Source organism: Prinia subflava, chromosome 2 (assembly GCF_021018805.1).
Source record: "Prinia subflava isolate CZ2003 ecotype Zambia chromosome 2, Cam_Psub_1.2, whole genome shotgun sequence".
Taxonomy (NCBI): Eukaryota; Metazoa; Chordata; class Aves; order Passeriformes; family Cisticolidae; genus Prinia; species Prinia subflava.
The window spans coordinates 110,944,650-111,066,545 of NC_086248.1; the positions used below are offsets into that span (position 1 = coordinate 110,944,650).

The 121,896-nt window shown below is 45.7% G+C and overlaps 4 protein-coding genes across 4 annotated transcripts; 1 reads left to right on the forward strand and 3 right to left on the reverse strand.

Moving 5' to 3' along the window:
- Positions 1-10,108: 10,108 nt before the first annotated feature.
- ACTR2 (actin related protein 2) lies at positions 10,109-32,107 on the reverse strand. Its single transcript, XM_063391561.1, has 9 exons — positions 31,937-32,107; positions 26,321-26,431; positions 21,186-21,401; positions 17,581-17,653; positions 16,542-16,678; positions 15,609-15,758; positions 14,771-14,916; positions 14,249-14,381; positions 10,109-13,151 (listed from the first exon to the last, which is right to left on the reverse strand). The coding sequence occupies exons 1-9, from the start codon at positions 31,982-31,984 to the stop codon at positions 12,981-12,983; spliced, it is 1,185 nt and encodes a 394-aa protein (XP_063247631.1). The 5' UTR covers positions 31,985-32,107; the 3' UTR covers positions 10,109-12,980.
- A 24,524-nt stretch (positions 32,108-56,631) lies between these two features.
- On the forward strand, positions 56,632-69,712 carry RAB1A (RAB1A, member RAS oncogene family). The gene is made up of 6 exons (XM_063391562.1): positions 56,632-57,032; positions 63,071-63,143; positions 65,114-65,209; positions 66,460-66,555; positions 67,527-67,658; positions 67,890-69,712. The coding sequence occupies exons 1-6, from the start codon at positions 56,647-56,649 to the stop codon at positions 68,085-68,087; spliced, it is 981 nt and encodes a 326-aa protein (XP_063247632.1). The 5' UTR covers positions 56,632-56,646; the 3' UTR covers positions 68,088-69,712.
- Positions 69,515-79,524, reverse strand: CEP68 (centrosomal protein 68). Its single transcript, XM_063391560.1, is given in 8 exon segments — positions 69,515-71,139; positions 71,795-71,816; positions 71,818-71,950; positions 72,422-72,518; positions 72,744-72,866; positions 73,930-75,384; positions 75,880-76,278; positions 79,327-79,524. Coding segments are annotated over 7 exon segments (2,244 nt in total). The 5' UTR covers positions 76,243-76,278; positions 79,327-79,524; the 3' UTR covers positions 69,515-71,088.
- A 5,981-nt stretch (positions 79,525-85,505) lies between these two features.
- SLC1A4 (solute carrier family 1 member 4) lies at positions 85,506-117,447 on the reverse strand. The gene is made up of 8 exons (XM_063391564.1): positions 116,844-117,447; positions 107,903-107,945; positions 106,753-106,815; positions 101,615-101,781; positions 98,703-98,936; positions 97,275-97,469; positions 95,770-95,904; positions 85,506-94,312 (listed from the first exon to the last, which is right to left on the reverse strand). The coding sequence occupies exons 1-8, from the start codon at positions 117,371-117,373 to the stop codon at positions 94,078-94,080; spliced, it is 1,602 nt and encodes a 533-aa protein (XP_063247634.1). The 5' UTR covers positions 117,374-117,447; the 3' UTR covers positions 85,506-94,077.
- Between the last annotated feature and the right edge of the window lie 4,449 nt (positions 117,448-121,896).

The window sequence follows — 121,896 nt, forward strand, 5'->3', positions numbered from 1 at the left end:
GCATTCAAGGGTGTGAATGATACATACAGCCCTGGATGTTTTGTGACTCAGGAAAGCTTTCCTGCAAGGGGAGACATAGGGTCGTCCCTCTGTCTCTTGCCAATCTGGTGAGCTGAAATGTTCTTTCCAGTTTGGACTGAAGTCCTGACATCCCTGGATTTCTAGCTCACTAATTCTTTCACTGCCGAGGAGAATACCTCACTTCTTGCTGACATCATGCTGTCCTCCCGCTATGCCATATCCACTGTGAGTCTTTAAAACTTCATGCTATGCCTGAACAATTACACCCACGTTTTGACTGGGAAACAGAGACAAAGGAAGGCAGTTAGAAGGAGGACGTGGGAGCCTTGCCTTCTATTTTCCTGTTCTTCACACTGGGCTCATTACTGCTGTCTCTCCCCCTGCCTGGTAGCAAAATTCTGGCAAATGTATTGGGGTCACCACTCCCTGCTTCTCTGTAAAAAACATCTCTGGTCTATTTGGGCTCTGGACCACTTTTGCATGCCATTACACCACAGCACAGTCTTTACAGATAAACATTTGCAGGTTTGTAAGCACAGTCCTACTCACTACATCATTACAGAACAGAGGGGGAGTAAACATCCTTTGCAGTACAAAGGAATTGTCAACAAACTCAGAGAGAAGGGGAGAAATATCCAAAGGCACCCTCCATTTTCGGCTTGCTGCATTTGGTTTCTTTCATGCTACTCACTGAACATTTGCCCCCCCCTCTGCAAAAATCCAGGGCAAAGGCCTGGCTGTTGTCTGCACTATTAACTAATGAAGTCAGGAATTTACCTCTGTCACCACCTGGGAATTAAATAATATAAAACTCAGCTCCGCCGTCCTACTGGCACTGGGCTGAGTTCCATCAGCTTCTGAGGAGCTTTTTGGAGTGCAGAGTCCTGACCTGCTCACAGTGGCTAGCATGAGCTGAGACATGAATAAACAATAAAAGAGATAAAGGAGAGGCTGGGTTGAAAGCAACAGCTGTTTCCTATGGACTCCTGAATAAACTCCAGCTCCTCTTGCTGATGGGCTGGGCTTTTGTCCTTGTGCAAAGGAATGAGCTGCTCTGGGAATCTCATTCTGATATGAGAGCAGTGGGGTATGTGTATCACTAAATATAAAGGGTCTGCTCAAAAACTTTTAAGAAGAAAAAAATGCCAACTAAAAAATGTATTTATTTCAGGTAGTTTCCAAACTTTTAGCTGTGTTATCTCCCTTCAGCTGTGCTTCTAGAAGCAGAATTACGCCCAGACTTGCACACGTAGATCTTATATGGCAAAGAGCAAAGTCCTTAGCCCAAGATAGCCTTTTGCTGACTCCAGATGTGTTCCTCTGCCATAAAACACTTTGGAGGCCCAATGCTACATCACATAAGCCACTCAGTGCTTTTAACATTCATTTCACCAGGAGCAATCCCTTCTCTGTGTAACTAAGCAAAAGGGATGGCTTGAGCCTGTTGCTATAATGAAGTTCTAAAGCTGGGCTTGTGGGAATGACTCCATCAGTTAAGCACGAGCCTCTGTTCTGCTCTACCCCCAGGAGTTCACATCAAGTTTTGGAGCTTTAGGCATTTACTCCTGATTTCCACCAGTGGAGCAGCCAGATGAGCCTGGCCAGGAGGAGTGGATTTTCCTCGTACTTCTGTTGTGTACGCTCATTCCATTTGTTTGGAAATCAAGCATTTTTCTTTGGTAGAAAGGCAGAGGTTCTGGTTATCTCAATAGTACAGCAAGAGGAAATTCTAATATCAGATCCAGGAAACAGATAAATGCAATATATCTTAATGCAACAATGTCCTTTGCAGTTTACTACTACCAAGCTACTATACCTAAAAATCCTTTAGAAAGTCTATTTGCTCAGGCAATCTCTTACTTTGGGGAAGACTTGGTCATTTTTATTTATATGTGTAAATTATTCCTTTCACAAATTATTCCAGGTTAGCGAGTCCCTATCCTCCCTTTTTGTCTCCCAGCTGAAGAAGGATGACTGCAAACTGTCATTGACACTGTCACTGCAGAGATATTACCCACAAGAATTAAGATTTCATAGGGAGGCAGAATTTCAAGTGAACCCATTTTTAATTTTTCCTTTTATCTTTTTTCTTTTTCTTTTCTTTCCTTTTTTTTTTTTTTATTTTTTTTTAAGCGATGTAAATAATCTGTTTTAATATGTGAATAAGCAGAACCTGGAGTGGGTCCACTGGTGTATTTCCCTCCTCAATATGAGGCACTTGGCTCCAGCTGCATTTGGAATTGAGGGCAGCTGGGTCCCGTGGGCTGTGCTGTGGGGCTCTGTGGCTGTGTGGGGTGGCTGCAGGCAGACTGAGAGAGAGAGGAGAACAGAGGAGAGCAGAGCACACCACCCCCATGTCCACAGTGAACAGCAAAATGGAGCTGTGACTCTGTCCAAGTTGTCTGTCTGTCTTCCCTTTTTTATTGGGGGAAAGGTAGGCAAAATCCCTGGAAAAGTGAAATCTAAGGGCGATCAAGCCTTAAAACTTCCATTTGTGTATTTGAAATGAGGAATACCTTGCCTTGGGGCAAACCTAAATATACAAAAATACAAACCTGCTAAATTTCTAATGCTGTTTCTGAAGAGAGTGTGTTTGTTTTAAAGTTCAATATTAGTTAGAACTCAAGTCAAACTCTTCAGTATTTCTTTTTAATTTCTCTTTTCTGTTTTTCACCAAGTCTTGCCCATCTCAACTACTTTCCTGAGGCTCTTTTTTGTTTATCCTACACAATTTCCTTCCTTCCTTCAAGTCCAGACCCCCTTGCTCCCCTGGGACCCTGTATGATAGCTAGGCACTAATCATGTACTTCTGCCCCAGAAGAACAGATAGGGGCTTCCTCCCCCTGCTTCCAGTCAAAGGAGGATGTAAGACATAATGGTAATCTTAAACAACACTGCTATTCATTGTTTGGGAGATCTGGGAAATATCCTTGAATTCAGCTTGCTAAATTAGCTGCTTCTTGAGTAACCCACAGCTGCTGCGTATCTGTCCCATTACATTTCACAAAAATGCAGCAGTTCTCATTACATATGATATTCTCTAAACATATGGACCTTCCACTAGTTTATGTCTCTGTGTAGCTCTGTTGCCATGAATGTACACACAGAAACAGTTTCTTTTGTACTTAAAAATAAAAAAAAAAAAAACCAAACCCAACAATTCTTGAAAATAGATTAAAGACAGGCATTTGCAATTACTCAGATGGAGCAAAGATGTTGGAGCTCTTCAGAACGCAGCCTTTGTCAGGAGCCAATACTTAGATTAAAATGTTGCTTCTGGCAGTAAAAGTGTAACTACCAGTGGTTTTAAAGCTTCATCCTGCCTGTTGTGCACATGAACATCTCCCTTGAAGCTGGCCCTGTGCTTCCATATATTGAAAGTCAGAGGGACCCTCAGTGTAAGCTGATGTTTAACTGTCTGTATGAGGCAATGACACGGGGTTTGGATTTGGTCTCATGTGTTTGCTCCTTCACATTGATTTACAGAGGAATTTGGTTGGAAAGAAAATTTATTTCTGCTGTTACTCTGTTTACACTTCCTACTCCTGAATAACTTCTCTGCATGAGCAGGGAACTTGAGTGAATCTTGAAGAGGAAGGTTTCTGTGTCTCCTCCCTCTTGTGCAGTTTTCTAGGCTTTGTCCTTCGAAATGGAGCAGTGTCATTGAGGAAAACCCAAATTTCCACCCTTACTGTGCTCCCTGTGACACAGCTGCTTCCAACAGGGAGTAATTGAAGCATCAAGTAGTTTAACTAAAAATGCAGTGCTGAACAAGTGAAAAAATTCCTTGGACCCTTAGAGCTCTGTTCAATGCCTCTCTGATCCCATTTAGGGCTTATTTCATCAACTTCAGGAGGAGGCTGGCCAGGGATGAGCATCTCTACTGCACTCCAAACCTCTTTGCTCCTTTTATAACCAAAGATGTCCCCTCAAACATACCCAGCTGAGTACAGCTACAGCCTGATTCACTTCTGTACCTGAGCCTTCCTGCAACACACATTTGTGTCCAACCCCTGCTTAGTGCTTTGGTGCAGCAGGAGGGGAGGATCATCCGTCTCCAGCAGGAGCTACAGAGCAGCTGGAGATGGGAATCTATGCCAGGATGTGGCTTTCCTGCAGCCTGGGGGAGCTGCCACTTCTAGGGGCTCTCAGGCACCGCTTCCACGCTGGTGCATTTGGGAGGGTGTGTAGTGGATCCCCAGCAGGCTGTGGGCAGGGAGCTGCCAAACCCTGGCAAATCAGAGAGGTTGAAGACAAAGTTGTGGGCTCTTGAAGCCTGCCAGGTGCTTCATCCTCTGCTACAAGGAGATGCCTCCTCCTCATCAGGATGCACAGGCAGGAACTCTGCAAGAGAGGCCCTTCTCACAGAATAGAGGAAGAGGTTTGGGTTTCCTTTCAGTGGCCTCTAAATCATTTGTCCAGAACACAGAGCTGTCTCTTCCTGGAAATATTTAGGCTCATTCCTTTAGAAGCCATCTATGATTGTGTTAGTATTTGTGCATAAATGAATATTAATGGTGAATGTGGTCTGACTACTGGGCCCATTTCCTCCCACAGCTGTTTTTGTGAGAGATCTGATCCAAAAACATCTTGTGCACACATCTTCCAGCCTGGCTCCTCTGCAGGCGAGCTTGATGGAGAATGCTTTGCTGGTTGTGGTTTAGGCATGGACGCAGCACATAGCTGCTCAGTGCTGTCAGGCTCTCAACAGATCTGCATTCACCTCGCAGCAGACATTTAGGTACCAAGGGAACTTGTGTTTGAACTGGAGAAAAGCTTATGTGCCAAAGGCCTCTTGTTACAGGGGAAGTTGCAGTTGAGCAGAGGTTTGGAGGGGCTTAATGCTGGGGCTGGCTGCTCCAGCTGGCAAGGAAAGCCCACCCACAGCTTAGGTGGGACCAGCACCTGAAATCCAGTATTGAAACACCTGCATTATAGCATTTTTATTTTATTTGGATACGATTCTGTGCAGTTCTGCATTTATCTTTTTTGTGGATTCATCCCAAAGATAGTGCTGGGAGTGAGCCTGGGATTCCTGCAGAATAAGATGGTCCCAGAGATAACAGATTTTGAGAAGAAATACTCCAAATGTCCCATTTTTTAATCATTAAATGAGTACATCCTTACAGATGTAGATTGATTTAAGTAGGGAAAGGGATTTGCTGTATGACTCACATGTCTGAACTATTGCTACTCATTTCTTAATGTAAAACCCTCCCAACTGCTTGCAAATGATCTGCAAAGGATTTGTGTGCTCGGAAACTCTTGAGCAAGTGATTTTGGCTTCCAACACTTGAAGAGGTTGTTTGCAGATGATGCACATGCTGACCACTTCTTTCGAGAAGGAGCCTAATCCAGAGTATATAGCAACAGCAAAAAGGTTCCCATTGCCCCAAATTGGTCACAAATAACTTGCCTGACTCTTGGTTTAAATCACACGATCCAATCACTGTGAAATAAATGTTCCCACCTTTGGTTATTTTCTTGCTGCGGAAAGCTGCTCACAGCCTCACGCCCAGCAGTGAGTCTGTGTTCTGTGTTCCTGTTGCAGAAGAGGAAGGGGGACACAGGAAGGCTGGCTGGGGAAACAGGCAGCTTGAAAACCTTTCTTGCAGCCCAAAGCGGGAGCAGAGCAGCCCATGGAGATACTGTCACAGATCCAAGCAGGCTGGGGTTAAACGGTTTCCTCAGCTTTTCTTCCTAAATCAATTTGAATATTCTTGGCAAGCTCTGTTACTATGCATGGTGGGCAGCTGTGATTCAAGCAGGGAATTTTTTTTTCCCCTTTCTACTGTCCCAGTCTTCCTGTCTTGTGCAGATGTGATCCTTTCCCTCTGTCTGCCTAACAGCTAATTATTTTACCAGATGAGCCAATAGTCTGAAGAAAACAGACCATGCATATTCTTGAAAGCAACAACTGTGTTACAATCAGGGGGGATGGGTAATTAAAAAAATAAGGAGCCACTTCCTTCTGACCCACTCCACTCCTTAAGAAAACCTCCAGAAATAGCAAACATTCTGATTTACAAGGGACAAACCTACCTCCCAAGTCAGTACCCCCCACACTTAACAGAACCTTGCACTGTGCTTCTTGGGAAAGCAGGAAAAAACCCAGTTTGAATATGCAAGACACCCAGGTAACAGCTCTGCATTCTACAGCAACCCAAAAATGTTCACAGCCCTGGATAACCGCAAGAATGCACATCAGGGGCACATCAGCTGCTCCCCAGAAACTGCCTGGGTGTCGTTGCACTCACTGAATCCTCCTTCCTAATCCAGATTATGCGTTTCTGATTAAAATCATTAGTGCCAGGCTCTGGACAGGGCAGAAATTCTGCTTCCCGCGTCTGGTGGTTGCACTAGAGGGAGCTTTTCTGGTGGGCTGGATATCCGGGCTTTGTAGTTGGCTGCAAAGCCGACAGCTCTAAAGCAGCGTCTGCCACCGTGTCCCAGGTGTGAGCTGCGAGCAGAGCGCCCCACAGGCACTCAGGTGTGTTTTATAGCGCACACAGCGCCTTTCGAGAGTGCCTGCACCATCGGGTTTTACACAGGCAGCGCGGGCAGGGCAAGGCTGCAGCTCCAAACCCCACAGAAGCTGCTCAGCACCTGCTGCTTGTGTGAAGTGTGTGGTCCTGCTGAGCCGGGCCTGCTGTCTGCCCTCCTCTCACTCCAGCACCCCGCGAACAGCAGGGCAGCAGGGCTGGCCCTGGAAGGGCTGGCATGACCCTTGTATTTTGGGGACCATGGTTTAAACAGTGAGGGGTTTGGGGTTTTACCAGGGCAGCAGTAGCTATGAATGCTGAGAGGCAGGAATGAGGGCTCCAAAGAAAGGAATGTGGCTCAAGATGAGGTAGCGGCTGTCTGGTACTTTTCAGAAAGTTAAATTAGAGCCTAAGGTGCTAATCATCGTTGCATTTGGCAGGATAAGAGTTTTTACAGAGGTCTACTTGTGCTGGAGCAAAAGCTGCAGGATCTAGAATCACAGGAAGATACCTATTTATTTATTTATTTATTTATTTATTTATTTATTTATTTATTTAACCATGCAGCTACTTTTCCTAGACAGAAGCAGCATGCCTCAATATAGGGTAAAACCAAGGCCTGCCCCTAGCACACTACATCCACACCAAGGGACCAAGTGGTCTGGGTATTTTATCTCTAAAATTCTGCACAAGCAAATATAAAAGGTGACCCATACTGCTCTGAAGGCCAGCATCAGCTTTCCCTCCTGGATAACCTGGGTCAGTGAATCCTCCTTCATTTTGAGTTGTAGCTTAAAAGTTGAGGTACTTTTGACTAAGCAGACTACTCTCCTAAAAGTAAGCTTCTTGCCTGAATCCCTGCAGCAGGATGGAGAGAACTCTGTCCATCCTGGACTGTCTCGTTCACTTCTGAAGGAACACATGACTTTGCTGACAATAATGGAAGAAGAGCCAAAAGAATGAATTTTCCTCTCTTTTTTTTTTTTTTTGTGTGTTTTTTTTTTGTTGGTTTTTTTTTGTTTTGTTTTGTTTTTTGTTTTTTGTTTTTTTTTTGTTGCCATTTAAAGAGTGGATAACCATTTAATTAGCTTTCACCCTCTGGGGCTGTAAGTTCTTGTATAATTAGATAATGAGCAATTATCACTACCATGTTTTGTTCTCACATGGCACTACGTGGATTCCAGCAGTGACCACATTTCAAAGGCTCGTGTGTTCCAGGTTATTACCCAATAATGCTATGAGAAGCCCTAATACCTCTCTTACAAGAAGACTTTAGAGGGGACAAATCTCCCAGTTATTACAGGTACTAACACAAATCCCACCTGCTCTTACTGGACTTGTCCCCCATGATTTGTGCCAATACCCACTACAACAGGAAAACCCTAAAATATTCCAGGGAGATTATGTGGTTGGGTGCTTCCCGAAATACCACCTTTCATGTGCTTAATGCCACCCTTGCCTTTCCTGCTTTGGCAGGCAAAGCCAAAATCAGGGTTACAGAGTGGTTTAGAACAGAAAGTTACAGGCCAAAGCAAAGGTTTCAATTTGGAGTAGCCCCCAGAAGCGCTGCTGTGCTAAGGAAAGTGCCTGATGGGAGCCAGGACTTACAGGATCTACGTGCACTGAGGCCAACAACTGGCAATTAATGAATTCGTTAAAATACCTGGAGAGATTTAAAATGGGCACATGGTGAGAACATGCGTGCAAGAGGAGGATCTTGAAACCACTTAGGCCTTAGGGCAAACAAAAACCAGATGGGAGATGGGTGCAGAGATTAAAAGGTGTAGGCAAGGGGCCCATATCTGTCATTATTCCTGCAGCTACAGTTTAATTACTACTCCTAGGCTTTGGGAACAGAGATTTTTTTTTATAATAATAATTTTTTCAAAAGATATGTGAAAGAACATTGGTTCTGCAGCTGAAGATGGCCCTTAGTACCATCCCAAGTATCTGCCAAGACTCCTAATATGTTTTATTCATGACCCAGAGTAGAAGTTGTTTCCCTAATCTTGAACATTAAGGTTGCTTTCAAAAGGAAAAACAAAATTTAAAAAACCCCAAATAAACCACTTGAGAAACAAAGCCCCATGCTGCCTCTCCTCCCTGAACTTCTCCTTTTTCCAGCAGCACCACAACAGAATTCTGCATGAGGCACAAAGAAGGCAAGAAGCTCTTCTCCAGCTGTTCAGGCACTAAGCAGATGTGCACAGAAACCTTGTTTTATGCAGCTGGTTCAATGGGCTGCAGCACCAGGTTATGGGAAGGTAAGCAATTTACATGGAGGATGTTATTAAAGAGCTGTTTTAGTGTTGTAATGCAGTGAAGGTAAGAAGCAAAATTAGCAGCCTGTTCTGAAGGGAAGGGTTTTTTTTCTTGAGGCCTATAATGGCAAAGTGACTTACAGCACCAGGACAACAAACCAACCCATTAGGAAGAGACAAGCATGACATAGCAGGGCCCAAATAAAGCAAAATTGTAGCTGAAATACTTGCTGAAAAAGTCCAAATCAAGTTTTTCTAATACTGTTCTTAGCTAGAATGTAGAAGCAGATATACTTGGATTAAAAAACAAAACAAAACAATAAAAAACCTTGCAAACCAACAAACCCCCTCCCCAAACAACAATCAAAAAACCCCTCAAAACTAGACCTTCCACAGTTTTGGAACCCCTCAAGACACTTGTTTGTGGAAAACAGCTGAAGTGCCCACAGGGAGGAATTCACTATTGAAGAAGTTGACTAGCAAATGTCAAGTGGGCTGTATTTAGTCCTTTCCACACAAGAGCCATGTCAGGCAAAACAAGGGAAAGGGGAGGAGCAGGCACCATGATTAGTACTGAGCAGAGGTATAGCCACATGTATTTATTTTTTCCCAAGAATGCACAGTGATGAAACACAGATTTGGGGTTAAGGGTGGCCTTACTTCTATTAAAATCTTGTCCATCTGCATCTGTCCCTGAGATGACAAGTGTTTGACCCAGTCACTGAGGCAGAGGCATCCAGGGCCAGACTGCACACAGTGGTTCCATCTAAGAAAAACAAACCCATTATCCTCGCAGGAACAAGATGCCTGGGGAACATTGCTCCAGCACAGCATGTGCAATGACCTGGGGAAAGAAGCCAGATAAATGCATTGTAAGTGGTGGACCAGTCACTAACCCACTCAAGTCCTTCTAAATGCTACGGGTCAACGCCACATGCACTTTTTCTAGCAGTTAAAATCAGGGATGCAGGTGAAATAGCACACAAAGTCACCATGCCAAGGAGAGTTTTCTAAACAAGGCATCATTATGTGGCTTCTGTGCCTAGCCAAGGATGCTGAGGTCAATGCAAGTTGAGGACTCTTCTCATTTTGCAGTATGGAGGTTGAACTAGAAAAAGATTCCTGTCCAAGAATAAGGATTTTTTCTTTTTAAAGAAAAGGATTGAAGGAGAGTGGAATATTGGCTAAAGGATGGAGTATGACAGCAATCAGTAGACAATGTGTTATTTTGTCATGTCAGATTTCCTCAGCAAAAGCAGCTCATGATGGTTTTGTGATGGAAGTTAAGTTAGAGAAAAACTGACAGAACTGCGATTTCCCAAAGGAAACAAAGCAAACATCATCTACTTTGAAAAAAATCTGATTTTATTTTTGTATTGAAAAGACCTGTCAATTTAAATAGATGTTTATTTCCATTCATGGTCTCAACCAGTGTTGTGTGTTAACATTATTCAGAACTGTATAAAAAGCCATCTGTGTTACATTGGTTAACATCCTAGAACACTGGGGGAGGGGAGGGTTTGAAGCAGCTTAACATTAAAAATAGGATGTTCCCAAAAAACTTACAACTGATGCGGCATCTTCTATTCTAATTTTATAGGAGCTGAAGCATTTTGCAAATACAATTCAAGTTATTTGGTCTTCCAAAAAACTTTAAAACCAGATTGCTTTCATAGCAGTATTGAAGCTGTCAGCTGAGAGAACACACACACAGCGCTCCTGTGTGTGCAAACACATACATGGAGAACCACACTGAGCACAACTGGAACACCCCATTCGGTATTTGGATTACGAATGTGTTCCTCTGGATCCACGATCACAGTTAATTTAAAATGCTAGTTGCTTTTTTTAATATATACATGGTTTCCATGGAAACCCAAGATTCTGCACAATCAACTGACATTTATTACTCACGGTGCTGTGAAGTTCTCTAGTGAAGGGGCCAAATTCCAAAACCTTTACTCAAACATGCACATACCTCACTGAAGCCAGTGGACAGGGGAGAAGATGGTTAAGAAAAGGGGTTGCAGGGTCAAGGTCTAGATTTGAAAAACCACATGACAGATTGTCATTTAAAAAAAGGTTTTAAGTCATTCTTTGGTTTATTTCCATGATTCCCAACACTGTCTGAAAAGCCCAGAGACAGTCACATGAGAAATCATAGCTCTAAAGCAAGCCCACAGCATGTTTAAGTCTTGTGTATTAAATGTTTAGAAGACTACAGGAATTCAGAGTACCCCTTACATTCATGTCCCCAAAAATCTAGTAACCGCTTTAAGTGCATGCACTGAGGCACGACCGGCATGCCTGTAAATTCGTATTGTTCAAGTTAAGAGTAAATATAGCTGCAAAAAACCCCACCCACCTATAATTAAATGGTCATTACTAGCAATGCTATAGTGACTGTCTTGTTATTAAAGAAATGCAGACATGGTTTCTGCCCCTTTGGCTCGCTCAGCCAAAGGAAGCTGTCTGCCCAGTTTAGAAAGGAAGCACATTTTAAGAGTCCAAGGGAGTTTAATATTTCCATGTTTCTGGGGTCAATTATTAATGTAAAGGTGTAGACAAATGGCAAGTATATGAAAGCATCTCTCATACATTCCAAGGTTTGGAAGTCAAGAGCAGATCTTGACTTCCTTATGCTTAAATGTTATGGTAGGCTTCGAAAACCAGTAAGAAGTAATATAATATTTCTATGGAAAGCAAAGTAGAACTAAGTCTAGCTAGCATTTGTATGCAAGCAGTTTTTGCTACGCTTAATATAAGGCAGATTTTATTGCAATGATAGTTACCAGTCTGCTAGTAGGAAAAAAATACAGGCAACTATACTCAGAGAAGGTGGCTGACAATTACTAGCGACAACTTCTATTTTTTAGAACAACTCAGCTTTAATGTGCTTTCTGGAAACAGCATTTTCATCACTGGTTTTCACTTCCTTCCCCATCCCATGTTAAGTATCAAAAATCAAGACTGGATAAAATGAATTGTGGCTATTTACCAACCAACATCTCCTATTCCAATATTATTCTTAACTGGAACAAATAGAAGTCATTCTTTATAACCTACTGCCACTGGTTGTTTATAAATATCTGCTTGCTGCAATAAACACTGGTCATTGAAATATTCATTTGCAGTAACTACTTGGCACTAGGTTAATATACTTGTAAAGTTTAATGGAAGTGCTTCTGATGTACATACAAGCACTTAAAACATCAGACTTTTAAAAACTTAGTTCTGGGGCTTTAAAATATCTATAGTTACAGTTTTCACAAGCATTTCTGAAAGTATTAAATCTTTTCAATAAGTTTAGAGGCTCCTGTCTCAGCATATCTAAGTTTCTTCAACAATTACACAATAGCTAATTTAACATTCTTGTTTCCTATGCTGAGACAACACGGTAACCAAAATTTAGTTACAAAAAGAGGCATTTTTGGTCAGGCTGACCCCCCCAGCTGTCCCTCAACTAAAAAGAAACACAGCTCAAACCTGTCTCCTCTCTCCAGAAAAAAAGACACCTAAGGCCACAAATGTACACTTGCCAGAACATCAGGTGTTTCTCTATTTGTGGCAAATGCACATTCCCACTCAGAAAAACATAGTCTGAAGGCCCCACCACCACCTTCAAGGATGAACACCTCAGAAGCCAGTTTAGGCAGCAGTGCATACGAAACCACATTACATCGAAACAGTGTGTTAAAGTCATTCCAGCTACTTCAACTAGTTTTTAACAATGTTTAATCGAAATTCCTAATTGCAGGAAAGAAAAAGAACCCAACTTAATGTAGAGAGGCATAAAGATGCAAAGATAACCACCACAATGATCCAATAGCAAAAACTCTTTGTTTAAAGGTTTTCTTATGCTAAAAAAGGCACACAACCCCTTGTAAACTAGAGACAAAAGCTAGCAGGACTACAGCAATAAACCCAGAAGAAAGAGCCTACCAGAATTACCCAATTGCCTACTGGGAGGGAACAATGAAGTAGACAGGCTGCTCTTGCTCCGTTTTGTTTGCAGGGAAGTGGTCAAATTTAATAGTCAAATTTAGCCACATTAAGAAACATTTAACAAAAGCTACCCCAAGAAACCAGAACAAAACCTGACGTTTGGGTCAAAAGGCCACAGACAGGCCCTTCCATAGCATGTAGCTGAGTGAGTTCAGAGATTGGCAATGAAAGAAAAAAGCTTTAGACATGTGATGGGAACGAGCTTTGGGGTTTATCGAACAGTCACACCAAGCTTCTCCAGCACACGCACTCCCTTTTCTTGGTATTCTTGTCGGGTCATCCAGAAGTTGTCTTTGTCTTTCATGATGTCTGCTAGAACAGCACCCCCCAGAAACACCATGTGCTTCCGACGAGGGGGATCCTCGATTCGGATCTTAAATTTCTGAGGGGAGGAAAAGAAAAGAGGTTGTTACTGGGATTCTTGAAACAAAGCCTTGCAAAAGAAAATCGGGCTTTCCACCAGAACAGTGAAGTGGAAACTGTCTAGTGAGAAAAATGCAACTGAAAAACTGAAATGTTAGCACAGGGCACTCTGTGTGAGCTTCCAGCTTGAGCAACTGAAATAAAATAATGACTTTGCACTGAAAATGACACACAGCTACTGACATTTGCCTAAGAATTGTACTTTTAGTATATCTACAAAAAGCCCAGGATTCAGAATACTGACAGAAAATTAAAGACCTAATTTTTGCATTTCAGGAACACTACCAGAAGTGAAATAATTCCTAATCTCTGATGGCTAAAATTATCAGAAGTTACTAGACCATCAAACCACAAATATTTTAGAATGATACCAATTTACACAATCTAAACCAGCTTAACTAACTAATATTCCCTTAACTTCTTCAGTGCTAAAGCTCTAACTTCAAGAGCAAAAGTGAGTACAAAGCCATGACTGCAATACTGTCTCAGATGTAAAACATTCTGTACAACTGACCTTCAGGGAACACTGTATTAAGAAGCAGGGAAGTTAAATTCAATTCACCATTAGAAACTCCACTCAAAGGAATTTTCAGTACAACACACTGTTACCTCTGTAACGTGTGGCTGTGTTGCCTGCCTGTCACAATAACCAATAGAAAAGGGAAACTTACTCCACCTGAAAGTGTGTTAGAACTCTGGCCTCTCTCACTTTTGAGTATTTCACTTGTAGTATGAACCAAAACTTTCACAGATGAAAAAAATATATTTTTTTGCTCAATGACAATTTTAAGGCACAGAAACCCCTTGGATTTGTTTAACCAACATTACAATTTGTGGCCTGCTATTTACCAGCCTATTTTACATTGGACTCCACCCAAGGCTTCAGGAATTACCTGCTACTGGCAGGGTCTAGAAGGTAACTTTACTGCGAGTATGTACAGGGGTGTGAGGAAGAGGAGCAGCGATTTCCCGAGCTGCAGGGCTTCGTCATTTCTGACCACCTGGTTCCCTCTAGTGGGGATTCAGGGGAAGCCTCTGCAGCCACCCGATACCCACCGAGAGTTTCTCCACATCTCCCTTCAGGACTCGTTCCAGGTAGAGCTGCTTCAGTTCCCGCTCCAGTCGCGAAGGCAGCCCAGGGTACATGGTGGACCCTCCAGACAGCACAATGTGCTTGTAGAATTCAGACCTGACCCAAAAAAAAAATAGTCTCTGTAGGGTTGTATAGTTCACTCTGTACTACACTAGGTACCTGTACAGACAGGGGAGTAAATACAAATCTAAAAAACAGGCACTGCACAAAGACAGACTGCACAATTTCAGCAGACTTGCTCATGCTTTCCCAGAAAGCAGAAATAAAAAAAAATAGTGTGCTTTCAAGATTTTATCTTTGCTCATTCTTATTGAAAGTTTCCAGACAAGCTGTTAAGCTCCAAAAGTTCAGCCTGAGCCCCACTCCCAGCATCCACCCTTCTCCCAGGAGCACACATTAGTGTCTAAAGCAGAAGTTGTTAGTTTGAAGACAGTTCCTGCACCACCCCTGCACCCAGAGCAAGGATTGAAATGCTCTGCTCTTACCTGGTATCAATGTCAGCAGCCTGGATGGTGTTGAACAGCAATTCAGCCACACCAACCCCTTCGACATTGATTAAGTGAGGCTGGAAGAGAGCCTCCGGTGCCTCAAACCGTTCTCCCCCAACTTTGATAATCCTGCCATCTGGGAGCTGGGGAAGGAACAACACCATTGAAAAGACTACTTTTAGCCACTTGAATGCTAAAAAAAGACCAAGAGGAAATGACCTACATTGCTCCCAAATGTTTTAACACAGGAAATTGTTGATAATTGTCAGCACTGCAAGAAGTCCTTCAGTAGTACTGAAAGAATATACAAATGCTTTAATCACTCTGCAATTCACTTGGAGACATCAGGGACCAGACATATTGATACTGACCTACCAAATATTTCCTTGCAATACCAACTCCTAGCACCAACTTAAAAGTTATCTTACAGCAAGAATAATGCTTTTCTGCAAGTTTTTTGAACTGTGATCACAAAGTTTCCACTAAGAGCAAGTTTACCTTTCCTGACACCTAATATCAGTCTCATGTCTCAAAGCTGCATGGATGATGCTGAAACAATTTCATATGCTAGAATAAGCCCACTTTCTCTACACATTCCTGTACTATAATCTTCAAATTTCAAAGATCTACTATGACAAAAATGAGTACAAAGTCTTACAGAAAATCTGAAAAGAAAAAAGCCTGTAGAAGATTTTCCCAGAATCAATGAATTTGACTCTACAGGCTGAGAGGTGAGTTACTGCCAAGAGAAACCATGAAGGAATCAAAGCTCAATGCTACCTGAATTTAAACCTAGGAAGTTCAGGACAAGGAAAAGCTGTCTGGAGACACTCACCGTGTAGGATTCAACTAGAACTGTGGTCTCTAGTGCCAGCTTCTGCTCCTGCTCGATGTTGTATCCCACGTAACACAGCTTCTCCTTGATCATGCGAACCGTCTCAAAATCAGCAGAGTGGTTGAAGGCGTAACCTCGCAGCAAGAGCAGCTGGAGGGACACAGCAGGTTAGCAGGACATGAGAGGAACACTCCAGATCCCTCATTAGAGGGGTGCTTTTAAATGCACATCTCTGTTCACCTCCCCTTTTTAGCTGCACATTTGGGGATTAAGACAAATCTGTCCCAGTGTATTCATTAGCCCCAGAAAAGCAGCAGTGTTAGTCCAAATAGGAAATTTTCTTCATCATTAAAACTTTCAGCACAAAGACAAATGAAAAAAAAAACCCAACAAAATAATTCTTTAGAACTTCACTTCAGAACATTCCCATATTCCAGTTTAACCATAAGATTTGTCAATATAAGATGTTGCTTATATTTGAAATGCCCAAACAAATGAGTTGTCTATCAAACATTCCCTCTCATTTAATAATCAGGGAAGAATCACTACACTGTTTTTCACACTGTAAGGAAGTCTTTCTGAAAACAGATGAGTAGAACTGAGAGAATACAATTTAGCTTTCACTTCAGGGATTGAGAAAGCCAACTTTCAAGCTTTTCCTCCCAAATGGGGAATAAATTCCCTTCCTACAAGACTGCCACAAAGAAAATGTGATATCTCTGTATAACATCAGTATCACCACATGTGATGTAGATGAGGAAACACAGTAGGAATAGACTGAAGTGACACAGAGAATACAGGAGTCTTTAGTGTAATTAACATATGAATAATAAAGGGGAAAAATATTGTTTCTTGGTATCAGAGGGATTTTGACTTGAAGCAACACACCACAGATAGAGCCTCAACCTTCAACCCTCCTCCCTGCCAGCTTACCTTAATGAGGTACCTAGTGATGTCCCTCCCAGCGATATCTAACCGTCTCGTGAGGTGAGGGAGGGAGAAACCTTCATACACTGGGCAAATGTGGGTCACACCATCTCCAGAGTCCACCACAACACCAGTCAACAAACCTAAGAGAACGGGGGGACAGCACAACTCTTATTGCCCTTTCATAAATGGAGCAGAACAGCAGCGAGTTTAAGATAGGATTTCTCATTTTGAACTGATACAACCTCTCTTCCCTCAGTCATCAGTAGATATTAAACTTTAGGTTTTCACAGTAACAATTGCTTTCACACATTTTTTTAAAAAGTGTTAGTTTTATTTTACCTAGATGTTTAGAACTCTACTGCTCACAATTTTATGTGGTGTTTTGACACCTTAAATTGCACTCTAATTAAAGGGAGTATCTACGTTCATTAAATGCTCATTAGGGCACAAATTTGTCCACTGGATTCAGTTGTGCAATCTTTTATTCATTTCTGGATTACGAAGAAATCTAGAGATATTCAAGCCACAAGTTAACCTTGTAAATTCTTAGGACTTGTTGATTTTTACTGCTGTTCAAAAAACCAAATACTTTCATAAGGTAGAGAATATTTGCACTACACAGCACACGCCTAATATTTCCCCACACAAGTGGCATTAGGCTGAATGAGATCCACTTTCACAGACTAAAAAAATCAAATCTCATGATCCCCTTCTTGAAATTACTCTCTTACTCATGGTAAAAAGTTCCTCCTTTTTCAGAAAATCCAAAATAAGCCATTAAGCCTTGATGCTGAAGGCAAAACCATTATACCCTTAAACATTAAGAGTTTTGAGGAACCAGATTTTTTGCATTTATCCATGAAAATAACACCAACAGTGGCTCATATCAATAATTACTCAAAACAAAAAGCAAGCTGTCAGTCAGAGCCCAGCTTCCTTAGAGGACAGCATGGAATTAAGCCCAAGACCCAGTGATGCCAGTGATACTTTGGCTCAGCAACACATCTGGAAACTCAAGAAATCTGAGGTTAATTTTGCCTACCTTGAGCATAGAGAGTAAGAACAGCCTGGATGGCTACGTACACCCCAGAAAACTGGTACGTCTCAAACATAACCTGGAAGAAGAAGGCAAAAATCAGCGTCCAGAACAGGCCAAACACCTCAAAGAAATTTCATCGGTGTTTGAAAACTGTATGTCTAGGATGATGTATTTTTACTAATCAAAAACACTTGCCAAGAATTTTCATCACACAGATTCTACACGAACATTAGAGACCTCTGTGCCTGGGACAGCCAGAGGTACATTCAGTTCTGCACCTTACCTGTTCACACCAGACAAGCCACATGAAATATTCCACATCCATTAAGCAACAAAAGCAAATACAAGAAACCCACACATCAATTTTTGCAGCTTTACACAAATTTTCACTTTTCCAAAGTGCTTAATGAGAGGGTGGCAGTACTTGCAGACCAGCCAAGCACTTCATTACTGAAGTGTGACTTGGGAATAAAATGTTTGTTTAAGATGTATGCTTTAAAACAAAGTTCAGGCCTTTTTCATTCTTCATATTAAGCCATACAGACTTCGTACAACTGCACATTATGTCAAATAAAGACCAGACTCCTTCATTTCTTAGTCTAGAATAAGCCCACTATCACAGGTTGTTCTCTGGATCTGGACCACTTTCTTCCCTTCTTTAAAGGGCAACTGATGACAAACTTTTAAATTTAGTGCAAAATCCACTACAGAGAGAAAACTGCAGGTTTGCAGAAGTCATACTGAAACAGGAAAAGCAACTCCTTGTCTTGTACACTAGGTTTCCTAATCACTGAACTAGTTGCAGTTAAGAAGCAGGCCAAGATTAAAGGATGTAGAGTTTATAGGATCTTCTTTTCTTCCTAAACACAGGAAAAGGCCAAGTAAACAAATGATGCTGTACAGCAGTTTTCCCCTCAATAAGCTCTACCAGGAAAAATGGATGAACTCTGATTATTCCAACACATACAAAAGTTTTGCTTTTGCTACCCTACAGCCTTCTGCACCCTTCTGCAACTTCTAGGATTAGAAACTGAATGAATCCTAAGTGCTCCCATAGCTCAAGTAAAAGATATCTAAATATTTTTGAAGAAAAAAGCTGATGCCTGACAATTTTAGAATTCTGAACTATTTAAAGAACCTCCTCCACTAGAACAGTGTGAAAAGGAACAGAAAGGGAACAGTTGAAAGGGCAGCAACTCAAAATAGATCCCCTCTGAGTAGTCACTGTCTAAACACAACACTATTCCAATGGATATTTTCAAACAACCCGAGTGCTTATTAAATGAAAAAATAATGTAAAAAAATCTAGATTATCACCTTCATACAACAAAATCAATATTCAAATGGCACTAGTTACTGCCTTCATATGTACCAAACCCTGAAGGCCTCTACAAAACCTTTCAGAACCTTTGGGGATGTATTCTTTCTTTCAAGAAAAAAGAAATGCATTCTCCTCTGCATTATTTTCTATGACACAGAAAATGCCATGAAAAAGAGCATGTATATTAACAAATCTTAAGATATAAATATTGAGCAAAATGTTTCCCTGAAAAGATTCTTCTTCACATAACAGCAGATTTTTGATGAGCTACAAAGCGATGTTCTAACTGGGTACAGAAAGGAAAAATTAAAAACTGGGAAAAAAAATATAAGGAATCCTAGGTTGGATTAGATTAAGTGACTGTGCTCAAGTGTCTCTACAGCTTCTCGATTTGACACTGGAGTCTGGCTGCTTCTGAGGGTGTTACAGGTGAAGACAAACAGCAAACACTCCGTCAAGCTGAGCAGCAACCCGGGTCTTGTAGGTGCAATGAAAGGAAAAGCACTTTTTAGACATGTATGTTACAATACAGCTGACATGTGAACACTGCTGCCTCACCACTGCACGTGGGTCTGACAAAGTGAGGAAATGAGGAGAGAGAATTACTGGAAATTAAGGACAGCCTATATAATTATCTATCATCTTTATATGGTCCACATGACTGAGCTTTTCTTCTCAAATGCTACTGCACTGTATCCCAAAATGCAGAGACATTATTGTATTTACTGCAGGCTTCAGGAAGTATCTTCATTCAGTCCTCTGCCTCATACTAGGCTCTCCTCCCTGGAAAGGAGGAGGTCATGCCAAAAATGGAAGGAGTATAAATATGTTGTAGTTAAACTAAATATTACAAGTTCTCATAACGTTGTGTTCCATGAAAAACATTATTAGAAGCAATGAGCTTCTGTGTAACTCAAATTTAAATTTACAAAAATGGATTCTAGCTCTCATTAATCTTCTGCATCATGATTAAGTATCTATGGTCTCTGGGGTGGTGTCAAAAAGGCAAGTGCAGCAATGCAAATATTCTATCAGAAGTCAGAGGCAATACTAGACTCTTAAATTTTTGGTATAAAATTAGTTGGCGTGAGAATAAATAGAATCTATCCTTTTGTATTTATCAGGAAAACAGAAACAAGAACACAATTGTTGACAACTGGAAAACAAAGAGGCCTGGACAGGAAATAGAGCCATTCCTGCTATGTGGAGGCCACCCAGAATAACCTGCTCTGCCTATCACACCACAGCTGCTGATACACAGTACATGATATTATCAGTGTTGCACTGCCTGATACTCAGATATAGGACCCTAATGTCCACAACTGCTAAAAAAACCTGTTGAATTTAGATTGCACAGTCTGATCTTTTTTCACTTAAGTTTTCCCAACTTTGCTAGACTTCATTTGCTCCCTGGTCACTGAAAGAAAGGATTAGGGCACATGTATTCACTGCCAAGTTGCAGAAAGCACTACTGCACCTGTGACACCAAAAGGATTTCAAAAGAAAGGTGATGATAAATGTAAATTTTTAACAGACTTAGCAATGAATTAGGGGAAATATATATATATATATACATACACACAAGCTTTGATATTCAAACTTAACTGAAAATAGCTACAATGCTTATGAGAAAAAAATTCAACAAAACAGAAAACTAAACATTCTGTTCTCATCAAACACTACTGCTCTTCAAACCTGAGTCTTCACCACATGTACAGTGGCTAAACAATATATATCTGACAACCTCCATTGAATACAAAGTTCAGCTGGAGCTTAGATCACCCAGGGCAGCACTCTGAGACTGAGGATGCAAGAAGCAGGCTTTCTTCTTAGAAGGCTTCCCTTGATAATCCCTAGCACTAATTAAAGATTAGTGCATTGGTTGCCATCACACCTTCGTCTCAACTACCTCCAACAGCACTGCTCCATCTGGTAAGCATCACCCAGCTCCAATCTCCTCTGCCTTACTGGCTTATACAAGTCCAAGTCATTTAAAGTAATTAACATTCATCCAACAGCTAGTGATCAACGTATCCTGGCTATGTGAAGACAGCCGTGTACTTCCAATTCTGTGTTTTAATGCTGCTATTAATGCTCGGGACAAGAAGCCTGCTCACAGCTTGTGAATGGGATCAGCTGGTTTGAGTTTAAGCACAGCAGCATTCATGCCTATGGCTGAGCACGGGGTTGGTTAGAGAACAGAACTGCTTTACTTGAGTGTTGCTGGAACAAGGAATGTCTCAGCAATGCTCCAGTGACTGTACCAGCTCCCACTAGACACACGTACCTCCACAATCTTCTCCCTGTTTTTAGTCGGATTCATGGGAGGCTCTGTGAGGAGTATTTTACAATTTTTTGTGTCAATGTTAAGTTTTTCTGGTCCAAACGTGTAATCCCAAAGGTGCTTCATATCGTCCCAGTTCCGAACGATGCCGTTCTCCATGGGATAATTCACTTCCAGCATTGATCGTAATTCACTGGCTTCATCACCCACCATCAGATCCTGTAAAAGTTTAATTCAAAAACATGTCAGTGTTTATGTTTTCTAAACACCACACTCCTCAAGAATTACAGTGAACTGCTTCAGCCTGAGTCCAGATGTGCTCTAAAACAATGCTCACATTTCTGAATCATTTGCAGGTACTTAGGAGAGAGGTAGAATATATTTCATGTAATATTTAAATTTGGCTCTTACCCATCCCAAAGCTTTTCCAAAATAAACATTATTATTTTGATTTTTTCAATTAACCTTAAAGAAACCAATAAACCCTGTTAAAGCTAGAGACTACAAAGACTTTGTAAGTGCAGATGTTTCTCCACTGACACCTCCAAAATTATTTTAACAAACACTAATTTCTAAGAGCCGAGATGCAAAACAGCACATAAGGGTAGTAGGTGGGATTGGCAGAATATTTTTCCATGCATGTTGCAAATTTCTGTGCACAATACCAAAAAAGGAATAATGAGTGGTGAATAAGCATACCGAACAGGAGCAAAAGCAAATAAGAGATTATAAATTCCACACCAGACATTAAAAGAAACAATGGTTTACATATTGCCTGTGTCAATAAAGTGTGAAGAGACACATCTGAATATAAAATATAACCTCATCTGTTCCTTGCCAAAAGTCCCAAGCCAGAAACCCCAGTAATGCATTCTTGCACAAACACAACCAACTAATGCAATTTGTATAGTCATTTCACACTGATTAAGCAATCTGTTTATTAACGTTAGTTATGCAAACATTGCACATTCAAATTAGTAGCATCACATCTTCTCCTTTCCCACGTATTTCCCACAGGAAGTATCACAGGAACATCTTCTCTTTGCTCCTCATTATATCCCATACTTTTCTAAAAAGCCTAAACTGACTCACTTGGGCTGTAAGAACAAATTTCAAGATACCAGTAGCTCTGTGTCCATAATAATATTAATTGGGGAAAAAAAAAAAAAAAAAAAAAAAAAAAAAAAAAAAAAAAAAAAAAAAAAGAAGAAAGAAAGAAAGAAAAGCAAAGCCAGCTGCTTCATCCAAACATATGCCACGCCAGTTTGCAGTTGCTGTGGCACAGTGGAACTGAGGGTTACTCAACCAACTGTTCAGTGCCAGGGAAAAAAAGATGCACAAGAAAAAAATCTGGCATCCGGTTCATAATGCCTGCTTTAGAAGTAACCCAAGTGGTTGCTGTTGACTACATAAAAAGGAAGTTAATTGAAAATAGTTTCAGTGAAACCATTCCTCTTTCACCCCCTCTCCCTGACAAGGTGTTTTGTTTGTTTTCCCTTGCACAGCAGATCGCGCTTCAGCTCTCGACTGTACAGAAGACAGAAGTCAGGACTCCAACACTTTCAATCAAAAGCACTCTGGTGAAACCATGCTCTGAGAACTCCACCACGTTACTCGTGAGAATTTAAGACAACACAAACTCCACCAGGTAGAGGAATCAGAAACCTTTTTTGTGCGCTGCTCTCTGAGGCTCTAAGCTGCCCAACAGGACATAGCCCAGGAAAAGCCGCTATTCAAAGGTGCAAAGTGAAAGTCGCACAAAACTTTCACATCCTTTTAAAACAAAGCTAAAGGGCAGAGCAATTGTTCTCTCTTCAGAAATCAGCTCTAGCACACTAACAAACACGTACACTTGGCAGTTGCAGAGGAAGAAGGACAACACAACCAAATTTGCAGAGGAATCAGTATTGTGGCATCCAATGTTTCCACCGCTTCAGTAATACCTAACTGAAATCTGAATATTTCTTCAAACTCTTGGTTTGTGATGTTAAACAGAGCAATTTCTACTGTTAAAGATGCTGAGTTAATCTTTCATGTTGATCTTTCAATGTTATTCTTGCATCTTGCAAAACTACAGGTTACGTAGCATTTAAAAGCAATACATAACATATCCTCATTAATTAGTTGCCAGTAAACCAAAGCAATGAACAATGTCCAAAATAAGTATGTATTCAAATGTAAAATGTAAGACAAGACAAAACAATGAATAGCATTTAAAAAATAACATAACAGCTACTAGGTCTCATCAAGCAAAAATGGTAAACAAAAAGCAAAGGGGCACCTCACTTACCATCATTTTGTTATTCTACTTCAACAGGTCAAGAAAGGTGAAGAAAAGGTAGAAGCAAGAAAGTCAGAAAAGGCCTAAATGAAATTCTCAAATTATTTTAAGTACACAGTAGAATTAGGCTGAAAAGAGATGCATGTACAGCAGGAAATGATCTGAGTTAGTTCAGTTAGGGCCAAACTAACATTATCAGGACATCAGCTTAAATTGTCTCTTTAGAGGAAGCTATTGCTACGTGTCAGTGGCAAGTCATGTTTAGGCTTCCTAGACTGCAAACAAGATCAGTGCCTCTTCCCAGCTCTCACAAATAGGATTCTGTGTATAACTATTCTGTAACAGTGGAGTTTTACCCTGGGCCAGGTGTGTATCTGAACTAGACAAGACTGTGCACAGGACAGTTGACCATAACTAGCTCTGACAATTGCAAAATTGAAATTTTGTTCTAAAAATTCACTTTACGTATCCAAGAAGTGAAAACTACTCCTTAGGACTGACTTATTAATACCCCCCCAATCTGCTGCAGACTAGTAAGTCAGGAAAAGCCAAGAGCAGCATCTATGCTTCTGGTTTTAGTTACAATTTTAAGCAAAATAATCCCAGTAATAACTGACTTCCTGAGCAGGAGAAAAAGCTATACCCCTGATGCTAGCTGAAATGAGAATCCATAAGGAAAAAATGGTCAAAGCAACTTGAAATTGGTAACTCAGTAAATGATAACCACTCTTTTGATCAGCTTCCAGGCTCCTTTCACAGGGTTTCTGAATTTCACTGGAGAGCAGCTTCCATGAAAAGTTTTGAAAAGTTAAACTGATAATCTCCTTGCCCGCTTCCTTTACTGAGTTTTCAACTTATCCTGTAAGAACTCAGTGTATGCCTAGAATTAAATTTTGGCATAAAGCTCATCTGCTAAAATACATTTTTTTAGGAAATCTGCAAGATTCTCACAAAGAAAAACAGCACTCACACTTAACATGTCTTTCTACTGTATTATCCTACTGGGATACCCAAAGTGTCTGTGGCAGGGATTTCTTCTCTTGATACACTGATTCCTTAAGAAAGGGTGCCAAGCTGTTATAGGCAGATGATATAAAACTTGCAGAAAGACTCTAGATACAGTTTATACCCTTTGAAACACACCAGCGTGGTCCATGCTCAAGGAGAAGACCAGCAATGCATGTGAGATGATCCTTTACAGGTTCTTTTGCTGATCTCATAGCAACTACCCACTTCTACCTCCTATCTTTTCAAGGCAGCACTGTTATTTGTAACAATATTAAATTATCAAATAATCAGAGGATACCAAAACTGGCGGGACAGGCTGTATTGAATCAGCTGGAAAGAAAACACGACTTCAACAGTGAGATTTCATGCAAGAAAATTTGGGGGGGAGTTTGGACTCACAAATCACTGCATAATTTCATAAAACTTTACCAGGACCTCCCTTATGGAGGCTCCTCACATTAAGTTCAAGAAGATACCCAAAGAAATACTTCTCCCCAAATCCTGCTAGAGAAAGGATTATGTTTTCTGTCTCCTTACAACAAAATCCTTTCTACTGTGAAAGGGAAAGATCTCCATCCTCTCAACTAAATTGTCCTGGCTGATACAAGGTAAAGCATTATTGAGATAGTAACAAGCCAAACCCACAATCACATTTGGGGAAGCTCCAGCATCTTTCAGCCTTTTGACTTCCTTGTATGGCCCTCTGCTACTAATAACCATTTCACAGGCAGAAGCAGAAACCCAGCAACTCAAGTTCTCCTTGTCAGCTACAGGGTTCTGAAAACAAGGAACAAGACCGGACCCATTTCTTTTTCTTCTTCCTAAACTGCTGCTCAGAACCAGTAAGGAAAGCAAAACTGAAATCCTGAATATGTGTGGTCCTATTCAACCTTCCCTGGCCTAAGTGGCTTCCACAGTTCTGCACTGCCACCTGCTTCTCCCTCACTGTCCAACTGGAGTTAGCACGATGGTCTAGTAAGGCACTCATTCCTTTACTTGACCAAGAAATCCCTCGTTTTCAGCTGGATCAGCTCACCAAAGCAGCTCACAACATGCCTGCACAAGCAGCGTGACCAGCACAAGGTGAGAATTGTGTGGCTGGAAGCAAGAAGGGAGGACGTGACCACAGCAGGGCCAAGACATTTACCAAAGCCTGTACAGCAGAAGCAACTAACAATATTTGAAGTGCTACTCTCCAATTACAAAATAAGTGAACAATTACAGCTCCCTGGACTTCAGAAAACGAATTCTCCAAGAGTGGTTCTCCCCCCATGCCTTGGAATAATGGCCCAAGACAAAGCAGCCTCTCCACCTCTAACTGGTGTGGAGCACCCAGGTCCATCAACAGCAAAAGGAAAACGAAAACCATAGAAACAATGAAACGCAAACACAACCAAGGTTCAACATCTCATACAAGATCACAGATGATCAACTCTGGGAAGAAAGCAAACCGTACAGAAAAGCCTGGAAGCTCCAGCAGTCCTTCAGCATCGTCTCAAAATCCCACAGTACAGCTTGGTGACAGTCAGTCACTTCTGTCTGATTTCTGCTTTCTAATCTTGATACCATTTGCACGTTGGCATTTGAAGCCTCTTTTTGCCCAGAAACACTCGTGCCCTACCTGCTGCCTCCTCAGGTGTACTATCTGAAGGCCTCCAGTGCTTTAGATTACCCTCTTCTTAACTTTGTGGTTTGTGACATGCTAAAATCCAATACAGAAATGAATCAAGAGATACTGAAACAGCATAAAGGAGAGTTAAGGAAAAAACATTTCCAAACATTACACAAGTCAAAAGCTGCCCTAAATATTTTTTATCTGTCAGAGTGAAATAACAATCAAAACATTTACCTTGATTTCAATGTTTCCTACTTTAGCAGTTGATCTTATAATGGGTCTTCCAACCAAAGCTGGAAAAATGTGCTCTGGAAAATTCGAGCCTGCATAGCCACATTTCACAAACTGAAAAGGAAGAAATAATTTTATTAGCATATTACTTTTTAGAATATTACAATATTACTTTTGCTTACACACAGAAACCTGGTTTGGGGTAAAAAATTAAAAGTCCAAATCTAAAAGCATGTGCCTCAATGGAAACCAATTTGATTTATACTTTCAAATCAATTTTACACATTTTAGATGATGTATAGATTTTTAAAACTGCATAAAAGTATCTTCATGAATGTTTTCTGAATCAAGACTATCAGATTTCTGAAAAATTAGTAAGTACATTGCAAGGTGTAAAAAAGTCCAGCGTCTGAATTTGGATTTCCTGCCACTCTATAAAAAACTCCTCTAGCAACTTGAAATCTCTTAATTTTGTAATGGATCACCTTATAATGAGTACCCAATGAAAGCTAATTAAATCACCTCTCCAATTAGAGCACACGGTAGCATAGTGAATCACACACCAGAAGAACCTAGAAAACCTTGTGAATTCAAGTTTTACACTCTTGTAAAAAGTGCTCCAATGTGAACTAGCAATTCAGATGGATTTCTCAAAGTTTCATCATTTTGAGGGTCTCCTTTAAGGATAAAGTCTGCAATAAACACTCCTAAAACTAACAGCACAACCAAAACCTCAGATGATGGCAGTTCACACCAAACAGGATGCTCTGGAAAGAGTGTTTGTTACCCAAATACATACAAAAGGAAGCTTTATATCACTGGTTTCCACGATAGTATACACACTAAGAAAAACAGTGACAATTTACTGAACAATTTAAAAATATATAGAGCCACTAGAAGAAATTCAGCTATAAAATGTGAACTCTAAATGTGCCAGCAAGAAGTTACAACCTCAATTCATGAGGATTAGCAAGTTATGCTTTTCAGCTATCCTATTTTGATAGGGTATTTTCAAGTATCATACTCTAATGTTCCACCCAGCTCATACAGAGAAGAATCCTCTTTTATTCTTGATGCACGGCTTGCATGCTGGACTATATTAACATGCCAGAACAAAACCATTTTCATCTGCAAAAATGCCCCAACCACTGAGGTGCAGCAGCTGTAGCCCAGCACCATGGGATCCCTTGGGTTGGAGGGAAGCTCAGGAGCTGTCTCATCCAACACTGGGCTCAAACCAGTCACTGCTGAATTCTGAGCAGGCTGCTCAGGGCTTGCACCAGCCTCCAAGAACAGCCCGTTCACAGACTCCTTGGGACCCTGTCCCAAAATGGAATTACCCTCTGCAGGTTGTATTAAAAGCCATCTGCTAGAATTTTCCAAATATTCTGAAGAAAGGTCTGAAGACTGCCACTGGAACAATTATCCCAGCAAAGAGTACAGCTAATTGCAGCTGAGGAATTCTGTCATTACACTAACGGTAACACCAAAAGTCACTTGTGCTGTTACTTGTAATTATTCACCTTACTGCAGGGACTGCAGTAAAAAAGGGCACCTGTTGTGGAAAGAAATTTAGCCAGTTACAGAAAAAGCCAAGAGATACATTAATTAAAGCTGGGGTAACAGAGGGTGGGAAAGGATTTTTATTTTGCTTTTTTGTGACCCCAGTTTCTTTCCTTCCTTCAGTGCTTGCCCTCCAAAGGCAGAGCTGTTTGGAATACCTGAAGAATGACACTGTGTACACAGCTCACTTCACTCATTCTACTTCAAACCCGGAATACTCTGAAAAGGCAAGTATTTACCAATTCTTTTTTGTTTTACTAAGGCCAGACATGCCTAGGAGTTGTATAGATCTTATCTGAGCATTCAAGAATGCAGTGCTGCTACAAGCACTTGTGGATCACATACCTAAATACACCAGTGTATCAGAAGTAACAGGGTAAGTAATATCTAAATAGATCTTGACAACTTAAACTCCTGGAACACCCCCCATAAAGAAGCTCCACTACTCAAACTTTAAACCCTGCTAAACCCCAGTATTTTATAGCAACCCAAACAACTGCTGCACAAAAATCAGCCCCTCTTGGCCAGCCTTTAAAACACCTCTCAGAATCACATACAACTATACACTGACCTAAAAACTGCTGACCTACAAACCCACAAAAATTCTTACTATTCGATATGAATAGTAACTTCCAGCCTCTTTTTACATTAGGATCTTGATGCATCTTCCTGGGAAATTAACTATGTTGGCAATTAACAAATCCTAGATTTTAAAAACAGCTTGTCATTTCTCCAACCAGCCTAAAACACAATCAAAACCAGATTTAAGCAATGGGAACTGCAATGAGCGAGATTAGGCTTGGACATTCCCAGTCTGTTTCCCACCTCTTTCTGGCCAGAACAGAGAGCCTGAAAAATTACATTTTACAAAGTTGGATAGACTCCGCCACAGACAGAAAAGACAGAATTTTAACTTGCCTTCAAATCTGAAATTTTCACTTCCAGTCTACTTAAAAATTTAATGAAGAACAAGTGAGCCTGCCTGGTCAGCTTCCCCATCAATGGGGGCACCCCCACTGTAGCATTCTCCCTGACATTATCCTGAATATTCAGCTGGTTCAGGAGGTTTGTGATGACCTAACATTGCCTATCACGGCTGAAGAAACAGGCTCGGTAAAACCACCAGCAGGTAAATGCACAGATCTGTATAATAACAGGTTCTGGACTCTTTTAGATTTTTTGAAGGGGTACAGGAAACGTAAGATACCTCTCCCTCCTGTCCCTTACAGGAAATCCTTCAAAATCTTCAAGTAAACGTTATGAACTGCAGTAATCTGGAACAGCTTCTCTTTTTTATGGCCCAACATTAAACACTCACTGTTCTGTCACTCTCAGTTTGAAACACTCTAATTTAAGTACAGTGCACTTGTTTCTCTTCCACCTCTTGCTGTGCACACCCCTCACAGCAATTATTGAACAATTTCAGTACAATGTTCATGTTTCCAACAATAACACAGGCACTCCACGAATTTACCCATTTCTGCAAGGACTTCATCATCATTTGTTTTTGCACACATTTGCTATACATTCACAATGCTCTAAGAACAGCTCTTCAGCCTGCCTGTGTGCAAGACCACGTATGTAAGAATTTTGACCATATATAGTTTCTTCTCCATTTCACTGTGGTTTTATACCGAGTCTTTCACTTCCTACTGAGTCATCAAACACTAAGAACTTGCATGTATAAGTGTTCTTTCAAACTAAAAGAATGAGGAAGCCAGCAAACAGGTCACGTGGCTGGTTTTAAAATGAATAATAATATTCTTATCAGATCTCTGGGCTTGATCCTTTCCACTGATGCAACTCTCAAACAAAAAACCCTAAATACAGTTACAGCAATTTTACAGGCCAATAAGGAACTTTCTGTTTGGCCTCCAACAATAAGAACATCCACCTCTAATGCTTTAGACCTTTGAGGTGCCATTGCCTGCCTCCCACACTACAAGAATGTTGCAAGAACTTCCTTCAAGTCACTCACCTCTTCCTCAAAGATTGGCTGCAGCCTAACAAGAACAGCAAATTTCAAAGACAAGGCTAATGTTAAAAATTCACCTGATTTTTCCAAAGATATTCTTCATTTTTTATCTATAAGATTTCTGACACCTGGAAAGAGATTTAATTTTAATCATGCTTTTAATTGTGAGGTATCAGAAATAACTCTAAAATAAGACACCTCTTGTCACACAGGAAAAATATTACTATCAAAATATTGCTTTGATGATATAGAACTACTTGATATCTCCACATACAGCTGAGACTCAAAAGTTTTACTGAATGGAATTTTTGTCCAGCTTAGCTATCCCAATCCTCATTCAATTATCCCAAATCAATCTAAACATTTTGAGCTGACAGATTTAACAATTACTTGTGACATTCTGCTCTCCCACCCAAGGGGCTCTGTGGCTTCCAGACACACATTGTTCTGCCCAAAGGCCGAGCACCCAAAAAACCACACAAGCTGAAGTGACAAAGGCCCCTCCTCTTGCACCATAAAGGCACCTTCCACTCTCGTGGTTATTTATATCCCACTGGTAGGAGGCATGAGGGAAAAAATGTATCGATCCAAGGTGCCTCTGGAATTAACAGCAGGCACATACACCCTGGGTTGTAAAGAAATCTGTTATCATATACCCGAGGTTGTAAAGAAATCCGAGGTCTGTGGCACACCCAGCTTGGCAAACCTAATTGGGACAATTGCATTTACCCCGTGTCACACCTGAGACCAGCCAAGGCACAACACTGCTGTCACCACCAATACACTGAACATTTTACAACTCACTGATCACTGCCATATAAAGGACCACAGTGGTGGATGAAGCTCTGAATTCTTTCTTTTATATCTGGGCCTCACAATAAAAATATTAGAGAAAAAAGAACAACAAAAAAACCCAAGCAAACCAGAAAGCAGCTTGCATATCCCACTGTAACAAGAAAATGCTATCTTTTCTTCTTTTCCTTTTCTAAATGATAGTGTAAGAAGTGCCCAAAGGCTCTGAACCCCAGCCCTGGTAAAGATAATTTCTGCTATATGAGGGTGAACGAAGACATCAAAACTGTCAAATCCCTGAACTGTCAAATCTGATGTTCTTCTTTCTGAACCATTCTAACAATTGTAAATGCTAATCAAAAAACTCGTTAATTTGGGATGCTGAATCTCGAATAACATCATCCTTTGTCTCAACTATTCTTTCCAAGGCTTATCAAAAAAACTAAGAACTCTTTATTGCAAGAGTCCATATTAAAAAAAAACTTGGGTTTTTTTGCCATTCAAGAGATCTTAATGTACCCCCAGTTAAGGTAACTCTCCACATATTATTGCTTTAGTAGGGGAAACCCTATATTGTATCAACCGAGAGCATCTGATCTCCTTCTGCTTTAAAATGGTATCTTTTTCACTTCCCACCTAGGTGCCTCACAGCCTGACAAAAGGATGGATTTCCACGCTTACGGAGGCCAGAAACGGTGGAAAGGATGGGGAGAAAACCTTTCATTAAAAAAACGCCAATCTGGAGGTACGTGGCAGATCAGAGAGGTATTAAGGAAAGGATGATGCTCTATTTTGAAAAACCCCAGACCCCAACAACTGAACCCCCAAACATTTCCCTACACCAATAATCCTGCAGACACAGGAGGCATCCTGGCCGCTCAATGCATAATGCGCTCATTCAGAATTTTTCAAAATCGCTGTTTTTGTCTGAACGCTCGTTGCTACAGCGAGACGCGCTCCGGTCACGTAGAGATCAGAAACCAGAGCGCCGAGGGGACGGGGGCGGGCGCAGCAGCCCCAGCGCCGCGGAGCCCCGGCGGTCCCCCCGGTGCGGGAACACGGGCACACCGGGCCGAGGGCCGCCGGCCGCCCCCGCCCATTCATTCCGCGGGCCCGCGCCACCGCCGGGATGGCGGCCGGGCCCGGTGGCGGCGGCAGGGCCGGGCGGGCGCGGCCCGCGGGCGGTGCCGGCAGGAAGCCGGGCCGGCTCCGGGGGGAGTCGCCCGGCTTCCCCTTCCCCTCCGCCCCGACAGCAGGGCGGGTCCCCGGCGCCGCCCGCAGAGACTCACCCCGGTGCCGTTGTCGCACACCACCACCTTCCTGCCCAGCGTGTCCATGGCCGCCACACCGACACGGCTCCGCAGCGGCACCGACACCGACACCGACACCGACACCGACCGCGCCACCGGCACCGCCCCGACCTCCGCCGGGCCCCCCGAGCGCGCCGCCCGCCGCGCGCACGCCGGAAGCCGTCAGCGCGCGCCGCCGCCCCGCCCGCCGCCGGGCCCGCCCCCGTTGCCATGGCCGCGGCGGCGGCGGGACACGGGCGGAGGAGCGGCCCCGAAACCGAGTCCCGGGGCAGCCCCAAGGCTCCCCGAGGCGCCCCAAGGCTCCCCGAGGCGCCCCGAGGCTCCCCGAGGCGCCCCAGCTCGCCAGGTCGGCGCTTTGTGTTCGTCTCCGGCCGATGCCGAGGCGGGGACGGGTCACCTGAGGGGCCGCTCGCCTCCCCCCCCTCACGCTTTCCCCTCCCTGCGCTCTCTCCTCGCACTGAGCAGAAGCAGGCGGCTCCTAAGAGCTTTTATTTGCCGTGGATGTTGTGTTGTTCCATAGCTCGACATGCCGGAAGAATAGCGTCTCATCCCATGAGAAGTCAGGAACAAACGCCAGGATTTTCGCTCCGTGTCGTGAGCTATGTCGGTCACTATGAACAGCAGCCTGTAACAATTAGGTATCACACCAAAGAACCGCGAGGGGGGTTGTAGAGTTCAGAGAGTTACATATTGTGTGGAATCCTGCAAAAGTCAACTTTATTCTAATAAAGGGAGACAGCCACTGGGCCATGCTCCTGTGGGGTTTCTCTCCATTTTTTGGAAGACACTTGTTGCCCTCCTCCTTTCCCTACCCATCCCTCCTTTTCCCTCCCCAACCATCCACTACTTATTCCCCCTTGAACATGTATCCCTCCCCTCATCATGCATTGCATGACCATGAAAATTGACTGTAAGCCCACCCTGGGTGGAGAAGTTAATACTCATAAGTCTGTTAGGTCTGTTATGCATTTTTCCCCAAATTTTCAAAAGTTCAGTCTGTGCTTCGCTCTGCAACGAACTTGCACGGCTTGATGTTGGTGAAGACCCCCACACCCATTCTTCCAGAACCTGGCAGATCCTTTCAGATCCAGTCTTAAAGTCAGTAAAGACTTTAAACCCATTTCTCCTGTCACATAGGGATAGATGTATATGTTCTACCTTTAATTTCACAGAAGAGTGAGAACAATCAGAAATTTTAAGAATACCAGGATACAGGCCATAACATTTGAGTTTTTTAAACTTTAATCTCATCCAGATATCGAGAATGAGGAAACCACAGGGTTGTCATACCTAGCAGGAGGAAGAGGCTGTGGAAACAAACATGGACTGATCCAGTGGCATGCAGCTGTGATGGAAGGACATCCTGCTCGCTCTGCACAGCTTCACCTGGGTACAGATTGCTTTCTAATGTACATATGATTAATGATCTTATTTTAATCTGCTTTTCAGGGCATGGCACAGTTTACATTGCTGGGTTATGTTTTAATATGGCAGTGATGAAGTGAAAAAGGAGCAAACTTTCTTCACTAACTTTTCTGAGGTTAGATATTCACTAGATCCTTAAATAGGTGTTTTATATATATATATATAGAACCTGTTACATATAACAGGTTATATATATATATATTAAAATTCCTTTTTAATAATTTTTTGTAACTTTTATCAGATGAGCCTGTTCCTGCCAGGAATTTAGGCTATCAGTTAAAGAAAACACTGTATGACAAAGAGTTGGTTTGATAACTTCAAACTTCATCAGAATTTACAGTGTAATCAAAGTCTCTCAAGAAACAGGGATACTGGAGTCTGGCAAATATAAATGGGCAATTTTCTGTTTATAGCCCAGCATAAAGATTTCATATCAAAGGGATCCAGGTTCTGTACCAGAAGTACCAGAACTTAATCCTGCATGCTATAGTCAATAAATTCACCACTGCTCTTACTGCCAACTGTTGTTGCTGTTACCTGCTGAATAGCTGTGAAAGATTTTCATCATTTATTTAATGTCATGTACAGTGCGGGAGAGGAAATATAATGTGGTTTGATCAGACATCTCTTTTAAAACTTATTTTACTGATCTTGTTTTAAAAATTTAACAAAAACCCAGTGTGTGTAGAAAGAAAAGCCATGGAGAGAACTGTCCACAGTTTCCTAACAGGAGAAGGTGTTGTGACTTGCTGTGACTTTGTGAGGGAGCAAGATCTCGTGATAGAAAATGACAAAAGTAGGGTGACTAAGCAGAGTGCTGAAGCTTATCAGAGAAAGTATTACCTCTCTCTTATACTGAGTTTGATAGACTTTTATGAACTTGCCAATTAAGTGCTTATCCTAATGTGCAGACATACAAGGAGAGGCAGGAAATACTCAGAATTAAAAGGGAAAATGACTTGTTGCATGAGTCCTATAGCTCTGTTTGGTATAGAAGGGAAAGGAGGGTCTAGTGATATCTTGCAGCAAAGCAAACAGTGTGTTCCTTAGTCCCACCTCCACTTCCACAGAGCCCTCTCTCCCAGGGTGGGTGGATGGAATTTGGACCTGCAGACTCCGGCTGGCTGGAGAAACTGAGGCCTGCTCATTCCTGTGCTGATGAGCCTGGTTCCAATGTTGCATTGGCAGGGCAGCAGAAAGACACTCTACCTGAAAACTAGCATTAATCTTTTCTCTTCAATAATCTGTTTGGTTTCTTATTGGGGCATTTTACCTTTGTCTTGGATTTATTTCATTACTTTCACAGAAAGTGTCCCCTGAGTAAACACTGATCGTTTTCTGGATTTATGGAACTGTGGCTGTGGTAAGTTACAAACAGCCTGGACACTCCTGAATGGATCACGGTTTGAAGGGCAGGTAAACCCTCAGCAGACACACCCTCAATGCTGTGTGACTGCCTCAGCAGAGCCAGGGGACTCTGACCTTCACCACATCCTGAGTGTCTCACTGCCCTGCTCCTCAGAGCCAGCCTCACTCACAGGCTGTGTGGGGGCCAGAGCAGGATCCTGCTAAGAAAACACAGCTTGCTTGTCAGACTGCACCAGACCAGAGTGCTGAGCAGGCCTGGATTTCTGTGAAGGACAAAAGGGTCTGGATTCTCCTCCCTATAAGCACCACCCATTCTGAGTCATCTGAGCTGGAAGTACTGGCATCATTGCAAAACATCTTCACACAGATGGTACGATCCAGTGTAGGTTACATGAGGATCCTTGAGTTAGATGCTTGGCTGTAATTAAAATACTCTGAGCAGAGGTTTTTACTGTTGGGTAGTTTTCACATGCATTTCTTCACAGGGTGGAGAAAATGTTTTTATTTTTTAGCATCACAGGGTACAGAGTATGAACTTTTATTTTTGTTGGCTCATTTCCAGATAAACGTAAGAACACATTGTAAAGGTCACTTTGTGTTTTAAATTAAAGAAAAATTCCATTTCATGTAGTATCTCTAGCATATTTCCCATCTGCCATTCAAACCTTTTAAAACTCAACTTCAAAGTTGTCTTACAGAGTTCAGGCAAATCATCATGAATCCTGACCACTGTAGATGTGATGATGCTGTCACAGAAGCCCAGATCCATGCAGGGCATATGCTTTTGCTGATTTCACTAAATTTTAGGAGCCACAAATAGTTTTATGGTAAAGAAAATCTACCTTTACAGCTTTGCTTCTTCTTTGAAACAGTTTAATTTCTGAGGCCTTAGGATGAAGCAGGGAAACGTGCAGATGAGATCCATGTCCATCCACTGGACTCCTGGGAAACCCCTGGACTCTGTTCTCCATTGCCCTAAATATTTTGTAGTTGTTTAGGCGTGTGCAGCAGATGCAAAGTATTAATAAATCTGAATTCTCCACTTACGTCACTGGTAACATTTTGAGGCCACTTTCCAGAGATATAAATGGCACCCAATGGAATTTCAGAGTTTCAGAAACCTGATTTCCAGAGATTTTGAGTCCTTTTTATACCAGCCGAAGTGAATCAAACCATTTTCTGAAAACTGGGTTCCAGATATTAAAGTCTGGCAGGCAAAGCTGGGTTATCCAAAATTAGATGCCAATTCTGAAAAGATAATTGTAAGTGATGATCTCATAGGGGAAGTCTGAGACTGAGTTAAGAGTAGAATCTGAACCCTCTGACACCCAGTCCTGTGCATGAACCACAACACCGATTTTTTTAATACTGTGAGCTGGAATACTGACTTGTTCAAAGAATAAATGCAGTTTTCCAAACTCATCCACAGCACATGCAAAACAGTGTTTTGATGTGATTCACTGAATTCTGGTAGCTGAAGTCAATTTGCATCTCAGATTTTCAAAGAAAGTGGTTCCAAATAAATTCATTCTTTAGTGTGGTGAAGTTAAACCCCATGCAGGTAAATATTACTTTTAATTAATTAATGGATTTTTTACCATTCTTTATCTGTTTTCTGCACTTCTAAAACCAGTGCTTACCAAATACTTCTACATGAGAGCATCTGTGGTTGCTGTAAAATACTGCACTCATTAGAAGACAGAAAGCAATGAGGTTTTCCATTTTTCCCCTGCAGGCAGGCTGAGTGAGTGAGCTGGGGTTGTTCAGCCTGGAGGAGAGAAAGATCTGGGGAGACTTTATTTTGGCTTTTCCATACTAGAAGGGGGCTTTATAAGAAAAGTGACAGAAGACTTTTCACCAAGGCCTGCAGTGACACGACAAGGGTAAATGGTTTTAAACAGAGAGGGCAGGTTTAGATTGCACATAAGAAAGACATTTTTGAGGAGAAAGGTGATCAGGCACTGGCACAGGCTGCCCAGAGAAGCTGTGGATGCCCCATCTCTGGGAATGTTAAGGGTTTGACTAAATGAGAGAGACATTTCAGAAGGAACTGCAGTGTCTTTCATTAGGCAGCTTTTTCAGAAGGCATACAAATTATCAATATCTGTTATTGCTGGGAGTTTGAATTGCAGCTTTCACTTTTTCTCCAAAGACTTGATATTTTAAAGCCTTTTTTTTAACCAAGTCCAAAAACTTACTGAGATTGAGAAGGAAAATGCTCAAATATGTGGATGCACCACTAGCTTAAATTAAGGAAAACCTCTCTTCTCTTATCACACTCAGTATCACAAACCTTCAACTAGCAACTTTGTAGAGATTATTTGCCCCAAATTTCAAACTGAATAAGACAAACAAGAAGGAAAGGAAATACAGCTTTTTGGGGGGATTTGGTTTGATTGTTTTGTATTTTGCAGGTGAACATTGTGTGTCCTTAAAACTTGTATGAGAATTTTTATGCCTCTTGATTAGGGAGATATTGATGTCTCAGACTAGATAGTACGAGAGGATTGTGCATTTACTTGGATTCCAGTAGCCAGGCACGTGAAGAGAAACTCTCAGATGCAAATAAAAGACTGTGAGGTTATCACCTAATTGATTGGAAGTAAAGAACTGTCAGACTGTGGCCTCTAATTTCTCAGCTTTGGCAGTTTTGATGCCACTTGTACTTTAAATTAGTATTAATACTTGGGGGGGAAATGCAGCCTTTCTCTCCTTAATCTTTCTCTCTTTAATCAGCAGTTTATAAATGCAGTAGCACATTTCAGATGCCAGTAATGTATTTTTATCTGGCAATTGATTAACGTGCATAGTAAGATGGATGGGCCTGTGTGCTGAGATGCAGAACAGTGACACACAGCATAATGCTGCTTGAGAAGGAAATAATCTCTTTTTCATTGTTTTCATTAGATCTCACAGGTTTGGATATCAGAAATCAATAGCTGCTCTAAGATGAACACCACATATTGCATGGTTGCTCTAGTTCTAGCAACTTACGTAAATATTTGTTTCTGATTCTTTTTGAGGAGGCATCCTTTCTGCGCAGAATTCGCTTTACAATCAGAGGCGGTGTGGGGAGGAGCAGCCTGATCAGGTTACTGATTAGCCCGTGCGGGAGAGGGGATTCGAGACAGGAGGTGGCAGCCTTGAGTAGTAACTCACTGCTGTCTCTGCTCAGTTAAGCTCAGATCCAAATGGAGCCAGAGCTGGGCACAAATAACGCAGCATCTCAGCCTTTTTTCTTAAACGTCACAACGACAAGCAGCCTGGATGGCGAAGATGGCAACAACTAGCTTTGTCCTTGTTGCCTGGCAATTAAAAATGGAGCTAGTTAATTTAATACTTTTAATGTGAAGCTGTATGAGTTTTCCTAGATTTTTTTTAACATTTGGCTCGGTAGTTGTAGCAGGACAGACTGCAGCACACTGCAGAGGCAGAATTTAATCTGTGTCATTCTCCTCTGGGTCTGTTTCTTCTAGCTAGGAAAATCATGTTGCAGACAAGAATAACTAAGAAAAGATGGAGCTGATTTATTCAAATAAAAGTTGTGCCTAATTCTGGTCTCCTTTTTGGTATCCTGGAATGTTGGGTGATTCTTCATCCCTTAACTGTGGTGTACAAGCAGGCCATGAGGTATTCCTATCTCCCTCATGAGCTACCACACAGTAATGGCAAGATAACCTACTTTTATTGGCAATATCCCTGAAATTTTCTTATCCATAAATCAGCAGAAAACCTTGCAACTACACAGTCTCAGCAGAGAGAGGAACTTGATGACATCATTGTTTTTCCCCTGTGAAAATGCTTAGTTGGAAAAAGACAAAAAAAGATTAAATGAATCAGAGCAGCTCCATGCAACCTCCCACTTCTAATCTTTTTGAAGAATGTGAACAGTACCATTCACTGGTAAAAAATGTAACCAAGAGGGTTCTGCAGCCTTGTTCATTTCCGCTGGATATTCATAGTAGGAATTACATTTGTAAATTTTATTATTGTAAGTTTTATGTACGTATTGATTGATCTTTTTCCCTACAGCTCCACATTGTAAAAATAGGTCTTTTGGGCCAAATTTCAAGTTACAATTTTTTCCTTCAGATGCACGTGAAAAGTCTTTGTTTGAAAGTTTGCTGAGCGACAAATCTTTCAAATAGAACAGGTTGTAACTCTGCTCTGCCTAGAAAGTACACATGCATGGAAGTCCTGATCCATAACAGAACTCATTTTCTGAGCTTGTCTTTTGTCACAGGCAAGAAATAGCATTTTCCTCTTTTCCCCCTGTGGCTTGAACCCTGCAGTTAACCTGTGCATGCACAGATCTGTCTGCTGCACCCAGACACCACAGTTGGCTTGGATGGATCTGAATGAGGGAGAGACCACATTTTCTGTAACAGTCCAGTCCTGTCAGGCACAGTAGACATTGTCAGGGAACCTTCTGTTTAATCTTTTTATTAAGCAAATATTTCCTTAAGTTTGCATAAGCAGTTGCCCAGCCGTGGCTTCCACACAAGCCTTTAATAACTGGCAGGGTGTGGTGATTACATTTCCTCAGAGGCTTCTCCTCCATCTGACTACCAAAAGTCATTTATTCCTCAGTTAACATCGTCACTGACTTGTTTTATTTCTTCACTTCCTTTGTCTGTCACAGGCAGGCAGATCAGGGAGGTAATAACTGTCTTTTTAGTGCAAAAAGTGGGTGGGGGATGAGTCTTAGAGCTGGGTTCTCTAAAGAAATAAGGCTTGTGCTTTCATTCTCTGCCTATTCCAACACTCAACATGCAACACTAATAATGTGGAACCCCACTGGCCATTTCACTTCACGTGGAAGAGGAACAGGGTCTCCAGTCTTCCAGCTTCCTGGCAATTTATGGATGTGGATGGCTGGGGGGAAGAACTAGTATTAAGGTGCTTGTTAATTGAAGAGATACATGCCATTTGAATATCAAAATACCAAAAAATGTAAGAGTTATTTGGAGTCAAGATGAGCACCTCCCTTTTTGTGAGAGTCTGGTTTTTTAAAAGGCTACTGAAACTGTGAAAGAGTGTGCAAAACTTGCTTGATACAGATGATCAGTACTGATCACTACTTTTAGGTTGAAGGCTGAGTCATAACAGTTGTTCTGTGCATTAATTTAATTTTCACTCCTTCACAGCATTTATGGGATTGGAAAATGTGCCAAAAAGCATTTTGTTCTATAAGAAAGAGCAATAAACTTGGGCCTTATAACGTCTGCGTTGCTGGAGGAATATGGTTTTCTTTTTTTGAGCAGGCAGTTTGGGAGCCTGAAGGTCTCTCCTTCAGACTGCTGCTTTCTTGGAACAACAGTAGCTGCAGCCCTGGTTGGGTGAGGACATGGACAGATGTTTTGTTCCAGATACAGCTGGAAAGAGGTTTTACAGAGGAAAGAGGTTTTCCATCCACAGCCACATGGGTGCTTCTGGCTGGCCTGGCATGGAGAAGGTTTTATGATTCTCCCAAATTCATACTGAGCACAATTAGGTGTATCATTTTAGCAGTTTAAAATCCTGGTCTGAGGTGTGGCAGCTGGCTCTGCCTCAGCTGAGTTAGCAGTCCTGCTATGGACTCCTCTGTTAGCACCCTGAGGAGTGGTCAGGAGCTGCTGAGGTGGTTAATCCCATCCACTGGCACTCCTAGAGGTACAAGAAACCAGCTCTACACAGCCTGAAGCCCTTTTGGTAATTCACAAGCATATGGCATCATGGGCAGGACTTCTGCCTGCACAAAAGGTGAGTGAATGCCATTTGGGGATTTGAATATCTGAGCTCAACAAACAGAAAGGAAAACACTGGCTCCTGTGCTTTTACAAACCAGCTCCAGAGCAGGGTCACATTTTAAATCGGGCCACACGTGAGAATGGCTTCTTACGCTGAGAAAAATTGTAGATATGTGGAAGAGGTATTTGAAGAACTGTTTAGTGGTTTGGGCACTAAGAAGATTTGTGGATGGCATGAACAGATATTTAGGGAACCCCAGCCCTGTGTGTGGTAGAAAAGTCTAAGGGAAATGAGCCAGAAATGTATGAGTAATGGGATATTGAAGCCTGGTTTCCAATGGATTTGTGCTTCATGCAAGTTCTCCCTCTGGCCTGGATGGTCTTTGTCTCAGATGGATTGTCTGATGCCTGAGGCTTTTGCTACACTCTTTTCCATGGCTGCAGACACCATCTGGATCTCCTCTTTTTCCCAGCTGCCTGCCTACCTGCACTAAACTTCATGTCTTGAAACCTGTCATTCATTTTCAAATTTAGTTTAAAATCAGCACTGGATTCAGAAGTTACTCTAAGAGGAAGTGAAGACAGCAGAATAGGCACTCACACACAAAATATGATGACAAAGGCCTTTTTTTCCTTAGGGAATCAGAACAATTGGAGAAGGCACTTCCTTGATATTTGGTGAGTTCCAGCACTGGCAAGGTCACCTCATTGGGACATAGAAAGGGCAAATGGAAGCAGCTTTCTAAACTTAAATCTGCTTTTGTCTTGCAGCCCTGTTTTATAGAGAACTGAGGGACAGGTTTACAATATTGTACTCGTGTGGGGCTTTGTTGGCATTTATTTGGAGCTTGGTTATTCACTAGGTGAAAATGTGCTAGAATTCCAGGAGTTGGTCTATATCTATATGTAGATCACATTTTTTTTAACTGTTTCTTACATCGGTATTACTGATATGATTCATTTTGCTTAACCTGCTAGTCATTCCAAAATTACATATTACATTTCTTTAGTGGGGATGAATGAGAAAACAAAATGCAGTAGCAGGTGCACAAAGCAATCTACTTGAACACGTAGGTCAAGTTTAATAGGCACATTTTGTGAACCAGAGCAATTTTCTGTAGTTCTTATCAACATCTTCATCTTTGATCTTCACCTCAGTAAGTAAGAACTCCATTGTTTTGCTAGTGCTTCGGTTGGCTTGAAAAATAATCCTTCTTTGACTATTTGAGAACATGTAGCTGAAATATCTGGTAGTGGCAAACTATGCTTTTGTCCCAGTGAAAAAACACAAAAGCTTAAATGGGAAATGAAAGGGGAACCTATCAGAAGAACTGTTCAGAATAAACAGCAGTGTGCATGTCCTCTCTGTCTCTGAAAATTTCATTTAGCTGCAGGCAGGAGCTTGAATAACCTACCTCATGTTTACTAACACCAGCTAAAAATTTATTCTACACGAAGGATATACACCCTTTTATTCTACACAGGGAATTTATACCTTGTATCGGCCTTGGTAAGAAAGAAAGGTGGGTTTCATGTAGATTATGTCATTGCCTGTAAAAAAAGATACATCTTAACTGCAGAAAACAAAAGGGCTTTATCTAGGTGCTTAGCCAAGTGCAAACATTTTTCCACCAAACAGAAAATATCTGTTGACATAACTAGGATGGAAGAATCTGTATAGATAGGTGTGATAAAAAAACCTTCTTTGCCTCACTGAAATTCTCAGTAAAATCTACCCTTCAGTAGGGCTTGTAACAGAATAAAATTTCAATTAAACAAATTGTAACTTATGATTCTAGAAAGTAATAAAGCTTCTACAAGAACTATACATACAGTACACCCAGGGATGTGTTGCTTAAGTGCCTTCTTTCTGTTAATACCAACAATTTACTACTACTGCCTGAATCTAAATGAGTCATTTGAGGTGAGCATTGTACTTATCAGAGTATGCAAATAAACTGGTTCTTTTGATTCTGTGAAGGGAAAGGGTTTGTTTGTGCCACCTTGGGAGCACACACGGGTATGTGCTCCTGGCTGCAGCAGGAACAAATAAATGGTTGTGGAATCTGGGGACTGGGAGACTGCCTCTGAGAAGTATTGCTACACGTTCATCCTATCCTGGATAGTCTTTCTTTGGCATTGTATATTGGAAGTATCTGCATCACAGAAACCAAGTTTTAACCACAAACACTGTGTGGAGTATGACACCGGTGCCGGAGAGCAGAGACCATACCCAAAGCAGCTGTGGTCTTCCTCTTAACATGCTCAGGTTAAGTCACAGCACCTCAGGTCACATTTTCCAGTGCTATTTTCAATGCTCCTCGGGTAGTATTTTGAATATTATCAGCTTAAAAATTAACAGTTGCCCAAGAATATTTCACTGATTTCACTGGTGAATATCTAAGAAAATCTGAAGGCTACAGGGCAGTCTTTCATTTCATTTAATCCTCAAATATAGAGGTTTTTACTCTCTGATCTCATGCCCTGAATTATGACCTCATCACTCCTGACCAATTTCTGGTAGTCATTTAGCAGCACCTCTGCTAAATGGGGATATGAAAGTTAACTGAGGGCATAGTAAAGTTAACAAAAAGCATGTAGTTTAACTTCTAGAACCCAGGCTCAAATTTTAGTGCCAAAGCATGGAAACTCTGAGTTTTTCTAAATGAAAATGAACAGACTGAATTATTTAGACAATAAAGTCTCAGAATGGTATTATACACAGCTTTGCTTTTCTTATTACACAGATTCACTTTTCTTATTGGAGAGAACAGAAGTAATTGAGAAAGTAAAATGAACCAGCCTCTAAAGGCCAGCCAGCTTCTCTCACCAAATGGGCAGTAGGCAATAAAGAGAAACGGGCAATTCAGAAGATAATTCCTTCTTTCCATCTTTGATACCCATTTCAGGAGAGAGGAACTTGTCCCTCAGAAGAAGGAAGGGATGCAGTCTTCACTATCACTGCTCAGCTTTCAAATTAACACTAGCGAATAGTCTAAGATATCACTGCTTAGCTTTCAAATTAACACTAACAACCTTATCCAACCTGTTTTTGTGACTGGAACCTAATGAAAATGCAGTCAATATTTGCAAATGCAAAGCTCTGCAGCAGTATAAGCCTTCCTACTATATTTCACCCTGCTCCACAGAGCAGCAGAGGAGATTTTTAATTTACCCACTGAGAACAAAGTGCTGATTTGGCTCTGTGCTTCTTGGAAACTTCTTTGCTCTGCTATTTCCTGTTATTGTCTCAAGTTTTGTATTTCAGAAGAAAAGGGGGACCCACTCCAAATCTCTTTCTGTTTGTGGCAGTGTGAGGTGATTCCTCGGACTGATGTAGCTGGGTGCTGTTTGCAGGTGAAAAGGGAAGGAAGAGCAAAAGCAGGCGGGAAGTTTTCTCCTGTTTGCTGTGAGGCTTTGATGCCTGGCTGCCAGCATGCCAGGGCGAGAGCTGACCTTGCTTGACACATTCAGCGGACGCTGCTGAACCTCATTTCTTCAGACCTTCAGCATTTTTCATGACTGTTCCTCCCTTCATGCCGAGACACGGCCCTGAGCTGGGCCGTGCTCACCCTGGCAGCTCCTGTGACACCTCACCCATGTAGGTGGCCTCATTTCAAACCTTTTTAATGCCAAGCTGAAGGAAGTGCTTCCAGAATCTGCGGATGACCTGGCAGGAACTGAATGATCGTCCATAAAACCATTTGCACTTTCTGTTTTGCGCCCTTGGCAGATCAGTGGTTGGGAAATTTGTTCACAAGCCATCTGCACCTGCTAGCCTTGCCATGCAGGAATAGGTCATTTCCTTTCCAAACATGACTGGCTTCTGATATCAGTGGGAAATTGGCAGCTGTTGTATGAAAACAGCGGATTCCAGTTTCCTCTTTTCGATTTGCACTGAGATAGGAAAGGAGGAGTTCTTGTTATGGTCTCAGTGCTCTGTCCAAGTTCTCTTCCCCACATAACTGCTTCTTCAGTCATTCAATACCAGTTTGTCAACAGTACACAGCATCAAATCTTCTACTGTGTATGAGATTGTCATGAGATTTCTTTTTTCCCCAGTACCACAGGCTTCATTCTAAGCAGAACTGCACAACCTACAGTGAAAATATGTCCTTCTTCTTTTGTCTCTTGGTCTTTCTTCCTCATTTTTATGAAAGAATGAGAGTGCAGAATAGTGTCTTATCTGGTGCTGGTGGTAGGGCTTAAGAAACAACACCATGGAACTGAAGTGTACTTTTCTTCCTATTTCTTGGTCATATCAAAGCATTGATGTCAAGTGCCACTCAGTGCTTTCAGTTTTCTTCTCAAATGGCAGAAAGCTGCTGCAATGACTTCTTTGTAAGGGCTGTTTAAATCAGCAGATGTGGAATCAGTGGTGCTGGGCAGGCTGCAGGCAATTGCCTCATCTCCAGCTTCAAGTATCACCTTTGCAGCTCTCTGCAAAGGAGTTCTGTTGCTGACAATAAGATGGTGAACTTTGTTTCACTCTAAACAGCATAAAGCAGCTGCCTTGGCTTTACGAGAGATTCAAAGGTTTGCTCTCCCTTATAGTTTTTGTAATTTTTTAAATTTAATTTTGCAATTTTGGGGTAAATTTTTTGTGCATCCAATGTGTGCCATATGTCTTTTTCCTCCTGTCAGTTCCTGGAGATGGAGATAGAACCCAGCTTTTGTCTGTGCTTTCATGTATCATTCTGAACAGGTAATCCTATTTGTCTTCAAATCAAGGCAAAGATCTCTTGTGTTGTGTCCATCTGTTGCAGACACTAACAGCATGCTCATCACCATGGTATTGGAACAGCCTGGTACACAAATAGCAATCAGCAGTAATTAACATAATATTGTTACTTGGTCCATACAGCTCATATTGGCAGAGATACAAGACATCACTCACTGTGAGACAGTTTCTCGGGTGATGTACTTTGTTCTGCCAGAATATGATAATATTCTGTATAAAAGTCAGTAAAAGGGATGCTTTTTTTTTCCTCTTGTTTCATGCAAGCAGCAAAACTTGCCAGTATAATAGATCAAAATTTTGTCTTTACATCCAGTAATTTACAATCCATTGTTATGTGGTTGTAGAGCAGCCTTTTTAGAAAACAATAGGGCTTTTTTTAATATGTATTAGATCAAATCAAACCACTTAAAGTTTCCATTTCCTTCCTTTCTTCCCCAGCTGCTGATACAGGCTGATACAGGGATGGCTTTTTGCATGCAGAGCTGCATTTATCTCAAACTGGACCTAGACAAGTTCAGGTCCATTCAGCAGGTGATCTGTGGTGCTGAAGGAGTGACACGTGATTGCAGCCCAGCAGGAAACTCCAAATCTCCCAAAACATCCTGAACACCCACAAAATTTGGATGCTCCTCATTTGTCCTCATTGATACGTGTTCAAAAGCCCAACTTCAAATGCCCCCTTTTTGTTTGGTCACTTTTCCCTTTGATCTAATGGAAGGATTTTTTTTCAGAGTTGAACAGACACACCTTTAAAATCCCTGGTATTTAAATTTCTGGTCAAAAGGAGTATATTCCTCTAATTTGCATATTTGTGCCAATCCAGTTAAATTAATAGCCCACCTATACATAGTTTTTCTTCCCTTCTTAATCAGAACATTTTTCTGGGAGACCTATTTTGTAAACTTGTCTGCAGAGACTTCTATATCACAGCAAGATGGAGCCTTTTCATCCTGCAGCTTCACAGTTGCAGTGTTGCAACCATGAAGCAAAAGTGAAACCAAGGCATTGTGGTCCCTGGGTCTTATCCACAACAACTTTTGCTCACTCTAGAAGGCAAACTGCTGCCAAATTAACATTTCTGTAAGCACTAGAGTGGCCATGCAAGTGCTGCTCTAATGAGAGGGAGCATCTTCATCTGAGCTGGTTCTGATGGTGTCAGTAGGGATGAGCAGATTGTGTCAGCAATTACTTCCCTTTCAGGGAACATGAAACTTAAAATGGTCATGATGTTGGTTCAGTCTCCATTTTATATCAATAGCTTCTTTTTTAAAAAAGTTATCTACAATAAATAACTCCTGTTAATAATTAACTATTAACTACCACAATAAACTAATTAAAAATGTAAATGGATTCTTAAGGATGTTGTTGCCAAATGGAGCCATCCGTTTGTTTGGAAAGGCCAACAGGATCTTGTTATTAAAAAAAAAAAATAGGATCATTTCCTGCAGGCCAGCTCTGTCTTGAACACTTTTTGTGTTTAATAAAATCAAGAAAATTAATAAAAACGAGCTTTTGGCTCAGCTGAGGGAAGGAGTGTAAGGCACTGAGTGTTTCTCATACATGTGTAGATGCAATGAAGGGCAGAGGGCAGCGTTTTTATCCTGTCACTCCCTGTTATCACTCTCAGTTATGAAGCACGTGGTGGGTATTAACATCAGCTTTGCCTCTAACATTTAATAGACATTACTTTCTAGACAAAGTGAACGTGCCCCATGGTATTTCTCTCAGCGCCTGTCTCTGACTGGATGCATCCCAGATTGCCCTTTGGGATGTAGTCCAGTGAGCAGGAGAAATGGGTTTGAACTTGGCAAAATGGCAATAAGCATAAAGGGATAGTTGGAACTTCCTTGGAATACTCTCTCCCATCTTATTATCCTGGGCCAGTGACCCGGTCCTCTGCAGCCAAACGCTTCGGAGCAATGTTGTGGGGAGGAATGAGTAATTTCTGACTCAGTTTAGGGGGTTTATCAGCACTGAAAATGCTGCATCTGGACTCAATGCCGTGTCCACAGCTTGCTTTATGTAGCTCTTTTTGTCATGTGCAGTTGACTGCCCACCAAAAGAAAATGAAGATGCATTGCTTCAGCTTTTAGAAGGAAGATCTGTGGCGGGTTGTGCTGTATCCCTGAATACAAAATGTTTGCAGGGGCTGTTGGCTCTCTCTGCTCCTGTGCCTGCAATGAACATTGCAACAGTTGCCCCTGCACAGTCTCCCCTTGTCCTCTTCCTTCGATATAGGCTGCATCCTCCTCAGTAATCTTTGAGATTTATGACTTTCAGCATCAAATGTAACCACTAAAACAGGGCAGATGGTTTTTCTGCACAATCCTGAATGAGTAGTCAAAGCGGGATTTGGGGGAGAATGTCACAGTTTTGTAGAACTGGTTGCCTCTCAAAACAGCTGCTCAAAGGGGGGTGCTCATTCAATTCACCACGTGTTACACTGGGCACACTCCAGAAAAGATCAGACACTGCTTTGAATTAACGAGGAGGGCTGGCATCTCTGATATTGTTAATTATGTGTTGGTGGAAAGCACAGTAGCCCATTGTTCTTTCTGAACTAGAGTATTAGAACAAAAAAAAGCAGCGAAAAGTCATCACTGCAGAAGCTGTCACCCTTGTTCCCTTGTGTGCTCTTCCCTTCTGTGGAGAGGTCTCATGGATACCAAAGAGGACAGCAAATGTAGATGTCCTGATTATTTTTTTTTCTTCAAATCCCATCACACCCAATAATCCTCTGTGACTTTCTGCCCCACACGATGTTTTGATGCTCTCTCTTTAGGTATGATGTTGCTATGTCTTTTGAACCACGCATTTTAGCAGATTTTGTATTTGGACATAAAAGCCCTGATCTGGAATGCATCTTACACAGGGCAATATTGTGTTAGAAAACAGGTAAATTTAAGTAGTTAATCTCATGTACTCAAACTGTCACCCATTTTTAGAGGGTACAAAAGGAATCTCATTAGTTAATGAATGTAGGCAACGCATGCAGTGTGTAGGGAGTGACTGCATTTAACTATGAATTACTTGATCCTTGAAAACCTTTATTTCCTAAGGTAAAAGGAACAAATAATTTCAGTACCTTATCTCAAATAATCTTATTTGTATTTATTTTTCACAATAGCAAATGGAATGTAAATATGTCACGGTGAATTTATAGCTCCTGAAATTACAGCTGTTCTCTCTCCTTTTGCTTGCTTTCAGGGAGAAACTGGAGAGCTGCTTCATCAGTGCCAGTCCGTGCTGTGGCTGGAATCATGGAAAGGATCCTGGTGATGAATGAGTGCAGCCACCCTCTCAGTCATGGAAGAACACCAAAAAATCCAGAGGTGACTAATGGGTGTGGTAAGCAGCCTGGGAGACCTGGGAGAAACATCCTGGGATACCTGGAAACCACACTAAGTCTAAATGACCTGCCACTGTGGATATTTTAGTCTTTATTCATGCTTTTCCACCACATTTCAGAACCTTTATCTGAACAGCGTTGCTTTCTTGTTTGTTTGTTTTTATGTTTGTCAGTCATTACACAGTGCTACTTAGAATCAATTTAGCATCCTTCCATGTGTTGAGTGGTTGTGGTGAGTGATGATTGCAGGATTAGCCTGCTAGTAATTAAATGTTGCTGCCTCTTAGCTTGAAAATGAAACATCTCTATGGAATTTAAGAGTTTCTTGCTTTATTTAGGTTGGGCGTGTCTAAATAGGATGGGCAGGTTTACCAAGTCAGTGCAGGCACAGTGCAGTCATAAAAAAATAAATTGAAAAGGCAAAAAGAAGAAGGGTGAGGAGTAGAGAGAGAGGAAGAAGAGAAAAAGAAATTGAGAGAAGGAAAACAAATTCAACCAATCATTAAAACTTTGAATTGCATGGGAATTTTTTCACACTTTGCTACATCTTGGGTATAATTGCCTAATTTTGGCTTTGTGCAATCCAGATAAAGGTCTCCCGGCTGGACTCATTTTTACTCACAGATGGGTCTTCAAAATTTGCAAATGTTGTATAAAATAGGACATGTTGCCTACAGGGTTTGTTGAAGCCCAGAGGGGTGTAAAGCAGAGGCTGGGTTCCTTCCCATTTGTGGACCCACTGAATGCTTGATTTTCATATTGGCTTTATCACTATGAAGAGTTTTACCTCTTGAATTCACTGATTAATGTTTTAAGCAGAATGAAGCCCTTTTTGTATTTTTTTTCAAAATGTGCTACCAAAAATCACATTATTTCACTGTTCAAAGCCAATTCTTTGCTTCTTCAAAGACTTATTAGGCTGCTCTGTCCCATGCTCCTCACAGGACTGTAGCAATACAATCTCCATATGATAAAAATGATGAGCTTCTGTGTGAAATAATAAGGATAATCCTAAACAGACATCAGGAGAATTTTAAATAAGTTTGTCACTGAGAGGCCTGTAAGCTACACTCACTTAGTTCTTCTGTCTGGCCTGCGTTAGGGTGAAGATGGAGGCATTTAAATGTCTTAACCAAAGCAGAGCATGAGCTTTTTACCTTGAGCTCATGTTCCATGTAAGGATTCAGGCAGAATAACAATAATAAAAGATGAATCCCATCTGGATTTCTGTTGATTGTTAGTTTAATTTAGCGTGTGAGGACTCCGAAGTTTAGTCTGCCAGCCAACGAAGGTATGCAGTTATCAGCATTACTGATAGGATAAACCAATGGTGTGAGCTTATTTTCCAATCTCCCCAAATCCCACAACACTTCACAAAGTAAAACCCTTGAGCTGAAATGTACCTGTTTACAGAAAAGTACAACATCAAACAGAGGTTTCATTCAGAACTTTGGGTAGACTAAGTGGACTTGGTGGCTGCTTTTTTTTTTCCTCTGTTGCCATTTCTAGGCACGAAATGTATCAAACTGAAAAGAAAGTACGGGCGAGAAAAACACAGCTGTAAGAAAGAATTTTGAGAGTTTTCAGAAAGCCTTCTTTGCTTGCAAGGCTGCAGAGGCCCAAGCTCTGAAAAGTACATTCTGTGTCTTGAGTGTCTGGTTAGTGCTGCATCTTTGAGCTGTACCAGAATTCCCCAAACCCTGTGTCTAACCAGTGCCTTGGCAGGACTCCAGATGAATCCTGTGGCGAGAGGAAAGTGCCTGTGGAGCTTGGCAAAAGTTGCTGGTCCTTTCCTCCTGAGATAGGCGTTTGTTCCTGGGAAGTGTGGGAGGTGGCTCCTCCCTCCTGCATTTGTAGCCACCATGGAAACAGATAATTCCACAAGACTGTCTAATAATGCGATTGCAGACCCAAATGTCACTACAGAGGGCTGAGACTCTCTCTCCTGGCTCTGAACTGTACATGCATGTGCAAGCAGTGACACAAGCCTGCTCATAAATGCCCCAAACCAAGTCAGACAGAGACTCCAGGGGATTAATAGGGTGAGAACAAAATGCCAAGGGCCAAGAAAGACAAAACAACACAAAGAGATTCAGACTTTAGATCATGGAAAGTGTGAAATGATGTTGTCAATGTCAGGCCGTGAGACAAGGGAGGCATTCTGTTGTCGAATCACGTTGCAGGCCCCTATAAACAATACAGAAAGTATTGAAAATGCTGTGCAAGGCAGGTGTGTAAAAAGAATAAGCAAACAGAGGAGGATCATAAGCAAAAAAAAAAGAGAAGAAAGTTTTTGAAAGAGGAGGAGGTCAGAAGAGAGCCTGGTGGCACAAAGCTGGTAGGGAAGAAAAGTAAAGAGTAGAATGAGGGCTGAAAGAAAGCACAGCCATTGATTTAACTTGCTGCTTTTCATTAGAAATGAATCCTGTTGCCAGTTCTGGATGCCACGCACATGTGTAAGAACATACAAGCTTTTCAGCTTACCATGGTGAAACTCTCTCCCAGAACTGTGGCGTCACAGGCACCTACAGGACCCAATAAAGCAACCTTCGGTATCGAATCAGTGTCAGCGTTCAATAACATCCGGTGGCAGCGGGGAGATGCCAGCCCAGCTGGGTGAGTCCGTGCCACAGCATTTGGATGGTAATTGGCTGATGACTCGAACTCTTAAGCAAACAGATACCTAGGCAAAGAGCAGAGCGGCCAAATTCCAGGGAGCGCTGCTATCTCCCTGCCTTGCAACATCCGCGTGAGTCAGAGGGGGAAGACAGCCCTGGGCAGTTCCTGCAGGGAGTACCCTGACCCTCACTTCAGCAGACCTTGTGTTCCCGGGCCCTTTCCACGTGTGCTTCCAGGCAGGACTGCCCCGATGGCCTGAGGAGGGGAGCGAGGTGTGCAGCAGGAACAAAGGGTTCGTTTGCTGGAGGAGATGAGCGCTGCGAGCAGGACTCCAGCAGGCAGCACCCTCAAAGCCCTCAAAGCTCCTGCTGAAGAGCTGTGGTCCAGATTCTGAGCTGTCATTATACAAACAAACAGGACAGATCCTCAGCTGGCACAGAGCCACAGAAACTCAGCATATTAGCTTGAGCTGCATCTTCTTCATTGCTTGGGGCACTGAAGATCATGATTGAAAAGATGCCCAGGATGTAACAGATGAAGTAAAGTGTACTGAATTTACCAGCAGCCTTAAGTAAAAGCCTAAGTTGCTTAATTTATCCTTGGAATCATTTTAGCAGGGAGCTTTTTTTACCTTTCTTGTGGGTGCTGTCATAAATGGCCTGTGGGAACAGTGGAATTGTCATATCTGGACGTTTTCAAGAATATCACTATTGAGATTCAAATAGATGCAGCTGAAGCAGAGGAACTGAGTAGAGCATCTCTTGGAGTCTCTTCCAACCTTCTTTTTTGCATGATTTTAGCAAATCTGTTCAGTTGCTGTCCTAAGCTGGCAATATGACCCTGCTTCCAGAGGCTTGTGTCCCAGAAACTCCAGCTCCCAAACCCCTCTACTTCCTCCATGGCTACTCATACAATACAAAATGTGGTATTGTCAGTTTTGCAAAATATTGTGAAATCAAGATCTGAACTGTGGCAACAGTGTGAAGTAAAACAGAAAGATATCAAAGTTAATAGGTAACCTGCTTATTACAGTGTTTCATGTCCTGCTCAACATAATTTTCTACTTCAAATTTGGCTGACAGTTGCCCTAAAAACACAAGTGTGCTCACAGCAATACTAAGCAAACTAGGCTTGGTGAAAGGAACCAGAACAAGGTGCTAGATCTCCTTCTAGGAGTTTCCCAAAAGGGATGTAGCTCACCAGGTTTGGACATCTGCTCCCTGAGCATCCTGCTATCACTTCACGTCCAAGTGAAGCTCATTTATGAGCTCTTGACACTCACCCTGCCGGTACCTCCTGTCTCCTGCCTGTGACTGGGACCAGTGTGAAACTTGGGCTCCATCCCCCTCGCTGTAGGAGGTGAAAGCACAGGCCAGATGTCCAGCCAAAGGGAGAGGCAGAGCTGGACATCAGCCTGATCCTGCCTGATTCACAGACCAGTAAATTCCCTTAAGCAAGGTGTGATAGTGATCCAGCTCTGTTAAACACTCCAGAATACCACTGTCCTCTCCATGATTATTTTTCAAACATCTGAGTATGGGTACATTTGTACTTTCCCTCCCAGGGGTACCCTAGGTCCATCAGCAATTTACTTCTCTCTTGTCCTTTACCTCCTAAATCAAGAATTAATGGGAAGAATTTGTTGCCACCATTTTAGGTGTGCTGCCAACACCTCTGCAATGGCCTGGTTCTATTGTCTAAAAGCACTGGTACTGACAAGTCCTGCAGAGAAATTAGGCACACGGGAGGACTGCGGGTGAGGCAAGAGAGACACGGTTGCTGCTGTTGATAAGCTGAAATCAGCGTTTGCTCCCCAGCGCTCCCAGCACCCGAACAGCCAGCTGCAATAGTGTGTGCTCCTGTGCCTGACCTTCTCCCGAGGCTGCTGTGCGTCCGGCAGCCTGCAGGCTTCCCACTGCACGGACCAGGCACTGAGAAGGGGGAGGGGAAAGGAAGGGAAGGGCAGGGAAAGGCAGGAGGGCAAATAAATCCTTGTATTACCTCTTCCCCCTGATTGTATACAGAGTCCAGGGAAAAGGACCTAGCAGGGGGGAAATGATTTCTGAGCTCTGCTGTGCTAACATGACAACTTTATGGGGAGGCAGTTCTGGGTCAGGAGCCCAATTCCTGCTGCCTTTGCTTCAAGAACTGTTATGCAGGGGAAGGAAAGACATTTCCAGGGTAAAATCGTGGTAGAGTGCCAGATAGCACACCTGAAACCTCCCTTTGCCCCGTGACTGTGTGATGTGGTTATACAGCTTAAAAATATGGATGATTTCCTAAAAATAAGGGCAGAATGGATCCTGTGCAGGTTGCTGCTCTCTGCAGGTGGTCCCATCCCAGTCCCCCTGAGAGCCCGCTGGGAATGGGGCTGTGTACTGCAGTGCAAAAACTGCGCTCATGCAGCCGTAACATTTCTCCTCCATCATCTCTGCTGGTTTTCCTCCTTCCTTTCCCCTTTTACACCTGCCTGCAGCCCCTGAAGCTTGATTTCTCTCTCCCTCCCACCCTCTGTCCCCTCATTCCCCAGAGCTCACCTGGCACAGGCATTTTGTGGCCTGGGAAGGGGAGAGCAGAGCACCTGCGTGGAAGCAGGAACAGCAGAGTTCAGCCTCAAAAACACGAGTCAGTGGGTCAGGACGCTGCCCCAGGGTGGGCAGGGCCGGGGAAGTTGGTTACAGGTGGAACCAGTCTGTGCTCATGGCTTATCCTTGGCTGCTCTGGTGGAGCACTACAGCCCTGGCCAAGGAAATTCTGCAGCTGATTTTACTGACAGGATAAAACAAACCTCTCTTTTCAGAGGCAGAATTCAGCCCTGAAGGGATATGAATAACATCCCCCTGATACTGCTCCCTGCATTAGGCTCCTGTTAGTGGGAAACAAGCGAGGCCCCTCTGACCACCCAGTGGCTGGAGGTGTTCAAGACAAACCAGGAATCAGCCCTGAAGGCAGCAGGAGGGACAGGACAGAGTGTGATGGAGGGTTATAAATCATCACAGATAGAAACCAGGCAGGGGTCCCGAGCCTGCTCATCCAGTCAGACGGGTACAGAGCACACATTGGGCTGCAGACGGTGACACAACGGTGTCAGTGACACAGCAGCAGCAGGTGACCTCAGCCTGCCACACGGGAAGCAGAAAGCTCCCCGTGCACCTCCTACAGAGCTGGAGGAGTCCCACTTCTTCCCTGCGCCCTCACACCCTGCAGCCACGGGCTGCTTCGGCTGCCACGCTGCCCAGACAGTCACACAGATTAAATCTGCTTTTAGACATGGAAGCTGTTATTTCTCTGAAATGAAACAGCTCCCCACAGCCTTATTAACCTGTGCCCTACTTCAGAAGTAAATCTAGTTTGCAATTTCATAGTTTGCTGGTGCTGGTGTTGGTTTGTCCCTGTGTCTTCTCTGATTTGGCTGGGTACATTAATACATACGTGGCAGAGTCCTATTTATTGTGGCTTGTGAGCATCATTCCTCACAACAGAGTAAGGAATCAGGGTGGTTGGAGCTTTTTGTTTCTCTGGAGTAGAGAAAAGTTAAAGCACAAATGTTAAAAATGTCGCTGCAAAACCCAATTTTTGTATTCAGCAGAGAATGAATTGCTGTCTGCTAAATGAAGTTTGTCATCTGGGGTGTTCCTGCACATTTGGTCACCTTCCGTGGAGTGCCTGAAGAGAACTGCTGTACCAGAGAGCAGAGCGCATTTCGAAGGGCTCACAGGATTTCTGATGGCAAACATCAGACAGAACGGGCATTGTCTCACAGACACACACAGTAACAGAGAAAGGGAAGTGGAAACTTCAGCAGTGACCCCCACAGAACGCACAGCACGTTATGTGGTAGATTCAACTGCAGATTGCGTTACCTAACCAGCAGTGCGAGAGCAGGGGAAACCCAAACCCCGTGTAACTAACTCAGTGTTTCCTATTGCAGCCAGCACACTTCACCGGCCTTTTGTAAGGAACTGAACGTAACTAAAACCTCGAAGATGCATGCAGCATGAGTGGCTGCTCTTCATCTTATTGTGGGGAGAAAAAGGAACAAGAATGCAACCTCCGGTTCCTCTGGGGTTTCAGCTCTGTTCTGATGCTGTCCAAGTGAAAGACACCCATTCCTGTCGCTCATTCCAGCAGTCCCTGGGCACGGAGCACACCTGGATGTCTGCAGTAACACCTCCCAGCTTGTAGCCCGAGTCCTGCCCACACCCCTGCACTGGAGGCTGCAGTGACCTCACAGATTGTCCCTCCTGTCCTTTGAGCTGGCTGGAAGATAAACTTTGGTCAGTGTATTATACTGTGCCCTTTGTAATGAAATAACGCCGGGTAATGTGCATTCAGTGGTGGGATTTAAATTCCCGAGCTGATTACAGGGAGCTGTTAAGGCTTGTGAGGTTTAGCAGTGCCCCGTGTGTGAGTCTGGAGTGATGTGTAGTGTTGCAGTGCCTGTGCTCGCTCTGATGCTGCTGAAAAGGCCGGGGCTTTGTCAGGAATAAACCTGACAACATCAACAACTAAAGTGTCAGCAACACAATTCGCTGTTTGGTGACACTGTTAAAAGTGGCTGACCAGAAAACCAGTCCCCGGTACTGTGAAATCTTCAGCTTTAACAAGCTGCTTGCTCAGAGATCCTGAGTTGCGCGCTTCCCAGCAGCCACTCAAGCACAGAAATATTTACTGTGCCTTAAGAATGCAGTGAGAAATGTGATCAATGCTTGTAAAGAGATTTTGATAAGAGATGCTAGGGCAGGTATTTTGGACAAAAGATGCAAAAGGGACAGCGACTTATTAATGCACGTGAAGAACACAGGCCTTAGAGGCGCTGAAGATGCCCAGTGCTGCTCCAGATGCGCTTCCCACGTTGGGTGCGGAGCCTCCATCGCTGCCTGCCACCGGCGCGGGAGGGGAGCGGCCGAAGGGGCGCCAGAGCGGGGTCTCCCTTCCCTCGCCGCTCCCTTCCCTCGCCGCTCCCTTTCCTCGCAGGCCTGCCCGCACTCCCAGCGGGCCTCGTCCCGCACGCTGCCCCCTCCGCGGCTGCCTGTCCCGCCCTCCGCAGCGCGGGCACCGGCAGCGCCCCGGCCGCGGAGCCCGACCCTCGCCTTGGGGCCCGCTGGGCGCGGCGCAGAGCGAGCCATCGGGAGGAGTAGCGCCCTGCCGGGGCCGCACCGGGACGCGCCGAGGGCAGCCGGCACGGATGGAGGAAGGGCCGGACCCGGGGTGGCGGGAGGGCCGGGAGGAGGGAGCGAAGGAGCGCTGGAGCCCCGGCCAGAGCCCGCGGAGGAGCCCGGGCCCGGCCCCGCCCCGCCCGCCGAGGCCCCGCCCCCGCCCCGCCCCGCGCTGACTCGCCCGAGCTGCCACGTCTGCCCGCTGACGTCACCCCCAGCCGGCACCTCTCGGCCAATCAGCGGCGCCGGCCGCCGCTCCGAGCCGACGGGGCCGAGGGAAGAAAGGCCGCCTTTCGCGCATGCGCCGCCGCCGCCGCCGCGGCCGCCGGGAGAGCGAGTCCGCAGGAGGGGGCGCGGCCGGGAGGAGGCGGCGGCGCGGACTCGGTTTCCCGTCGCGCCCCTCGGCCGCCCCCCGGCCATGTAAGCGCTGCTCGGCGAGCGGCCGCCCCGTTTCCTGGTCGGGCTCCGGCGGCCATTTTGGGCTGAGGCGCAGCGCGGAGGCCGCGGAGCGGGCGCGGGCGGACGGGCCGAGCCGAGCGCCGGGCGATCGCGGCTCCCTCGGACCAGCGCACCGCGGAGCGCCTGCCTCGGCGGCGGGAGGTGCCGCCGCACCGCCCCCTCACAGCGCGCTCGCCGTCCCTCGGGCCGCGGGCCCCACGGACATGTCCAGCATGAACCCCGAATAGTGAGTGCGGGACGGGGCGGCCCCGGGGCCGCGCTGGGGGCGCCGCGGGCCGCGGGGGGACCGCGCTGGGCCCGCGGCTCCGAGGGCCCGAGCCCCCCCCCCAGGTCCCCGCGGAGCCGCGCCCGGGCCCGAGCGGCGGCGGGGGAGGAGGAGCGGTGGGGGGCGGGAGGCAGCGCGGCCGCCCGGGGGTGGGTCCCGGCGGGGCCGCGGGGGGCTGGCGGCGTCCCCGGGGGGAAGCGGCATCCGCCGCCCCAGCGCCCTGGCAGCGCCGAGGGGCGCAGCCGCGGCGATTTTCGCGAGCCTCGGGAATGCACATCGAGGCCTGGACTCCAACAAGTGACCGGGGGGACACCGGCGCCCCGTGAAAGCCGATCCCCCCGGCCGGCGGCGGCTCCGCAGCCAGGGGTCCACCCTTCGCTTGAGCTGCAAGTCATGTGTGTGTCACATGGCTCTTGCAAAACACTTCTTGCCTATGTAGATTTTGCAACGCTGGGACTTGATAATAGAACGCTCTTGAGGCTGTTTTCAGCTGAAAGAGCACTTGCTTAGACGACACAAGGGGTTTTGGGAGGGTCGTTGTGTGTGTGGCCTTCTTCTTTAGTTGACCTGCTCGGCGGTCGGGCTGAGTGAGATCTCTGCCCAGGGCTTGTCTGTATTCTGCAAACTCGGGGAGCTGTGTCCTGCCCACCAGGCTGTCGGGAACAATAAACTTTTATTTTGTTCAAGACTTTCCTGTAAGAGTTAGAGGGGGGACTTAGGCTTAGTTTAGAAAGCAGTTCAAAAAGCCAGCTGCTGCACTTCCAACCCTTTAGCCTTGTAGGAAGTGTTTGGGATCCTCTCACAGATGCCGGCTTTGCTGGCGCCCCAGGTTGGGGTGCTGATGCCACTGTCCCATCTGATGGCACTGGTGTGGAAATGCACGTGTGGAGTGGCATTGCTGCTCTGGATATCCACGGACTCTGCTCTTGGAACACTCCCACAGTTTTGTCTTCTCAGCTGAGGCTCCTGACTGCTGCGGCTCCCATGTTCCCCACTTGTGTCAGTGGGGTTGGTTGCAAGCACTCCTGAGTCCATTAAAATCACCTGAGGAGCAAACAAGTAGTCATCAGCTGCTGAGGGAGTTGGTGACACCCAGGAGGTACAGCCAGGAACTCGAGTTACATCTTGGCAAGATTACATCACAAACTTGCTGGTGTCGCTTTGGAAAACGCCAAAACTGTAGCTGGAGGTTGGCAGTGGATGAAAACCCAACAAACAAAACCCAAAGCCCCATGGTCCTGATGGCTCTCAGGAGTTAAACTCAAATTTACCCTGCAGACTGTTGAGTTTAGTAGTGGGAAAACTGCCTGCAGAGTGTTAGGCCACTAAGAGAAATGAGTTGGAGGGAGCTTTTTCCACAGATTTTTTTTGTTTTTCCCTTTCTTGCAGTCTTCAGACTGATGCAGAGGGTATTTCCTTGCAGCGAGGTACAGAGTGCTGAGGGCAGGGTTTTCAGGGAGACTCATTCTCAGTGAAGAGTGCTTGGCCCTGGTGGTGATCACAGCCGAGTTCTTGAAAGTGAAACAAAGAGGAAAAGCTGTAGTTTGAGATTAACTTAGAGCGTTAAATTGCCGCTTCCTGAGAGGGCGGTGTCGGCAGGATGAGGGGAGGAGATGAGGACGCCACAGAAGATACCTGTCACTGTGATGTGTGTACTTGGATCCCTGTTGAAACAGGAATAACGTTTAAGGGATTATGACATTGCTCCTTCCAGTTCTCTCTGAGAGATACATCCATTTGTCCTCTCACAAGTGCCTTGCCTATAATGTAACACATCTCACTTCCCTATCACAGCTTCACATCAGGCTGCAGCCCAAATCCTCTGTCCTGGGCGTGCCAGAACTCTGTCAGAAGTCAGTGGGATGGCTAGTTAAAATTTCTAACTAAAGACCTACTTCCTTCAGCTTTCCTGACAAAGCTACAGGGTTAGGTCCTGCTCGTGCCAAGGTTTGAAGGGGAGTTGTGCTTCTGAGAGCTTCCTTGGAGCTCCAGGGCTGTTGGACAGCCGAGCGGGGCTGTTTGTTTTTACATTGGGTGAAGGAGCTCAAGAAGGATGGGTGAGATATTAAAAGGAGTGTTTGGAAGCTCAGTTCTGAAAACAGCTGCCCACCCAGCCCTGGGCTGTGTTCCCCCATTCCTGCCTCCCTGGCGGTGTTTGAGCGAGCAGAATGTCAATATTGACTCTGTTGTGACTAGATCACGTCAGGTTCAGCACTTCCTGCCCTTCTGCAGCTCTCACGGAGCATAAACACACCGCTGGCGTGCACAGCAGCCAGGAGGGATCAGGAGTGCCTCTGATCAGAGCAGAGTTCTGCCTGGCTCCTGTTCTGGGTACCTTCTAGCACAGATGAGGAAGCTCAGGGGCTTTGGGGGCAAATCTTGGGCGGTTCCAGTGAGGTGGGGTTCAGTCTTGGGTGATGGGGGTTAGCAGATGACGCTTGAGTGACAGCTCCTGGGTTGGTGGAATCATCTGAAAGTGTTTGTGTTCTGACCTTTCTAAGCAGCAATCTGCCATGCAAAGTGGCACCGTGTCTCCTGGGTTCTGTTTACCTACACGAGCAGTGTGTAATCAGAGTGACAGTCATGCTCCTCTTCAGGATTTCTGGGGTGGTAGAACAGAGTGGGGATTGAGGCTGCCATGAGTACCTGTGTGCAGTAAAGCTGACATCAGTGATTAAAGCCAATTCCAGCAGTTCCTGCTTGCAGATAGGTGACTACCCAGCCTTGTCTGTTTTGGCATAAATCCTTCCTGGCATTTAGAAAATCCCCACATGCCTCCTTGTATGAATTAGATAAACAGTGGTATCTTGGAGGCTCACAGGTCCTGTTCCACACAGCTTTGGCCAGGTCTGTCCTCAACTTCATTTCCTGCTTTTCTGCTGAACTCACTGACGTGGGACATGTGTGTATTGAGAGGATGCTGCACTGCTCAAAACATCAACAGGGCTCTTTTGGAGGTGCCTTTTTTTTTTCTTTTTTGGCAAGAGACAGTTACATTTAACATCTTTGTCCTTTATTTCTCTGGCAAGAGGAAGTGACGGGAGGATTTGAAAGCCTCGCTCTTCCTCACTGTACCCCCCTGCCTGGCTGCACACGCTCTTCCAGTGTGCTCTTTTACACGACCCAAGTATGACTGGCTTATGTAAATGGCGAGAAATAATTGAATGATTAACCTGAATTCCCACTGTCTCCCAAGGAGCAGGGAGAAGGCTGTGCTGCACAGCTCAGCCAGCTTGAGGAAGGCTCCCTAAATCTGAGGAGCTGAGGAGTTTTAAGTCTCCAGGTTTAAAGGGCAAAATTTGGTGGCTTCAGAAATGTTTGTGTGGCTCTTCAGGAGTCAATGCCAAATAACCTGTTTGGCTTGTTGGATGCATTGCTGCAATTGAGCCCCTTTACCCAAATATTCCATTGGTGTAGCTCAGTCTAGAAATAGTTTTCTGCAAATTTTAGTAGCTTTTAAAAATTTTGATTTGATCTGATGCTGTACCCAAGAGGTGTCCGAAGCATCACACTCTAACAAAGTGCACATTTGGTTTCTATGGCCCTAAATAGGCACCTGCTATATTTTGAAAGGTCTTGGGACCTGTATCTTATAAAGCTTTAAGCTGTACTTGGAAAGGAATGCACTATCATACTGGAATATGGAGTGTTCTAAAAGATTAAAACCCTAAGTTCCTAACGTCTTACTTATATTATTCCCAAACCAATGAAAGTCTTGCCACCAAAATTAGGTTTTTGTGACACAACAGGCATTTCTAAGGCCAGAGACAGAGCTGACTCAGTCAAGGTGGGTCCTGTCTTGGAGGTGGCTTAAGACCACTGTGTCTGTGGTTCTGGAAGTACTGAAGCCCAAAGTGAGGGGAGTGCTGAACAGCAAAGAGAGCAAACCCAGTGTTTAAAGCTTGAGTTGTGTTAGTTTAACATTTGTTCTGTGTACACACTGTTGCTGTTCCTGTTTGCTGCTGAAGACTGACGGATTTGATGGGTTGGTTTGGTGGGAGCTGCTCCTGGCATGGGGATTGACAGAGGAAGACAAGTTTTCATGTTTGGGGGCCTGGGGGAACCCGAAGTACTCTTGGCAGCAGTGGAGGTTTTGAGGTGGCTCTCAGACCCTCAGCTGAAGCCTTACCTCTGCCAGGAAGGAGTTAACTTTTTCCCCACTAATTTTAGTGAAGACAATGCAGTGCTAATATTCATGTGTTAATATTCTCAAGGGGATTATAGCATGCTGCAAGCTGAACATAATAATTTGACTTCAGGATTGCGGAAAATTCTGTGTTTGGAGGGAACTGAACAACCCAAACTTCCTGCTGGAGTTGGAAGGAGCTGAGTGAAAGCTGGTGGGAAAAGGCAGAGGTGTAACAGCAGAGCAGGTCCTGGAGCCCTGGCTCTTTTCCTTGGTCTCCAGGGTACAGACCTTCTGCGGCTCTTGGGGACCAAACCTTTATTGGGAGTGAGAAGTTTTCTGGTCTGCAGTAGTGCTTCAGCCAACTCGAACCTGCTGAGATGTTGGGTTAATTGTCATTTTCCTAAAGCCATCCTGCCTTGTGGTAGTCCATGACTTGGCATGTGAGCGCTGAATCCTGTGACTGTAAACTGCTAGGTGTCCTTGGGCTGGTTTTTTATGCCTTTAGTGCTTTTAGCTGTGCACTGTTAGGAGAGGTTGCATTTTTAGGGACTGGGTTCTCAGTTTCCACATTTAGCACTCCTGACCCCTCTCTAGGCTCGGCAGAGGCACTGCAGAGCTGCAGGTTGGGTGTGTTCTGCAGCCTGGGCCCAGCCAGGTGAGAGCGCTGGGCCCTTGAGCAGAGGAGCAGCCTGCTTGGCCATCTGCTTGGCTCTTATCAGCTGGGCATGGATGCAGTTTCCTGCCTGGATTCCTGCCAGCCAGGGGCAGTGGCCATTCCAGGGAATAATAGGTGGGGACAGTTGACTTCTGGCACTTCACATGTCCTTAATCTTCACTGCCTTGCTTAAGTGGGCAGAAAAATACGGCTGTTGAACTGTTGGGTTAAATGAGAGCAGGGCTTAGTCCTGGGCCATTACAGGGCCCAAGAGTTGTCAACTGAGAATGAGTTAGTGCAGTACTTGGGAAGCCACATAACTTGTGTAAGTGGTGGGTTGTTGTTTTTCTCTGTTTTTCTCTGTTACTTGTTCTCTAGCGTGAAATTTCCCCATTAGTGTTAGGACTAACACAAAAACTCCTATTTTGCCGCAGTGAAATCCTCACTGCTCTTGGAAGTATAAATGTAGGCTGGTCTGTGACACTGTGCTTGTTCTTTAATGTTGGGAAGACTCAACATTGAGCACAAGATTCGTCAGTTCTTCCAGTGTATCCTGAGAATTACTGATAGCACACCTGACACCCTCCAGAGATGTATCCCCGTCTGGAAATGACCTGAGCTTTGTTTAGTTCTGGAAGGCAGGTGTGGTGTTGGTCACTGCCCACAGTGTGCTGTAAGGTGGGTATGCAGTTGTGCTGTGGCGTTCTGCTGGAACTGAAACATGAGCAGCTTGAACTGAGGAAGGAAAGGGCTGGGTCTGGCGGCTCCCTGTGCTGGTGAGGCTGGGCAGTGCAGTCAAACCCCGAGCCCAGAGAGCAGCGATAATGGATGGCCCTGGAGGCAGCAGGCTGGAACCACCCGGGTGTCACTGCAGCTGCTCAGCCAAGCCAGGGGCTGGCACTCAGCTGCACAGCACGGTTTCCATCTCAGCTGCCCCACAAAGGACCGTGGTGCTCCTGCTGGCAGTCCCACTGTTACCCTCAGAGTAACTTCCCAGGAAGGCACCGTTCACAATGTGTGTTCAGAGCATCTACCTCACACTTCCCCTACCAATTGTGAATTTCCAAACTGAACAGAGGAGCTTGGAGTTGTAGGTGATTTCCCTAGCAGTGAGTTAATTTACCCTTCTCAAGAGTCATAATGTATTGGCTGTAAGGAACTTCATTCTTGACAGTGTTTTTCATTAAGTGACCTAATTTTTTTTTCCTTCTGCAGTGACTATTTATTCAAGCTACTTCTGATTGGAGACTCCGGTGTTGGGAAATCTTGCCTTCTACTTAGGTTTGCAGTAAGTGATCGTGCTTGACAACTATGTAAAAGAGGTCCTTAGTGAGAACTTCCCTTCAGGTACAGGGCTGATGTCTGACAGGCCTGGTAATACCAAAGAATAAGTACAGTAGTGCAAACTCCTCCTGATTCTGAATTTGTGTCTATCTGATGGAATTGTTTGACTGAATTGGAAAGAAACAGTGCCATTAATATGTCCAGCAAAGATAAATTCTAATTTTCCTGTTACTTGAGAACAAGATCTCTTAATTTACCTTCCATCATTACAGCAGTGGTAGAATGCTGAGGATGGAAGGAATTCTGGGGTGTGCCCTTAGGCATGGGGAGTACAGACCTTGATCAGTTACTCCTTGATAAGAACATTTCAGGCAGATGGAGCTTGATACCTGCAGTAAAAAGACCTGCCAGTTGTTCAGTTAAAGAAGTAATATAAATAATACTCTAGGAATGTTAAGGCCTTCTGCTTTCTTTAGTGAGTGTTAAAGTTGCTGGTGCGCTGTTCTGGCTCTGGTTTTCCTGTCAACAAGAAAATGTAAGACGGGTTTGACTTAGCTCTTGGTAGAAAGAGCTGAAGTCCAGGAAACTTCTTATCTCAGTGTGTGCCAAAGTGCAGCTCTGGGTTGCCATGGGAGGAGAGCAAGGGAAGCAGGATATGGGGCATGAACTTAGAAACCTGAGTGCAAGATGATGGCTTTGTTTTCACAGCCTCAGCAGCTTCTCTGGGCACCCTGGAAGGAGCCTCTGTTGTCCCTGATATTAGTGATGTGAAACGGTGAGCTGGGTGTGCAAACAGCCTCAGTTAAAGCCCTTGTGGCTGCTGTTGGTACCAGCATGAACAGGAGGAGGATGTCACCTGCTCTGCTCTCAGGGTGGAGGCAGTGCATTGGAAGTGACACCATGGCTGTAGCAGCACTCCCAGAGCAGCCTAGCCTGCTTCTCTTGCAGATACTTTTGAATTAATTTTGGCTTCATGTGCATAATCCAACTTTTCTTCTTTGATAGCCAGCTGAAGTTTGTACTCTGTTATCTGGTGTTTCTTCAGCTGAGTAGCCTCTTCCTTTCGAGATGTTTTTCCAACTAAGCTGTTTTACCCTGACATAGGAATTACCACAGCATACCACACCTGTGTTTTCTTGCTGCTGTAGGTTAAACTTCTTCAGGCTTTTCAAACGTACCCTTTGGAATATTGAAATGCTAAGGAAATAAATGTCACGTCACTCTGAAAGGCTTAATGCTTGATTCTTACTTGGCTGTGTTACCTGAGATGTCTTCCATTCACAGCCCAGAGGAATCCCTTGCTTTTGTGATTCCTACTGGTCACATAAAGCCTTTTGTGGTGCATTAGATGTGAAGCTCTGTCCTGGGTACTTTAGGGATAGACACTTCCTTCCTGCTGACAAGCTGGCAATCACTGGAAGGTAGCAAAGGCTGACCCAGCAGTTCCTGTGTGCCTTAGGGCCTGCTGGAGACTGCAGCCAGGTCCTGCCAGCTGCTGAGGCCGTGTTCTCCCTCCTGTACCACCACTGGCTGCAGAGCAGAGTACTCCAGCTGTAACTCTAACCTGCCTTAGCAACCAGCTGCAGCAGCACAGGATCTGACACTCCTGTGTGGCTGAGACAGAGCCCCTGACTTGTTCTCTGCTGTGTAACACAGATGAAAAACCATCAAAGAAAAATAAAAAACTCACGGGTTTCAATAACTGTTTTTTACACTGCAGCTCACAAGGACTAGACAGTACAGGATTTCCAGAAAAGAGGCTTTTTTGACTGGTTTTTGAAACACAAGTCTGGTTGGTGCTTTTAAAAGCTGCAGAATTTTTGGAAAGTAAATGCTTGGCCACCTCCTGGACTTTGTCATGAGACATCAGGCTGGTTTTACAAGGAAATGAAGTACCTTTGTCTGGTGCATAATGAAGTAGGTGACTGCAGAAGAGGTGCAGCTGGCTTGACCTATGTTCACTCTCTCTCCTAGGATGACACGTACACAGAAAGTTACATCAGCACGATTGGTGTGGACTTCAAAATCAGAACTATAGAACTAGATGGGAAAACAATCAAGCTTCAGATAGTAAGTAGTATTTCTCAACTCCTGTGTGCTTCAGGCTGTTGGAGCACAGAGTTACATCCATAGCTATTGGTGCTCACCTTTGTACTTTAAAATACATTCAGATACAAGGGGTATTTTCCCTGTTACAAGAGGCAAGGCAGTTTTTCCAGCCCTCCCATGACCTGTCCTTAAAGAAGGGTGCTTACTACCAAGGCTGTTAGCCTGGAAGAGGAGATTCTGTGCTGGAGTGCTCTCGTAGCAAAACTGGTGTAGTTCTGCAGTATTTAGCCAGCATTTGTCTAAGTGCAGGGATACCACACAGTTGTCCAAGATGCCTGAATTCCACAGCAGCTGTTACTACCAGGCTGCGCTGTCTGAAGTGCTGGAAACTGCTTTTGTTGACCTGAATGGAAAAACTGACACAAAGGCTTGTAACTGGCCTGGCTGCCTCAGCACTGGGTGGTGTTTTCTGGTTATGCTTTTGGCCTTTCACTTGGAATAAACAGAGGAAGAGACTTGGCAATTCTCTAATCTTGAAGCACTCTAAAAGGGTGACTGGTGTGATGAAATCTAATATCTGTGCAAGGTCAGCTCAAGCAGAGGCTCCAAGGACTTGAAGGCAGTGACTCAGGGGTTCAGTGTTGTGGAGCAGAGTCCAGCTCACAGCCAGCAGGCTGAGCCTCCAGGCTCTAGTGTGACTGTCCTGAGTGCAGAGCAGCCCACCAGGAATGCTGTCACTGCTGCAATCTGTGAGTGCATTTTCAGTACACAGCCAGCCCTGTTCTGGACACAGCTCCAGGGAGAGAAATGTTCAGGTGAGTCCTGCTCCCATCCTGGGTGGCAGAAGAGGTCAAGCACTTTGTCTTTAACTCTCCCAGTAGGAGAAGAGAATCAAGTTTGATGTGATAAATTGGTATTTGAAAATACCTTTGCTGAAGCCCATGTGCCAAGGAGGTTGAAGAGAGTGGCCATGTTAGACCTGCAGCTCTCTGACCTTATTCCTAGCAGGTTTTCAAGTCCTGCCTTGTGTTTGCTCTTCTGGCCACTGAACCGTGGCTTCTTCATGGGTCACAGCTGCTCAGTGTTCTCTCCAGAGAGATCCTCTTGGCTGCACTTGGCTGAAACCAAACAAATGAGCACTCTGAAAAGCACCCACAAAGTGCAATTCTCAGTTAAAATACGTGATCTCCTGGCATCCTGTGTGTGTGGAAGGGGGTGTGGAGCAGTGGCTCAGGCACGCTGCAGGAGTGACACTGTCGCTTGTCTTGCAGTGGGACACGGCGGGGCAGGAGCGGTTTCGGACTATCACTTCCAGTTACTACCGAGGAGCTCATGGCATCATAGTTGTGTATGATGTTACAGATCAGGTACGTGCTCAACCTGTGCCTGCACGGTTTCTCCAGGTGATGAGTAAAGCGGGAATTTAACAGCTGGGCACATCTTAAGGAAACAGGGACACAGTTCTACAGGCTGTGTTAAGGCTTATCAAGCCCAGTGTATGTGTTTGCCTCTGGTTTGGCAGAAATAAAAGAAATAAAGAGAGCAGTGGGATTTGTGGCTCCTAAGCAGTTGTATCTTAGGCTTAACCTAAAACTTGGTGAGCAGGTAACTTATGGTGCTGTGTGAACACATCTCACCCTGCCTTTGGTAGCAGGAAGTCTGAGTTACTGATGGAATTTTGTTGAAAGATTTGTGAATGTACTTGAACTGTGGTCTATAGTAAAGGCTGGCATTTGGAACAGAAAATTGTCAGCCTGTGTGCAGGATACAACTGAGCCAGTGTTTTCTCTGAAAGGATCTCTGAAGAACTGGTGCAGTTGTTTGAAGGGCACTTGGGAAGTATAGGGTTTCCTGAATTAAAAGAAAAAGAACTCTTGTGTTCAGTCACTAACTGGAATATCAGTCCAGCATTTCTGGAGTCAGAGGTTGTTCCAGCACATCTACAACAAGGTGGCTGCACCTAATACCTGATGCTTTGTCAATATGTGGGATGCATCTGCTTTCAGCTGTGTACCATGTCTCTTATCTCTGCTACAGGAGGAGGAAGAAGAGTCCCAGGCGGTAGAAGATGTTCACTATATGGAGCAGGGGAAAATAACAGGGGGAAGGGTGCAGGAAGGGCTGATTGTGTAGGGCTGGCACAGGGGCTGTGTGGCTGTGGTGAGCAGCCTGTCCTGAGGCCAGCAGGGGAGCTGGGCAGCATTAGAGTCCTCTCTCATGGTTGTCAGTCACGTAGATAAGTGCAGTGCTTCCTCCTCCTCCCTGGTCATGACCAAAGGGACAGTGCTGAACTTCCCTCTTTATCAAGGGCCTTGCTGACAGTTCTCTTATCTCGTAGGAGTCTTTCAATAATGTCAAGCAGTGGCTGCAGGAGATAGACCGTTATGCCAGTGAAAACGTCAACAAGTTGTTGGTGGGGAACAAGTGTGATCTGACCACAAAGAAAGTAGTAGACTATACAACAGCAAAGGTATGTGGGGGCTCCTGTGTCTGCCTGGCTGAGCCCTGCTCTGGTTTGTCACACCCAGAGGTTCCAGTGCCACAAAGGGGGGCAGTTTGGTGACCCCTGCCCTGCAGGCCCTCCTCAGGCTGGAGCTGGGGTGGGATCCAGGAACGTGTGGGTTATGCCGTGGTGCTCCAGGAATGAGGTGAGGGATGAACCTGTGCATGAGCTTACTGTTCGCTGTTTCTCGCTTTGCAGGAATTTGCAGATTCTCTTGGAATTCCGTTTTTGGAAACCAGTGCAAAGAATGCCACAAATGTAGAACAGTCTTTCATGACCATGGCTGCCGAGATTAAAAAACGAATGGGTCCGGGAGCGACAGCTGGTGGTGCGGAGAAGTCCAATGTTAAAATTCAGAGCACTCCAGTCAAGCAGTCTAGTGGAGGTTGCTGCTAAAACTTGCCTCCCCCCTTTTGTCTCACAACAATGAATTTGCAATCTGAACCCAAGTGAAAAAAAAAAAAATTGCCTGAATTGTACTGTATGTAGCTGCACTACAACAGATTCTTACCGTCTCCACAAAGGTCAGAGATTGTAAATGGTCAATACTGACTTTTTTTATTCCCTTGACTCAAGACAGCTAACTTCATTTTCAGAACTGTTTTAAACCTTTGTGTGCTGGTTTATAAACGTGTAATCCTTGTTGCTTTTCCTGATACCAGACTGTTTCCTGTGGTTGGTTAGGATGTATTTTTGTTTTGATGTTTCTATTGGCATGTTTAGATGTCAGGTTTAGTCTTCTGAAGATGAAGTTTAGCCATTTTGTATCAAACAGCACAACAGTGTCTGTCACTTTCCATGCATAAAATTTAGTAAGATATATGTAAGATCTGATTTGCTAGTTCCTTCTTGTAGAATTATAAATGGAGAGATCACACTATCTGATTAATAGTTTCTTCATACTCTGCATATAATTTGTGGCTGCAGAATATTGTAATTTGTTGCACAATATGTAACAAAACTGAAGAAATGTTTAATAAATATTGTACTTATTGGAAGTAATATCAAACTGTATGGTGATAAATATTGTCTTAATTTGTATGGCTAAGGGGGAAATCAGGCTTGCATTGTGCACAAAACAACATATCCATGTGTGCAGCCATGGCTCCCAGCCCCTCCCTGCAGCTCGCCCGGTGACTGCGGCCCCAAGCCCGCGCTGTCACGGTGCTTAAGGCACGAGTGCTGTACCAGAGACACCCAGCCGAGGTTCACGAGGCACAATGCACTCGGAATGTACAACAGTTCCCTACCTTAGTCTCGGAACTTAATTTATTTCTCAAGGACTCGATGGAGGGAATTCCCGTCAGCTTTGCATAGCAGGGGCGAGAATATTATTTCCCTGACGTGAACGATTTCAGCGTAACCTTGAGGAGGTCTAACTTTCTACCAGTATATTATGTCTTTTCTATATACTGTTAATTCCATCCTCTTCTGATCAGTATCTTCTGACTTAGTGCAACAGCTTAGCTTCTCTTCCCTTCTGCAGTGAGGCACCAGGAGGGTGGCATGGGGATAGCAAGGCCCCCACCAAACTGTTGCCCCAAGCAGGCGCTTTCTCAAACGATTTGGAACTAACCAGCAGCCAGGGGGTTTGGATGGTGTGTGATTCTTTGTACAGAGCTAATCAAATCATTAGTGCCTGATGTCTAGCTAAAAGCCACAGGAAAGCTAGCCTATAACACTTCCTATACATGTAAAATTGTTCAGCTTTATCTAAACTCAAATGTTCAGCCTATTCTGTAAATAGTCTCATGTTTGAAAAACCATGTAACATTCCCCTAGTAGTAAATACACCCTGTGATAGTAAAAATATAGCCTAGGTATGTTGTGAGGTATAAACTAAAACTGGTGCAAATATCCTCTGATTTTTTTTTTTTTTGGGGGGGTGACTTTGGCTAACAGCTTTCTTCAACATAGTTGCATAAATCAACAGGCAATTGTAATACATAAAGTATTGTCATGGTTAAGTTGAACTCTTCCACTTGAGACCTTCACAATAAAGTGATGTGCTTTCTAGTAGAGATGTGCTTGTTGGTATAATTCATTCTAAATGTGACCTGCTGCTCCCCAGGAGCAGGAGGAGCAGAGAGTGCTGCTGAGATCAGGAGGTGAAGCAGAAGGAGGTGTGTTGAGGGTAAAACATCTTCCCTGCAGAGAGTGCACAAATGAACTTCAATGTCGAGATGCCTGCTACATACTATCCAAACCGATGTTAATATATACAGTAATAAAAGCATTGCAAAACCAGTTGGGCTACAGCGGGTGTGTGGTGGTTCTTTGTTCCCCCTCAGCCACAAACGGGTCACTGGGCTGTGCTGTTCCCTGCTGGAGCCTGGGGGTTCAGGCTGAGCTCTGATGAGGGTAGGGAGGCCTAAAGCTCCAGGAAAAGGCACTGTAGTTTCTTACCTGTGAGCTGAAATATTGGAATACTTCTGATACAATGGGCCAAAAACACTTGCCCTTTAAGCTGAGGCTGTAGAAGATGGGAGAATATCAAACCCCAATGAATTATTTGCTGTAACTGCTTCAGTTTAACTTTGCTTTCACCTTCTACTTGTGCAGAACAGAAACTTCCCTGTGTTCTGTTCACAGGAATGGGAGGAAATGATGTATTCTGCACAAGAACATGATGATCACCATTCAGGTTAAAGGTTAATTAAAGCCAAGTACCAACATTATGTAACTTTTTTTGGCCACTTACCTTATGCTGCTTCAGAGCTGCCCTTTTTCTGTTGGAGAAAGGGTTTGGAAACCCTTGATGAATGTTCTGAGCAGTGATTTAACTGCAGTAGCTGGAAGGGGGAAGGCACAGCTCCTGCCAGCAGCAGGTACCAGCAGCTTACACAGAACCTGGCTCCTCCCTACCTGAACTCGCTTGTCAATTATTTTATTTGGATTCAGTATTAAGGCTTTTTGTGTTCATGAATAACAACATTGAAAGTTAAGCAGGCTCTGCTTCAGCAGGGAGTGGTAATTATAACCAGGCCTTCAGTTTGCTCCCAGGAACTGGGAGCTGCTATTTCTTGGCTCCTTGCACCTATTTTTGACGAGCATAAACAAACCATGAGAACAGGGCTATTAAAATCACACGGCTTTACTTAGCGAGCTCACGGCACACCATGGATTGCTCAGTTAAAAAACTCTTCCTGACGTTTTGCTAACACAGAACAGCCCACTTCAATAAAAAAAGGGAAGCTACGTTAAAAAAACCAACCCGAAAAGGCCAGCTGTACATTCCTTACACAACTCTGGACATCCCAGCACACCTGCTGAATGAGGCACCTTTCTCAAGCCATGGCACAAACCCACGCTGAGATCAGCCCCGTGGGCAACTGGACACAGATTTTGGCATCTCTGGAGAGGTGATGGAGGGGTTTGGTGCCTGCTGCAATTCTTCTCAGCCCTCCTGAGCTGGGCTAATGCAGCCTAGGTCTGACAGAGGCAGCACCTGAAATAAAATGAGGTGTTTGGTGCTGTGCTCTGCCTGCAGTCTGCAAAGAAAGAAATCCCCACGCTCCTCTCCCCCACCTCACCAGTGCGGAGGGTACGGCTGGGCAGAGACAGCAATTCAAAAACCACAACAAACCAAACACTGTTTAAGACACTGCTTTTCTCTTCTAAGAGGCTGGCACCCCTGAAACACTTGCCTCCAGTTTCCTTTGAAGGGAGATGGTGAAGAAATAAGCTAACAAGTTTTGTAGCCCCCTGTATTATACCTGAAATCGCTTGCTTCCCTTCCCCACCATTATACAGCAACCAGAATGTATCCGAGAAGATACAAAACCAAAAACCATCCCTTCCTCATCTTGCCTGTGCTGTGCAAGGGATCTGGGAGAGCAGGTGTGTGTGCTGGACTGCTGCCGTCCCCCAGCCCTGAGTGACAGGGACCTGCCATCACTCCCCTCGTGCTCTTGGGTTTCATCAGCTGGGTCACCAGCACTGCTCTTTCCCTGGCACGACAGGGCTTCTATTTTGAGTCTCCCTGCTGCCTTCTGCGGCTTTCCAAACACAATCAAAGAAACAACAATGGAGTCTGATGTCTGGTGTTTGCTAACTGGAGTGTTTCTCTCCCTGTGCCTCCTCCCCTCTCTGCCCCTGCTTACCCAGGGAGCGGCCGGGTGCTGCCCCGTCCTTGTCGTGCCGCGCGTCCTTGCCCCCCGCGGGGCCCACGGCAGCCAGGATGGACTCATACAGCTGCTCTGCGCGGCTCTCCAGCTCCTCTGACTGTCTGGTGATCAGAGCCAGCGTGTCCTTCAGAGCTGGAAAGCAAAAACCGCTCAGTGGAGGTGACAGGAGTGCCATCATTCAGTGTCTGTCAAAGCGGCGAGTTCTGCCCGTCCAGGCAGACTTTGGAAGGAAATCAAGTGTTAAAAATCAATAATGTGCTGTTCATCCCATCCCCATTGTGATGCAGCATTTGCAGGAGGTGGGGACTGACCCAGGAGTCTCCAGGTTCATAATGAAGATGCAGAAATAGGGGGTCTTAAAGAAAACCTTTGGAACCGTGCAAGAAAACCCATCCATAATGCAGTGCTCAACCTCTGCAGCCCCTTTGGTGACTGCAGCTACAGCCCACCCTTTAGCAATCCCTTCTTCTAAATCACCAGAGCAACCACTCTGCATGTGCAGTGGTGCTGGCCAGGCTGGGCCAGGGATTTTGGGGGCAGATGCCTTGGCCAGCACCGTCTGTGCCCCACAGCAAGCAGCCCCACGCAAGCGCTCTTCCTCACCTGGTGAACTCGATGCCATGCAGTCCAGGAGAGCCTCTCCCCGCTCCAGCACGCTCTCAGTCAGGCTCCGGTGGTCGGCCACGTCCCTCCTGAACTCCTGGCAAGGCAAGGAGAAGAGCAGCGTCTCTTAGAAGGGCTTTGGAAGCGCGCACCTGCGGCAGGTTGCCCAGCGAGCAGTTCCCTCCAAGCAGGTTCCTGGCGCTCCCAAATTTGGCTTTGCAAACCCAGTGCACTCTGGAACTTTCCAGGGATGCCAGGCTTCCCCCGGCTTGCTGCCTGCAGCACAGCAGAGGGCAGGAAGCAGAGCAGGGCTGACACCCACCAGGTAGCGGTGCAGCGATGCCGACACGCTGGCGGCATCCGGCGAGGGTGGCACCCAGCTGCCGGTGACATCCACCACGGAGTACAGCCAACGGATCAGCTCTTCCAGCTGGCAGCAAAACATCTGCTCAACAAAGCATGGAAAAGGGGTCACGGAGCTATTTAGATCTATTTCTGCGACAGAGACAGCGCAGGGACACGGAAAGGTGAGCCAGTGGTGTTCCCTGTTCCTCTCCAACCCCGGCACACAAACATCCCTAAGCTTGGGAAACCAAGGGTCAGCGGGAAAAAGGCCAGAATTAAAACCTCTGAGCAGCTCCAGCACTCACTGTGTGGCAAGAATTGAGGGCCACCATGAAATAAATGTCTGCATGGAGAGGTGCTGGAGGCTGGTAGCACCCAGGCTGAAGGAAGAGGTTGGCCTCCAGCACCTCCCAGCCCGAGAGATATCCTCATCCTCTTCCTCACCAAAGCCATACAGTCAATTTACAGTTGCTTTTCCCCAAGGGACTGTCTCGTTCAATTAAGTGCTTTCATTTATTTTTAAAGCGTCTCGGTAAGGGATTATTTTTGTAAGATGCTGCATGAAACCCAGGGGCTTCTGCTGGCACCAGACCCAGGCTCGAGCCCTGCTCCTGCTCCTCAGGAGTTTGCCATAAAGCAGCGCTTCTCCCTGGCACTGCAGTTTGGCAAGAAGACCCTCTTAAATCAACAGAGTTATTTCCATACCAGAGGAGGGGATGAGTTTGCAGCTATGTGCCTGCAAACTGCCTAGCATCATTTCCAAATTTGTCCCAGCACTGGGGTGGGAAGAAGATGGAGAGGAGGGTGGGAGCACAGTGCTGGGACCAATGTAATAATGCACAAAATAATCAGGAAACCCTTCAGAGCTGCTGCAGCTCCTGCCTGGTGCAGCTGCACTGCAGGACGGGTGGCTGGGGGACCCAGCTGAGTGCCACATCTCCAGCCAGCCTGCCTGCAACACTGAGCCCCAGGGGAAGCAAGATGGGCTCTTGCTCCATCAGAAGGAATTATCTGCTCTGGTGAGCCCCCTGCATAAATTACCACCAGCTGCCAGGCAGGACACACCATGCAGAATGGGAAGCTTTAATCAATCGTGCCAGAAAGACAGGCACATTTTATGTGACATCTTCCCAGAATAAACTTTATTTCTGGTCTCAGCCTACCTTGACACACTGCATAAGGGACTCGCTCTGCTGGCTCTTCTTTGGATGCCCCTTGACCCGTGGTTCACTGAGGCACATCCCATCCAGTGAGTCCCTGACACCAGCTGGCAGATGAAGCCCCCGGGGAGGATCCCTATGGATCCAGCCATCTGATTCCGTGTTTTCCCAGCTAGGCTTTGGGGAGCTGTGGTGTTGCCACAGCCCAGCACAACCCTCAACATCCCCTCTGCCATCCCCAGCTCTCGATTCTCCAAAAGGAGCCAGCCTGGATGAAAGGGGCTGCTTGCTGGGGCTGTGATGTGGAAGGTTATGGTGGTCATACCCGGGCATCCTTATAGTTAAGGAAAGATTGGACAAAAACTGAGCCAGCCTTTCCAGCTCCTGCAGTCTCGGAGGCAGGGAAAGAAATTCTTCATCACCTTCCCACTCCCTCCTCAGGGGGAGCACTCCTGTGGTGAGCAAACACCTCCTGGTGCTTTGCACCTGCCCTGTGTAGTTTGGACAGGGGCTTCCTCTGGTATCCCAGCTTCTCCCATCGGCAGCAGGGCGCCCAGGTGAGCTGGGCCCAGGGGCTTCCACCCTTACATCTGTAGCAGAACCTTTGGGAGGATGAGAGGAAGCACTACTTGCAAACAATGCTTTGGCAATAGGTAAAGGTTCATAGTACGAGCCAGCTCCTGAGCAGCCTCTTTTTCCAGGCCTCGGGGTGGAAAATCTCTCTGTAGAGGCCACAAACTCCCAAAGTCCGTTTTCTCTGCTTCCCCGAGCCTGCCCAGCTCGGCCGTAGATGCTGGCGGACCTGGACATGCCCTCAGGAGAAGCAGGAAAGCTCTCCAGACCTATTCCTGAGTCATGGAGGAAAGGCTCCGGCCTCCTTCCCAGCTTGTACCTCGGCTTCAGCGGGTAAGCATAGTCCAGCAAGTCCTCGTACTCTTTGTGGGGGTTCCAGTGGGGTGAGCTGCGGTCCGGAGACGGCGGCAGCGAATCGGGAATGGCACAGGCCCAGTAATCGGCTTGGTAGGAGGAGATCTCCCGGACGCGCCCCGCGGTGCCGCGGTACTGGAGCAGAGGGCCCGGGGGCTCCCGCCTCTGCAGAGCCCCGCCTCCCGCTCCCCACGGGCAGCACGCGTCCCGGGCGGCCGTGGTGGCCGCAGGAGAAGGGACATCCGAGCTGGCTGGGAAGCTTCCCGACGGCTCCTCGGAGGGGCCGTCTCCCTCTGAGGACACAGCGGAGAGGCTCCGCACCGAGCGGCTCCGCAGGGCGCTCTCGGGGCTGGGCGGGGTGCGGGGCCGCAGGAGTTCTGGGGTGGAAGGACACGGGGATGGAGCTCCCAGGCTCTGTCTCCGATGGCCAACACGGGCATCGCGGCGGCTGCCAGCAAGGGTGCTCTCCTCGGCAGAGCTGCACCAGCTGGGAGGGCTGGGCACCGGGTCCCAAGAGCCCAGTGCCTTCCCCTGCTCAAGGACGGGATGGAAAAAGAAAGGGAGAGAGAGAGAGAGGCATGAAACGAAGCACAGCACCCAGACAAAAGGCTCCTTTGTGCCGGGATGTGGAGATAAAAGCCCAACCCTGGACCTGCCATGAGCTGAGACTGGAAGCAGAACTCTGTTCCATCTGTGGGGATGGCCTGCAGCTGCTCAGAGCAGGGCTCGTTTTTAAGGAAAGGCATCTCAAGGGCCTGGGAGCTGCACGAGTCACTTGGCACCAAGAGGCTTATTTAAAGAGCACTGTCCTGAGCAAGTTCCCAGCTCTGCACTGGCAATATGGGAACGGGAAGGAACAGCTCGGGCGTTGGAGCCCAAGCTCTTCCCACCACGCATCTTAGCTTGGGCACGCTCTGGCTGGGAGAGATGGAAAGCCCTTGCTGGCACAGCCCTGCCAAACCAGTCCCCACCTCTCCTGGGACCTCCCTGTGGTGCAGCAACACCTGCAGGTACAAACCCTCTCACCTGCTGCTCTTCTGAGGAAAAGGAACAGGGGCCAACTTGCGGGGGCACAGGGCCACCGTCGGCAGCTCTCTCCACTAACACCCCTCTCCCTGAGGGGTTTGCTCTTGCTCGGGAAAATCCGGGTGCAGATGCCGAAGACGCTTCTGGGTGGCAGCTTGAGCCTCCTCGGCTGTGTCCGCTCGCTGCCACGCCCTCTGTCCCCTGCAGGCTGGGCTGGGCTTCCTCTGTCCCTGGAAGGCGCTGCAGGCCCCCCGCCAGCTCCGGGAAGTCCGGCTCCGTGTCCGCGCTGTGCCACGTCCCATGGCCCTCGGCCCTCCCGCTCAGGGGCTCTGCGGAAGGCGATTTCCCCACATCCACGGCCATCGGGACACGGCTGCTCCCCGCTGAGCCTCGGCGTCTCTGGAATACACAGCACAGGCATCTCAGCATCCCCCCTCTCTCCTTTGCCCAAGAACAAAGAGATTGAGAGTGATCTGGGTGAGACCCCAGAATTCATAAAGGAGCATCTCGGTTCGCCAGGTGGGGCAGCAGGAAGAGCAAACCCTCCCATCTCAGCAGCATTTTCTGCTTTCAAGGATGTGACACACAGGGAAAAGCCAATCACAGCCCTGGCCATGCCAAGAACAAACCCGGGCTTCATACCAGGCACCGCAGTCCTGCTCTGATGGCCAATGTCACCAACACTTTGTGCACCACAAGGTCACTGGGCCCGAATGAGCTGTCATTAACTGGGACATGCAGCACCTCCTGGCTGGCTGAGCCCTGAAGGCTGTTGGGGTGGAAAGCTGAGCCTTTTTTAAAGACACAACCCCAAAACCGTGAAGTGGAAGCCACCCAGAAGAAAGAAGCTGCTAAGAAAAGTTAGAGAGGGAGGTAGGAGGCTGTAAAACTCAAACCTGGCACTCAGCTCTGCAGCTTCTGCCTCAATTCATGACATTAACTCTTTGGGAAACGAATTAATGGAAATGCTGGCACTGACTGGGCTTGAGTGAGGAGCTGCGGCAGGATAACCCGTGAGCCTAATGAAGGAGACCCCACACAGCCAAACCAAGGTGCCGGCAGCACGGAAATGTCAGCAGAGAGGTTTTGCTGGTGTTCCCCCAGCAAAGAGAACAGCCAAGGGAGCATCGACAGCAAACTCAACTAAAATTAAATTCAAATTAAAATAAATAAATAAAAGAGGCGAGAAAGGATTCCCAAACAATACTTGGAAGTGGGAAACAAGGTGATCCTCCCTCCCTCCCTCTGCCAGCTCTTTTGTCCCAGCCTCGATTCACGATCCACCCCTCCCTCCGCCGAGAGGGAGGAAACAAAGAGCGGCGGGAGGACGCGACGGCTCTCCAGGGGAGACCAAATCCGCAGCGCAGGCACAACCCACGGCCGCCTGTGCCCTCCCCGGGGCTCCGCCAGCCCCGCCCGGCGGCCCCGGCCCTCCGGAGCCTCCCAATCCACTCCTGAAATTGCCACCAAAGCCAACCCTCCGCACACGGCGTTATCTGGAATGGCTTGCGCTGCTCTCTCCTGCCCTCAGGAAAGCTGCCTTTCCACACAAAGAGGTGTAAAAAAATGTAATCAGTAAACCTGTCCTCGTTACGCGACTTAAAATATAGATACAAAAGAAAGAAAAGCTTAACAAGGCATTAAAGCAGCCTCTAAAGTTTAAAAGCCAATGTGCTGTCACTAAAAGTCGACCTCAGGAGAGCTTTATTTTTAAGATGCCACGTTAAATTCAAAGAGATTTGAACATTGTTACCTCCACCAGATTTAGCAGTTTGAGTCAGGTGTCAGCCCAGTAAAAACAACTGTAAAAAACATCAAAGTTTGACCTTAAATCTAAAAAGCATGTGTTAAGCAATATAAAATAAAACTTACAGGCCATGACCCATCAGTTATTTTCCTAACTGTGTGGAGGAGAGCAAATATTCTGAACTTAAGATCATTTGTTATCTTTCCGAGGCAGCATGCAGTGATTTACATTTCTGCGCTGCCATTGGTCTTTAAAAAAAGAGCAAAGTGCCGCTTCACAGGTTCATTAAATCTCCAGAAGCTAATTGGATGCTAAAGAGAAACCAGGAAACCTGCCAATACACAGGAGTGAGAGTAAATCTGCTTACTGCAGGATTTGTAAGGGTATTTAAAGGGACACCAGAGATCTCAGCGCATTTTCCGAAGTCTCTAATTCTGGCAGCTGATTTCAATTAACTTCAGAGGGAGCTGCACATCCAAACCATACCCGGACACAAACGAGGCGGGGACGTCACACACAGAGCAATCGGGCAGAAAGCCGTATTTAACAACCAAGTGAGAACACCGCCGCCGCCAAGTGCAACTCCCAGCTACACGAGCGTCTAGAAAACAAGCTTTCTCACCATTTTCCAACAAGCCCCGAAAAATTCACAGGTCGGGTTGCCAGTGGCAGCGACGCGTCCAGGGAAGAAGCAATCCCAAATCCTCGGGCAGGACTGAGGAGGGCTGCACGACCACAGCTTTAAGCACGGCGGGAACTTTCCACTGGCCTCAAAAGCACGGGAAAGCAGCGCAAACTCCCACCTACACCCAAGCCCTCAATTGTCTCACAGAAACGATACCCGTGGCCGTGTTTTTAGATAACAGAGGAAGACAGTGGGGTTGCTTCATTCATTTCAAAGGGAAGGTCCGCAGGGATCTCTCCTGAAAAGCGATCCCTGAGCTTTTTCACGCCGTCAGAAGGGAGCCGCCGGCCGGGGCGCTGCACAGAGGCGGCGGACAGGGAGGGCTCTGTGCAAGGAGCCCGTGGGTATCGCTTGGCTGATGGAATGCAGCGAGCACAGCGGATGCTGATGGCATTTCCGTCTCCCGCCAGCTCCGCTTCGGCTGGGGAGCATTTCTGGGGTTGGTCTGGGGGAAAACCCCACACCGCTCTCGCCCCTCAGGCCTGCGGGATCTGAGGGTTGCAATTTTCTGCTCCTCTCCTTGCCCACTTTCCGCCCGCCTGTCCGCCGCTAGAAAAAAAGGGCAATTAACCAAAAAGACAAGAAATAAAGGCAAAGAGGCCGAGGACGCGCCGCACCCGGGGGTACCGGGATTGCAAAGGGAACGTGGCCCGGGCCCCTCAGGACTCCCCCCGGGACCCCCCTCACGCCGCGCCCCGGCCCTCACTCACCGAGCGCCGGCCCCGCCCCCTCCGCGCCGGCAGCCAATGGCAGCGCCGGGTGCGTCAGCACGCGCTCCCCCGCCGCCAGGCAGCCAATGGAAGCGGAGCTCGCGGGAGGCCCCGCCCCGCGGCCGGCGCTGACCCCGCGCGGAAAGGGCGTGGGGGACACGCGCCGGCCCCGCCCCTCGCCCCGCCCCGCCCCTCGGGGCCCGGCCCGGGGCCCGCCGGGCGCCGCCGACGCGGGGAGCGCCCTGGGACGCCCTTGAGGCGCCTGTGCCAACAACGCGGGGCGCTCCTCGTACCCCTGCACTGACCTTCCCCGGGCTGAGCTGTGCCCTGGCAGCTCCGGGCACAGCGCTGCAGAGCGACTGACACCGGCCCTGCCCGCGCCCTGGCCGAGGGATGCCGGTATCCTCCAGGCACTCCTCCCCTAGGGGTGATCCCTGTGCGATGCCGGCCCTGCCCTGCCCTGCCCTCGGGGCAGCTTTCTGGGAAGATCCCCAAGCCACGCTTTAAAGCAGGCTGCTCTGGGGTTTGTGCCTGTTCAGACCCTTCCTTGATGGCTGGAGTGGGCATATCCTGACAAGTTCCCGTGTCATGCAGAAATACAAACCTTTCTCCTTGTTGCTGTCCATTGGCTGAGTCCGCTTTTTGTCCGTGTCACCTGCTCCTGGAGATTATTTCTTAGCTAATGCTGAGATTCTCTAGAGGTCAAGTGTCTGATAAAGCACTTTATGGACAATATTATTCCCAGCTTCAGGCCAGGAAGGACTAAAGAGACATCCTGGGTTTGCCTATCAGTTTGGCAGCAGGGAGAGAGGAACAGGACTAGCCAGGTTCCTGGCTGCTGCTTTGGCCCTGCAGCCTGCTCCAGCTCTGCCATCCCAGTGCTATGGTCCACATTCCCAGTGCCCATGAACTGGGTTTGCTGTGCTGCGCCCAGTGGAGCCAGCCCCATTTACATCCTGGAGGATCTTGCTCTTTCTCCCCAGAGAAACACAGTGGGAATATCTTTTCTAGGGCTGCTTCAAGAAGCGGAGCTGTAACGCTGCAGTAGAAAGTAGTGGGTGCTCTCAGAAGAACTCACAGCCAGGAAAAATCCAGGATCATCTCTGTTCCTGTGTAACGTGTCTGTATTTGGGGTTTCTTTGATGAATGTTAGAGCAAGTCCTCCGGCAGGCTGCACATCCCTCTGTCCCGGATGCACACTTTCTGGAGTTGGCTTTTTATTGGGATTCACACAGGCAGAGCCCTCGTGAAAGAAAATCCCTTTAAAATGTTGTTTATTGCCTATTCTCCAGGGAGCCGCTTGCCTGCCAGTAGAGGCCGTGCTGACTTCAGGCGTCTGAGTGGAAAGGCGGAAGCAAACACGGATGGGCCATGATTCATCCCCAGGCTGGGCTGTTTTTAGCCGGTTTAAATTGCTCGGGAGCTGCCAGGCATTGTTCTGGGAGCTGAATAGCACCCGGCAGGAAAGGTCTGTGTCCTGTTCCGCCCCCGATCAAACAAGTGCCAGGATGTCTGCAGGAACAGCCCAAGTGCCCAGAAACCTTTCCCCTCCCCTTGCCTGAATGGGTGTCAATAAACAAGGGGGGAATCCACTGGTGATCTAAAGCAAGGGCTACTTAAGAAATTCAGCGGGACAATACCGATTTTCTTGTGCTGGCATCTGGCCGTCTTTGTTGGGAACTTTGCTGAAAAGAAACTGGCTTATTTGATCTGTAATACAGGGTCAACCCAGCCAAATTCCCACCCAAAGTCACTCAAGGCTGGCAAGGAATAACAAGGATATTTTCTTGCTGATTTGAAAGCTCAGGAATCTTTCAAACTTGGGTTTTTCCAGCAAAGACAATGGATTTCTCTGCACCTGTGGATGCAATGATTTCAGCAGTCATCTCTATATGACATGAACTAGAGCTTCAGATCTGAGAGCAGTGTACTTCTGATGTATGAGGAGTTACCTTTTTTGGTGAGAATATGCATGTTTTTTGCACAGAACTGGATCCATCATGAACACCAGCTGTATGTATTCAGAGTTTTAATACACCCCTAAGTGCAGTGACCTGCAGTTATCCTGTGTCTTTGGCACAGCAGTGTGTTACTTCTTTCTACCCTGAAGGCTTTCATGCTACAAGGCAGACAGTCAGCTCTCTGGGATGAAACCTGAAGCCTGGAGGTGCACCATATGTTCTTGCATAGCATCTGCCCTATCTTCAGCATCAAATTTCAGTCTCGCAATGCAAATGTTTGGGATGGATGAGACGTCAGCAAATGCAGGGCTTGAACATAATCTATCTGTTCCACAACTGATAACAATATTAATTAGTCTTCTACAAACTGCTTAGGACTCTGTTTGGTCTGCCTAACCCTTCTGAAAGGTGTTTGCAGGTGTTTATCCTTCTCAAGGCTAAGAACCCTTTTCCTTTCCCCAGAGGTCAGGATTTCCATATCTTGGACCACTCTCTTTGTTCTCACCTTCATTCTCGTTCTTCGGGCCACATTTCTTTGCAACTCAACACTGCTCCAAAGCTCCAGCATGGGCTTGGCTGTATTTAGGCAGAACTGGTGTGCTGTGATCCTGCTTCCACACCCTGGAACAGGATCTGCCTTATTCACAGCCCAGGATTCCTGCTTCTGGCTGCCCACAACTTCCTGATCCTGCTCCTTCACCTACTGTTTCCCACCGGTATAAGTGCAGGTAATTACTCTTAACTAGATTAATTCTTTCCAGCCTCCAGCTTCTTCTCCAGGCAGGGCCTGCAGATGTTCTCTCATCTGACATTTGAAGTCACTAATCAGCTACTTCTGGTCCTGGAATTACAGCAGGCTCCCAAGGAATCACTCATTCAGCTGGACACCTGCTCTGGTAATGCCTACATGAGCAGGTCCAAGCTCAGCCACGTTGCTTTATCTTCTTTATAAAGCCATAAGAAGACTTGCCTGAAGCACAAACAATTCCCATTTCTCCTCTAGATGATCACTGCACTATTACTGAATATTTCCTAACAAAAGGTAGCTGCTGCTTTTTCTTCCTGACTTTTGAGACTTCCTGAAAATACGACTTAAGCACACCCGTGGCAGCCAACAAATGGAATACGTAAGGCACGATTAAGGAAGAACAGGGGGAAACCTGGAGTGACAAATATTTTAGCAGAGTAGGGCGTGTTGTCCAGTGCTAGCAGCTGGCCAGTTTGAGTCCTTTTTACCACTTGTTTGCACAGCTGGGCCGAGTGGCTGGATTCAGATCAGGGAAAAGGTCAAACAGAACCTGCACTTCTCCTTTGCGGCCACACGATGTGCCCATCACACCACGAACACAGCCCGGCCAGCCCGCCAGCAACAGCAGCCACAAAAGCAGCGGCTCCCAGGGGTTTGTATTCCCTCCCAGCACCTCCTTACCTCTAGCCAGAGCCCCTAAAACACCCGCACAGCTGCAGATCAGCGCCGTGGAGCAGAAGGCGGTGAATGGGGTGGAGTTGGTGCGGTCCAGGTGCTTGGCCTTTGAGGAAGGTGACGAGTTGCTGTGAAAGAAATAGGAGCCAGGTGGTCAAGAGGCAGTGGCAACTTTTCATCAGTGTGAATTATAATGGGCAGTGAATAATTGGAGTTAAGTTTACTTACTAAATGCGAGATTTTACTTCTGCTTTCAGGGGGGAAATGTGAGCAACTTCTTTTTCATTCTAATTGGTGGGATGTCTTGGCCCTCTGTCATTTTTATGTTCTCCTGAGCAGAACCAAGAGGCTCTTCAAAAGCAGAGCTGGCATCTGCAGGAACCAGTCATCAGCACAGAGATTTGTAAAATAAATATTGGGATTAGTACAAATTAAAATCTGTTTATGTAAGTGCCAGAAGAAAAAACAGAGCTGGGGGACCAAGAACGGCTTGAATTTATAAAAAATGACACCAGAAAAAAAAAATAGGACTGATAATTTGAGCCATTGCTAAGACCACAGCACACACAACTCACTTCAGGGAAAGCCTCCTCTCTGGCAGCAGAGATTCCCCTCCTCCCATTCCTCTCCCTTGCAGCCAGGTAGGAAGAGAGATCCTGCAGCAAAGGATCATCACAAATCAACTTTTGATTGTTAAAGATTATTATTAAACAACTGCCCCAAAAACTGCGAGGTTTAGTGAAGAATTCACAGGCATCATCCCTTGTGGTATAAGCACAAGGGATTTGGGCTGGACCAAACTTGTTCTTTAAAAGTGAATGAAATCTGGAAGAGAAACAGTGCAGGTGGCTACAATGAGCTTAAAATGTAAATAAATACCACATTCCCCTTCTGCAAGATCTCCTACAAAGATTCAAAGACACTTCAATGCTCATAAAGGGGACATAGCACAGATCTGTCTTTCAACAAAAAAAGTAAAGGTGTAAGTAAAGGTCACTTGTAAAGGTGACCAGTTATTGCAGCTGCGCCACACAACCTGTGTGAATCAAACCATTCATTTCAGGGCAGAACAAATGGTATTGTCTTCTGTTGAACTCACAAAGCACTTCCCTATAATTCTATCTACCTTAATCAGACAAACTGGGGATTAAAGAAAAAGGACTAATCTGCTTGTTGGCCATAATTGCATTTCCTCTGCAAATATTAAGTTAGAACAATAGCAGTGGCTTTTGTAATAAATTTACTTTTAAATGCTTTTCATGTGAACGAGAGAAATGTGTGTTGCCTGCATAAAACTTAAAAGAAAGAAGTGAGGTACATTTTCCTCAAAATGCTCTTTTTTCCTCTTTAAAAAAACCAAAACAAAAAACTCCCCAAAACCCAACAAAACTAAGTTGTAAAGCAGGTGGCCAGATTTGTAGGTGGTGGTAAAAAAACCAGAATAAAATCATTAAACTTTAATTAGAACTTATCCAGCTTTTATCTCTTATTGAGATATTATAGAAAACTATCTCTTTATCCATAATAATGCCTAACAAGTGCTAATAATGTCTGGCTGGAGGCAGCTGGGACTCAGTCTAAGGCTTAGCTCAGCTCTCATTAGAGACAAGCAATCATTCCACCCTTTCCATGGGTCTCACAAAACTCCATGGGTTTCAAAAGGCAAATCACTACGGCTCTGACAACCACCCCAGAAGATTTCAGGAAATTTGAAAAATAAACTGACCGACCTACACTTACATAGATTTTTTCTCCCTGGATTTGTGATGTTCTGTGTGTGCACCTCAGGACAGACTCCACCCTTTGGAGATATATAAGCTTTTAATGGAAGAGCTGCATCAAACCCACTTAGGTGGCAAACCCAGGCCCTCAATTCTGAGACCAGCACCCTGCTTGGATGGGCTGTGTGGCAAATCTAAAATTACCTTGAATTTCCCAGCCTGGCTGCCTAGTGAAAAGCATTTCCAGGCTCTCCCAAGGACCCTTTAGAGCCTGGTACCTGTGCAGAGGGCTTGGAGAAATGCCAGCAGGGAAAGCATTAAATGCTGACACTCAGTGACACCAGTCAGCATGCCAACAAAGGGCAGGGTCTGGGAAAGTGGAACCAAACACCAAACTGCACAATTCTCACCCAGGGGCACTGCCAAAGGAGCCTTTGCTCAGGTGACAGAGCCCAATCCACATCCTGATCACAGCAGGATGTCCCACTGCCCGTGCAAGGCTGATCCAACTAAAAGGCCAGCTCTTCTCCAAACAAAGATGGAAACATGAATTCTGTTTGGGGTGGTTTTTATTTTAGATTGAGAAGCTACACAAAGAGAGAACAAATATACATTTCCATGAGAGAAGGGAAAATGAGTGTCCCATTGTGTCACCCTCTTAACACAACAAACCATCCCAACCTGAGGCACAGGACTGGTTGCTCCCCAGGTAGGCAGGGAGTTCTTACTCCGAAGGGTACAGCACACAACAAACATCTGTAACATCTGGAATATCTGCCCCAGGGTCACACACCCCCAGACACAGCAGAATGGTCTTTTTTTTGCATATGTGCACATACATCTGTTCTTGGGAGACAATGGAAAGGCTGATACAGAGTCACACGGGTGAAATCCACAGCTCTGAAGGAGGAACAGCTACTGATGTGCACAAGGATCAGCACACCCACAGGGCACAAACACTTCCTCAATGGAGTGGTTAGACTAAGCACAAGGTTTTAACCTGAAAGCAGGTCTGTTTGTATCAGTGATACTGAATTGTACTGGAGTGGATGGCAGTGAGTTTCAGAGTTCATCTTTCTTTTTATTAAAGTAATTAATAAAATGGTTTAGCATACAAAAATACAATAATCCTCCCTGCTAATTAGAGCAATTTGTGTTCAGGTAGAAATAAAAGCACGCACACACATACACACCTCATGATTGCTGACAGAGAGCTCACAGGATAAAGAAAAGAAAACCATTTTCCTTGTCTCACACCAGGACATCACATTCTCCCTCCTGTCTCCAGGGATAACGGAGTCTTTCAGCTTTGGTGCATAGTTATATTTGAAAGCCAAACAGCAGCTTGGAATCTGTCCTGACGGGAACCAGGACAAGGCACCTTGAAGGATAATAAGGCAGAAGGGGACTCCTCATGTGCAGGGGTGGTCCTGCTATCCCTGAATCTGAGCAATTAATCAAAATCTAATCAAAGTCTTTGCCCTCACAGAGTGTGAGTGAGTCAGTCGCAGTTTGCCCTAACCAAGAAGCAGCTCAGGAGCAGAGGCCCATCCATCTCCCACGAGCAGAGGTTTGCTCAGCTGTTTGCTGAGCTGCACAAGGTCTCCATCCCATACAGCACGACCTCACCAGAGTGCAGCCAGGAATGTAACTGAGGAAGTCTAAATAAGATTGTGTTCTTAAAAGCATGGAATTCTCACGGATGGCAAACACATCACCTCCAGAGTGGCCTTCGGGGAAGACAAGTCAACAGAGCATCTGTTGTGGAGCAGAGCAGGGAGGCAGTGACGCTGGGCCACCTTGGTCACAATTATTTGACTAATTAAGTGTAAAATGTCATTAAGGTATTGCCTTAATGAAGCAGGGTTTGTTCAGCCCACATCCTCTCCAAAGCTGAAACAATGTCTTTGTCCCCTCCTAACAGGATAGGAAACAGTCCATGTCCTCACATGAGGTCAGAATATCTGTAAGTTTGATCTATGTACTATAAGAGCCTGATCCTGCTGGGATCTGGGCAGACTCCAAGGAGCACAACAGGCTCTGCAGGAGGGATACAGAGAAGGCAAACTGAACAAAACACGAGGAAGTTTCCTTCTGCATCAACACTGACCACTAGGAAAACACTTTTACATTAAAGGCACCACATCAGAAGAATACTCTGAGCATGTAAAATGCCTTTAGTTATAACCAAGAAGTTTTAAAAACATTGCTTTACTGCTGTTTTGCTGATCACGATCATCTTAAAAGGCCCAGATCATTCCTCTATGCTGCTACAGAGGCATCTCCATCACAAATCCAGAAACCACACAAAGCTCAGGAAATTACATCAGTGCACATCAGGGAAGGCCCTGGCCTGTCCTTTTTGCAGCATTCCTTCTGGTTCTTAAAAAAGCTACAATCCAAACCAGCTAATATCTGGAGTATTTTTTATGGTTAAGCACTAGTCTTTCTGTGGGAATGTAATCTCAGGGATTCAGACATGTGTAAACAGTTCCTTGAGAGAAGAGTTCCCTTAGCAATTTCCTTCTGCAACATGTCACTGCAATTAAGTTGCACGCACATGCCATATGCAGTTTAGTTTCAATCACTAAATACATGCTTGGCAAGGAAGAGCATTACTTTCTCAGTGTTGTTTTACCAGAAGGAGCAAGTGAAAGCTATCCTAAGGAACATCTAATACCAAATTTCTTGGTCTCTGCGGCTTAAAACCACACCGTTAACTTTGCATTACAACACAGTTGGCTCAAAATCCATTTCCTCGTGCTGGTTCCCCTTGGTAGCCCTGCTTGCCTTGAGAGCAACATCTGTGGCCTTGGGAGACAAGTATAAATGTTTCTTGAGCAGAACTTTGCATAAGAGCTGTTGACCTGCTGAAATGTCCACAGTCCTCACCTCCTGCTGGCACCGAGATCTGAGGTTAAATTCAAATGAGATTTCGTAACTGTTAAGGATGATGCATCTGCTGACACTGAGATATAATTTGATAAGTAAACACACTGAGCTCTTGAATGAAAGAGACTTTTTTTCCCCCCTTCTATAACAATCTCTGTACGGACTCAAATATATTTATAAACTCTCAGATGTGGATTTTTTTAAGGAGATGATAGTTGTTAGCTAACAATGAACCTGGCTTTGGGACTCAGAGTCTGCTCCTAGCTGGCTTGGCAACTCTCCATGTGACTCAAGAGAGTTCTTTCACCTTTTTCTGTATTCATTCACTTGTACAGCTGTGAAATGATGCCTGTTGGTCACAAATGTCTGCAAAGACCCCATGCAGAGAATGAACTCTGAGTTAACATTAACTTCCCAAGACAGTGCTCAGATGTGAAGACCTACAGGGAGCCAAATAAGGCTCTTGATCACTTATTGCCAGAGTTAAAATATTCAGGGGCAACTGTCTCAATGTGTTGCCCAAAGTCTGGAAAACGTTTTAGATCATTTATCAAACCCTTTTCCCTCCTGCCAGAAACTGAAGCAGCAAGTGAGCATGGCTTTCATTAATGTGCTCCCATTGATAACAAGTCGGTCTTTGTCCTCGGAGAACAATGGTCTCCGCGTTTTTATCTGAGGAGCATTTGTCCTAGCTATCCTGCAAGGAGGAATGTGGGTCAATCCCTGATCCAGAACTGTTCCTCTGGTCATGGCCAGCAGCCAGCAGCAGCTTATCAGAGCTCCATGCTGGCCCTCTGCATGCTGCCTTGTTGCATTTCAGAAACTCCTGCCTCTCCCTGCAAATCCCACCCAAGCAGCAGGCAGGGATTTGTGTTGTCTCTGCTACATGCCAGAAAAATGCCTGCAGCCTCTTTCACTCTATCCATATCAACATGCCAAGGAAAAGATGCTGCTTTATCCTCTTGCTTATCCTGTCTCCTGTGACGGTGCCCCTGCAGCCTTCCAGCTCTTCCTTCTTCTTCTCCATCTTTGTCACCCACACTGACAACAAGACAACTTGTTCTTTGAGTTGAAAAGCTCTTTCTCCCACTGAAGCTAGTCAGGAACTAAGCTGTCAAGACTCCCAATTTAGATGCTGAATCCATGGTGATGTCTGTTAATTTACCTGAGCCTCAGCTTTCCTGGCATGTCAGGTGGAGATGGAAGGAGGCAGACAGAACAGGGCACTGTGCTGTCCTTGACTAAGCCACATCCCTTTTCTGAACTGCAGCTCACACTGACACCAGCTCCCCTGCTCCTCCCAAATTAGCCCAGCAAATGCATCCACCTGATCTGCTTTCCATCACTCATTCCTCCTCTAGCACAATGCAACTCTGCATACTTTCATTCCTTTCAGATTTCTGAAAAGTTCATTATTCTTCAAGATTTACTGCTCTGTCTTAAGAGTGCTCTCCAAACATTGCAACTCACTGTTGTCCACACTATGGCCCGTGAGAGACAGGTAAATACCTGTAAACCTATTTTATAGAAGAACAGGCACAGGACTTATGCAATCTGCCTAATTCTGTGCTGTTCATCCATCACCAGACCAGTCATTACAGGCAGCTCTGTGATTATGAACTGCCAAGGCTCTGTTAAAATCAGTCAAGACGTGACAATTTTTCTTTGGTGAGAGTTTATCTTTTGGTCTTTTGACTCGGTACCTGAGGCCCACTGCTCGCTGCCTGTGGGAAGGTCAGGATTAAAAATGATCATTTCCAACAGGATGGTGCTTTACAGTGGCTGCAGAAAGGCACTGTGTTAGCAGAGGACCAGAGTGAAGATTTGGCCCAGACTGTTGGCCAATGCTGCAAATCTTTGCAGAAGAGGTGGTGGTTTTGTCCCTTTTGCAAGTTCTTGAGGATACAGCCTACAACACCTGGCTGGGTAGCCAGTCACAGAGATGACAGGGACTTTGACTTGACTGAAAGAGGAACTGCCTAAACACCTCAGATTTCACTGTTCTCGCTGCAAAAGAAGGAGGAACCACAGGAGAACAGGAATGGTGACACTGGGTCATGACCATATCTGGCACCAGCCTCAGCAAATGCCCGGGGAAGAGTGTGGGAACAGAGGAAACACCAGGAAACCTTCCTGCCCCTTCCACCCTCCCCACAGTGTCTCACCACCTCCAGCTCAGGGCCACTGCCTCCTCAGGGCTGCCCACAAAAGACAAAGCAGAGATTGTTTCACCAGCTGATTTGGTACTTTGGCTGGCTCCACGTCTCTGCTATATCCGAAGGACACAGCCCCGCTTGTCACATCCTGGCAGGGGAAGCCCTGGGAATGGCTCTAGTCCGTTCCCAAAACAAAAGCCACCCTGATTGCAAGAGACATCCCCAGAAGGGTTTAAAATTTGCCATTACTGAGTCTTGTAGCACAATTACCAACACCAAGACTCAGCCATAGTTCAGTTCTTAGCAATACAAGATCTTTACTGAAAGCATCCTAAAAGCAGTCAATCCTGGCACCTTCCACTGCTCACTACAGTGTTTCAGGCATCCACAGCCCCTTCTCACAGCACCTTGCTCAGTGTGAGAGACACACACTGCTCTGCACTCTCAGAGCAACTCTAAATTACCAAGGCTCACAAACCTCTGCTGAGCTCAAGACAGGAGCAAGGCAGAATGCAAACTGGAGCCATCAAAACTCTGTCCACTCTCCCACTGATCCCTGAGCCACTGAAACATAAAAAGAACATAAGGTATTCCAGGAAACAGGAGGAGATCAGGAAGTGATAAATAAAACATGGAGTGAAAAGTCAGTCCTAGAAAAGAAATAAAAGATGGTGCAAAATGGTCAAAGAAACTTCACTGAAAAAAAGCTTGCAGACTCTTCAGTATTTCACAGAAACCACTGAGTTGGAAGGGACCCATGAGGATCATCGAGGCCAAATCCTGACCTTGCACAGGACACCCTAAGAAACACACCATGTAATTTCTATATCTTTCTCTCAAAAAGCAATTCCTGTACTAGGGGGTAGGACATAAGCTGAGGAGAGAACTTGTACCTTCCAGAAAAAAACCCAAAACAACCTAAAATCAAATAGAAAATAGTGTTTTCTACGTGGAATTTATTTCCTCATTTTAAAAAAGCAACTGACTAAAGGTTTCCAATTTACAGTTATGTCAGGAGAACAGAAATATATGCCTTCAATCAAAAGACATTGGAGTTAAGTACCACACTGGGACCACATTTGTGGAGTGCCTGGGTGAGAGCAGAGCAGGCAGCCCTGGCTGCACCTGCAAGGCTCCTGAGCACCTTCCCAGCTGGCAGCCTCCTGGAACAGGAAGCTCCCAGTGTAACACGTTACACTGCAGGTCAAGAACAGCATCTCAAATGCACATCCCTCATCTGCCCGCTCATTTTTCTCCCAGTGGCCTTACCTGAAGGCCCTGACCACTTTGAGCAAATGGCAAGTCTTCTGTCTCATCAGGCTAACCACCAGGATCCACATCTTTACAGTGGCAGTTGTTGGAATGTCTCACTTTTTTTTTTTTTTACAGTCTCAGAGAGTGCAATACTGGATCTTTGACATTCCTACTTTCAGAGAACAATCCAGGCAGAGAGTTCTAGAATGCACCACAGCTCTCGTGAGGAATTGGAACATCACAGAAAAACAAGAAATGTAAATTCTGACACAAATGATAAAAAAATGACCGAGAAAATGTTCTGACAAGCAGTAGTTACCCAGCACTGCTGCTTCCACAGATCCCTCTTGCTCTGCACAAACAATGAAAGAACTGGCACATTTTTAAAACTAAGGTAGGCCTCTTGTAAAAATACAGATTTCTGGCAGGTTAAGAGCTGAATACTCATGGTTCATAGAAATCCTATGATATCTGTTTCCTAGAGAAGGAATGTCAGATTTCCTTGATTAAATTCCTGCTATGAGAATGTCCTGACCTCCTTAAATCCAACTGCCCTAACAAGCTTTACACAGCTCTAGACATTCACATTGATGCAAAACGTGGCAATCCACTAGTGGGGACTGGGAGAGGTGTTCACTGAACACTTTGGGCTCCTGCACTGCTATTGCAAAATACTAATACTGGGGGATTTGCATTGATTTGCCACTTCCTGGGGTCCCCTGTCAGGAACAATGTGCCACAGCCTAAGGGACACTGACACAAAGGTGAGGCTTGCTCCAGCTGCAGCACCATAGGGAGGAAGGATGGTACGGCAATGGCAAGGAAGCCCAGCCTTTGGGTTTGCCCAGGGCAGTGCTTTTACCTATGGGAAACAACAGCTTCAGGGTGAAAAAAAAATAGAACTGAAATGTGTTCTCTGAAATGGTGCTGTGATTCTTCATGAATTGTCATTTTAGTGCTGCCATCATGTCCTGATCCTAGCTGCATGTGTCACAGTGAGGGAGAGCATCACAGAACCACAGAAAGTTAAGGGGTTGGAAAGGACCTTAAAGATCATCCAGTCCCAACCCCTCTGACATGTGCAGGGATACCTCCCACTAGACCAGGTTACTCAAGGCCTTATCCAGCCTGGCTTTAAACACTGCCAGGGTTGGGGAATCCAAACCTCCCTGGGCAACCTGTTCCAGTGTCTCACCAAATTTCATCTCTTTCAGTTTGTATCCATTGGTCCTTGTCCTACCACTACAGTTCCTGACAAAGCCCCTCTCTGGCTTCCCTGCAGACCCCCTTCAGATACTGGAAGGTTACAGTGCAGCCTTTGCTTCTCTGGGCTAAACACCCCAACTCTGTCAGCCAGCCTTTGCAGGGGACATGCTCCCATGTCTGGACCCCTTCTCTGGACTTGCTCCAACAGTTCCATGTCCTTTTTATGTTGGGAGCATCAGAACTGTACATGGTATTCCATGGGATCTCACAAAAGCACGGGAGCTAAACTCTGATGAGGGATAAAATACAACTACAGAACCCAGCCAACAGGGGACAGTCAGGGGTTTTAGCTTCCTTGAGACATCCATATACTATTCTAAAATCATAGTATTTGGGGTTCTGGTGCATTCAGATGTTTCAAAGAGATAATTAGACTTAAAAATGTGCTTTTGGTTTCCTGAGTTGAAAGGAGTTGAGATGATTCTAACAGGAAGAAATACAAAGTTGATCTGCTGGGCAAAAGACATCCCTGCAGAACTGTGTTTGTCTCCTTCCATTTTGAAGATGAGCCAAGGAATGACCAAATTCTGTGGACATGGTTATAAATAAACTGGTTAAGAAGAGACTCCACCTGCAGTTTCCCAGTGGGCTGACTAATCCTTTCCTACTTGGCCTATCTGCTTGGCTCCTCCAGTGCACAGGATTAACCAGCCAGTCACGACGCTCTCCCTCAGGGGTAGCCATATCTCACTCTGAGCATCTCTCTGCAAAATTCATTGTGTCCCTCCAACAGGAAGGCAGCTGCTGCTATGGAACTGGAGTTGTCTCTTCCTAGTGCTGATATCTTTCCAAGATAGATTCCTCTGAAGCAAGAGAGGAGAAAGAGAAAGGGAGACTTTAGCATTACTTTATAGCAAAGCTAAGTGTAAATATATATTGCTGAATTAACAGTGTGGAGATGGACCACATGCAGTCCCTTGTTGAAGTAGCCAAGGGAAAACATGACAAGTCCAGGGAAACCTTGCCATGTGTAGTCATAATTTTTATCTATTAGCATCCAAAGAGCCAAGATAAATCAACAGGATCTTTGTAATGAGTTTGCCAGGCTTTGTTCAGGTTTGGGATGCAAATTCAGGAAGGACACTGTAAAGGCAAAAAGGAGGAGTAAGAATCCAGAAGCATTTGGCTGAACTCTAAGCAAAAGTTACCATCTGCCATTAAAGCATTACCCTGATCCAGGCATCACCTAGAACTACTAAAAGTAATCTGCTGCCAAAAGAACATTTATGAGAGGACCAAACTCCTAGCAGAACAGGTAGCCAGCTCCCACACAGAGATCACTGGGGTTATAAACTCACCTCTTCTCTTCCCCTTTCAAGCCAAGACTCAGGCTTGCCTGTCATCAGTTTCCACATGATGCATGCTCAGAATTTTTCTTCCCCTACTCAATTTTGCTGGAAGAGAGTACGACTAAAGTTGTTTGGACTGACCCATTAAATAAACACGAGCAGGATGTGTCATGCTAGCAGAGGATCATGTGTGTTTTCATGAAGGGAACTGGCTTATGGATTTATGGATCTTGTCACAGGCAAGCCTCTTTCAGATAGACTAATGCTGGAACAGACTCTACATTTTTTTCAGCCCCAAAGGGATTGCTTTAACCAAATTTGTTCTTCCTCTGGATTTTTTCCTTAACAGCTTGGTGGTTAGAAGAAAGGAGGAAACGAATCCTTGATCTGCACAAAGATATCCTCTGTTTGGCCCCACAGTTTGGGAGTTACTCACCAAAAGGCAGGAAAGCTGCTGTGAGCTGCAATGCAGTGGGAGAATGAAACAAGTGCCTATAAGCTATTAATTTAGGTGTGAAGCAACAAAAAAAAAATTAAAAATAGAAAACAGCTAGTTTTAAGGACATATTCAATGTTTTTAATGGATCGGAGAACATGAGAGGAAGGGGAGTGGGAGAAAAATGTTGCTTCATATTATGGCTGTAATGGTCAGTAAGTGTTTCCAGGCTAGAAAACAAATTCAAGCAACATTTTCACCCACTCTGGAGTTTCTAGACTGCTTCTCCATTCAAACAGCAGCAAAATTTTTTCCCTACAATAAGCACATACCGGGTTTGTCTACCCCCCTATCTTTAGCCCATCTGAGCCTTCACTAATGGAAGTCCTGTTACACCAGGAGCCTCAGTGGCAGTTCTTGCGTACACACGTACACGTACAAACTATCAAAACACTACAATAAAGCGAGTGTTCCTTCTCAACACCCCTTCTCTGCCCACCCCACCTCCCTCCCCTTCCCCAGGCCAGCACATTTCCAAACAGGCTGGAAGTGAGCTCTCCCCAGAGCCACCCAGCCCCTGGTGGCACTGCGAGCGTCTGGGTGCGTTGACAAGTCCCTGGGCCGCCTCTGGGGCCGGTCTTGACGAGCGGCCTCGAGTTCACAACACTGATTCCTTGGATTCAGGGTCTGCTGTGCTGCTGCTGTTGGACACGGGGTTTTTGTGGGTTACCAAAGGCGACGTCTCCGCTTCCGACTTGCTGTTGGCAACTGCTTCCACCGTGACTTCCTTCAGCTCCTGCTCTCTCTCTTTCTTGTCTTTCTCATTCAGGTAATTTAGGATGCCCGCTCCCAGGGCATCCCCTTCCACATTCACAACCGTGGTGGTTCGGTCCCTGGTGGAGATCAGAAGCAGAAAGCAAAGCAGCAGGCTTTTAGTTTAAGTTTGTTTACTGTTACAAAACAGTAAGGGGAGCTGATTCACCCTTGCTGAACCACTAATATCAGTGGAACCAGTCAGGGCAGACGTAGTTATTACAGGTGTTTTCCACAGAAGTATCATCACTGTTTCAGAACTAAAATTGTATACCAGAGCAGGTTTAAAGCCAGTCAAACTGTGACTATCAGCTGCTTCTGGCATCTCTGTGGGTTGCAGCAATGGTACTACTCTTTCTGAGGTATCCTGCTTTTCACAGCTCACTCTTTTCTCTTCCCTTTCCACAGGCCAGCATTTTTCAAATGCAAGTTCAGAGCAGGAACTTATTTTGGGCTTATCCACAAAGTGACTCAGAGTACCCAGCTCTTCTTTTTAACTCCAGTGACTTAATCCAAGCACTTCGTTTAAGGGCACTTCCAAAAGCAGGCAGAATGACTTGTGTTTTCTACATTTGTTGCCCATAGCACCTGCCCTGATTTTTGGTCCTACAACACAAAACTAGTGTGCCAGGGTGTAATGGAAGAGATTTACGGGTCATAAAAACAATTTTTTCATGTGGCTTGTGAGACTTGCTAGTCATTCTGCAGCCTAATTTTAACGGAGGCTCAACTTGTAATTGTGGTCCTCTCTGGTAATTAAACAGCTGATGTTAAAGCAGAACACAGGACTCCTTCCTCCCTCCTTCCCCCTTTTGTTACCACAGTTCTGAGCTCCTTGACTAGAACAGTGTTGGGATGCTTCTGATGGAAACTGCTTCCCACATGTGACCAAGGAAGCTTCTCACAACTGATGTTCAGATTCAATTTCCTTTGCCCTCCCCTGTCATTCTAGTGTCCAGTTAATTTCCAGCAATATCAACACCTTCTAAACAGACTTTTAACAGCTGTTCTAACGGGAATTGAAGCCAAGAAGAAATAAATTTCTACAAAGGCTGAATAAAAAAGCTGAAGAGGGGTTTTAGCATGTTGACTGCTTTAACTGGGAAGGCACCACCTTTTCCATTCCCCATCACAAATTAGCTGTTCTGTAGGCAGACATCTTGTAGGGTCTTATTTTCTACAGGGTTTTATTTTATACTGGGTTATATTCTGTACTTTGACCACGTTTCCAGCTAAACATGCTGCAAGGATGCTGTGGTGAGGTGGATGTCACTCTCTCCTCCCATGTCACAAGTGACAGGATGAGAGGAAATGGCCTCAAACTGCAGCAGGGGAGGTTTACATTAGATACTTTCCCATGGAAAGAGTTGTAAATCATTTGAACAGAACTAGGGAAGCGGTGGAGTCCCCACGACACGGCTTAATGGTGAGCGTGGCGGTGGCGCTACCCTGGGCTGGACAATCTGAGTGTTTTTTTCCAGCCCTGGCCATTCTGTAATCCTTGCAGCAGCAGGCAGGTGTGGCCTGCAGTACTCACACGATCCAGTCCACGGCCAGGATGAGGGACAGGTCATTGGTGGGCAGCCCGATGGCCTCCAGGATGATGGCGATGGTGAGGACGCCTCCGGCGGGGACCCCGGCCGCTCCCACGCTGGACGCCGTGGCCGTCACGCTGCAAATCGAGGGCCGTGATTGCAGCAGAGCAGCTCCCAGCCCCGCTCTGCTGCGCTCTGTCACGCGCCTCCCCGCCGAGGGAATTGTAAATAAACCCTCCAGCTTGGGACACACGGAGCGTTTGCTTCCCAGGCAAAGCCTTTCCTGCCTGCTGATGTGAAGGAATGGGTACGGAGCACAGGGCTCAGCGGGGATCCGCAGCAGTCACCCCGGCCATGGCTCTGGGTTCAACACCAGGACTGCCTTCTCAGGATCAGGAACAAGCAACACAGCTGTGTCCTGCTGCTTTACTGACATTCCCAGCTCCTGACCCCGCATGGATAAAGGCAACAGCACCATCTCTGTCTGCATCCTGACACAGACCCTAAACCAGGAGCTGAAAGCTGCAGTGCACGTGCTCAACACACCTTTTTGTGTGCAGATGTCTGCAGCTGAGCTCACCTTGGGCTATCACTGCATCATCCTTAGACCTGTCTTCACACCTGATTCACTGACAGTACCTGAAAAGCTGATTTGGCTACCCACCAAAAAAACCCCAATGCCCCAGCCCGGCCTTAAACAGACAACATACTGGGAAACACAATCAAGAAGGAAATAAAATCTGACCAAGAAAGGTTAAAAAAAGCCAGGAACCAGCCCTAGGAGGGATCTGGTAGATGCAGCTTTGGCTCCTGGGCACAGTGAGGCGCCAGAACTGTTTGTGGCATGCTCATTTAAGGGATTTTGAGGAGAGAAATGAAGATAATGACTTTATGGGATATAGGACATCGGAGGATATTCTGAGTATAGAGGGGAGAGTTTTAGAGAAGGATGTAGGACTGAGGTGGTGGACGGGATAATGGAGCAAAGCAGTTAGGAGGAGGACAACAAGAGATCTGATCAGGAAAGGGAGCAATGTGATGGTAGGAAGGATAGAGGTGAGCAGGAACAGTCTTTAGTATGAAATAGATGCATAAGGAACCAAGGAGCTGGCAGGAGAGGTTTCTAAGACATCCAGAGGGGGAATCAGGGCTACTCTCTGGGCAGTGCAGAATGCCTCAATTACCCAGCCTAATGGTGACTGGTGGATGGAAGAATGAGATGCTTAAGAAAGGAGAGGAATTTCATGTGAAAAAGAGCTTTAAACAGCTAAAAGTCTGTTTCAGAATCCAATTACCCCTCCCAGGTTCTACCTTCTATTAAATCGAGACTCTGGTAAATCTTGTAAAGGTTTAAAGACTCCATCCTTTAATCACCCTATAATTATGTTACATAGCAGTTTGTAAGCTTTAGGTCAGAGATGTGGAATGCTAACTGTTAGTTATTAACAGAGAGACCACAGCTTGAACGTGTCTGGGGGCCAGAAGGATGTGGTTGCAAGCAACTTACAGAATTGTGAAGATCTGCCCAGGGTTGAGGTCGACGTTGTTCAGCTGAGCAATGAACACAGTTGCCATGCACTGGAAAATGGCAGCTCCATCCATGTTCACAGTGGCTCCAATGGGAAGGATAAACCTGCTGATCCTCTTGTCGACGCCGTTGTTCTCCTCGACACACTTGATCATGGACGGGAGCGTGGCTGAGCTGGGAACACAACGGGGAGAAATGAAACACAGAGCACCAGGGTGCTCTGAATGCCTGATGGATTTCACTCTCCTAGCATGCTGCAGACAGGGCTGTGACGACAACGCCATTTCACAGCCCCTCTCTGACACGATGGCCGTGAGGGACCCTCCTCACTGAGTTCTGAGCAGAGGTATTTAATAATCTGCTTTCATCCAGAAATAGCTGATAAGGACTTTAATCTCCCACAAGCAAGAACTCATGACTCAACACAGTATGCAGCATTACAAGGCTGTGGAATGAACAAATCTCAGACTACAAAAATACAGTAACAGATGCAAATATAGCAGGAGAAGTTGGAGCTAGATGATCTTTAAAGTTCCCTCCAACCCAAACCATTCTATGATTCTGTGATAATGTAAGCACAACAGATGCAACAGCAATCTCTGTTAATGCTCTTCTTGTACCTTCTCAAATGAACAGAAAAATAATTAAAAATAAAACATCACTCTTGGATTTATTTCTGGCACTACAAATCACATGGTTTCATTCATAAACACTCTCCTACTATGCCAAAGGAGAGAATTTATGACTAGTATTCCAGCTCCTTTGACAGACATGCATCTATTTTTGGAGATGATGAAAATGATTTTCCATGGATTTAACAATTTTATATAGAGATGTAATTTGTTCAGGTGTTATGGATACGTTATTTGATCAGGTGTTTGTACTTGAGAAAAGTGTAAATGACACCATCAATTGTTTAGTTATGACAAATAAGAGTTTAAAATAAAATCAGACCAGATCTTTGAAATAAAGAATGTTAAATGCCTTTACACTAGCAAGCAAGTCTGCTTTGCTCCTACAAAATTAATTTGTTAATAATTTGTCTAAATTTGTTCCAGGTCCTTCTGAACTTAAAAAGTAAACTTCTGAGGACAAAGTCACTCACTACTGACCCTCACTTCACTTCAAATTGAAAGGACAGATGGCAGGATCATTTAAAGACATTTTTTTCCCCAAAGGTATTTCCAACTCAGCATCACACTACGGCCCCAATATTCTGAGGAATCCTTCTCAACAGCTGATAACCAGCATGTGCTCTGTGGCAGGCTGATGGCAGCAGCGGGACTCTCTGTGCTCAGAAGACTCATTCTGCAATCTCAGGAACAATATTCACACCTAAAACTGGACACAGGCTCAGGGTGACAAACATAACCAGGCTATAGTCCAAGAAGTGGCACAGAAACGCACCTGGAGCAAGTGGCAAAGGCAGTGGCAAGTGGTGTGATAAGCCCTAAGAGAAAACGATACGGATTTTGCCGTGTGGCTGCAAAATAAATAAGTGGCAGGATGATTCCTCCGTGGATGACGTGGCCCAGGATGGAGGCAAAGATGTATTTTCCCAGGCTGGTCACCAGCAGCACGATATCTTCCATTTCCACGATCTTGCTCCCAACAAGGAACATAATGCCAATAGGTACATACCTGTGTAAATGAAATATTGGTTGTCATTAAGTACAAAGAAGAAGCCTTGGGAAACACAACATTTTCTGTCCTGGAGATAATATTCCGCTAAAGAATCTGCTGCTCCTACTGAAGGGTGGCTCCTTGTTCATCACACACTCATGCTAGGGAAAACTGGAAGGCTTTTCTCTAAGACTCTTGTTTGGTGGATGGTAAGCAGTCAAATTTTAAAAGGCCTGTTCACTTATGCCCTCAGAGACACAGCTAGGAGAGTGTCAAAGGGAAGGTGAGTGGGAAGCAGAAATGCTGGCAGGAGCTACCAGGACAAGACACCAGTGGGGAGGGGAGGGAAGGGAGGGGAAAGGAGCAGCATCACATCACTGGAGTAGAGAGAGGGGTCAAAGAGTTGGGTCTTACACATGCACAAACTCCCAGCACAAGTACAGAGTCAGGTCATTAAAATCACACACACTGGGTGCCAGCTCCATGGAGGTTAAGAAAAAGCTGTGCACATACCAGAGAGCTCAGCTAAAGGCTGCTGATGCATGTGCCAAAACCAGCAATTAACTCTGCTATTTGCCTAAAAAGGACTAAGTTAAATGGTCAGGCTTCCCGAGTTTCCCCCAAGCTAACAGCCAGGCACACACATCCATGCCTCCTATCTAGAAATGTGCCACGTCAGCATTTGTTTGAAGTCTCCTTTGTCAAGAGCACCTGGAGCTGCTCCAGGGGAAGGGCCACCTGCAGGCCACAGCCACACCTCTGGTCCCAGCAGCCCTGAAAAGATTGAACTGCCCTTGCACCAACAGCACAGCAGCTCTAAACAAACTGTGTCAATCACTGCAGGCCCAGGGCCAGCTCCTTCCCAAGCTCTACTGGGATGTTTGTGTCTGAGCACCTCTGCTGATGCTGTTCATACTTCATCCCTTTCTTCTAAGGTTAAGAAATACTAAAAAGATCACCCAGCTCCCCAAAATCCTGCCCCAGGAAAATGTGTGACTATAAGAGATTTGCCTGTACATCTCAGGAATAAAGATTCCAATGCCTATGTCCATGATTTGTGGAGTCAGGACCAACTTCAGAAGGTATGGTTAAGCATGCAAAGGTTTGGAAAGGTGGGCAAGCCTTAAGGCTGCTCAGATCACTCACTTCTTCCTGGCCTGCCTCTCCCTCAGTGTTTCTGCAGCTCCCCTGTCCCATGCAGAGAGCATCTCCCCATGTCCCAGACCCATGTGAGCATCCTCTATCCTCCCTTGGCCAAATCTCTAGGGGGGCCTGTGGAACATTCCGCACTTGGCCTCTGCAGTTCTTCCTTTGAACTGTGTTTCTGAGGATCCTGATTAGCCAGATCCAGCTGAGCCCTGGCCCTGCACAGACTCTGAACACTGGATTCCTCCCCTTCAAGAGGGAGGCTGGAGAGGAAAGAACTGAAAGTAGAGACCCAAGTACTGCTAAACACAAGAGTGGCTCTTGAGCAGGACCACAGAGGAGTTTAAACTGCCTTTGCCCCTGGTAGTATGATTTCATCATTCCAAAGTATCCCTTGGGAAGCACATGCAGCTTGACAGATTTTGAATAAATACCAGGACTACACAAGGGCCTTAAAGAAGGAAAGAGAACAAGTAAGAGCTTCACTGTAAGGGTCAGCAGTGGTCCCCATAATCCACAAAATAAAGGATTATATACCAACTGATTGGCTTGAAGTGCTAGCACTGTAATAAGCTGAACACATGAACTGCCTCTTATCAGTATTCAGTGTCCAAGGAATTACACTCGAGCAAAAAGCTTAAGCTGCTTGGAGACTTGAGTTTTTCAATCCCTTATGATAGCAACTAACACAGAGATCTGCCTGTGGAAAATCAGGTGTTTTGTTAAAACCCTTCTACTTCTTAGAGAGAGGAAAACAGTAGGAATGAAAAATGCAGAATGAAGGAGGAAAAAAAATGCCTCTGCTAAGATGCATTTACTGCTTTTTCAACAGTTTCGAAAAGGGAGTGAGAAATGTCCCACTGTTAATTTGTTTGCTAGCTATCTTTATGAACATTTTTAATTTTGTATGTGAGGTGTTAGTACTATTGGTTTCACAGGAGCAGCCTCACTCCATACAGCTACCCAAGGATAGCCATGATACTGCTCTGTGGCCCAGGTCCATCCCACCTGATGGAAAACCCAGCTAGAAGATCCTACCCCAGCTTAGGTGGCCTGAACCACTCTCTAGAGGTGCCTGCCTCCTTCAGTGCTGGTTTCTTGCCTAATCAGAAAGCTCAGTGTGCTCCAGTTCCTAACTAACAGACTTTTTTTTTGACTTCAAAAGCTTTGTGGGATTGATAGGAGCGATATTCAGCCCATAAACTTTTCCAGGCTCCAAGGAATTAAGTGAAATAATGTATTTGCTTACTAATAGGCAAGAGAAAAAAAATCAGCCTTCGAAAATACTGAGTTTTCTTTCCACTAAATAATCAAAAAGGAGTCCTGGAGAGGATTTATAGGCAACCCTTTGAAGTTCTCCAGCCTGATACCTTAGGCTGTGAGTGACTGTCTCATTACAGGGCACAAGGAGGAGAGACCCCATCGTGTGACACCACAACATTCACTTCTGCTGTGATGAGGGATCCCAGAGGAGAAAGAGAATTGAAATGTGAGTTTGCTGATCTGGGCACAACACTGCAGTGCAGCTGTGCCTGCAGTCACACACTTACCACATGATCCAGGTAACCAAGACCATTGTTGCCTCGTTGAACGAGTTAAAGAAGCGAATCAGATCTTCCCCCTCCTGGCCAAGCTTCTTCAGTGCCACCCCTAACACCAGAGCAAACATCACCAGTCCCAGGATGTTCATCCCTTCAATCTCAGTACCAACAGGGATCTGCAGAGACAAAAAAAAAAAAGGCTTGTTACATGTGAGAATAGGACAAAAACCTAACAAAAGTGTCACCTCATTTTGTTGTTGTTCTGATTGATCTGAAATCAACAAGCACAACTTATTTTGGAAAGGGAGAGCCTATTTTGTTGAAGGGAATCAAAGAGGTCTGGACACAGTTCAGGTACAAACCTCCCAAGTTATGAGCTGGCATGGATTCACTGGAGAAGGAAAAGGCCTGCTACTACCTGTCCATGTGCTCCTCAGTATAATAGTTGTGTTCTCAGTGACCTGAACAAGAAAACTCCCCAGGTAACTCAGCACTTCAGTGCAATGATAATACCAAGGTGAAAACCACGAGAAAACAAGAAAGAAGCAGAAAGAGGGGAGAAAGGCACAGAAAGGCAGCAAACTGTGGCAACCTACTCCTTCATCTGTCCATGTGAGCTGTGGGAGATAGAGAACCTGGTCCCCTTCTCAGCAATCTGTCTGGGAAAAGTAAGAGGATAAAACCAGGACCCACCTATTGACAAAAACTAGTCTAGCCACAGGTCTGCTCTGTTAGTCCTTCAGGGTTTGCTTCTCACTTTGGCAATGGAGTATCATACAAACTGAATGAGTGCTCTTGTGGCCGCATAAAAATATAATTGTTTTGACAAAGTGGTTTTTTTTTTCTCTCCTCCTTGGCAGTACAAACATGTCAAATTGTTGTTTTATTTGGAAGAACTTCTATAACAGATGAGGTTTGTGTACAAGTTTTGGCCTTTTGGCTAGTTTAAGTGGACACTAGCTCAACACTAGGAAAGAAAAATACATTCTGAGCTAAAAGTTTGAAAGGAATATTGACTAAAGAACTCAGGATACTGATCTGCTAAATCTGATAAAACCAGCCTGCTTAAGATTGATGTTTTTGCTGGAAGTACACTGCTGAACTGGACTGTCTCTCAATGGCAGGTGGAAACAAAGTCCTGCAGGGAAGGGGATAAAATGTAAATTATACACAGAAGCAGGAAGGTTAAACTGCTGTTAAGAGAAGTGTTTACAAACAGTGAAGGTGCTGGCTTTTTTATTCGCTAGGTAAAACATAATTAGACACGGAATCTGCAATTTTTTATGGTAGTTGCTTGTTCGGGGCTAAGCTGCCACTATTTATTTGATTCCTGAGTGAAAGAACTGAGATCATAGACAGATATTAAGCATGAAGCACAGTGATATCTCCAGAGATATCCGAGGAAACACGCTGTCACACACTAACACTTTTCTGTCCAGATAGTTTTGGCTATATTCTGGTTTTTGTGACTGAAAGCTCTAAACTCTCCTGTGTTAAAAGTTAAGACAAAAAGAATGAAACCCTCCTTTTAATTAAACAAACCATCTGTGTACATGGGATGTTATTTTATAATATATATCATTTTACACTGATTGATACAGGGGTAATCTGAAAGTTCAGCTGGAACAGAATTTTACTATAACAGGCTCAAACCATGCCTAAAAAAAAAAAAAAAAAAAAAAAAGTCCTAAACCCAGCAAATACTCTTTTAAGTCCCATTCTGGAAAAAAAAATGGTATAAAACTGCTGTGGAACAGAAATGCAGTGTTTCAGTGCTGTAAGAGCTCAGCATTCTGACCTGGATGTTGCTGGGAGAGAAACTCTGTACTCTGCAGAATGACAGGACATGGTCTTCTCTCACCTTTGGAGAGGTCTCTGCCCACCTTGCTCCCAGCACTGTGGTAACTGCTGCTGCTGTTCTCCAAGTGCTCACACTCACCAGCCCCTCAGGCCTAGATTTTGTTATCTGGGGACTCCCTGACCTCTTGCTGACCAGAAGATGACTGTGTGTGCCACTGCCAAAAGCTTGTGAGTTGTCTCCCTCTATTCTCTGCCATCCTGTCCCCACTTTCAGGTCTTACTTCTCCCCTTGCTCTCTCTCTCTCTCTTGATTTCTTCACAACACACAACCCTCACCATCACCTCCCAACACTGCAGATGGAGGCAGAAGATGCATCACCTGCCTAGAATAGCAACTTATTGCCAGAAATTTCTCCCTGCAAATCTAGGGGACGATCTGCAGCATCCAGGGAGTTCCACCTCGTTGTGACACAACATGGAACAAGTCCAGCAGAAAACCTTCGGCGGAAGATCCTCACAATCCCAGCCTCTAAAACTGGCAGATGCTGAACAGCCTTTTTGTACTCTCACACAAGAGTGCATCACCCCAACAGGGCAGCCAAGCCAAGCAGCATTGTGGACACCAAACAAAAACAGCTTTAATGAGCACTTTGTTTCTGGACAAACTGTGGGACATGTTATTGTTTGCCCGAAATTATGCATTCTCTTAGGAAGATTCATGGAGCTCTTCTGGTCCTTGAATCCTTCTGAAGATCCCATTGTTTTTTAAGCCCTTGAAACAAAATGCTTATCAAGGAAACAACTGCTGACACTGAACAGTCCCAGTAGTAGGTGGCTGAAAAGAAAATGCAGCCATGTGATGCGAGGAAGAAGAGCAACCACTGCTTTGTGTATTTTTACTCCTGTCCAGAGAGGAACTGAGCCCCCCCAGGCTCCCCGTGCTGCAGATGGTGAAGTGAGATAGTCTGTGCCCCAGGAAGTCTTGCTGCCAAAGAGACAGAGAGGATGTGGCCATAAAAGCTGGATAAACATGAGGTGAGCATGTGAAACAACAAAAAAAGGACATGGCTGAGCAAACAACTACACGTCCCACTGTTCATTTCATCAGCAAGAGAAGACAGGGCCTCTTAACCAGTGGGGGGAAAATATAATCAATGGAAAATTTTGCTCTACACTATTTGTACGGAAAGTTGAAGGAAAATATTTCTCCTCTTCACTCAAATATTCTGCTGATGAAAGAAAAAAGTAGATAGGAATATGATCTTATTCCCCTGGAACCAAACTTCTGTCACTGTGATATCCAAAAATCACACTCTTCTTTCCAAACTTAATCCTCATCTACCCATAAATACTATGGTCAGACCAGTACTGAAACTGAGCTAACAAAACTGAGATGATGCTCTCTTTTTATTTGGTCTGTTCTTCCCTAGAGACACTAGGGCGTCTTCTGGAATTAAAGAAGCTCAGACTGGTTTTGCTCCAACAACTTAAAAAAGGTTTTGGAAAAGTAATATCAGAAATAACCTTTACTTCATCACAACTGTTGGCAAAAACAGACACCAGTGGCATATTCAGAGTATTTTTTCTGATGTTACATACAACAGGAGACTGATAAGCAGGAAAAAGAGAGAGGAAAAACGAAAAAAATAATGTTGTATTTTAAAGGGCCGAAAGATGCATTCTTATCTCTCAAGGAAAAGCGATGGTGTTGAACAAGCATTAAAAAGCACTTGACAGCCAGCAGCCTGTCCAATGGATATGGTTAGCCTTAATTGGTGCTTGGTTGCTATGGAGCCCACATCAAACCAGACAGTGAAGATAAATAAGAGACTTACTCCCCTTCCACTTACCCTTGCTTAAACGTCGAATAACTCTGCCCTCTGCAGCAAACACACAAATCTCAGTGCACATTGCTACAGCCTGTCACACTGAATGTGTTCCAGCAGCACAAAGCTGCAGGGGCATGCCCTGCCCGGAGGGCGCAGAGGGACAAAGTGCCCTTTCGGGATTCCGCAGTCACCGAGCGCGTCCGTGTCACACGGGGTGACAGCGGATCCCTGGGAAGGAGGCAGCTCCCCCAGCGGGCACGGGCAGGGGGAGCTGCTCAACCCGGGATGCCAGGCAAGCAGAGCTTTGCCCCTGCTCAGTTCACGCGTCGCTGCGCCTGCGGGGCCGGTGAAAGTTCAGCCCTGGGCTGGAGGCACAGCTCGCAAACGCCGTGCACTGCACCATCCCCTGCTCACACACCGTGTCGGGAGGAGGAGGAGGTGATGAAGGCAACGCTTCCTGTGCTCGGGCACAGCCCTGGAGTCCCTCTGGGTGAGCACGAACTGCTTTTTCCCTGAGGGTTTTACAAACCCCAGCTGAACCCTTCCATGACAAACACAAACACTACAAGTCCCTTGCCCTAGGGGAATTCATATTAAGAACATAGTAAGCCAACATCTGATACTGAGCTCAGACAGCCAGAATGAACCTGGGGATGAGAAAATCACCTTGAAAGTAATTTCTCAGGCCAGTCTCCCCAAAATCCCACGGCAGCACACGTGGCACTTTATTTGGAGCAAGGTGACACCTTGCAGGCTGGGATCCTGGGTCTGCTTCACAGCATGCTGCCTGGAAGACAATTGTAATTATTGCTAGGCCTGCAACATGTTGGCTCTGGCCAATAACAAACATGTCTGATAGCCCTGTCTGCAGGAGAAATGACACCCAGGGGGATCCAGAGCATTTCTGGAAGTCCTACCATCTACTTATGGAAGATATCACTCTCTACTTTGTCTACACCTACACATCAGTTCTCTTTTTGACACCATTACAACAGTAACCTATTTGTAATGTTCTGTCTGTAATTTTTCCTCCTTCAGACCACTTGTTACTGCTTCAAACAAAATTTCAGCAATAAGAAAAAATTATCAACCCAACAAATTTTTTTTTTTTTTAAGAGCCTTGGGTATAGGGAAAAAAACCTCATTCTCTCCAAACTCTTAATGAAGAGTAAGGTTTAAAGGACATCCCCAGCCAGCCTGATTGCTATTTAGTTCCAAGTCTACAGAGAGTTATTTGGAAATATTAGGCAGAGTGACTAAAATTTAGATCAAGTGAGACCAGGTCCAAGAAAGCCTAAAAAAATAAAGTGTCAAGGGTCACATCAGTTGAGCTCAGCTCTCCTCTCCATCACAGCTTTCTGTTGAGGCTATGGGTACTCATTCAGCTGGTGTGTCTCTCAGTGCCAGGCAAGAAAAGTACTTGTTTCTTCCCCAAGACTGCTGGAAAGAATTAAAGGCTATGAAGTAGTCAAATATTACTGACAACAATTTGTTTAAAGACCTAAGAAGTGACCTTACCTTTTCCAATGTGGCATTTCCAGAGGTAGTGTTCCTGGGCAGCATCCTATAGTCTGTTGCATACTGCAGGTAAGAAAAAAAACCACAACCAAACAAAAATGGTGAGGCAGGCATTAAAATTGTCAGCAAAACATCTAAAATCTAGGGCAACAGTTTACTTTGATAAACAAACTAGACACCTCACAAAAGCAGGGCACCTCTTTGGGCTTGTTTTCTTTAAATATGAAAAGATGGAAGGAAAAGCTGCTGTCCTTGTCAACTGCCTGTGACAACAGCAGCACAGAGGATTCATCCCTGTACACACACAGCCCTGACACTAGAGGCATCACAAAATATCCTTTTCAGTGTTATTTTTGTACTGCTTCTGTTTTTACTGATGGAAAATTGACTTGTGCTGTATTATATATTCATGCAAAATGGAACTTGATTTTAAGAGTTTGCCCTTGGTTTTGCACGAAAGCAAACCCACAGAACACCATGAAGGCAAAAGCTATTATTCTGCTCCTGTATCATAAAGAATCACTCTGCCCCGTGACAATATTCTCAACACTCTCTATCCTGACATATAAAATTAGCATTGAGAACTAAATCAAAATCTTTTCTGGAGCCCTACAGCTCCTATCCATCAGTTTAAACCACACTGTGTGTTTAAACCATCCCACCACACATAGTCTCTTGTTGGAAAAGAAACCAGGCTGAGTAATTAATTTAGCAAGGGACACAATGGGAGCTACTGAATAAAACCATCAGGCAACAGGTAATGCTTACACACATGGGAGCCTAAAGGTCTTCAGCCTTGTCTGCTCTGAGCCTAGCTCTAAACTACATAGCCAAAGGAATCCCAGCTAGCTCCTGCAAAATGGTAAGCAGCCTGGCACAAAGCAGGATTGCCACTGCTGCCCAACATGGCACTCAAAGCTTAAAGAGTATTTTTGGTGAAGGCAGAAGAGATGGGCTTTGAATATGCTTTTGTTTGGGGAGTATTTTCAAATCATTTGCCATGGAAGTCTGACTGTATCATGTGCTTTTAAAAACCCTACCTTCTATAAGTAAATTAACTTCTGGTATTTTCTACACCATCTTTCTAGTCCTCTTCCAATCAAAGAGCCTATGCACTGCAGCTCATGTCCAAAGTCCACACAGATCTTACCGTTCGGAAAGCCGCAGCAACGAGATTTGCAGGAAACAGGTTTCTGTAAAAGACAAACAAGAAAATGAAACACGTCACAGAGAACTTCTTACATGAATGCACCCATGTATCTTACTCTCAGAATTCCTTTTCCAAAGGCAAGCACACTGCATTGGTGAGGTGTGTAGCACAGAAGACACTCCAGCAGCATGGAGCTTGCTCTGTGCCCAGAGGTGTGGGTGCCATCTTCCTCGGCTCACATGAAAGAGGGGACAGGTGCTGGCTGCCACACGTCACCTTTTGGGCAGGGCCACCAGAGGCAATGACACACAGTGCTGGTTATACACACCCACAGCCCAGTGGCTACAGAAACTGGCTCAGCCACACCAGCTGCAGCAGCAGCTTCTGGCCTCCAGCATCAGGCAGATTTTTGACATTGCTCATGTGATTACAGTGCGCTCACAGCATCAACAGGAAGGACAATCCAATCAGCAAAATCCACTTAGGAGAATGGCTTAACCCTCCAACAAGCAAGGCAGCTTCCCTGACCACCAAGAGCAGAGCAGTATCACGGGCCAGACTTCTCTGCAAGGGCTTAGGCAACAGAGATGGGAAGTACAGACAACTCCTGTGGAACATGTGAATCCAGCAGTGCCTTCACACAGAAATGTCAATCTAGCATCAGGTTAGTGCAGAGAGGACAGCATGCAGAGTGATGTATGCTCTTTCTGACCAGCCACTACGTATCTGCACACAGGATGCAGACAGGAAATCAAAACAGCAAACTGGGCCAAGCAGGGCATTCTTCCAAGCTTCTTGTGGTATCTTATAGCTGGTTTTAATGCTATAATTCCTTTCTCCCCTTATGGGCAAAGAGCACATGTTCCCCTAGCCAGCTCTTGGTTTCTGTGTCAGAAAGGAAAACAGGAACAAAAGCTCATCTCTCTCATGGCAGGACCCCATTGGTGAGGGCAGGAATGTGATGGGTACGAGCTGAAAATACTGCCAGTAGAAGGCATCACAGAGACACAAGAACTCTTATGGTCAGGAAACAGAAGGCCTTACCCAGAGCCAGTTAATTGTGGTAAAAAACACTTGGATAGCTGCTCCCCATCCTTTCTTCTTTGCACAGCTCCCTCCAGGCTGTGCCCTGCTAACTTCCCCCAGTTTTTGCCATAGTTACCCAGGCAGACTTTAGACCAGGCTGTGGTCATCCCACAAATGGCATGGAATGTGCAAATCCAAACCAGAGCAAGAAAAGAGGCAGCAAAGTCAAATCTTTGAAAGCAAGAGGGAGATTAAAATACAGCCCAGATAAGGACTTTGGCCTTTTTGGTTGCACGGCTCCACTCTCCTGCCACACAGGGTGTTTTCCCACAGCCTTGACAGCAACTGTAAAGGACATGGAACTTCATCAGACACCTGCCTGCTGTGAAATACCTCAGTCTCTTTCTCTCTGATGCACTACAACTGTATTAGGAGGATTGCTGCAAGCATCATTTCTCTTCTGGAGAAAGAGAATCTACATTCTACCAAGCACAAAAGAAACAGCAACTTTTTCTCCCCAAAAGCTGACAGTTCAGCTGTCTGTCTGAGAGCAGGAGATCGAGCTCTCTCTCAGCAAAGACGCTAAAGAATTGGTCAAATAAGATCAATGGAATAGCTAACATGCTTCAGTTCTTGCACAGCTGGAACTCTCTGGTGGATGAAAACCTTGAGTAAAGTAAAAGCAAACTTGCTTTTATCGGGAGTAAAATATCACATATACAAATGGGCTCATGCTGTTGGGAAAAGAAGGATATTTCTTTCCAGCTTTTCATAGCAGGATGATTACTTTTTTTTTTTTTTAAATAATTGACTGGACTTTGAAGAAGCAAAAAGATAAAAAAAGACTGAAAACCAACCAGAAATCAATTATTATTTTTTTTCTTTAAATCAGCTTTTCCATCCTGATGAAAACAAAACCAAAGGAAGCAATCCTAAAGCCTAAACAACACGGTTCTCCAATGTTTAAATGTGGCCAGGAAACCAAACCCTCCATAATTTGCACAGTATGTCAGGCATGGGCCTCAGTAACTAAACATTAACTTATCTCCAAGCATATACTTAAAGTACATAGTTAAGTGATGCCAGCAGCTCTGTTACAGCAAGGCAAGGGGCAGGTTCTTACTTCAAGTGTAAATAGGGCTAAAAAAAACCTAGAGTAGACACTATGTGACTCCTTCAGCACCAGCCGCAGGACTTGACAATTTGCCAAGTAAAAACTTGGGATCTTAAGCTCAGAAGGAGTTGTATGTTCTGTTCAATCCAATTTCTAAGTACACCTGACTGCAAAACACCAAAATCACATAAAATTATGTTTTGCTCCTGTTTCAAATCCCAAAGCTTAAGAACAAATGTGTCGGGTTGTAAAAAGCAATCAACAAATGAAATGGGTTATTTTACAGGCACCAGGTCTGCACAGACTATACTTACTGCTCACCTATGATTAGTCAGCATGTTAACTAAATTCAACTTTAATTACAGGTGGGTTAGATCACAAGTTCTTACCCTTGGATGGATTTGTGCAAGAACACCACCGCAGTACCTAAAAAATGGGGGCAAGATGCTGCGTGCTTCGGGGAGAGACAAAAGCTGGCTGGTGACCTGCCTGGGCCCATCGTGGACTTGTGCCTGCAGGGTTTGCTCCTCACACCCGGTGAGGTGAAGCTCACCCACCACAGAAACACAGACACAGCTCCATCCCTGTGAGCAGAGGAGCTGCATGGGGAAGCGGGGACATCCCTCCTGTGAGGGTGAACCAACAAACAGGGAAGCTGATGAGCTGGGTAATTGGGCATGCAATGAAATCTGGGTGTCTGCCAGCTGGCTTTTCTGTGAGCACCAAATTTAGAAGGTTTTTGTGCTTTGAAAGCCCGTATCAAATGTGAATGTGGAGTTTAGGGAGATCACCCTGGTAGTATGGATTGTTGACTCTCTGTGATGGCCCATGCCCTGTGCCAGAGAACACGGTCGCCCTTCTGAAGCAGATGTGGATTATCTCAGGAGCACGGTGCTGGCCAAACCCTGGCTCTGGGTGATAAGGAGCACAGCACAGCAGTGTGGGATCACACAGCTGTGGCCCCAAATGCAGGGAGACAACATTGCTGCATGTGGCACAAATGAGACAGGACATGGCAGGGGGACAGGTGTGCTGTGTGTACCCCGAGTGCTCCACTGCTGACGGCACCTTGCTCCACACACACACAAACCCTGACTCCTTTGTGCCACAAAAGTGAAGCAGGTGGCACAGAGAGACTTTACTCCCCTCACCAAGCACCTGCCAGAAAAGCCTTTCTCTGCCTGCTGCACAGACAGCCCCAAAAAAGCTGTATCACAAATCCATCAGACAGCTGCCAAGGGGGACAGCTGTGCCTGGGGCTGAAGTGACAGCTGAGCTGAGCCAGGAAACCTCCATGCAACTGCACAACACACAGGGCGAGAGAGAACCCATTTTCAGATTCTCTTAAAATAAGAAAAAGAAAGCAGCAGCACCAAGGGTGGGTGTTACAGTTTGTACATGAGTGTTTCCTGCTTGAACACTGTGCTCATCACACCATCTCCTATGCACAGCTGGATAAATGGATAAATCCCATGAAAAGCTGCTCCTACCAGTCAAAAACACACCATTACTCCCCAGGAAGATCCCACTGTATTCCTGCTCTAAGAGAAATCTTAGTTTAGCTGCAACATCCACTCTTGGGAATCCAAGACAACGAAGGGAACCTGGAGTTGACAAAGGGTGAAAAGGGCAGCTGTAACTCTCCTCTTTCTCCGTTTTGACATGATGGTCAAATTGCTCTCTTTATAGGCCTGTATCTTTCCACCAGTGGGATGAGGATTGCACAGGAACTCCTCCACTGTATGTGCATGGGATTATTATTAACAACTCTTTCTAAATGATTCGTTTGCTAGAGCTCTGCAAACAACTTTGCTCTGGCAGCAAAAGCATGAAGGGAAATCCAGGCAAATGGAATGAAACCCTAAAATACTATGCATTCCTCTTGCATTGCTTCTTACAAAAAGGTTCCACTTCTGAGGCCAAAAACCTTGCTGTTGAAAAACATACTTTTCTGAGGAAGTCTACAAAAAATATTCTGTGTTGGTTAACTCCCGTTTTCAGGGTTTTTGCCAATGGTACAAGTCCACTCACAGCAAATTTATTGCCATCTGTGGCAAAATGCCAGAGGCCAGTTCAAATTCCTCCAGTACCTTCATTTTTCTTTCTGTCCCAAGATTTTCATTCAGTATCACACAGCAATTTTGCTCATCTGGTTTTTGATATGTGGATGCACAACACATGTCCTGTACACACTCACGTTTGTGAGTGCGTGCATTTGTTTTAACAAAGAGAAACTTGAAAATGTGTTTACTTACAGCAGATATATGATACTTTTTTGCCTTAATGGCTTGGTCTGTATTTTTGATGCTTGGAAAATAAAATGTAACTGGGGAGAGCCAGTAGTAAAAGGTAACAAATATAAGGAACAAACGAAAGGAGCAGAAACGTTCAGAGGCTTACTAAAAAAGCCCTGCCAGAGAGTGCAGCCACATGAATGAAAACATTGAGTTCTTCCTACAAAACTCAGTCAGCAATCCCTGCACTTTGAGAGAGATTCCACACTCAGAAAGTGACACAAGCAAAGCAGGACAGTCACCTTGACTTTAAGCACCAGCCACCAGCTTCAAACCCAGAGGTCAGCCTGTCTCTTGGTGTAACTGCAGCCACTGCCTGGCCACTTTTTATTCTATTTCTGAACTCAAAGCTGGCATCTCCCCCTCCTCTTCTACCAGTCACATTTTCCTGTCTTTCCACACTGGGATTTCAGAGACGGCCTTCATGGCATTGAGAAGCAACAAAATTTAAACAGTTTTTGCAGCCTTGCCTGGCAGACTGGGAAACCCTGACCTTACTGCTCCAGGCAGAGGTGTGGACCTGTGTGCACTCTTCCTATAAAAAAAAGGGATTACCTCCTTCCCTTCCCAGACTGTTACAGCTAAGGTTGGATTAAAAACAGAATTCCCTTCCCCAAAGCCAATTCCACAGTTGCAAAACATGTTTTCATCTCAAAATTGGGCAAAGAAAGCCTGTTACAGATACTTTTTTCCACTAAAAAAAAATTTGTAAAATACTCTGTTGAAAAGTTCCTTTTTTAATGAGTGAGATTTTCTACTAAAGTCCTTTGTATAAAATGACAGCAAAACATTGACCTCACCGAAATGAAATGCCACAATCACCTACTGACTGAAATTTTGCAGGATCAATAGGTTCCTGTGAAACTGTTCAATTTTTGTTGAATCAGTAAATATAAATCAGAGCTAGAACAAAACTCTGACCTTATTGAAACATTCAGCCGTGACAATTGCCCATCAAAAGTGTGAACAAATCAATAGATTCTTGCAAAACACTTCATCCTGCAGTTTCATCTGCTTCCCACCCAGCTGCAGGTGGGCTGTGTGAGAAGGTGGCTGGAGTGCCATCCTTGGGACTCCTCCTCCCTGGTTACAGAGCCAAGCTGCCAAGTGTCACCTTCTCAGGAGGGGCTGAGCCCCAGAGCCCACCACATCCCAGCCAGCCCCTTCCCCCAGCTGCCAACAGCTTCACAACCAAGCTCACAAGCTCTCTTTATTCTTTGTTGCTTTATCTTCTCCACCAAATAAATAAGTAAGGGAAAAACCCAGAAATTCTGAAATTTCCCTTCGCTCCCCTCATCTGCTGATGGATTTAAGGAATTTTAAGATCCTGCCTCGAGTCCAGGGATCACCCCACTTTCTGGGTGCTTTTTGTAAAACCACCAGCCTTGAGGAAATAGCTGTGAACTCTCTCCTGACCCCCTCCCATGATGACTGCCTTTGGCCAGAGCTCCTCTTTAGGAAGCTCCACGGAGCTGCCCACATGACAGATGAGCCATCAGCATCCCTGCTGCGGGGCACAAAAGCACCCCATGACAGCTCTGCTGTCCCCACCCCAAGTCCTGGGGCAGAGGACAGTGTGCCCAAGCCCTGACTAGACATGCTCCAGACTTGCTTGCCTCTGGTGCTTGCCAGAAGGGAAACCAGGAGTGTGCTCCAGCACCTCCAGCCAGACAAATCAGACCTGGAGGTTATGGTCAGTGGACAAAATAAAACAGAGACAGCCTTTGGGTTCACCAGTGAGTCATCATTCATTTGATACCAAAGCCCAAGATAAATCTTTTTTCCAGAGGTTGTTTCTCCATGCCTAGACACATGTTTGTGGGGAAACTTTAGACTTTGAAAAGGAAAAGCAAGAATTAAGCTGGCTTCCAGACATCACTGCAACAATAAAAGGCAACATCTTTGGTCATTACCTAATAGACTTCCCAAAGGCAGAAGTGATCTGCAGAATCAAATAGTGACACACAGCTGTGATTTCATCTTTGCTGTTTCTTCCTTGGGACATGTTTTACATTGGTTTTCTGTGCTGTAGGGGGACTGAAGCTTACCCACTTGCAACTCACTTTTACCTTTCCTCTGAAACCAAGCAGCAGCAAAGCCTTGAAGGACACAGTCAGTCTTGTGCCACAACAGAAAACAGCTTTCTTGCATCTAATAGAAATTTTCATGGCCAAACGGGATAAAAGGAGAAGCTAAGAGCAAGATGCTGCAAGATCCACCCACACAAAAAGCAGTAATTTCAACCCTCCAGGCCCTATAGAATCAAGGCTTTGCTATCTCAAGATGAGGTTACTCTGCTAAGTTCCATCACAGCAGGGACCAAAATCAGTGCTCAAACCAAAACACCCAGGTCTTCAAGAACAGTTAAAAAAATAACACTACACGGCAGAGAGAGAGATCTTATTTCCTGAAAATCACATACTCCCTCCATCCCTCAGTCTGTCAGGGATTTGTGCTAAGACTGAGAGTTTTAGTGGTGGCTGTGTCCAAACACAACTTTGCTGGACTGGATTTCACAGTCACTGCTGTAACAGCTTGACTGCCCAACAGCGTGGCTGCAACAGCCCTCCCCTGGGGTTCCAAAAAAAGCTGTATTCACAGCCCCCCATACATGCATTGTGAGAAAGTTCCTGTCCCCTGGAAGGAAAATCCCTCTGCAACCCACCACGTTTTACCCAAGTCCCATCATGATGAGCCCTACTTTGGAATTAGGGGCTCAATCCCATCGCCATCACAACCCCTTTGAGGATGAGCTCTGGACCTGCATTTACAGACCAGACCAAGAAAATGCTGCCTGCCCTGAAGTTTAGGAATTACCCACAGCCTGAAGCAACATCCCTGGCCTGTTCCTCAACTCCATCCTGCTCCACGCTGCCAGGTGACACAGGGATGTAACACCAGGTACAGCCAGGATGTGCTGGGGTAGCCACCACTACAGGCATCTTCCCAACTCTCCCAGGTGTCCCTACATTTTTTTTGGCAATTTTTCTTCACCTCCCTCCCCTCCATTCAACAACATATCACCACCACAGCCAGACTCCCGTTGTTCTGCTACTCCTTTTTAACACAAAAGGAATAGCAGGAAGGAATATGCTGTCAGGAAGAGCTGGTCCTTAAGAAAGGTCCTTAATTGTCAGTTCTTAAGAGCGGGAGAGGTGAGCTGAGGACACTGAGTACACGGCTGCCAGTGGAACAAACCAGACTTACTTTCTGTCCAAAGGGAACATACTTGTCTCAGGGGGAGAAAAGGACATTAACCTGAATTTGTAAATACAGTTCTGGGTTTGGGGTTGGTCAGTTGTGGTTTTTTTTTTTTTTAGAAAGTCTTTTTATCTTTGTTGCCACATCCACTTGTCCAGACAGAGCAAAAACGTATCCCAGCTGAAAAACCGGACTCACAAAAGCAAAGCAAACTATCAAAACAAAACTGAAAAAAAAAACCACTCGGCTTTGTAATTACCAGGATATCCACTCAGCTCAACTTCTCAGCCACTTCGTTGTGACACAGGTCACCTCCCTTATTCTTGTGTTTGTACCTGGGTGCAAAGCACAAGGAAATGCAATTGGAAGCCCAGTACTCAAGGCACCATCTGGATGCCTGCCTCATTTATGTGTGCTCTTATCTTATTTAAAAAGCCAGACAGATCTCAACAAGACATTTTGAGAAAAACAAAAAAGGTGAAGTTCACACCTTGGCAAAGAGGAGTAAAGATACACAAAACCACTATCATCTGATTAGAAGTGGAAGCCTTGTTTCCAGATAGATTTGGGGAATGCAAGCCTCGTCTTTGCAAGATGCAGAGGTAGGATGGGAAGCTCACGACCCTACAGAGCATCCTCACAGCGGATGATGTTCAGGGTATGTCCTCCATGGAATAACAAGGCTGCGTTTCCATGTCCACATCTGGGGGAGGGCACTCTAAGAGGCAGGCAGGCATTTGGGTGAGGAGACTGGGCAAAGTGTCGGGGAATTAAAGAAGAAGGTGCGTGTGAGGGATGAGAAGAGCTGCCCTGCCTGCAGGAGACAGGCAACAACAGGTAGCAGGGCAGGGGAAGGTGCCAGGCAAAGCTTGCCCTGCAGCCAGAGCCCAGGAGCCGCTCTCCCTTCAGGCAGAGCCAAAAACGGGCCTGGGCACCCAAAACTCTGAGCAAGCCTCGACTCATCCTTGCAGCCACCCAGGCAAAATTAAAAACAAAGCGGGGAGAAGCAGAGCACCCATGCAGCTGAGCGGGCTGCGGGTACTTGGACAGAGAGCCGTGCCTCTGGAGAATCCAGGATTAGGATGAGGAGGATGCTAAGATGAAGAAAATAAAGAAGGAGGCTGAGGAGAAGGAGAAAAATGAGGGGAAGGTGCAGGCAGATGAGACGATGCAGGAGGATAAGAAGATGAAGGAGCCTGAGAAGGAGGGCTCCCCAGCCCCGGGTGAAGCGTGCAACACTGCCGGGTCTGTCATCATCCTCCGGCGGCGGGAGGGCGGGGGAAGGAGGGGAGCGGGGCGGCCTCACCTGATGAGGTCGAGGAAGGAGTCCACCGTCTCCTTGCTGGTGGGCAGCGCGCCCGGCAGCCCCAGCTGCGTGTTGAGCGCGGACGCGCCGGCGCCGGGGCGGATGATGAAGCCGAGGGCCACGGCGAGGCCGGAGGCGAGCAGCGTGGTGCCCAGGAAATAGGCGAGCGCGATGCCACCCAGGCGGCCGAGCGAGCGGGTGTCCAGGCTGGCGGCGCCCGACACCAGGCTGCAGACCACGAGCGGCAGGATCACCATGCGCAGCATCCGCAGCAGCAGCTCCCCGGGGAAGGCCAGGTAGGCGACCTGCGCCGGGCCCAGCTCCGCGCCGCGCACCGCGGCCCCCAGCGCCACGCCGGCCACCACCCCCGACACCGTCAGCAGCACCAGCGCGTTGCGCCGCAGGAACCCGCGGCAGCCCCGCAGCCGGGCCCCGCCGCCCCGCTGCTCCTCCGCCGCCGGGCCCTCGGCGTGGCCGTTCCGGCCGTGGCCCGCCTTGCCCTCACCCGCTCCCGCCGCCGCCTCCTCCATGCTGCGCCCAGCACCAGCCCCGCGTGTGCCGCTACCGTGCGGCGCTCCAGGCACGGACTGAGTGGCGGCCCCGCCCCGCCCGGGCCCGGCAGCCGAGCCGGCCCCGCCCGGGGGAGGGAGCGCGGTGCCCCCGGCCCGCCCCGGGCCCGCCCGCCGGGCCCGCGCTGGCTCCGCGCCATCGCCGCCTCAGGGCCCGCAGGGCCGCCCGAGCCTTTCCCGCCGCCCCCGGCCCGCCCCTGCCCGGCGTGAGGGCGCGCCGTGGCCTGAGGCCCGCACCGTGCCCCGGAGACCACGCGTGTCCCCCCACGGGTTACACACATCCCCGTCGGTGTCACAGAGCTGACAAGCGTCCCCACAGCGTCCACCTTCGTGTCCCTGTGGGTCACACTTGTCCCTTCCGCTGTCCCCCCTCAGGATCCCCGTTGTTCGTGCACGCTGCCGTAGCGTCCCCTCAAGTCACATCCCCTCAGTGTCCCCGGGCTCGCGTGTGTCCCCTCCGTTCGCCTCCATGTCGCCGTGTCCCCTCATTGTCCCCCCTCAGTATCATCATGGTTCGTGCACACCCCTGCAGTGTCCCCATAGCTCACACATGTGCCCTCAGTGTCCCTACAGCCCACATATGTGCCCCTCAGTGTTCCCATAGCTCACACATGTCCCCTCAGTGTCCCTACAGCTCACACATGTCCCCTCAGTGTCCCTACAGCTCACACATGTCCCCCTCCGTGTTCTCGTGGTTCAGTCACGTCCCCTCAGTGTCCCCGTGGTTTGCACATGTCCCCACCAGTGTTCCCACAGCTCTCATGTCTGTTCAGAGACCGCCCGATGTCCTCACATCTCACACGTTTGTCCCCATCAGTGGGGTCCAGGTGCGCCCTCGGTGTCCCCCTGTCCTCTCCAAGAGCCTCTGGTGGAGGCAGGAGCCATCCCCTGCAGCAGGGCAGGTTGTGTCTGTGTCCCCTGTCCGCACGGTCGAGGCCATTCCGCAGGTCCATGGGTTCACCAGGTGATGGGACTCCGAGCACCCTTCCTTTAGGAAACCCTTGTCTGACAACACAAGCTGGTTTTCTGAGGAGCAGAGAGGTGTAGATAGATGAATCCCGATGGCTCTTGTGTTATAGCTCGAGGAAACGGGAAATGAGAAGCAATCCCTACAAAGATGAGAAGCTCTGGTTTATTCAGATAGCTGAGTAGCTGCTTTAGTTTCTCCGTAGGCAAATGAGGCACAGGAATTAGATTGAGCCTTCTGACTCTTCTCATCACTTGGGTCTGAAATGGCCTGACCACCCTGATCAGCACCCAGGGTGACACCGAGATGTGCCAAAAGCAGCAGCTTTTTATTCTGTGACAATACATGGGGCTGATAAAAGGGCACGTGGGGCTTTCAACCACACGAGAGCCTTGTGGGTGCACTACTGTCTTGTTTGCTCACAAGGGCACTCCCAGGAGCTCCAGCTGGTGTTTGGACTCTGTCAGGGGCTCCATTTCAGTTCATTCCCTTGACATCAGCAAAGCACAGCCTAGCAGAAAACACGCTGTGAAAACAACCAGCCACACATCTGCTTTTCGAGTAGACTGCGCTAATTAAAGAGACTGACAGCGTGTGATGGGACAATAATCCTGATTTAATAAGACTTTTCTGCTTTCCAATCTCATGGGTAGACCTGAAGATCGCTATACCATGGCTGGAGCTCCTGGGAATTGTCTGTGTGTAAATAGGTAACAGCACCACTGACAAGTAGTTGTGTCCACCACCATCCACATTTAGGGCTCGATGAAAATTCTTGATTCACTCTTGCACTGAAATTAGACTCATGACATCAGAGATTTTGTATTTTTTATTGATTTTGTATTTTTTCCCTGGTAATTTTCTCTTTGAGTAACACTTGGTTTGTGAAAATCTGTGAATCGATGTCCCATCAAATCAGCAGAGATAGGAAACAGAGACTAAACAGGAAAACAAGTGTCTGGAAACACTTTTAAAGACACAGAATTCCACAAACCTCAAAAGGAACAAAAAAATTATGTAGATCTTTTAAAATCAGGTTTGAAATTTTTTCTGCAAATAGGTTTGTGAATAACCAATTATTCCCCATAATTGTTTCTTTCTCCATCAGAAGCCTTTCTAAAACAGTTTTTGATTAATATTTTCAGAGCATTCCTTGTGAAAATGTCATGCTTCATTTTTTCCTTGCATTTTTCCCTGCCATTCTCTCCTGATCTCACCCTTTTTTCTTTCCATTTACCCATGAAAAGGGGAAGAGAAAAGCAGAAATTACAACAGAAAACTGTAATATAAGTATCAAAATAGGGAGATCTAGTCCGTGTTTTAGTTGAGGAAATATTCTAAAACCAAACAACAAACATAAATGCTGTTCCCTTGCGCAAACTGAAACCACGGGGAGAAATTCAGGAAAGTGTCAACAGGAAGAATGTATTAAATTAGAAAACTCATTGATAGCAGCACACGTATGAGACCAGAGCAAGAACTAACACAGAACCTTTTCCACCATATGACAGCAGACTCCGTCTGTCTTGGAGTATCTCCCTATGTCCTTGTGGGACTGAGCTTGCTCAGAGCAGTGCCGTGAGAATAGGTGACCTGCAGGAACACAGAACTCCACAACTGTAGATCCCAGTGAAAGTTCTTTAACCCATGCTGAGGCTGTTTGGTGATAGCCAACCCTTCAAGAAGAACACTTTGACATAGGGATGCTGGTGTCGAGCTTCCTGGTCAATGATATGATAATTCCCCGCCGTTTCCCCCTTCCTTTTTTCCCTCTCTCTTGATTTTTTTTGATTCAAATACTGATGTGAACAGTTATCCTTCCTCTCTTGACATGTCTCCAGACAACAATCTTGTTTTGCCATCAAGAAGATGGCAGAGCACATGAACCTCCCACCACACAAATGGACATCATCCCAAAGACATTCTAGGCAAAGCTAACTGTTTTTCCACCCTGTGAGAGTTCATGGATGGCTGCAGTGATTAACCCTGAAGCCTGTTGGTTTATTCAGTAGTAATCGTTGACTGATCCATTGTGTCATGTTTTCATTTCAGTGCTTGTAGATCTTGGGAGCTTCCAGTGAGTGAGTCTGCAGGTTTCCAATGTCCACCCCGCTGTTGCTTCTAAATTAGGGATTTTGACTTTCCCTGAAGATTCTTTTTTTGGCTGAAATGGCTTTCACCTGCATAGGGCTAGGGTGCTTCCTTCAGAAATCAGCAGAGGGATCATGAACAGGCAACAACAACAACAACAAAACAACCAAAAAAATTCCAGTTACTTTTAAATTAATTTTTTAAAAATCCTTTTGCTTTCAGTGAAAAAGCAGCCAATATAGTTTTCACCACTGGCCCAGGAAAGATGTCATGCTGTTTTCCAGTCAAATTCAACTTGACACATTTTTGATAGTAGATATTTGAAATTCCAACCTCAGTGGAAGGAATGAAAAAATCTTAATGGCTCTAAGGGAGTCAGGTCCTTCCCTTTTATGTTTCCTCTTCATATCAGTGCTGATGGACACTTACAATAGGGTCTGTGTAATCTAGCTGTTGCCTCCTAGAAATGTAGGATTTTAATGCCCCTAGGAAACAGAGGTGATTGTTTTCCACGCCTGCAGAAGGTCAACACAAAGATAGAAATCAGATTTGAATTTCTTTGCTAGGTGAGGAGAGGAAGGCCTTCAAAGAGCTGTTTGCTGCTCCCTGAGTCTCCTGCCTGATACAAACGAGTCTCAGCACTTGGCACAGGTTAGAGTAGCCCTCAGGCCACATTTTCTACAAACCTGCACAGCAGCAGGAGTGCAGAGAACACTCACTGTGCCACCTCGTCTTCCTGCTGCTATTTCCCTCTCCTAAGCCTGGCAAAGTCCTCTGCAGCTTTTTCCTTGGGTCTGGCTGCTGTTTGCTCTCTGTTCTTGGGAGAACCAATAGCAACATCAGCAGGCTTCCACACAAGTCATCCATCAGACATCTCCTGCAACTGCTTTGATCCGAAGTAGTTTGAAGACTGATGCCTCAAAGGCATGGTGGGGAGGAGGGAGCAAGATGAAAGGGAAGAGGGCAGGAAGGGGTTGCATTTTATAGTCATGATTTCCAAGAGAAGCTTGAATAAAAATGCTCCCAAACATCCCAATGGAGATGTGCTGGGCAGCCTGCAGTGTCCTAAGGGGCTGCATTACAGTGTGGCCTTTTTCTGAGGAGGATTCATTAAGAGCACATGGGAGAGATCTTGTTTTCTACTGAGCAGAATGAAGTCCTCAGAAGAGCCACAGCACATGAGCTGTGGCAGGAAGACATAGAGCACTTTCTTGGTATGCAGACTTTAGTTTGGCAAGAAGACTTTGTTGGGCTTGGGATGCCAAGCAGTTTGGACAGGCTCCAGCCCCTTTGCAGAAATCCTCTCCACCTGCATCTGGGAGGAACACGAGATGTGTTCCTCAGCTCTTCCCAGTGCCCCTGGCCTGCTCACTTCATTGCAAACTGGATGCAGCAGCAGCCACCCATGCATAGTTACCTGGATTTA

Excerpts from the sequence above, each read along its gene's own strand:
- SLC1A4 (XM_063391564.1), bottom strand. The coding sequence starts at position 117,373 with ATGGAGGAGGCGGCGGCGGGAGCGGGTGAGGGCAAGGCGGGCCACGGC. Across the intron at positions 101,782-106,752 it reads GAAATGCCACATTGGAAAAG|ATCCCTGTTGGTACTGAGAT; the intron begins GTAAGGTCACTT and ends TTGTCTCTGCAG. Across the intron at positions 95,905-97,274 it reads GGGCAGATCTTCACAATTCT|CGTGACGGCCACGGCGTCCA; the intron begins GTAAGTTGCTTG and ends CTCGATTTGCAG.
- RAB1A (XM_063391562.1), top strand. The coding sequence starts at position 56,647 with ATGCGCCGCCGCCGCCGCCGCGGCCGCCGGGAGAGCGAGTCCGCAGGA. Across the intron at positions 57,033-63,070 it reads TCCAGCATGAACCCCGAATA|TGACTATTTATTCAAGCTAC; the intron begins GTGAGTGCGGGA and ends TTCCTTCTGCAG. Across the intron at positions 67,659-67,889 it reads TAGACTATACAACAGCAAAG|GAATTTGCAGATTCTCTTGG; the intron begins GTATGTGGGGGC and ends CTCGCTTTGCAG.
- ACTR2 (XM_063391561.1), bottom strand. The coding sequence starts at position 31,984 with ATGGACACGCTGGGCAGGAAGGTGGTGGTGTGCGACAACGGCACCGGG. Across the intron at positions 15,759-16,541 it reads TCACTAGGTACCTCATTAAG|CTGCTCTTGCTGCGAGGTTA; the intron begins GTAAGCTGGCAG and ends GTGTCCCTCCAG. Across the intron at positions 14,382-14,770 it reads GCTGCTGACATTGATACCAG|GTCTGAATTCTACAAGCACA; the intron begins GTAAGAGCAGAG and ends TTTTTGGGTCAG.